Source organism: Clarias gariepinus, chromosome 4, assembly GCF_024256425.1.
Source record: "Clarias gariepinus isolate MV-2021 ecotype Netherlands chromosome 4, CGAR_prim_01v2, whole genome shotgun sequence".
Lineage (NCBI taxonomy): Eukaryota > Metazoa > Chordata > Actinopteri > Siluriformes > Clariidae > Clarias > Clarias gariepinus.
Window position 1 is genome coordinate 785,898 of NC_071103.1, and position 131,603 is coordinate 917,500.

At 39.1% G+C, this 131,603-nt stretch overlaps 3 protein-coding genes across 8 annotated transcripts; all 3 read left to right on the top strand.

The window, feature by feature from the left end:
- Nucleotides 1-14,877: 14,877 nt before the first annotated feature.
- LOC128520190 (NACHT, LRR and PYD domains-containing protein 3-like) lies at nucleotides 14,878-65,023 on the top strand. The gene is made up of 15 exons (XM_053494297.1): nucleotides 14,878-14,903; nucleotides 16,835-16,945; nucleotides 19,268-19,378; nucleotides 19,943-20,020; nucleotides 20,387-20,441; nucleotides 20,562-20,766; nucleotides 24,633-26,403; nucleotides 27,883-28,056; nucleotides 28,340-28,516; nucleotides 45,937-46,110; nucleotides 47,495-47,668; nucleotides 49,819-49,995; nucleotides 51,709-51,882; nucleotides 60,398-60,574; nucleotides 61,475-65,023. The coding sequence occupies exons 2-15, from the start codon at nucleotides 16,839-16,841 to the stop codon at nucleotides 61,551-61,553; spliced, it is 3,633 nt and encodes a 1,210-aa protein (XP_053350272.1). The 5' UTR covers nucleotides 14,878-14,903; nucleotides 16,835-16,838; the 3' UTR covers nucleotides 61,554-65,023.
- LOC128520167 (NACHT, LRR and PYD domains-containing protein 3-like) lies at nucleotides 34,624-94,595 on the top strand. Of its 6 annotated transcripts, XM_053494263.1 has the most exons (13): nucleotides 34,624-34,794; nucleotides 76,672-76,925; nucleotides 79,098-79,240; nucleotides 79,354-81,130; nucleotides 81,899-82,072; nucleotides 82,796-82,969; nucleotides 88,756-88,929; nucleotides 89,527-89,700; nucleotides 91,226-91,399; nucleotides 92,982-93,155; nucleotides 93,243-93,419; nucleotides 93,612-93,653; nucleotides 93,895-94,595. In XM_053494263.1, the coding sequence occupies exons 3-13, from the start codon at nucleotides 79,102-79,104 to the stop codon at nucleotides 93,899-93,901; spliced, it is 3,186 nt and encodes a 1,061-aa protein (XP_053350238.1). In that variant the 5' UTR covers nucleotides 34,624-34,794; nucleotides 76,672-76,925; nucleotides 79,098-79,101; the 3' UTR covers nucleotides 93,902-94,595. The 6 variants fall into 6 exon arrangements, with proteins under 6 accessions (XP_053350238.1, XP_053350237.1, XP_053350240.1 ...); XM_053494262.1 differs by lacking the exon at nucleotides 76,672-76,925; XM_053494261.1 differs by lacking the exons at nucleotides 34,624-34,794; nucleotides 76,672-76,925 and adding an exon at nucleotides 74,592-74,745.
- Nucleotides 94,596-110,230: 15,635 nt separating this feature from the next.
- LOC128520168 (NACHT, LRR and PYD domains-containing protein 3-like) lies at nucleotides 110,231-125,510 on the top strand. Its single transcript, XM_053494267.1, has 10 exons — nucleotides 110,231-110,333; nucleotides 112,120-112,233; nucleotides 112,516-112,570; nucleotides 112,693-112,897; nucleotides 114,066-115,845; nucleotides 116,976-117,149; nucleotides 120,686-120,859; nucleotides 123,464-123,637; nucleotides 123,883-124,059; nucleotides 124,998-125,510. Exons 1-10 carry the CDS (start codon nucleotides 110,269-110,271, stop codon nucleotides 125,095-125,097), a joined length of 3,018 nt encoding a protein of 1,005 aa, XP_053350242.1. The 5' UTR covers nucleotides 110,231-110,268; the 3' UTR covers nucleotides 125,098-125,510.
- Nucleotides 125,511-131,603: the final 6,093 nt, after the last annotated feature.

Genomic DNA, 131,603 nt, shown 5'->3' on the forward strand with positions numbered 1-131,603 from the left:
GTATCTGCATGAACGTCAGTAACTACACATGTCCACACAAGCTTAATGTGAAAAGAAAATTTACAGTACATTGTGTCGAAAATGGTTGACTAATGCTTAGGTGTAGTGTTTCTTCTTTTTATATACATATTTTAAAATTGTTTTTAATTTTCTCTTTTTTTCCCATTGCAGTAAAATCTTTCTACCATTCTATTCTATCCCACCTTTTTTTTTTTTAGGTCACGGACATTTATATTCATTGCATATCATACAGTGTAAGGTGGTGTATGGAACAAATTACATTTGAATTTGAAAATATATTTACTTGTATTTCTGTATAAAAACAGTCAAAAAACAAACACTACAGCATTTATAAACAGACGGCTAAAGAAAATAATGTACCATTTTATAAAACTAGTTGCAAAAAAATAAATACATAAGAGAGTGTCCGTCTGTATGTGTGTGGAGCCGAGAGGAGGAGGGGGTGGAAGGGAGGCTGTAAAGGCGAGAGAGTGTGTGTGTGTGTGTGTGTGTGCACACAATAAACGGAGAGACTGTTTTTTTGGAAAAATTAGCAAGGGACATCGCTAGTCACACTCGCGTGAGCACATACTAATGGAATCACTGCTGTTAAGAAAAAAACAACAAAAGAACCAGTACTTTACCTTTGAAAAGAATCGCAAAAGAGCGGAATTTCTATATAAGGCAGAGAGAGTGTGTGTCTATGTGTGTGCGAAGCCTGTAGTAGGAGGGGGTGGGAGGGGGTTGAAAAGGCGATAGTGTGTGTGTGTGTGTGTGTGTGTGTGTGTGTGTGTGTGTGTGTGTGTGTGTGTTTGTGTGTGTGTGTGTGTGTATCACAGTGATTCCGTTAGTAAGCACACACGCGCGATGTACAAACACGCTTACAAACACAAAATAAAATATGTTTTACACACACACACACACACATGGTCACAGTGTTATAATAGTGTTATAGTATAGTTGATTATACCAGTAAGACCCAGCAGGGGAGACGATTACCCACAATTCCATAGCGCAAGACAGAAAAAACGTTGGTTCAGTTGTGATCATGTGACGCTTGGCATCAAAACAAGAAGCGCATTTATACATGATACTCGGTGCTTGTAAATCAAGACCTGTTCGTTTTCAAAGTCAAAATTTATTAAAATCTTTGCTCGTCTTGCAGAACACTCGCAAACCGCGGTACTTGTAATCCAAGGTTCCACTGTAGTTGTATCACCACCCTTGGCACTTAAGGTCCCAGTAATTTACTGTATAGAGAGACACAGTATGTGAGACCAGTGAGTCTAAAACACTTCATTCATTGTAGATAATTCCACCACAGTAAAGTGGTGTTTGGGTGACATTTTTTTTGACATCATTTGGGTGCAGATAAAGTTTACATAAATTTGTGGATATATAAATTACCCAACTGTTTTTATTTTATGAGAATTGTCTAAAACATGACTTTATACTACTGACATATTTATACTATTAATATTATATATTGCGACCAGAAGTTACCAAAAGAACTCATTCTCCAGCAGCTCAGTAAAACCTCCAGCTGTTTTACTTACAGTTATGTACAAATGTCTTGGGAACATACTGTACAAAAAAAGTGGCATAAGAAAAGTTACTTTTGAAAACATTATTATGTAAAAGAAACTTCTATAAACATCACTAAAGAGTAATAAAATAAACACAGAGAGTATTTGGTGTGAAAACTCTGTGATTGAAAATAATCAGTAGTGTTAGAGATGTGTGAGGTTTCAGTAATAAAATATGAAAAATAAAACCAACATGTAACATCATGTTCCAACATTACCAACATGTGCAGGTCCTCGAATGTCCACTAGAAGCTGGGTCCAAAGGTCAGTCACTCGCCACAGAGTCCCATGTCAAAATGTTCAGTTTTTTCAACCAGTGCTCCCCAAGTGAGCTACAAATCTGCTCTTCGGAAAACCTGTGGGTGATGTCACAGAGGGTCCAGATTTTGTTTTATACAGTCTACAGGAAAAACCCATGTAAATTGTAGAAGCTTAGAAAAGAGACCAGTGGCTGCACAGAAGATATTTCAGATGCATCACATCCCACACGTTTACATTAGCCATACATCTTCTTCAAACCTGCAGAATCAAGGCGTTTTTTGTTGAGTCTCACTATACATTATTACATTCCATTCATTACACATTATCATTACAACATTATCATATCAGCTTTTCTGCATACAAAACATTATTCATTTAATTACTTTAAAGACTGAGCAGCTATATATGTTACTTTTACACAAACACAAACTTATTGGCCGTCCTGACAGCACAAAGCAAAACATATGAATAAACAACAACAAAATAATTACTGTAGTCGGACTGGAGAAAAAAATTGTGATGATTATGTGTAACTGTAATAAAATTAAGATAAAACTATGAGACCACCAGCACAATCAATCAGCTCTGAGGTTTAAATTACATTTTTATTAAATTTAATAATTTTATACCATTTAATGTATTTATTTTACTTTAACAAGAATAAATATAAGATAACGATAATTTTTACAAACTACTTAAACTATTAGGATAAGTAATATATATAAAATTATATTTATAATCATAATATTTATAAATGATTACATTTTAGGCAGTAAAGAGGATGTTGACGTGTTTGTTTGTTTGTAAACAGCCCCAAATCTTGGAGAAGCAGTAAAATGTAAATTAGTAAGTGAGTAAGAGCGAGTTCATCCCCAGTGTATGCCTCAACCACCAATGCCGAAACAAGGTTCTGATTATCAGCGATGAAAAGAAGACAAAAAAAAAAAGATTTTGTTAAGTTCCGAAGTGCACAGTATTATTTTCAAAATATAAATATTTTAAAAACCTTGAAATTTCAAAACTATAAATATGAAGACCAATATAAACCAGAACGAAGCTAAACTAACAAGTCGACTGATGGCAGTGACTCGACTTAGCGCTGTATTAGACTCGGTCACGGGCAGCAGAACTGGATACACACGTCTGCTCTGCTACAGTAGATAACTTCAGTAATGTTAAATGTAAAAAAAAATAATAAAATGAACAATATGATTTCTAGTGGAATTTATTTCCTCAAGTGTCTCTCCCCCAGAGTTATGGATGGACTTTCAGGATTCAGTTATTTATTATTTAATCCTCATTATTTGCTCCACTTTTCTCTTCTCCTTTTTTCTTTTTACTTTTTGTCTTCACTTCCAGAGGGAAAACTCCTTTATATTTTGCTTCACTGCCATGTGATTTTTAAAACTTACTTTACAGAATCTTGCACAGACAATAATTGCCCGGCCCCATGCCCACAAATACAGGACCCTCATCTGCCTGTTTGTTTTTCCCACCAAGAACCATAAATGCATGTGGAAGCATCTTGGTTTTCTACAAACTAGATCTTACAGATAATAATTATCACAGTTATATTCGGGTGGGTTTTTGACTTACTGGTGCTTCTAGTTGCAGAGAGAGCCAGTCTGGGGTTTTTTAGGTTGGTGCACCCTTTGTCAGTCAAAACATGCAGGAGACACGAGACTACAACAGGCAAGTCCAGCCCTGTGAGTTTATGTCTGGTGACATGGTACTCCTTCTTCTTCCAGTGGAAACTGCAAAGTCCTGTCCTGGATGGAAATGACAATACAAGATCATCAAGCAGGTGGGGTCAGTGAACAATCATCTGCAACAGCCAGATAAAAGAAAACAAACAAAGCAACACCACCACATGCACGGCTGCTACAGTGTTCGCCTTTACTCCTTCAAAGACACCTTTGGTCAGAACTTTCCTTCAGGAGGATTTTACTTTGTTAATGTGGTCAGATGGAACCTTTAGTGGAGTTTAAAGGTGTGGATGTTTAAACATCATCGAAAGCACAATATTCCATAAAATTTATTTTCATGCAGAGTGTACAGTATTTATACTTCTGACAGAATACACCCACAGATATCATTTAAAATATATACATTTGATGTGTTCTATGTTTATAAAATATTTTCATTAAGTATTTAAGTAAGTTAGGTCCTGTGGATGAAGCTAACAGAGAAAACATCTTAAATTTAAATAAGAAATAATGATGTGATATGTAGAAACAGTGTTTTAAACACATCCAAGTTTAACATCATTAATTTAGTCTGTGGCTATATCACTGTGTGTCAATTTGTTAAAATAAGTTATTAGACCTAAAAAACAATTTTGTAAAATTGTTTACAAAAAAAATTATGTAAAAAACAATTAAATTAAGACAAATTGTTTATGTGAAGTTATAATTATCCTGACAGGACATAAGTGTGGTGTGTGTACCCCACTCAAGAGCTCCAAAATGCGACACGTCCTCTCCTTCCGCCCGCAGATTTAAATAATTTTAAATCAACAAGGAACAGTAAATTTAAAGAAGAGTAAAGAGGGAGAGACATCTGCTGTGGTGACCGCTTGACGGAAACAGCCGAAAGAAAGTTTATAGGACAGTGACCCCGCCCCTAATGTCTGCCCAGAAGAGGTTCAGCAGCCACAGACCAGCACACCACCACTGACCCCCCCAAGGAAAGCTCAGCAGCTAAACTCAGGATGTTCTCACCAAACGCAAACATATATTAACATATATTTCTGTACTTTTCATTTTTTCTTCTTTTTTCTTTTCTACATACATGGTGCTATAAGAGAAATGTTCTCTTTTCTCTTATTTCCTGTTCCTACTCTAGAGCGCTGTGTAATTGTCTCAACCTGATGTTGTTCTAATGTCCACACGCCCAGTGGACACGCCCAGTCGCACACACTCAGGTGAAGCGTTCTCCTCTGACCCCTCTACCACAGCGCCACCTAGAGGCCGAGGGTGTGGCTGCCTGCAGATCTGCAGCTTTACAAACTTTAAGATGCCAAATAATATGAACTATTTGAAGCTAAAAGCCTACAATGAATTCTCTGTTCTAACAGATTACCAGAAACATAATTGTAGTAGTTTTTAAATATAAAAATTAATTTAAAAGGGAAATTACATAACACTGACTGAAAACAAATAAACATAGGAAAAAACAACAACAACACAAAACCCCAGAGATCTGATATTTATTTAAAATGCATTTGGGATTCTAACCCATGAGACTGTTCATATGTGTAACATACACTTGCTTGTACATTATAAGATTATTATAAGACCAAATTATACAAACAGTAATAATAAAAAATCTATTTATTAGGCTTTCAGGGCATGTGGCAGTGAAGAGCCTGTGCCTAAATCTTTTGTCGCTCCTCACTCACTCCGTATGCTCACTAGGTAGACGGCCTCCGCTTCCTCAGGTGTGTGAGCGTCTCTCAGGTTAAATGTACAGTAACTCATAAAACTACTACTACTATTACTACTACTAATAATAATAATATTTTTTCACAAAAGTGAAGACTTTATGAAGTAAAGACATCAAGTAATTTCAGCTCTCATTTAATTAAATTTTTAATTAAATTTTATTTGTATAGCGCTTTTAAAAATTGTCATTGTCGCAAAGCAGCTTTACACAATCAAAAGAATTATTTAAGTTTGTATGGAATGTGAGTGTGCATAAATGGTCAGATAGTCCCTGATGAACAAGCCGAGGGCGACAGTGGCAAGGAAAAACTCCCTGAGATGGTAATAGGAAGAAACCTTCAGAGGAACCAGACTCAACAGGGAACCCATCCTCATCTGGGTGATAACAAAGAGCAGGAATTGATCTGCATTCATACTGTATGTTACAGTATGTGGCAGGCAGTTCAGCATAACAGTTGATGCTAATTAGAGGCTCAGGTAGACTTGTAAGAAAATTCCAGTCCTGAACAATCAAGCAACTGCAGCCAAGTCAAGTCCTCAGAAAAACAGCTGTCAACTTCAGTCGAGGCCAAAATTGTCTTCTAGGTAGAATGAAACCAGACGCATCCCAAAGAGCCACACAGGGCATCCATGTGAAGAGATCTCCAACCAGAAGCGGGGCACCAGGATGGGTCAGACAGGTCCGGAGGGCAGAGGGAGTCTGGATCACTGGCAGCTCAGGAACGACATGTGTAGCTCGACAGAGAGAGGGAAAGAGAGAGGGGGAGAGAAAAGGAAAGGGGAGAGCAGAAAAGGAGAGATAACAGTTAGGTATGGTCACAGTCACACACTGTATAATGTGAATGTATATTAACTGTAGAGTGCAAGCAGGGACTCCGGCAGGACTAACTATGACATCATTACTAAAAGGGAGGAGCCAGAAGGAAACACAAACATGAGGGGGAACTGAGATGTAAAGCAACCAATCACCTCACCGTCAGCAAACCTGAGTGATCAATGAGAGTGAGGAAGACAGCATCTAAACATACCAGTTCACCATAATACTCTACGTCCATGAGTCCCCCAGATCTGCTCCTTTACCTAAGGCTAATCTATTTATAAAAATGCTTGGCTAAATAAATAGGTTTTTAGCCTGGACTTAAACACTGAGACTGTGTCTGAGTCCCGAACACTATTTGGAAGACTATTCCATAACTTTGGGCCTTTGAAAGAAAAAGCTCCGCCCCCTGCTGTATTTTTCCTAATATGCGGTACTGATAAGCAGCCTGCATCCTTTGATCGAAGTAGGCGTGGCGGATCGTAAGACACTAGCAGTTCACTCAGATACTGCGGTGCGAGACCATTTAATGCTTTATATGTCAAGAGTAGTATTTTAAAATCAATGTGAAATTTCACAGGGAGCCAATGAATGAAGATAAGATAGGCGTGATGTGCTCGTATCTTCTGGTTCTAGTGAGGACTCTCGCTGCTGCATTCTGGTCAATCTGAAGCTTGTTTATGCGCCTAGTTGAACAACCAGACAGTAACGCATTCCAATAGTCCAACCTAGAGGTGATAAAAGCATGAACTAGTTTTTCTGCATCATTTAGCGACAATATATATCTTATCTTGGCAATATTTCTGGGGTAAAAGAATGCTATCCTGGTGATATTATCTAAACAAGCCTCAATTGAAAGGCTGGAATCCAAAATCACACCATGGTTACTGTTGCATTTGATGGAACAAAAAGGCCATCTAAAGTTATAGTGTGATCTAAAATCTTACTTTTAGCTGTATGCAGTCCTATGACTAGAACTTCTGTCTTATTCGGATTAAGCAGAAGGAAGTTAGTTAGCATCCAATCTCTTGTCCTGCACACATTGCTCTACTTTAGTAAGCTGTTTTTTCTCATCTGGTTTTGCTGAGACATATAACTGTTTATCGTCAGAATAACAATAAAAACTAATACCATGCTTACGGATTATGTTGCCCAGAGGAAGCATGTAAAGGGAAAAAAGCAGTGGACCCAAAACTGAACCCTGTGGAACACCAAACTCCACTAGAGAACACAATAATCACCATTTAAGTCTACATACTGATAACGATGGGTCAGATAGGATCTGAGCCAGGAGAGGGCTGTACCCTTAATTCCTACTACATTTTCTAATCTGTGAAGAAGAATAGCGTGATCAATGGTGTCAAAAGCTGCACTGAGGTCAAGTAATACAAGCATAGTTACACAACCCTGATCAGAGGCCAATAGGAGGTCATTTACTACTTTAACGAGTGCTGTCTCTGTGCTGTGATGAGGCCTAAATCCTGACTGATACAGTTCATGTAAGCTATTTCTATGTAGATATGAGCATAGCTGCTCCGCTACTATCTTTTCCAGAATCTTAGAGATAATGGGGAGGTTTGATATTGGCCTGTAACTGGACAGCTGACAGGGGTCGAGGTCAGGTTTCTTAATTATTGGTTTGATAACTGCTAATTTAAAAGATTTTGGAACATAACCAATGCTGAGTGAAGAATTAATTATTCTCAACAGGGGTTCTGTTATTGCTGGTACTGTTTAAGAAAATGTGTCGGTACAGGATCTAATATACAGGTTGATGAATTTGCAGAAGAGATGAGTGAAATTAGACTTTATATTTGTGAAAGTGCAAAAGGGTTATGTGTGTGTGACATTCCCACAAGTGGCGCAAGTTAAAAGAAAACTCAGCACCTCTGTTTTTGTGTTTAGGGTAAAATAAACATAGTGAGTATAAAAAAAAGTCACTATTTCAGAAGGTCAAATTATTGGGGTGAAACAGGCAAAGTATACAAGATTTTAAATGATTGGAACTTGGTTGAGAACCCTGAAGCGCATTATCAGAACCTGGAAGGATAGAGCTGAACCGTCAACTCTGTGAAAAAAATTAAGATTAACATTATGATGAATTACTGTGAGTAACTGGTTTACTGGTGCAAGTTTTGCACATTTTTCTTAACTGATAGATGATCACATTAACAATCAATAATCAATTATTCATCATTATTAATGGCAACAAGTCACACTTTTGTCTGTCTATATTGTGAGACCTGGTGTGACGGGCCGTGTGTGATGGGGGATCTGTACAAATCTCTCCCCACAGTTCACCACACAAGTTATCTTATATTTATGCCCCATTCTTGAGTGAAACATTATATAAGCTCACTGGACTCATTGGACATGTTGCATGCTGCTCTCTTTTGGGAAACAAGTTCATTGCTTTAATTGTTAGGGTTCTAATAATAAAAAAAAATATCAACCCCTCCCACCCCTTTTTTATATCATCCAACTCATAAGACTGTATTTGAACTGAAAGTGCGCCCTCTTGTGGTGTACAAGTTAATAGATACAATGCAAAAGAAACACTATCAGTTAAGTATTGTTAATCACACACAGCCCTGATCATATCACCAGTTACATAAAGGCAATATTTAGCCCTTTATTGATTGATTTATTGATTTTATTAATGAAATTATTTTACATTTAGATTTATTTGTAATGAAGACATTTGACATTCTTATCCGATCCTATACAGTAAAAGATATGTCATTGTTTTGTTGTGTGTGTGTGTGTGTGTGTGTGTGTGTGCTCTGTTGATTGTTTTTTAACTTTGTCATTCTGTCCTGTCTGTCTCTTCCAGTATTGAGACCAGCATCATTCACATTCAAATCTGAATAATCACTCAATCAATACTGTTCTGCAACAGTAACTCTGATCACTGATCACCTCCTTCATCCACTCAACCACAAGATACTTCAGTCTGTAATTATATACTTATTCATGTATCATCACTTGCCCATAGTGTGTTTAGTGTTCAGTTTGTTCATCCCAGGATTTTTTCTGCTCAACATGACTCTGTTCACTTTGTTAGAACGTGACATTAAACATTTATTTATTTCAGTGATTTACTGAAGTGATTTTTCTGAATGAACAGTCAGTCATTTTTGTCTTCAAAAAACATTTTGAAATGTCTGTTTCATACTTGCTAATCTGTTTAACTAAAATGGTTACATCACTAACAACAGCATTAATTTGTTGTCATGGTAATGTCAGAGGTGTGTTATTTAAATGCAAGCGATCCTTTGTTCATATATGTATTTAAATAAGGGACTATGGCCAGGAGCTATGGTTAGCATAATGCTAGCAATACCACATTAAAGATAGAAAACAGCATCCCAAAACATCAATACAAGAGCTTCATCACAAGACAGAACAAAACCAGGAGCTCAAATATGGAGGACTTTAAAATTCTCTTCTGTGTTTATTTTTTGTAAAACTGTCATTACACGCAATTTTGTATATACTTTAATTATTTTATCCAAAACGACAGAACACACAACAATGCAGTGTGTGTGTGTGTGTGTGTGTGTGTGCGTGTAAGTGAGCGAAGAAAGAAATAATTTAGCAATTAATGTAAAATCTTTAAAAAAAACATTTTAACTCCACAAACACATGAAACTTTTAATATAAGAAAAAGATAGTTAGATAATTATCAGGGGAAGAAGTTTCCCCAGGACCATCAGCACCTACACCACAATCAAACAAAGAAAAAAAACAGATATTATTTATTTATTTATTTATTTTTAGAACAGAAGAGATTAATATTTGGTATACCAGATGTTGTTAGTAATGTTATTGGATGATGTCTGTGATAATTATGAACAATTCATATCATATCATATACGTGTCTCTGTACAGTCACCATTCTGACAGAATGTACTTATTTCTTATCACAATCAAAATTCCAGGCAAACTGCTCACATCATTTTAATATACACTGATTTTATCATAAGTGTTAATTTTAGAGGGCTAGAACACCTTAACACCTGACCTTTATAACATTTTTCTACTAAAGTAGACCTATTGTTTCCTTTCAAAAGAAAAAAACAAAGGTATTGTTAGTAGTTTCAGAAGGGGACAAAACTGTTCTGTGTTAATGTGAAGTAGTGGTAGTAAAGTGATTGTATTTTGAAGACTCCGCCCATTTCTTTCTTCACAGGCGACTCAGGTGCTTGTTCAGTCCTTTGTTATTTCAAGACTGGACTACTACACCCCACTCCTGACAGGTCTGTCTCTGTCCACCCTTCGTCCTCTGCAGTGGCACGTCTCGTCTTCAACCTTCCCAACTTCCCCCCACCCCACTCCTCCGCTCCCTGCACTGACGTCCTGTAGCTGCTGCATCAAATTCAAAACCCAGATGCTCACCTACAAAGTTAAAATCAGCCCAGCCACCCTACTGTACCTCTCTGCTCTAATCCCACCTCGCACCGCACCACGTTCTCTCTAATCCTCTAGCACGGCTCGCCTCGTCCCACCGTCTCTCAGAGTTCGAGGAAGACGTTCATCCAGACTCTGTTCTGTTCTGGCACCGAGGTGGTGAAACAGACTTCCTCTAGATGTCCGAATAGCTGAGTCTTTGACAATCTTTAAGTGACGACTCAAGACATGACTGCTAATTCAATACTTGGACTAATCCATCCCACCCACCCATTTTTATTTTTTTTCATTTCAATATGAGAGACATTACACTATAAATTACATTCAACTTTGAAGCTCTAAAGGGATGAACTGCAAGAAATCTAGACCCTACTCATATATAATGGCACCCTTAACTTATCTTACATGGTGGTTTAAAGATTAATTAAAGACTAGATTAATTGATGCTCAATAAATTACACAAGGACCTTAAATGAAACCCAATAATGTTTTGTTACCAAAATGGAACCACAGGTTTGAAACACAGCAGGTTCTTATGATTTATATGGAAGAGTGACCATAACTGTGACACCTTGTTGTTTGCACTCATGCTGTATATTGTGTATTTTTGGATAGTCATACACTACTTCCTGTCATATATGATGTATGTTAGTGTTATTTACACTATCACAAAAACACACACTTACATAACCCACTGATCTGTTTAAACACTGTTTATGTTTCTTTTTATTTTATTTGTACAGTGCTTAAATCTTGTGTATTTACTGTGTAGTTCTTGAAAGTCACTAAATACCTGAACCAAATTTCATGTGTGTGTGTGTGTGTTAAGACCATTAAATCTGATCCTTAAAAAGTTCAGTGCAGTAAAGTGGAGTGAGGGAGGGGGAAAGAAAGTTTTTAAACATTGATACATTTGCATGAAAAATATTTGAGATCATAGTCAAGTGAAAAATTTCAAAAAGTAAAATTTTATTATTGTAAATTTAACATTTAAATCTGCACAGGGACCCAATCACTAATATGGAAATAGGTAGGGCTTAAAATAAAAATAAAATACAGCACCCGGCCACTAGAGGGCCTCAAACTTTTCAGAGTCAATTTTTTTTTTTTTTTTATCATTTCAGAGCAATCTAATACAACCATCCAAACAAGAGCACACATTACAGATTACAACATACTAATTAATTAAGAGAGACAAAATGGAAAACACAACCTGGAAAAAATAGTGAAAAGGTAACCAGAGATATATTCAGGAAGAAAGTGATGCATATTTCTTTGCAATATATCTTTTTAAAATAATGTTTTCATATATCACATCGTATTTCTCTAAATGAATCTAAAAAGGTTTGTGTCCATTTTTATTTTATTTAATTTTATATGGTACTGCTTAAAAACAATTGTAAAGAACTTCCTCTTGATGTCCGGACAGCTAAATGACTGACAGCCTTTAAGCAACAACTAAAGACCTATCTGTCTAATAGATATTTAGGGACAGACTAGTTTTCAGATGAAAACAAAAACCTAATGTACGCTCCTGGGGTTTGCATGAAAATAGAAAACGCAAGTGTGGCAAGGTTCCCAGAAGAACTCATATTCTCCAGCATGCTCAGTTAAACCTAAGAGCTGTTTTACTTACAGTACTGTGCAAATGTCTTGGGCACATACAAAAAAAAAAAGCCATCAGAACAGATGCTTTTGAAAACCTTTTATCCATCCAGGAGCCTCTGTAGTCCAACTAGGGATCGTGGAGTCCAGTGGTGACCATGGTATTTATTCCAATTTCGCACAACCTTGGTAGGACCTACAGTGAACAATCACACACTAATTCACACCCTATGGGCAATTTGGGAACACCAATTAACCTAATCTGCATGTCTTTAGACCATGGTAGGAAACCGGAGTACCCAAAGGCAACCCAACAAGCACAGGAAGAACTTTAAACTCTGCACACAGACCCAAGGCAGGAATTGAACCCTGGACATGGAGGTGCAAAGCAACATTGCTAACCACTTAGCCACTATGCCACCGCTTTTGAAGATCTTTCTACGTATAAAGAACACTAAAGAGTAATAAAATAAAATTATTTGCATGACAACCTCAGTAGTGTTAGATACAGATTTTTGCAGGTTTATAAGTAAACCAGCTGTTAGGTTTTAATGAGTGTGTTGGAGAATATGGGTTCTTCTTCTAACTTTGTCACACTTTCTGTTTTTGTTTCCATCTAAAAAAATCTGGTCTGTGATGTAATATGTTGCTCTCTTTACAGGCAGGAAAATATTCCTCTGTAGTGTTATTTGTTTATTCAAGTTATGCTTGAAGGTTGCAGGTTCTAAACCCAGCACCACCAAGCTGCCACTGTTGGGACCTTGAGCAAGGTTCTTAACTTTCATCTGCTCAGATGTATAATGAAATATACGTCACTCTGGATAAAGGCGTCTGCCAAATGTTATAAATGTAAATGCCACTATGGACCGAAACCTCTAAGGAATGTTTCAAAATAGATGTTGCATCACAAAGAATTACAGCAGTTCTAAAGGCAGAAGTGGTGTGTATACTGTAGGTAGATAAGGAGGAGATTCCTCGTGGTAATACTGTAAGACATCAGCGAGAATCATCATTAAAGGAAATATGCATGTATTCATGAAGTGACATTTCACTGCTTCAGTGTCCTGGATTACGAGCTTCACCCTTTAAACAACCGTCCCTCTGTTTCTATCAGTTGAATGTTAAATCACCTGATTATTCATTACTTTAATTTTTTGCACTTTTTGTTTTTTATTACTTCCTATTTTTCGGAACTTCTTGATTGGATCCCACTGAAGAAATTGTACCCTTTTGTTGCACACTGCCCCACTGCAGCCCGCATGCTCTCATCTTACAGGTTTTACATCACAGGAGATTTCTTCAGCTGCTTTTACTTTTTCTAAGATGCTCAGGACCAAAGGATCTGACGAACACCTGCATGTAAATATTGATGTAAATAGTGATGTAAATATAACGATAATGAACTCCCTAAAGTCCTGAGTCCTGCTTCTGTTTTTCAAACTAGACTGGATTTGTTTGTATTAGTCATGTGACCTGGAGAGAGTTTTTACTAATCAAATCAGTTTGTTTCTTATGAATAAGGTGTGTTTTACAGGATTTCTGCACACTGTTTATAATCTGTGTGTCTTTATTTCAAATAAATCATCTGCATATGAACCGGACCCACTTCCTGTCTGCATGTGACTGTGACTGAGACTGAAAAGAAATGACCCAAAACCCTGCAGAACATTTTGATGACCAGCATCATCAGTCAGACTCACTCTGTCCTCGGAGCTTCAAGGAATACATTCATTACACTGTGTGCATTTCTCTTAACTCAAATAATAAGGAAAAATAAAGAAAGAAAGAGTGTGTGAGTAATATACAACACTGACAATGGCTTCCTTAGGCATCACAATTTTACAATGATCTCTCTCTCTCTCTCTCTCTCTCTCTCTTTCTCTCTCTCTCTTTTTACTGATAAAATGGAAAGTATAAACATCTATATCTTAACAAAACACTGACCGTACAAAAGTCTATAAATATAATATAATATTGGCACATTAAAGATGATGATACATTTATTTTTGGTAAACATATTTTTAATGATTTATTATTAGATTATCTGAACCCAGAGCTACGATGTGCAGAAAGTCTTTAGGAAGTCAGCAGATGATGTCATTATTTAATATATGTGTATATTCACTGATTCGTCAAGACCATTTAAATAATGAAAGTACCTATCAGGGTACATGCAGAAGAAAGACACTTTAAAAAAAAAATTTAATATATGTTTAATTCTTATGGATATCAGTAAAAATACAATAGATTTGTACCAAAACTTTTTTTTTTTAAATGTAAGTAATTTGTCTTTCTTTTCTTTATCACAGCACCAGTCTAACCCTTTACACATCCCTTCTATAAAGAGCACGGACAAATCAAATCTGTGGGGGAAAATAGTCTAAAAAAGAAGTAAGGGAAATACCTGCTGGTTAATGAAACCCTATTGCTATAACATAAGTGTAAGGGGAGAGTTTAGAACCGAGCAGCCGTGAGGTGACCTGGAGAGTCATGCCAAGTGCAAGATCTTTGCTTAAAAAGTCACTTTATCTATTTCTGGGTTTGTGTGTTTTTGCATGCTTGTGTGTGTGTGTGTGTTTAGCTGTTTGTGTGTGTGTGCATTTGTCTGTGTGTGTGTGCGCGAGTGTGTGTGTGTGTGTGTGTGTGTGTGTGTGTGTGTGTGTGTGTATGCAGGTGCACGCCTTTCTCCAGCCTACCAGTCAGATGGTTTAAGTGAATGAAAAACTCAGCAGCTTCATTTGGTGTCAAGCGGAAGGTGAAACTTTTCTTGAGTGAAACACGGTGAGTATCAAAACCTACAACTTTAATATAAACCACTAAAAGTTTTGCAACAGCAAGAATCTGCAATGTCTTTTCCTTTCCTCTTTATACTGACGACATTTAAGTTTTAGAACAAAAGATCAAAGGGAGATAATGGATTAGAATTCCAGCTTTCATCTTCTGATATTTACATTTTATTTTAACATCAACACATCATTCTATCTAATGTCATTTTATTTATATATATATTTACGTTATTTGTATTATTAAGTGGTTTGCACATCTTTTAGCATTTACATTTACAGGACCTACAGAATGGTAAATGTCTACTCATCTGCATTGACCTATAAATGTAAAAATAATCCAATAATGGTGAGACGTGTGTTGAATATTTGTCGTCTATTTGTCTGTGTAATTGTTAACATTCAGCATTCTGGCCTGTAACTGTCCATTATAAACTCGTTATTATTATTAACTGCTAACTTAATTACACAATCTCCAGTAGAACTCAAGCTTGTGATATTGTGTTACCTTATAATGCTCTATTTCCTAAAGTCTGCATTGGTAAATTTAATATGACCCCAATAAGTAGACGGATATAAATCATGCTAGAGAGAACAACATATTATGTACCTGCAGATTGGACATTATCTAGTGTGTGAAGTTACATCACACACCAAAAGCTGTAACCATCACAATGACAATCACTTATTCTAAAGTTATGACTTTTCATTACACAACAGTTAATTTCTGTTGAGGCATTTATTCATTTCCGATTGTGTAAGAAGCGTTGTACTGTATGAGCTCGAGTATCCTTTATCATATCCCATACTCCCTACTGCAAATCACAGCCGCAGTGATGTCCTTTACCAACCATTCAGGATCTGCTTCCCTCCTGAATGAATGAACGAACTAACCGCATGTTGCTATGCTACACATACACTTGCTAAACTAAGTGTTGAACAAATGATAAATCGAAGACTTTTAGGGAGGTGCAGCTATTTCTAACTGGCTATGCCATATTTCTCATCCTCATACATAACATGTTTTCATCATATAACTTTAGATTATGCAATATATTGCCAGCATTTCACTACATACTTATTAAAGTCCAATTAATTTAGATTGCCAGTGGATTCATTAAAGACACAGTGTTTTATAAACTGGCTATCTATCACATAACCCAGGCACTTACCAGCTCTGTACTTCATATCTAGGAGCTAATTTTAGGTAGCAATGAAGCTATTTTAAGCTAATTTAAAAGCCTCATAGCATGACAGTCTACAGTACTGTACGTAGATTCTCAATAAAGAAACGGTGCATGTGTCTCCTCTTCATAAGCGCATTGGTCATGATGTCTCTTGCACTTATGGACACACAGATGTTTCATGTGAAACGACAGGAGGGACGACTCATGTGATTCCTGCAGAGGGAAGCACACGTACTTCACATGATAGACACTTTGGGTCGAGGTGTTTAACTGAAGCTGATTTAATCTAAAGAGAGTTATAGAGAGTATAATCACATGTAGCCTGATGTAGCCAGATATAGAATGTGAACACAACTAACAAATCATTAAATCTTACTTTTTGCATGTTATGGATTGTGGGTAAGGTCCTGAAGCACAAATTATCACGTTATAAAAACTCAGTACCAATATACAGTGCAAGCTAATCGGCCTCATCTGCTGGTTTAACCCGCCCTCTCTCCATTTCCAGGCAACACTTGGCCACACCCCCACTGTCACTGTGGTCTTTTTATAGCACACAGATACGCAAATGCACCCACATACACTTCATTTTTTTACATGTGATTTTTTTATTTAATTTAATTTAATTTATATGCATTTTGTTAAAAAAAAAACACTTTAACCTAAAGTCAATCATCTGTGTAGACGATCTTAGTGTGTACAATTCACTTAATTTCTAAATCTAATAATATCTGTGTCGTAGAAAGATGGAAAGAAAGAGATCAGACTCATCAGACCGTAGCCGTGTGTCCAAAAAGAGAGACTCTTCAACGGAGCCCAAAAACAACTTTGCATCCAGTTCCACTGATCTGAGGTCAGTAAAGTGGTGTTAAAGTTTTTCTTATCCTAAGAGAGATACATACATAATAATAAGTAACAAATACACAGTAGCCTACATTTACAGAGCTTTTTAGCTTTGATTCCATATACAAGTTTTCTTGAAGTACAGCTTGTCTGATTAGTGGACTAAAACACTGATATATTGTCTGCATTATTGAGCTGCTCACGGCTGCAAAGTTTAAGTGTGCTGTTAAAATTAGATAAGCTAAAAATAAAATAAAATAAAATACAATAAAAAAGAAGGTTTTTGTATGATTTAATTCCAGGCCCTCATCTGTTCATAATAACAGAAGTTCTAATGAGATGTAACTGCTACTCATGCTCTGTATAACTGCGCTAATCTGATGTGATTTTTGTTAATTGGTGATTTTTGTTAATTGGGTTTCATTTTGCAGTTGAACTTGACAATACTGTTCTTGCAAGAATTGCAATATATCGTATATCATATATATAAATGAAAGTGTGAAACAACTATGTCAGAGACTAATTTCAGGGAGGTGCAGCTACTTCTACCTGGTCCTTCCACATTCCTCGTTGGAAGCCTTCAGGTCACACTGCTGATTCTGAAATGCACAGTTTTATATAAATGTTATATATACCATTTTTTCAATAATGCTTGCAGGCCTATGTAGTAGTGCATTCTGGGTAACATTACATTAAATCATATAACTAAGTTATCGAATATATTGCCAACATTTCACTACTTGAATATTAATTTATCTTTGATTTATCTCGACAGTTAACTCATCGAACGTACAGTGTTTTATATTCTTGCTATCTATCACATAACCTGAGCAGCTGTTAATAGCACTCTACACCATAGATAGTAGGCAAGCACACTAACTAAGGCTCTCTACCTTTATTAAAAAAACAAACAAACATTTTAATACCTCACAGTAGGGCAGGTTTCACTCTACAGTACTTTACTTACATTCTTGATAAAGAAAGTTCTTGGAATTCTTGGAAGTTTGTTCTCTTTATGGACAGATTTGTTAGGATATCTCTCGCACAGATGGACTGATGTTACTAAAGTGAAACAACAAGAGGGAAGTCTGCTAACAGAGCTAACACACCTTGCCTAAATAATTTGCATGATAGTCAAGATAGACATCGAAACTTACAGTGTTGGAGCTGAGAGTTTGTGACTTGCACTCAAGAGAGTTATAGAGATTATAATCACTGTCAGAGTCAGTTACCTGTCATTACCGGCAAACTGATTACTGTAAAGCCAGATAGGTGACGTGAACACAACTAACACAGCATTTGTCACCTTTTACATGTTGTGTGTAGATGAGGGTTCTGTCATTACCAGCTGACCTGGAGCACAAATTAACACACGTTAATAAACTCTTTAACAATATACAGGTGCAAACTATTAGGTCTAATCTCCCTCACGCAAAGAAAATATATTTCTCTATTTATTAACTGTCAATAAATTTTATAATTTAGTGATCTGATCTAAATACATTCACAATATACTGAATAATACATTGTATAAATATATTACAATATATAAAAAATACATAAGGAAATGGCATTTTCCATATATTAAGAAAAAAAAGATATATATAATAAAAAAAAATAATTAATAAAAATTAAAATATTATAAAAATAAATAAATAAAAATAATTAATACAAAATATAAAGTAAAAATAAAACAAATTAACTTGCATTTACCATTTAAAGTAAAAATAAATCCCGACAGATCGTTTCCGTTTGTGCGCACAGGTGCTGTGTGTGTGTGTGTGTGTGTGTGTGTGTGTGTGCAGGGCCGTGCAGAGACGTTTAAAGGGGCGGGTGCTCAGAGAAAATTGATCTTTAACCTCTCTAATAAGAATTGCTTTTGCTTTACAAATCTTTGCTCATCTTGCGGAAACTGCGTTACTTGCAATCCGAGGTTACACTGTATAAAAAAAAAATTATTATTTAATGTATTGCATTATATTTTACAACATATTGCCATATTTTTTTTTCCATAAGAGCTGCTGGTATAACCCGCCCCCTCTCTGTCTCCAGGCAACGCTTGACCACACCCCCACTGCCAATGTGGCCTTTTCATAGAATATACACACATTTGTCAATTACTTTAAAACTAAATTTGTCAAAAAATATTTTTTTCCACTCTGCATTACATTTTGCGAAGCACTTTGTTTTATTTTTAGAGAAATATCTTAAAGAAAACATGTTCAAGATGCTGTGTGTTAAATCTCAAACTCAATCATCTGTGCAGACGGTCTTATAGTATTAGTTTGTATGATTCCCTAAATGTCTGACTCTAATAATATCTGTGCTGTAGAGTACTGGAGAGGAAGAGATCAGACTCATCAGAGTGCAGCCGTATATCCAGGAAGAGAGACTCTTCAGTCGAACCGAAAAATAACTCCACAGACAAGTCTACTTCTCTGGGGTCAGTATAGTCGGGTGGTTTAGTTCTTTTGATTTTACTAGAAAAAAAAGACATTTGCAAAAAAGTAGTAAATAAAATTTATACTTCTTTTATAAAGTAGTTTACATCATTAAATATTTAAGCAATGTGACAAAAACAGGAGTGCTGGAATAAGGAGTCTCAGCCTGGCTGTAATTTATCAGTAACGGTGCTGTAAATAATCACAGCTTTGTTGTTCAGTTCATGGGAGAATTCTGAGCTTTTACTATATAGGGTACTATAAAGGAGATAGTTGACATTAAAGTACAACATGAAAATCCATTACATGTATTATGGCCAGTGCTGTTAGACCCGATGAGTACAGCTTGTGTTCAGATTAGTGGACTTAAACCAACTTAAAATGCCTTTATTTGCCTGTACAATTTAATTTGATGACTAAGATTGTTTTTGTTAATTGTTAATTTAATGACATTAGACTAAGATTGTTTCAGACGTTTTTCTCATTTAAACTTGACATACATCAATATGCAGTTTTACTAATTCACATTACCTTCATTTCTCTTTCTAACAATACTTGTGTTGTAGAATGATGGATGAAAACACATCAGAATCACCTGACCCCAACTGTGTCTCCATGAACATAGAGAGTCCTACTGAACTCAGGTCAGTATAAAGAGGTGTGTTCCAGCAGTGTTCCACCCCTCAAACTCATTCGTCTCCTTATGATGCCCTTCATGACCTTAAAAGTAAAACTTTAAACAGTGTACAGTACTGCAGCTCTCAGACGTATGAGAGCTGATATAACAGATTTATGAGTCTTGTCTGCAGTCCCTGAGCTGGAGCCTCAGTGCTGCTACTTTTAGAACATTACTGACCATATGACCATTGTATTAATTAATTAATGCATTCATTAAAAAATATGTTTGTGTTAGTGAGGAAGTTTTGAAAACTGTACTATGTTAAGAGGATGTTAAATCTCGGTCTCTGTATCTACCAGGGTGTGCAGTGACGTTTTTTATTTGTTCATAGACCACAAAAGAAGAAATCAGACATCAGCAGAAATCAGCTGGACTCCATATTTATGGTTTGTGGATGCAGTTTATCTACAGTAACTGTCAATACATAAAGTTACTTTTATATTTATTCATATAAAATTTAAGCATGTTAATAACATTTAGACCTGTTCCTGTGTGCTTCTAACTAGGAGCTGGAACAGAAAGTCATCACCCTGATTACGAATGAACTGGAGAGGTTCAAGAAGCTACTGAGTCCAGATTGCCCATCATGCACTGAGAGGGAGGCGGAGGATGAGGAAGATCTGTACAGTGTCAGAGAGGGAGCGCTGAAGATCACACTGCACGTCCTGAAGAACATGGACCACACAGATCTCGCTAACACACTGCAGAACAGTAAGACTCTGAGTCAAGACTTTATTTTAGCAATTTAAATTTGGTCCAAACTAAATTCAATTCAATTCAATTTTATTTATATAGCGTTTTAACAATGGTCATTGTCTCAAAGCAGCTTCACAAGAACAAAAGAAATTTATAAAAAAAAAAAAAAAAAAAATAATAATAATAATAAATTGTGTATGTGTGAAAAAAATGATAATAATAGATGATAATGAGATGAATGAGATGAATGAATGAAATGTCTCTGATGAGCAAGCCAAGGGTGACGGCGACAGTGGCAAGGAAAAACTCCCTGAGATGGTAATAGGAAAAAACCTAGAGAGGAACCAGACTCAACAGGGAACCCATCCTCATCTGGGTAATAACAGATAGAGATGATATAACACAATGTGTGTTATGCAGCTGAAAGTACAATATAACAGAAATTCTTTAAATTAACATGAAGTCCAGTTCAGCACAGGGAGTCAGTAGGTGCAGAGGGCAGATGGGGTCTGGATCACTGGGAGCACAGGAGCAGGATGTGTAGCTCCAACCATCATAAAGCAGAATCCAGCTGGAGCTGGTCCTTCTCTGGATGCCTCAGGATCCTCACAGGGTTGGCCTTTGTCTACTGAAGCTGGCACAATCTCCAGATGCCTCGGGATGGGTAAAAACGTACAGAACAGATGGAGAGAATTAGCGTAGTTGCCATTCAGGATAGATGTACTGAAGTATGAAGTTATGGGATGAGTTACGCGTATGCCAGATTAAAGAGATGCGTCTTGAGTCTACTTTTAAACTGGGAAACTGTGTCTGAGCCCCGAACACTGTCTGGAAGGCTATTCCAAAGCTTTGGAGCTAAATATGAAAAAGCCCTACCCCCTTTTGTAGATTTTAAAATTCTGGGAATTACAAGAAGTCCAGAGTTTTGTGATCTTAAGGAACGTGGTGGATTATAGCGTATCAGAAGACTGGTTAGGTATGTGGGAGCTAAACCATTTAAAGCCTTGTATGTAAGTAATACTATTTTGTAATTAATTCAAACCTGAACAGGCAGCCGATGCAGGGATGATAATATTGGGGTTATATGATCATATTTTCTGGATCTAGTGAGAACCCTGGCGGCTGCATTTTGGACTAACTAAAGCTTGTTTATTGCGGATGCAGGACAACCAGCCTAGTAATGCATTACAATAGTCCAGTCTGGAGGTCATGAATGCATGAACTAGCTTTTCTGCACCAGATACGGATAAGATGCTCCTAAGTTTGGCGATATTTCTAAGATGGAAAAAGGCTGTTTTTGTGATATTGGAAATATGATTTTCAAAGGACAAGTTACTGTCTAATATTACGCCCAGGTCTTTTACTGTTGAGCTGGTAGTAACAGTACATCCTTCTAAACGCAGGCTGAATTGTGAAAGCTGTTGTGTGCTGGTTTTTGGGCCGATGAGTAATATCTCTGTCTTATCTGAATTTAGTAAAAGAAAGTTATTGGTCATCCAATCTTTTATGTCCTGGACACACTCGGTTCTAGTTGTCTAGACAACTTAGGTATTTCATCTGGTTTTGTTGAGATATATAATTGGGTATTATCAGCATAACAATAGAAACTAATCCCAAATTCAAAAGAGAATTAAAGTTTACAAGTAAGAAATAAATATGAATAAAAGAAATACGATAGAAAATTAAATAGAAAATTTAAATTAAACTAGGAAAAATAGAACTAAAAATAAAAATAGAAATAGAAATAATCTTCTAATGATTCTTTATGTCTTCTAATGATGTTACCCAAGGGAAGCAGGTATATTAAGAACAGCATAGGTCCTAAAACTGACTCTTGTGGGACCCCATATTTCACTTGCATTACACCAGACAGTTCTCCATTTAGATCTACAAAATGGTATTGATCAGACAGGTATGATCTAAACCATTATAATACCTGTCCCTGAATACCTATGTGATTTTTTAAGCGATCTATGAGAATATTATGATATATAGTGTTGAATGCAGCACTAAGATCAAGCAAGACTAGTATTGAGATGCAGACTTGGTCTGAAGCTAAAAACAAGTTGTTTGTAATTTTAACTAGTGCAGTTTCTGTACTATGATGGGGCCTGAAACCTGACTGAAATTCTTCAAGGATGTTGTTTTCCTGCAAGAATGTGCATATTTAAGCTAATACTACTTTTTCTAATATTTTTGGTATAGGGGAGGTTTGAAATCGGTCTATAATTTGTTATTTCATTTGCGTCCAAATTCGATTTTTTAAGAAGCGGCTTAATAACTGCCAACTTGAAAGGTTTAGGGATGTGACCTAGATATAATGAGGAATTAATAATGTTTAAAAGTGGCTCTCCAATCGTATGCATCACTTCTTTCAAAAACCTGGTTGGGATTGGGTCGTTGTTGAATGAAACATTGTAACAAGGTTCATTGCATAGGAAAATAGGCACAGGCAATTGATGTGAGCCAGGTGTTTTCTTATCTGGCTTGGGGTAAAGGAAATCACTGCTCTTAATCTCCTAGCAAAGAACTTGATACACATACACATAAATAACAATGGGAAGCTGGAAGTATATTTATTACTGTAACCTCAAAGAATCTTCATAAGTAATTTGCATTTGCATTTGAATGCCCCTGTTATGGCAGGGGTTTCTCATTATGGGCCTGCAGCAAATTTAGCAAAGTTTGCATGACATGAAATTTGTGCAATTGTGGCGAGATGAAGGGCCTCAGACTTCACTTCACTTACTGTAAAAATATCTGATTACGCCACCTTGAATTACACCCAAAGACATCAATTACCCCAAATTAAAATTTAAACCAAGGCACCCAGGTAAGTTCAATGAGTAGTGAGTAATGAGAGTGTTTTTTTTTACATACAAAACAACCATAAAACAATGATTAGTGATTCCGTAGCTACATTTAACTTAAATATTACAGTCCCAAATAGTAGTTGCAACTACAAATTTAACTGTATGCTATACTAAAAAACAATAGAATCAATAAAATCTACACAAAAATTATTACCAACTAGAGCTTACCATGGACCAGTGGACTAAACGGGGGAAAAGCAGCCGGAAGGGGTGACCAGCATGCACACAAAAGAATCTGTTCATGAACAGGACCTGCAGCCGAGGTTCTTGGCAAGACATTAAACAAAACAAACACTCACCCGTGGACTGATGAGGTGTGGTGTTGTAACAGAACATGAATTGGGGCAAACAAGAGGCTGGGCCTCTATCTTCCACTGGTAAGACATGCAACAAATTGTAAGGTCCAATTAAAACATTCACTCTGGCCATTACCAGCCGGACGATGTGGTGTTTTGCCAGATCTCTGCATCCCATGGATCCCACAAAGCTGCTGAATAATGAGACACAAAATTGCAACTTTGGTCAGATGCAATACAAGCAGTGACCCCAAACTTGCTGGACAATTCCAGTGCTCACATTCCTGACTCCATTCAGCTACTTTTGCAGACATACCTGGCCAAGAGCACCACTGTCATTGGAGTGCCAGTGTCTGCTCCACTCCTGATGGTTATGCTTCTGATGCAACTGTGTCAGTTCCTCCTCCTTTTTTTTTCTGGTTACAGTTTCAACGAGTTTATACGAATCCCCAGAGCACTTCATCCTTCCTCCTGACATGGCGCTTATAAAAGGGAGATAGGCAGAGGAGGTTGATATGATCCAGGATTTTTGTCCCCTAACCAATCATGCCTCAATACCCACAAGCAAATTATATAAAATTTAGCAAGATGAAATTATATTTATACTTTTCTATTAGTTTATTATTAAATTGTATTATATAATATACTTTTATTGCAATGTATGTTTTACATTGATTTTGCATTAAAGAATGTTATTGCCTTGTTTTTTTAGTGTCAGTGACTTCTGTGTATCAGCCAAAACTGAAATCCAGCCTGAGAGAGAAGTTTAAAAGAATTAATGAAGAAAACTCACAGCATGGAAGCTCAGCTCATCTGAATGAGATCTACACCGAGCTTTACATCACAGATGGTTGGCGTGGAGATGTCAATAATGAACATGAAGTGAGACAGATTGAGACAACATTTAGGAGAGCAGCAACACAGGAGACACCAATCGAATGTAATGAGCTCTTTAAAGACAAGTCCATTAGAAGTGTGCTGACTAAAGGAGTAGCTGGAATTGGAAAAACTCTCTCTGTGCAGAAGTTCATTCTGGACTGGGCTGAAGGAAAAGCAAATCAAGATATCACCTTCATATTTCCACTTCCCTTTAGAGAGCTGAATATGATGAAGCATAAAAGTTTCAGTCTAATGAATGTCCTGCATTACTTTTTCCCAGAAATTAAAGAATTAATGTTATTAGATTGTGATTCCTATAAAGTCATGTTCATTTTTGATGGTCTGGATGAGTGTCGGCTTCCTCTAAATTTCCAGAACAACGAGAGAGTTTGTGATATGACTGAGTCAGCCCCAGTTGATGTGCTGCTGACAAACCTCATCAAGGGGAACCTGCTTTCTTCTGCTGTCCTCTGGATCACCTCTCGACCAGGAGCAGTCAATCAGATCCCTCCTAAGTGTGTAAACCAGGTAACAGAGGTACGAGGATTCAGTGATCCTCAGAAAGAGGAGTACTTCAGGAAGAAGATCAGTGATGAGAGCCTGGCCAATAAAATCATCAAACATGTGAAGTCTTCAAGAAGCCTTTACATCATGTGCCACATCCCAGTCTTCTGCTGGATCTCAGCCACTGTTCTAGAGAGAATGTTGGATGAAGAAGAAAGTGGAGAGATCCCCAAGACCCTGACTCAAATGTTTACACACTTCCTTATTTTTCAGATCAAACACAAGGACCAAATGTTTAATCAGAAATGTGACCCTGATCCTCAGCAGACCAGAGAGATTATCCTCGCACTGGGAAAACTGGCTTTCCAACAGCTGGAGAAAGGGAACCTGATCTTCTATGAGAAAGACCTGAGAGATTGTGGCATTGACATCAGAGAAGCTTCAGTGTACTCAGGAGTGTGTACACAAATCTTCAGAGAGGAGTTTGGGCTTCACCTGGGGAAGGTGTTCAGCTTTGTACATCTGAGTGTTCAGGAGTTTCTGGCTGCTTTATATGCATTTATCTGCTTTATCAAGAGAAATGTAACAGAAGAACAAACTTCTGATCTGTCTGAACTTTTCAGCAAGTCAATGTCTGATTTCTTCAGAAGTGCAGTGGACAAAGCATTACAGAGTAAGAATGGACATCTGGACCTGTTTCTCCGCTTCCTTCTGGGTCTCTCACTGGAGTCCAGTCAGAGTCTTTTACAAGGCATATTGCCACAGATAGGAAACAGCTCTCACAGTAAACAGGAAACAGTCAGGTACATCAAGGAAAAGATTGGGGAGAATCCATCTCCAGAAAAATCCATCAATCTGTTGCACTGTCTAAATGAACTAAATGATCATTCGCTAGTGCAGGAAGTACAAAAATACCTGAAGAAGGGAGGTGACCAGCGTCTCAGTAAAATTAGACTCTCTCCTGCTCAGTGGTCAGCTCTGGTGTTTGTGATACTAAACTCAGAACAGGAGCTAAAGGAGTTTAATTTGAAGAAATATGACCCATCTGACGAATGCCTTCTGAGGCTGCTGCCAGTGGTCAGAGCTTCCAGAAAAGCAGAGTGAGTATTTTATATTATATTATATATATATATATACACACACACACACACACAGTACAGTGAGGTCAATAAGTATTTGATCACCCTGTGATTTTGCAAGTTCTCTTACATAGAAATCATGGAGGGTCTACAATTTTCAGCATAGGTGCATTTCCACTGTGGGAAACAGAATCTAAAAAGAAAAATCTGGAAATCACATTGTATGATTTTTTTAACAATTTATTTGTAAATTAATGTGTCAAATAAGTATTTAATCACTTGCTTATCAGCCAGATTTCAAAGACCTGTTATTTTGCTTTTAAATAGTCCATATGCTTCTTACGGAGCCACTCCTTGGTTTTCCTGGCTGTGTGCTTTGGGTCATTGTCATGTTGGAAGACCCAGCCACGACCCATCTTTAATGCTCTGACTGAGGGAAGGAGGTTTTTGCCCAATATGTCACAATACATGGCCCCGTTCATCCTCTCTTTAATACAGTGCAGTCGTCCTGTCCCCTGTGCAGATAAACACCCCCAGAGCATGATGCTTCCAGCCCCATGCTTCACTGTAGGTATGGTATTATTGGGATGATACTCATCATTCTTCTTCCTCCAAACACGGCGAATGGAGTTTAGACTAAAAGGTTCTACTTTGGTCTCATCTGACCACAGGACTTTCTCCCATGACTCCTCTGGATCATCCAGATGGTCCCTGGCAAACTTCAGACGGGCCTGGACATGGGCTGACTTAAGCAGGGGAACCTTCTGTGTGATGCATGATTTTAAACCATGACGTCTTAGTGTATTACTGATCTTAGCCTTGGAAACGATGGTCCCAGCTCTCTTCACGGCATTGACCAGCTCCTCCCGTGTAGTTCTGGGCTGATTCTTTACCATTCTTAGCATCATTAATGTATCTACTTCGACTTTAGGCTGTTTTTAGGGTGCACAGGTATCTTTATGACAGCTAACCACCTCAAACAGGTGCTACTAATTTCGAATTATGGGCAGAGTGTAGCTGGACTATTTAAAAGCAAAAGACCTGGTCTTTGAGGGTCAGAAATCTGGCTGATAAGCAAGTGATCAAATACTTATTTGACACAGTAATTCACAAATAAATTGTTTAAAAAAATCATACAATGTGATTTCCGTTTTTTTATTTATTTTTTTTTTAGGTTTTTGCATGTGTCCCCCATGTCTGGTGTATTCTCCAGATACTCTGGATTCCCCCTACATTCCTAAGACATGCTGATTAATGCATGCTTACACTTTGCTATGAGGTGTCCAGGGTGTACTCTAACTAGTGCCTCATGTCCATTCTATTAGGCTCCAGGGGTCCTATGACCCTGTGAGTGAAAATTAATTTTTCACAGCACAAGGTTGGGGGTTCAAGCACCAGTTGGCCCGTGTTGGGCCCTTGATTAAGGCCCTTAATGATCTCTGCTTGAGGTACACATGGCTACCCCTACACAGTTTTAATAGGCCATTACTTCTCTTCCAGACTGTGTGGGTGTAACCTGACAGTGGAGTGCTGTAAGGTTCTGTCCTCAGTTCTCAGCTCAAACTCCTCCAGTCTGAGAGAACTGGACCTGAGTCACAATATCCTGCAGGATTCAGGAGTGAAGCTGCTCTCTGCTGGACTGGAAAATCCACAATGTAAACTAGAGATACTGAGGTACACACACACACACACACACACACACACACACACACACACACACACACACACACACACACACACACACACACACACACAGAGTCTGAGGTAAGATCATCTTTACACAACTGAGAATTGCAGCCAGATTTAATTTTTTTTTTTTTTATATGATCTGTCTGTGTACAAAAACACACTATCATCTTTTATCATTTTATTCATCAGAACCTTGTGTTCATGGAGACATTTGATAAAATATACCACATTTATTAATCAGATATGCATTTCATCCTTTCTCTTCCAGTCTCCGTTGGTGTAGCCTGACAGCAGAAAGCTGTAAAGTTCTGTCTTTAGTTCTCAGCTCAAAATCGTCCAACCTGAGAGAGCTGGACCTGAGTAAGAATTATAACCTGCAGGATTTAGGGGTGAAGCTGCTCTCTGCTGGACTGGAGAGTCCACACTGTACACTGGAGATACTGAGGTACACACACACATGCACACATTGCAGATTGCGTATGTAATGTAGTAATGTTGAATGATTTAGGCCCATTGCACCTTTTAAAAATTTCAAAACTTTTTAAAATTTAGCTACATATATACATATTATATACTGATCAGCCAAAACATTATGCTCACATGCCTACTATTGAGTAGGACAGGGTTAGGAGGCACCAAGCCATTAAGAGCAGATTCTTTAAATCTTGTATGTTGTAACGTGGAGACCTTATAGCTCAGACTTCTTTTTTTAACACATTCCACAAATCGTCAGCTGGACTAAGATCTGGAAAATTTGGAGGCAGAGTCAACACCTTAAACCTATTGTCAGGTTCCTTTAACTGTTCCTGAACAATGTGTGGAGTGAACAAGGGCACATTATTCTGCTGAAAGAGGCCACGGCCATTAGGTAAAACTAAAAAAATGCCCAAATTGTCTAGCCATCACAATTTGCCATTGATCAGAATTGCTCAAACTCTTATGGTTGCCCATCTGTATTGTTGGGTCGGGTGGCCCATCTTCCTCTTGACAGTAGCCCAGAGATTCTCTATGCATTTCAGATCAGGTAAGCTAACCAAGTACTGTCAGTATGTGTCATGGTCAGTTTACCAGTTTTCTAACTGCGGGCCTGTGTTAAGGCCTGCTACAAAAAGTACAGTAACTAGCATGTCCATAAAGCCCTGGGACTTTGGAACCTTAACATCAAGTCAGTTTTTTTTCTTCTTACCCCAGATAAAATGCTACTGACATTGTCTCTGTTCAGGAGTAGTTTGATACTAGGGATGCAACAGCCAATTTCCTAAAGATGTCTGTGCATTAGTGGCTCTTGAGGCACTGACTCCAACCTTAATCCAGTCCTTGTAAAGCTTTTCCAAGTTCCTAAATTAGCTTTGCTTGGGATCTTGGGAAGTCATCTCTGTTGATTGTGTTGCTTTTCCCTTCCAGTCGACTTTCCATGGTTTCCTATGTTTTACTATAGCCATCCCTTTCCCCGCTTCTGTGGCTTATTTACCTTGTGGAGGGTGTCAATGACACCTCCTGACAACTGTATATTGGGCATACCATGGCAGCAAATGGCATGGCACATGTGAACACCCAACCCCATTCTGACACGATCACAAAAGTGTACACTTCAACCAGCCAAGTTACACGTCTCAGTCCTACCAGATTGTAGACCACACTTTCAACCACACTTTAAAAAAAAAAAAAAAAAAATTGCACGTGGGCAACAAAGGGCTGAAAAGCAAGATTAAAAAAAAAAGATTCAGCTGGAAGAACATCTAGCAACTAATTAAGTTTCTTTACATTAGGTCTGTAACGTGATTAGCTATAAAACATAGATCTTTTAAACATACAGAGTCTTTTCCGGATTAAAGATGGAAAAAACAACATTCCTCAATGTCAAATTGGAAAGGCTTTGCAAATCTCATCATCTACAGTGCATAACATGGTTAAAAGAGCAACTGGAAAAATCTCTATGCGTAAAGGACATCCAACAAAGGTCCGAGGACCTTTAATAGATGCCCATGGTCTTAGGGCCCTTAGACGACACTGCATCACTCATCGGCATGATTGTGTCATTCACATTAAATGGGACCAGAAATACTGTTCTAATATAAATAATAATAAATCGTTTTTCCTAATCACTTACACACCAGTCAGCTGATTATTAAGCGAATGTGAAGTAGTAATCATAATTAAAAAAAAAAAAAAAAAAACGAGAAAATGAGAACTGAGCTCAAAGCTCATGTTTCAGCTAAAATGTGTTTCTCTCTGCAGGTTGTCTCACTGCAGTATCTCAGGTGAAGGTTGTGCTGCTCTGGCTTCAGCTCTAAGGTCAAACTCCTCATCACGTCTGAGAGAGCTGGAGCTGAATGGTAATACTCCAGGAAAATCAGGAATGAAGCTGCTTAATGATGCACTGAAGGATCCACGCTGTGCACTGAAGAAACTAGAGTGAGTTACTTACAGGCCATGCACATCTACACACATCTACACACACACACACACACACACACACACACACACACACACACACTAGATGTCTTGCAGAACCCTAGCTCTAATCTTACCTTCAGAAGCTGTAGGGCTGTATGATGCACGTTTATAAATTGTTCATTTAATATGTTAAATTTATAATTTAAAAAGAAGACATAAGCACCCGTCATTTTAAGGATACCTGATCACTTTGGTCTTCAAATATTATTCTATTTTATACTTATTTAAGTTTATTAAATATTTTGTCAGTGATTAACATTGTGTCCTGTTCTCTGTCCTACAGCATTAAGACCTGAATCCTCCACAGTCAGATGTAGAAGTCCCACACACATAACCCTGACTGATCACATCCTTTATCCACTCAGCTATTTAAGCCTGTAATTAGATAGATAGATAGATAGATAGATAGATAGATAGATAGATAGATACTTTATTGATCCCAAAGAGAGCATATGAATATATATATCACATTTAAATTATTTATCATGGGCGTATAGTTAAGTTTAGAGTGTAACAGTGCTTATCAGTTTTATGTCAAACTTGTTAAATACTGCATTATTTGATTTAATGGTTGTTGTGGTAATAGAATGTCCTGGCCTCTGTCTGATGACATCATCATGTGCTGGAGTGCAGACATGTGGAAGACTTGACATGCTCAAGAGTGGATATTGCTATTACATTTACTTTATAATCAAAGAAGATGAGGTGTAAACTAAAACTCCTCCTCACCCCAGCTTATATAAAAGAATAAAGTTAGGAGATTAAAAACATTTTAGGTCACAACATAACATGTGCAGTATATGATAAGTAAGCTCACATTATAACAGTTTAGAAGGTCACAAGAAACATAATTGTTTGTTTGTTTAATTATATTTTATGTTAAAGTAAACGTAGAATTACATACTGTCTGGAAGTTAACTCTAGTTATTCAATGCAATGTTGTTTACATCTTGATAAATTTATCTAGTGTGTGTGCGCGCATGCATGTGTGTGTGTGTGTGACATAAAATAAATGGATATTGGGAAAACAACAATGAAATGTGTGTGTCTAGGAGTGTGAAATCTTTTGAGAACTCATGCTCTGAAGATAAAAAAGATTGTGGTGAAAAAAACAAAAACAAATAAAACACTGAGACAACCTTCAGAAGAACCTCAAGAAAAACTAGAAAAAAAAGGTTTGATTAGAAATCATTAATCATCTATAACTGTACACTATATACTTTCAGGATGCAGAATGTGTGAAAATGATATTAAACACAAACATAAACAAACATTAATCACATGTTAATGTAAAATCATTAAAGACTCAACAGTCAGCTATTTCACTAGTAATAACATGAGCTAACCTAAATCTGTATACATGTTTAATGCTTGTTAATGATTTATTATTGCAGGATAAATATTATCATTTAATGTCTCTGCCCTTACACTGTGCCGTTGCTAATCACAATATCTATTCCAAGCATGCACACATATCTTTAATACACAATAACATAATTATAGGAATTAGTTGTAAAAGGCATGCCTTGAGATGACTTTAACATGCTAAATCCAGACCTGCTTGGGTTTGATAAACCTGAACTAAATCTTAAAAACTTAAACATTATAATAATTGCAATGTAGAAAAAAAAAAAAACCTAATGAATTAGTCATTTCCAGTGTGTTAAGGGATTTTTTTTCCAATTAAGTTGACTTAGAATCTGTAACTGGCCTCACTGAATCTCCCATTCACTCAGCTTAACACCTCCATATAATAACTCTCCGAACCTGGATATGATGTTGAGAGTGCCTTTATCGTACGAACAGTGTGAAACTGAAAACACAAATACATACACTGATAAGTGTCACACACACAAATGTCAGGTAAGTAGATAACACAACAGCTACTTTAACTACGTTATAGGTCAAAAGAAGAATGTATATTTATACAGATATACAAATACAATGACAACAAACGTCTTATTACTAATATATACTCAACTGAACATAGGCGATATAACAAACAGATTCACTTACAGGGAACGCCTTCTCAAGAGATAACACTGAGGATGGCTAAGGATTTTCCAAAGTTACAACACGCTCTACCCATTGTTTCAAGATGTAATGTAGTGAAAGCACACAATTACTTCCTGTCACATGTCACTTATAAAAATAACCAACAGGGGTCACTAAACCTACTATTGGCTGGGACAGAGCAGAATCCTTAAACATTTGTTCCAAAATCATTGACATGCTGGCCCTGCTCTGGATCTTGATTTTACACTTAACTACAATGTGGTATTTTTAGGTCGTTCTGAGATTTCAGACTGAAAACAAAGAAACCACGAAGAACACAGTTTCATGAACATCGTTTTATTTTAAAATCATTGTTTTAAAATATACAACTTATTCAATTATAATAAAAGAATAATAACATTTTATTTGTATAGCACTTTTAACCATTGTCATTGTTGAAAAGCAGCTTTACACAATCAGATGAAATTATGAAAGTGTGTATGAGATGTGAGTGTGTGTGAATCAGAATGATCAGATCGTCCCTGATGAACGAGCCGAGGGCGACGGTGCTGAGGGAAAAACTCCCTGAGATGGTAATAGGAAAAAACCTTGAGAGGAACCAGACTCAACATGGAACCCATCCTCATCTGGGTGATAACAGAAAGCAGGGATTGATCTGCACTCATACTGTGTGTTAGGCTCATGGCAATTCAATATAATCCTCTATAGCAATTCAAATGGAAGCAAAGGAAGATGGTGCGCCATCCTCTCTGGACAATCATAAGACATTATTGCCCTGATTCCATAATGCTTAGGGTCAACGTGTGTAAAACAATCCCTTCTGGACAGTGATGGCTCAAAAGGTTAAGGCTGTGGGTTACTGGGTTACAGATCAAGAGGTTGGACATTCAAGCCCCAGCAACGCCAAGTTGCCACTGTTAAGCCCTTGAGTGAAGCCCTTAACCCTATTTACTCATAGGGCCCAATATCCTGGCTGACCCTGAGATATGAAAAATGAACAACTTTAACTGTGCTGTAAGGTACATGTTACACATAATTGAATTATATAATAATAATAATAATAATAATAATATAATTGTCACCGTTAGTTTTGATTCTTGTGATGCACTTTTAAATTGTTTGGACCAGGGCCACTTCCCTCTATTCCTATAATCTGCATATTATGGACATTTATGGACAATATACATCTACACACATGCATATTTGCACACTTCTTGGACATTTCCACTTATTTCCATTCAAATTCATCTTTATATGTATAGATACTTTTTATTAAAATATTTCTTATATATATATATATATATATATATATATATATATATATATATTGTGTTCTATTTATTTCTTGTTAACTGGCGGTCGTTTCAACAATTTCACTGCATATCGTACTGTGTATGACTGTTTATGTGAGAAATAAAATTTGAATTTGATGTTTTCTGTAGTAAATAGTTTAGTAGATGAACACACAATTTGGCTAGCATTTATTTTCAAATCCATCAAGCCTGAAATGGTTCACATGCGCACCATGTTCTGAACAAGCAGACCTTAGAAAAGTGACTGACCACCTCTAGGACCACAGTGGTGATTTGCGGGTTCAGATGACCAGTAATGAAACTAAGGGAGAGATGTGGGAGGGAAGGCCAGCGGATGGTGCCATAGAATCCAGAGAAGACCTCACCTCGTGTCCATGTGTCTGTGTTGCCACCTGTGCCCCAAGGGTCAAACCGCTTACAATGGGTAAACAAACACTAAGGATAAAAAACATATTTGATGCTAAAATAAACTGAATAATCAAGACACTCGCTCTCTTTTCTTTAATTTTATTTTGCCTTCATTTAATTTCTCGCTAATCAGGTTTACAGTTCAGCACATTATGTACATCCGGGAATTACAGAGACTGTGGTCAGGGAAGGGGAGGTCAAGCTGAACCATTCAAGTGGAATGTGCAGGGGAGTACAGAGGAGGTTCATTTTTTTACTTTTCACACACACACAAACACACACACGGATATTTTCAATACCATGTCCTGCAAATTGTCCTATTTCCTCTTGGACTCGTCCTCCCCCCTTTACAGTACCCCTGTATGGACTGTTCTCTTCTCCTCCTCCCTCTCTCACTTTTTCCCCTCATCCTCTTACGTTATATTCACTTTTATTCTTAATGTTTTATTCTCATGGTTTGTAAAAGGCGAGACTGTGTTTAATTTTCTAACTTGTAACATCTGCCTTGACAGCCTGCGCTCCAGTTCAGGTCAGAGTCACTTTATTCTGTAAAACTGTTTTTCCTAAATGTGTTAAACCCTTTGACAATCTGCTAACGAGGGTATTGTTTTGTGAATTTTTGTAAATCATTTTGTCTTTCATCACTGGACACCTGTTGCAGGAAAGCTGTTTGTCTGACTGACATGTTTCCGATATTTAACTTGTGTCTTTGCATGATGATCTACAAACTCCAGTTGTTTGATGGGTAACTTTTCCGAATGAGGCCAGGCAGGTTTGGACAGTTTAGTTCCCTTAATAAATGCAATTATCATTTAAAAGCTGCATTTAGTGTTTAGACTCGTTATGTTTGTGTACTATTTAATCATTAATCAACACTTCACACAGCATTGTGTCTATTGAGTAACGCTTGTGTAAGTGTGCAGTGAGCATGAATAATACTGTATACAGAACAAAATGCTGAGATGATAAAGATGACAACATTGATTGAAACATTGTCTGTATACATATAATGAATATAATTCAGTGATTCAAGTAAACCGAGCTATATCATGGGATGAATCGAGAACCTTGGGATGCATTTGAGTCAGGACTCTGAGCAAAGCCAGAAGCAGAGCTAAAGGTCATTATTGTTTATGAGCTGTGTATACTAAAGACTCCAGGAGGAGTGTAGTAGCCAAAGAACATCCTGTTTCTGGAACTGTACTGGTCTTAGGTAACCTCTACTCTCAAAATTCATATACAGTACCTGTTTACATGCTGAAAGTCTATTACTTTTTATTTACTTTTTAACTTTGACTAATCATAATTGCATCATGGCTACAAAAAAAAAAAAAAACAAGTCACAGAGTGTGAGAGACCAGAAATCAGATGCTTCCCATCTACAGATATAGTAAATGACATACAGTATGTTTGATTTTGTTTGACAACAATTTGGAAGATTACGAGCATCAGAGACAGAGAGTCTGTACGAACCAAATCTTGTTGCTGTCAAGAACTAACCTGGAGTGACCAGAAGACGTAGCTTTAGCGGTTAGCCCTTTGTTGCGTGAATGGTAAACCCAAACGCGGACGAACACGAGTGAGCAGGATAATCACACTATTTGATCTAAGGACTCTCACGAATGGGGAGCAAGGGAAAGACACAATCTAACCCGCGTCCTATAAATACACACTCGATCAGGATTTTAAACCAAGAAGGTGAGTACTCACGGTTTGAAGAAATCCGACGTAGCATCGGCGACTCAATGACTGAGCGAGGTGCTATGGTTTGTTTACCTCTTTTATACTTCCTGGTTCGCGACCGCTTAACTTCCGGGTCCTAGTGCTGGTCGCGTTCCGAGTGTGCATGACAGTTGCAGCTTAATACTAAATAAGGTGGTGTTTCACACATTCAAGTACAGACCAAAAATAAGCAAGTACATATAAATAATACACCTAACATTAAGACGAGTTTGTATAAACAATAACAATAAAAATAACTCTACATTCCTTGTTTTAGAATACATATAAACACATCAATAGAGCATTCTGATAAACATTTCACACATCATCAAGAGATTCATAATAACATTAGAAGTCGTGTAATAATGTTCAATAATTACATAAATCAATCACTACATTACATGCATCTATCACTACTTTGTTTGGTTTTGCTTCGTGGTTTTATTGAAGTGTTCCACTGTACCAGCCTAGTGAGAATGATGAGCACAATGACACTTAGAATTAAACCCTAGATTTTTGATAGAAATTAAACAAGTTTAAACACGTCTTAAGATTTTCTTTAGAATTTGCCATCTGGGAAAAAAGCTCTCTGATGATGTGTTTAGCCACATTTTTTTTTAAAACATGTTAACAGGCATTAAACATTTATTTGCCTGATTAACTGTCACTTATACAAAATCCATCATCCAGTGTTTACACTGAGCGAGACTGTGGAACCGGCACTTACTGTGACCTGGATACTTTTGTCTGTATTCATTTGTAGTCAGGTTGTGGATGGTTCACAGGAATTATAAGCACAATTTCTAAACCCTGGCATGATACAGCATCTACAGTCAGAATCAGAATCGGGTTTATTTACCAAGTATGTTGAGACACACAGGGAATTTGGTTCCGGCTGTTTGAAGCTCTAAGAGTGCAGACAAACATAAAACACTGTACAAGTAATTACACAGTAATTACACACCATTTTGCTTGTGATTAAATAAGATTAAATAAGGCAGGAGGATCCTGAGTACTGTATGTGCAGTATAGTGTACAGAACATACTGTAAAGGGATTGTAAAGTAATGCATCATATATACTGTACTAGGTAGTGCAAAAAAACAAAGTAGTACTGTATACAGTAGTAGTGAAGTAATGTGCAATTAGGGAGTTTAATAGAGGCATGGTGGTGCTTTAACACAATATACAGTATAATACTGGATGTTCGATTTGTGCAAACAATTATTTAAAGACAGTTGTAAGATGGTTGTGCAAATAATGATCGTAAAACGTTGTAAGATCCAGTTCAACCGTTTATGAGGGTGATTGCTTGTGGAAAGAAACTGTTTCTGTGTCTGGTAGTTTTGGTGGAGTTCTGTAGCGACTGCCAGAAGGGAGGAGGTGAAAGAGGTTGCGTCCTGGGTGTGAGGGGTCTGTGGAGATTTTTCTCACCCATTTTCTGGTTCTTGTAGACTTCAAGTCATGGAGAGGGGGCCAGGGAGCTCCAATGATTTCTTCAGCTGTTTTTACTGTAGTTTCTGCAGACTGTTCCTGTCATGTTTTGTGGCTGCTCCAAACCAGACAGTGATAGATGAGCACAAGACAGACTCAATGACTGCAGTGTAAAACTGATTTAGCAGCTCCTGAGGCAGACTGTACTTCCTTAGTTGGCGCAGGAAATATATTCTCTGCTTGGCTTTTTTGAGAATGGAGTTAGTGTTGAGTTCCCATTTCAGGTCATGGGAAACGGCAGTTCCCAAAAACTTGAGAGACTCCACGGTTGACACAGATTGTCGGATATTGTGAGGGGAAGTAGTGTTGAAGGCTGTCTCCTAAAGACCACTGACACCTCCACAGTTTTGAACGTGTTCAGCTCCAGGTTGTTCTGACCACCAGAGCACCAGACATTCCACCTCCTGTAGATATGCAGACCCATCGCCATCTTGGATGAATTCAATGAGCGTAGTGTCGTCTGTAAATTTCAGAAGTTTGACCGCTGGGTTTCTGGATGTGCAGTCGTTAGTGTACAGGGAGAATAGCAGAGGGGAGAGGACACATCCTTGTGGAACCCCAGTGCAGGCTATTTGTGTGCTAGAAGTAACTCCTCCCATCCTCACCTGCTGTTTCCTGCAGTCATGTTTAAAAGTTAGTCCCCTATTTTAATTCTATATGTTTTTGTTTAAAAATATAAAAATCATCTGATTATAGCAGGTCTTAGTATTAGGCAAATACAACATCAGACGAACAACTACTGATAACTTTTTTTGACTACTGTGCCATTATTTATTTAACAAAATTGAAGGGAAACATTATTTGGGTAATAATAACGACACCCTTACCACTTCTACCCTTACCACGGTGGTATGTAACTGAGTTAAGTAAGCAGGGTCCAAACAACAGCAAGGCTTCGTTCGCTTTGCCTCTGCTGATTTATGGTAAAAGTTCATAAAAAAAATGAAAAATAAACTTAAAAATGAAAAAAACTTAAGTAAGGGTGCTTTTAGCACAGGGCTGAAGGTGTGTGTGAACTGAACACATCAGCTCACTAGGAGTCTACGTTCTAAATCTATGAACTGAAAGATTCTTGCACTCTCTGCCAAAAAGTATGGAATAGGTGAGGAAGAACACCATGTGTGGATGCATATTCACTTCTGTTTTATTACCATAAAGGCAAAAGTAAAACGTAACAACATAATGAGGCATATTTGTGTCATTTTGGTATCATGATATATTCAATTTTAGTACATTTTACCATCCCTAATTGACACTTATCTTAATCATCTTAAGTTGGTGTTATCCAGCCTATTGGAGAACAAGCCCTATGTAAAATTGGAGAAATGTGAATATTGCATCACTTACATTTCTTTTCTGAACTACATCATTACCACCCAAGGGGTTGTGTAACAAGCTAACAAAACTGTCCACTATCACAGAATGGCCCACCCCTACCACCATAAAGAAAAAACTATGACCATTTTTGAGGTTTCTGGCAGTTTTTACAGAAGATTCATACATGGATGCAGGACCAACACCAGTCCCTTGATGGTCTCGATAGAAAAAAAGGCTTTTATAAAACAGGTTCTTCCTTTCTTTTTAATCCTCCATTCTGTATTTTGCCTTTAGCATTTTTCCAAATTTCATTATTTCTAATGCTTTGACTCGTCCACTTGGCCGGCGCTAGGGATTTTGGGCAGACTAATATACAGAAACCCTCACACTGAAAACCCTAATAAGTTAATTGGACTAATTTGATTGAGTAAACTCGTTGCCTCAATTTAATTGAGTAATGGAATCTTCCAAAACTTGCATATTTAAGTTTATTTAACTTGGCAGTTTTGTAGACTGTACTTAAATCATTTAGTTCAACAAACTTAGCACTTATTTAATGTACTTAAAAAATTGCGTTCACTTGGTATAATTTTTTTTAAGTGTACTTATATATTTAAGTTAACTCAACATGAAAATGTAACTTAAACCTGTTAAACAATGTTCTTATATTTGACTGCAAGCTTTGTGCACACCGAACTGAAATAAAACAATGAACAGCATTTTTAAGCTTAGATTTTTTTTATTGACAAAATGCCACAATTTTCCACCGGAAAGAATGTTGGAGAGTATTTTATTAGGCACACAGCATGTACGGCATGAGCAGCACATTCACACAGGAACCACCATCCAATTCAGCCTCAGCATGAACCGGAGCACATTTCACACATCACCCCTTACCCACACACACAAACAGGGCCGAAGCCACTAACCCAAACACCCTTCCCCAACATGGTGAACACACCGACATCCCCGCAAAGCATGCTGGTCGTCAGCCGCCGCCCCGCCCACGCCACATTCACATTTGTGAAAATTGACCTTTTGAAAATGCTTTTTCCCCCAAAGGATTAATCATGATTTTGAGTTCACAACACTTGAAATCTTAAGTTTATGCATTTTGATGGTAAATAAGTTAAATAAACTTATATTTTTAAGTGATGGGTCTAAAATGCTAAATTTTAAGTAATGTTTAGTCAACATTACTTGATTGTATAAGTAAAGACAACATTAGGGTTTACAGTGCACCTTGACCAAACCAACCCTGTTCAACATAAAAAAATGAAGAAAAATAATGATTTTTAAAGCTCTTCAAAATTAATAAGTTATTAACGTTATATTACTATTCTGTAGGCTAATACCCTACATTGGAAAGAGTAAAAAAAAAAGTATTTAAATAGCACGAATTACATTAACATTCTGCCAGTTCAAGGTCAATTTCAAACAAAGCATTAAATTGACTTCTGGTATAAGGGAATAAAGATCCATCCATAAACACATTTATTATACGCTTATCTGCTGGACCAGCAAACTGATCACATGGAAACAGAATAAACAAAGACTAAAGGTAATAAACCAGACCAGATGCTGAGATAAACTGAGCAATGCCCTTCCTGTGTTTTCTATTTAATTATATTTCGCCTTAATTAAATTTCTCACTAACCAGATTTACAGTCCAGTATCTTGTGTAAGTGCTGTGTTTACAGAGACTGTGTTCAGGAGAGGGAAGGTTGGGCTGAACCATTCAAGAGAAATCTGCAGGAGGTTTAATTTGCTGCAGGAGGAAATCTACATAGGAGGATTAATTTGCTCATTTATTATTTGTAAATTCTTCTATTTCCTCTTGGAATCGTCCTTCCTTATTTATAGCGCCGCAGTATGGACCGTCCTCTCCTCCTCCCATTCATATGTGGATGCAGCACAAACGGCAGTCCGTTGACGTCTCGATTGAAAAAAAAACTCCATTCTGTTTTTTGTAGTCCTTCCTTCTCCACAGCGCCCTTGTATGGACCATCCTCTCCTCCTCCTCCCTCCCTGGCTTCTTTCCCCTCGTCCTTTAACATTCTATTCACTTTTAATTTTCATGGTTGTTTCATGAAGTAAAAGAGGAAAGTGTGTTTTATTTTCCTTAGCTGTAACATCTGCCTTCACAGCCTGCACTTCAGGTCAGAGTCACTTTATTCTGTAAAAATGTTTTCCCTTAAAGCATTGGTTGCTGTTTTGTTTGTGGCGCCGCTAGTGCTGCTGCCCTTATATGGCTTTGAAGACGCTGCCGTTAACATTAGGGGACTGCCTGTTTGTGCGGTGTCGTGTCGTTTTAGTGACCCGTCTCTAATGTATGCTTTGTTTATAGATGTAATGGGTTTGACTCCATGTGCACGGGCGGCTCCATGAAGCACGGATACGAGGCAAGGTCTTACGGGAAAAGGGTAATTTATTTATAATAAATGGGGTCACCAGGGGAGCTCCAGCCGTGACCTCGCAGCTGTCCTCGCCTCTTTAAAGTTCCTGGGGTGGGTTCCATTTCCATTTGCCCCACTGGCTTGCCGCTCCTCCGCTTTGTTGCGCGCGCTTCGCACTCACACCGCGTAGTAAAAGATATTGATTTGGGCTTGCGCCTTGACAATAGATTATTTATTTATTAATTTTTTGGCATACTTAAGTTGTTCTGCTTTTTCTTGTTTGTTTAGTTTGTTTTGATTTCTTTATTCTTGTTTTTTTTTGTGTTGTATAACAGTTACCCTTAACTAATGTAACTGAATGTATGTATTTCCTTACAGTTGCCCTTTAGCAGAGACTAATTGATAAATTTAATGTCTCATGAATCTTTCTGGTATATTTTTGTCTGATTTTGATACTTATTGTTGTTAAGAGACGCTTTATTAGGTGGTGTCCATGTGGTATTACTCAAGTTTTTTGCACTAATGGTTTCTTCGGTTTGTTGCAGGAGCTGGGGTAGACTGGCCTTATTCTCTGTGGTGGACATTGTAAACCAGCATAATTAAAGTGTGTGAATAAAGTTTTATCCAAGTGTAGTATTATAGTGTGTAATCAGAATTTTTATTATTGTAACTATGAATGTTCCTGAGTCCAGCATGCACTGAGAGGGAGGTGAAGGGTCAGGAGGATCTGTATCTGTACAGTGTCAGAGAGTAAGCACTGAAGAGAACGCTGCACATCCCGAGGAACATGTACCACACAGATGTAACTAATACAATGGAGAACAGTAAGAACTTTGAGTCATGAATTTTACGTTTAATGAAGTTTAATCAGCTTAGATTTTGTTAATGCTTAATTTAACATACATCACATACATGTATGTATTATCAATTTGCATTAAAGCATGTTATTGCATTATTTATTAGATCTCATCCCTGTGTATCAGCAACAGCTGAAATCCAGCCTGAGAAAGAGGTTTAAAAGAATTAATGAAGGAATCTCACAGCATGGAAGCTCAGTTCTTCTGAGTGAGATCTACACAGAACTCTACATCACAGAGGATTGGAGTGGAGACGTCTGTAATGAATATGAGGTGAGACAGATTGAGACAGCGTCCAGGAGAGCAGCAACACAGAAGACGCCCATCAAATGTAATGATCTCTTTAAAGACAAGTCCATCAGACGTGTGCTGACTAAAGGAGTTGCTGGAATTGGAAAAACAGTTTCTGTGCAGAAGTTCATTCTCGACTGGGTTGAAGGAAAAGCTAATCAGGACGTCACCTTCATGTTTCCACTTCCCTTTAGAGAACTGAATCTGATGAAGGAGAAACATCTCAGTTTGATGAGTCTTCTTTATCACTTTTTTCCAGAACTTAAAGAATTAATGTTATTGGAGTGTGACTCCTACAAAATCCTGTTCATCTTTGATGGTCTGGATGAATGTCGACTTTCTCTAAATTTCCGAGACAGTCAGACAGTGTGTGATGTGACAGAGTCAGTCTCAGTGGATGTGCTGCTGACAAACCTTATCAAGGGGAACCTGCTTCCCTCTGCTTTCCTTTGGATCACCTCTCGACCAGGAGCAGCCAATCAGATCCCTCCTGAGTGTGTAGACCAGGTAACAGAGGTACAAGGGTTCAGTGATCCTCAGAAAGAGGAGTACTTCAGGAAGAGGATCAGTGATCAGAGCCTGGCCATCAGAATCATCAGACACATGAAGTCCTCAAGAAGTCTCTACAGCATGTGTCACATCCCAGTCTTCTGCTGGATCTCAGCCACTGTTCTAGAGAGGGTGTTAAGTCAAGAAGAGAGTGGACAGATCATCATGACTCTGACTCAAATGTTCACACATTTCCTGATCTTTCAGATTGAACCCAAGGACAAAAAGTACCATCAGAAATGCGACCCTGATCCCCAGCAGATCAGAAAGAGTATCCTCGCACTGGGGAAACTGGCTTTCCAACAGCTGGAGAAAGGAAATCTGATCTTCTATGAGGAAGAACTAAGAGAGTGTGGCATTGATGTCAGAGAAGCTTCACTGTACTCAGGAATGTGTACACAAATCTTCAGAGAGGAGTTTGGGCTTCACCCGGGGAAGGTGTTTAGCTTTGTACATCTGAGTGTTCAGGAATTTCTGGCTGCTTTATATGTGTTTCTCTGCTTTATCGTTAAAAAGAGAAATGTGCTAGTGGAGCAACACACTGGATGTTTTAATTTCTTCAGAAATCCAAACATGTCTGATTTCCTCAGGAGTGCAGTGGACAAGGCCTTACAGAGTGAGAATGGACACCTGTACCTGTTCCTCCGCTTTCTTCTGGGTCTCTCAGTGGAGTCCAATCAGCCTCTTTTAAAAAGCTTAATGCCACAGACAGGAAGCAGCTCCCGCAGCAAACAGGAAACAGTCAGGTACATCAGGGAGAAGATCAGCAAGAACCCATCTCCAGAGAAATCCACCAATCTGTTTCACTGTCTCAATGAACTCACTGATCCTACTCTAGTGCAGGAAGTACAAGCCTACCTGGAGAAGAGAGGTCACCTTCGTCCCAGTCTAAGCACACTGTCTCCTGCTCAGATGTCAGTTTATGCATTTATTATGCTGAATTCAGAAGAGGAGAAGGAAATTTTTAGTTTTATGAAAGGTAACCTATCAGATGAATGTGTCCTGAGGCTGCTTCCAGCGGTCGAAGCCTTCAGAAAAGCTGAGTGAGTATTTATTTATACCAATTTATAACAATACATTATTACCAAACAAATGTAATTACATTGTTCTATGCCAATAAATTTTCTTTTTTAACATAATACAGAACTAAATAAAAAAAATAAAATAATTTTTTTTTTAAATAATATAATTAATAACAATAATCATTTGTACAATTCGGGAAATGTTAGTCATAAACTTAATAATCATACGCTGTACTGAATAATGTCAACTGTTTGTTCCTGGTCTACGTTGTAAACTCTGGGGACAAATCCGCTGGCTTCCAACAAGGAAAAGGCATACCATAGAAATAACAATATTTCCTTTTCAGAAAAGCAAGATCACTTGTTTTATACTTCCACAAAGTCTGGCTGTAATGGTTTTATATATCTGACCCGCCTGGACCAGACCTGGTGTAATAAAGAATCTGATAAGGCATTTCTACCCAAATACCCGCCATATGTGAGAGTTAGTACACTTCCATGGGAATTTAAATACATCAAGCCATTCCTCATTTGATATACAAAAATTACCCTCTTTTTCCCATTTTTCTTTAATATATTCTGTAGAGTGAATTTTTTTTATTTTAAGACCTTTATAAAATTTGGATATGACACCTTTATTTGAAATCACCTTGATAAGCACCTATAAATATCTTTACAATTGGGTCGTCAAAGTCTGTTTTTCTTTTGATGTTGTTTTCAAAGTGATTGCATAGTTGAGGATATCTATAAAAATCATGTTTCTCAAGACAATATTCTTTCTTCAAACTTTCAAAGTCTTTCACATCTTCATTTTTCATAAGAGAATAGAATGTTGTTATTCCTTTTGAGATCCATGATTTAAATCTGTAATCCATTCTATTTGGTTTAAAATCAGGTCATAAGCACACCATTGAATTATTTGTAATTTACAATAACTCTTCTTTTATTGTATTCCAGATTTTTAGTTGGGCTTTAATTCATGAGTTTTGCACCTCATCCATAAATCTTCCTAAGTTTTTATGTGTTAGATTAATTAAATATTTAGTCTGGGCCGCATAAAAATAATGCGGCCCAGAAAATGGGGTAATGCCTTCCTCTTGTTGGATTCTTCCTCATGTTTTGAATTTAATCCTGGTTTTTTTCCCTTGCCAAATAAACCTAGAAATTATCTTATCTAATTCAGACCAGTGTTTTGAGGGAGTTTCTAATGGGAGAGATTGAAACATATACAGATACTGTGGGAGGACGTTCATCTTTATTCAGTCAATTCTATGACTGAGGCCAGGGAAAGAGACGGCATTCCATTTATAAATATCATCTTTGATTTTTGTTAACAGTGGGTCTAGATTTGCCTCTTCTAGCATTGAGATTTCTTTCGTTAAATGTTTTTCAAAATATTTCAATGAATTCCGATGCCAATTAAGTAGGAATTTATCTCTAATATATTTTGGAGATGTATAATTCAAGGTCAAAATTTACGTTTTTGGATATTTAATTTATATCCTGCATATCTGGCAAATTTTTCTAGGAGTATTTATTTTTCATACGTTTATAAACGTATTACTGCATGGTTCGTTATATTAATGAAACACTGAACTGCACCGTTGTGATTAATGCTTGTTAAATGCTACTCTGATCGTCTTTATTTAGGCTTCTACCCAAAACATCCGGTGATCAATGGTCTTCCTGAGTGGATAATGATTCAACACAATTAGTTTGTGCTAAATATGAATAATGCAATAATATGCTTATTAAAACACTGAACTATAACCAGAGCCAGACAGGCCTACAGTATATGCACTGTGCAGGCTGTGTGTGGCCCCGTGGAGTATGAATAGCTCCGCCTTTTTCAAAGCAGAAAGACATTGTTGCTCCAGTAGATGTTCTGATGTGGCGTCCGTTCTTCTGGTTTCTGTTTATAAGAGAAAGACACTTACATTTCTGTTACATAATGAAGTTTAGCTGTGTTATGACTCTGTTTATGTGCTTATCAGTCTTCTAATATTTTGTCTTTTTTCTTCCAGTCTACATTTTTGTGAACTGAGCACTGAAAGCGGTAGAGTTCTGTCCTTCGTACTCAGCTCACAGTCCTCCAGTCTGAGAGACCTGAACCTGAGTACAAATAAACTGAAGGATTCAGGAGTGAAGCTGCTCTCTGTTGGACTGGAGAATCCACACTGTAGACTGGAGAAACTGAGGTACACACACACACACACACACACCAAAGTTATAAATAGAACTGATTGAGGCTTTTTGTGTGACGTTTATCACAGATAAAAATTTGACACTCACTCACTCATCGTCTATACTGTACCGCTTTATCCTGTATTCAGGGTCGCAGGGGGGCGGAGGCGAGGTACACCCTGGACAGGGTGCCAATCCATCACAGGGCACACACACACATACAGTCTTTCACACACTATGTGCAATTTGGGAACGCCAATTAGCCTAATCTGCATGTCTTTGGACTTTCACATGAAAGACGGGAAAACATACAAACCGGTGGCATAGCGGGAAAAAATCTTCAGCCAGAATCCCCGGCCTCATAACAAAGCATGTTTCGCTTACACAAAGTGCAAAAGTACAGTTTCATACTGCGGTGTCTTCTCTGTCTGCCAAAACAGACAAACACTTCAGCATATAAACACTCGACTCCTGAGGAAACATGTGGTGGTACGGTTAGCTGTTTCATTAAATGTTGCAATGTTAGGATATGTAATTATTATAGCAACTATTATTGATTTTATATAATATTTATATATAATTAATTGTTTTTGCAATTATTGTTGCAACATTAGGATATATAATTATTATTGCAATATACATATAACACAGTATAATATATTGTGTGTGTATATATAATTATTATAATTTCTAAGAAAATAAATCGCACATTACGATTGAAACAGATACTCAGTACTTGAGTATTTTTACAGAATACTTTTTTTTGTCTTATTAATATTTTGTAATATTTTGAACTACAGCTACTCTTACTTAAGTAAATTTTTGGGCTACTCTGCCCCCCTGTGGTGATTTCTCCTCCTGTGTAATCTGTACAGTACACACTCTAAGCAAACACTGTGATACCGGGCTAGAGGATGAGCGACACGTCGATACTGAAGGGGCAGACGGCATTTTAAAATAAACTCTTTGTCTGGGATGCAGGTGGAATAAAACATTATATTCAGATTTCACAAAATGCTAGAATTTATATTCTCTATCTTTATATTTATTTACAATACACAGTTCAATAGTTTCTCCAGTTAAGACTTTTTTAGTGGTTGGAATTCGTATTGACCAAATATATTTCATATTTTTATTCTAACATCAGAAAGGTTTCCTGGTCGACTAGTGTGGCTGGTAGCATGTGGCTCGCACCATGTGGCTCTCAGACGTTTCCTGTATTTGATTCCAAGTCAGGGGCCCACGGGGGGGATACACAAGCCAGTCCCAGGCCTAGATTATTTGGGGAAGATTGTGCCAGGAGGGGCATCCAGTATAAAACATGTGCCACATCACAGTTTGTTGCCCTATTGATGGACGGCAATCAGATATACATATATTCCATTATTTCTCTTTCAGTATGCGTGATTGTGGTCTGACAGACGGCAGCTGTAGATCTCTGTCCTCAGTCCTGAGCTCAAACCCCTGCAGTCTGAGAGAACTGGACCTGAGTGACAATCAACTGAAGGACTCAGGAGTGAAGCTGCTCTCTGCTGGACTGAAGAATCCACACTGTACACTGGAAAAACTGAGGTACACACACACACACACACTTGGACTGTAATGTATGATTCTATTGACACTAATAGAATAATAATGACTGTGTGAAGGCGCTACCTCGGCTCAGGCTAATCAGCTAATGAGAATATCATTTTTCCAGAATTGAAGGAGTGAGGGCTCTCTTTAGCCAAAAACATTTATAACTTTTCTGATAACAATTCCCTAAATGATAATGTACTTGAGAGACTTGAGATAATAAATAAATAACAAAGAAATGTAATTATGAAGGCACATCTATCAATTTGTAGTGGAAAACAATACAGACCCCTTTGGTGTAAAAGCTTGGTGACTGAAATACTCACCTCCTCCTTCACCACAGGATTTGCCTTCATGAACAGGTCTTCCTAATAATCCTTTAGGTGAGTGTACATACTGTATACACTTACAGTGCACCTGGAAAGTATTCTTCACAGCACATCACTTTTCATTTTCCACATTTTGTTATGTCATCCCTAAAATGGATTAAATTCTTTTTTTTTTACTTAGAATTGTACACACAACACCCCATAATGACAACATGTAAAAAGTTTAAGATTTTTGCAAAATTCATTAAAAAAAAAGAAAAGAAAATGCACATGTACATAAAATGAGACATAAGTATGCACAGCGTTTGCAAAATTGAGCTCAGGCGCATCCTGTTTCCCCTGATCATCCTGTTCCCCCTGATCATCCTTGAGATGTTTCTGCAGCTTAACTGGAGTCCACCTGTGGTAAAGTCAGTTGATTGGACATGATTTGGAGAGACACACACCTGTCTATACAAGGTCCCACAGTTGACAGCTCATGTCAGAGCACAAACCAAGCATGAAGTCAAAGGAATTGCCTGTAGACCTCCGGGACAGGATTGTCGCGTTGCACAGATCTGGGGAAGGTTACAGAAAAAAAATTGCTGCTTTGAAGGTCGCAATGAGCACAGTGGCCTCCATTATCTGTAAGTGGAAGAAGTTTGAAACCACCAGGACTCTTCCTAGAGCTGGCCGGCCATCTAAACTGAGGGATCGGGGGAGGAAAAACCAGGGAGGTGACCAAGAACCCAATGGTCACTCTGTCAGAGCTCCAGAGGTCCTCTGTGGAGAGAGGAGAACTATTTCTGCAGCAATCCAATAATCAGGCCTATATGGTCGAGTGGCCAGATGGAAGCCACTCCTTAGTAAAAGGCACATGGCATCTGGAGTTTGGCAAAAGGCACCTAAAGGACTCTCAGACCATGAGAAACAAAATTCTCAGGTCTAAGAAGACTCTCTGGCCACTCTACCATATAGGCCTGATTACTTTTGCTTGACAATAGAGCCACTGGCAAATCTCAATGACTCATTTTTCTACGTTGGTCATCTTCCATTTGGGTTATTTAATGCCACTGCCATGTTCTTATGACTCATGGGTATAGTCTTCCACTTTCATAATACCCTTGCCTACTATATGGCCATGGCCAATATGAAGTAGTGTGCGATTGTGATTCTACTTGAGCTAGAGACTGGTAACGCCCCAAATTAATTAAGATTGCAGTAATTGCTGATCACCCAAGACCAAAACAAAAGTAGTTCCTGGGGCTGGCTGCCTATTACTGCTTGTTTGTGGTAAGCTGCATCAACCCCCCCAAGTGCTCCAGATCTTGTCCAGTGGTTAGAGGTGCGCCAAGTGGCTTCTGATCAGGTTAAGGCGGCACTGTGCTAGGACCCACTTTCACAATCATCTGATTGTTTTCTGCTGTTTGGTTTCTAGACAGACTGGATTGGGGTAGGGTTGTATCAGTTGTTAGTTCTCCCTGCAGGGGAATAAATACAGCATTTTATTAAAAAAAAGTACCTGGACATCAAGTAGGTGGTCCTCACTCCCCATTACTACCTGTTCAGAAGAGTTTTTACCACTCCAAAGATTCCACTGCTTGAAAGATGCCAACAAGCAGATTACTCATTTGTACCTGGAGCTTCAGCCCCTCACTTGTAAATTTTAATTATAGCAGTTTAGATCTTGTGTATCTACTTCTGTCCATCCCTTTACCTGTCTTCTGGTTAAATACATCATGTCATAAACACAGAACCTTGGGTTTAGGATGACATTTTATTTCCCAACTGACTCATTTATCAGTCAAACATCCCCATGTCCCATCATTTCTCTTCCAGGCTTCAAGACTGTTGTCTGACAGAGAAAGGTTGTAGAGTTCTGTCTTCAGTCCTCAGCTTAAAGTCCTCCAGTCTAAGAGAACTGGACTTGAGTTACAATTATAACTTGAAGGATTCAGGAGTGAAGCTGCTCTCTGCTGGACTGGAGAATCCACACTGTACACTGGAGAAACTGAGGTATATACTGTACAAACAAAATACTAGGAACTGAATAATGTGTTTTTTTCTCTCTATCATTCAGTAAACAATATAGTGTTTGTGATACCTAACAAAGAATCGTAATACAATACAATCAAAAGTTCAGTGACAGTAATCAGTATGACTGCAAAATAAAAATTGTGCATTTTCCTATTTTTTTTCCACGATTTTCATTGAAACTATGAGGAACTACCACATATGCAGAAAAGTTCCAAATAATATCTTTAAAAATCCACACAGTTTTTATTAATCAGAATTACACGTTTTTTTTAATTACAAATAAAAGTAAAGTTGCTGGTGTAAATATAAAAGTGTACTGTATGTAGCATGAAAATTTGTACTGTATACAGTGGGGTAGTGTTGGCACTGTGGCCTCACATCTCCAGAGTCAGGGGTTCGATCCCCCCTCCCCCTCCCTCAGAGCTGTTTTTGTTTAGTTTGCATGTTCTACCCCAGGCTTGGTGGGTTTTCTCCAGGTACTCTGGTTTACTCCCTCAGTCCAAAGACATGCACGTTACACTAATTGGTGTTTCCACATTCTCCATTTTGAGTTCTCTCTGTGCACTGTAACTGTACGATGTATTCTACATGATGTTTAAGGGCCATATTTCATTCTTGTGATTTGTTGTTGTGTTTATTTTATTTCAGTCTATTAGTTAAGCATTAAGTATCATACTCATAATTTGCATTGTGACATCATCTCACAGTTATGTAGCTGCATGTCTATCACGCACGTTAGTTGTTGTTAAGACACGGAAGGATACAGAAAGGTGTGAACAAGCCTTTGACCGTGAGACAGTAAGCTAAAAGCAATACAGTAAAATGAGTTGTTGTAACTGTAATCTATCGAAGCTACAGAACACAGCAAGCGACTTGTCGTGACTACAGTGGATTTATGCAAGAAACTGTAACAATCGTTGTACTTTGATGTTGAAAATAAACAAGAGACAAAGAAATCAACGAACGTCTGGAGTCATCAGTGACACTGTGTAACAAAAGGACACGCGTCAGAACTTGTGAATAACATGCACGTACATGATGACTTAACTGATTTATATTCTTTAAACTGTAAGGTGTTATTTTACATGAAACTGAAATGTGTCCGTATGAATCAGATTTTCTTTCTAGAAAAAAAGAACAAATACACAGTCGGTTTATTTCTTATGTTTTCTAGAAATTACCCGCAGCTCCGCCTGCATACATTAGGTTTACATGCCCCTTAAGGCTATTACTGCCTCTCATACACACTGTCACTGGAGACGTGTTGTGGTCTGATCTGGGATTAATTTCCTCATCGTATGCACTGTCGGTGTAGATGCTCTGCAGCCCGATCCGGGTATCAGTAACTACTGTATAAGCTCAGCCTGACGTGTCCGGTTTTACCAGAGGTGATGCTCCCCGGCGGTTACCTGCGACTCCGTCCGCATACATGAGGTGTAAGTGCTGCTTCGCCCTCAGAGCTCTGCAAGAGGTATTTGTTTTGCTGTTGATGATGATGCTGGCTACTGTCTGTAACATGCCTGTGGCCGAACTACCAGTGCAAACAAAAAAAATCAAATTTCTGTTTTATGTATAGACATAAGAACCTTCAGGGAATGTTCAGGGAGACAGTTTATTATCCAACTAACTGAACATAGCTCATATAGGAATCAGAGAATCAGATATTTACACATTTCGTCATGTCTCTTCCAGGCTGCGTCGGTGTAAACTGACTGGAGAATGCTGTAGATCTCTGTCCTCAGTCCTGAGCTCAAACTCCTCCAATCTTAGAGAACTGGACCTGAGTCACAATGACCTGCAGGATTCAGGAGTGAAGTTGCTCTCTGCTGGACTGGAGAATCCACACTGTACACTGGAGATACTGAAGTATGCGCACACACACACACACACACACACACACACACACACACACACACTCGCACACATTTTTTTTAATAAATAATTTATCAAAAAAAAATTATATCCAATCAAAATCTTACTTTCTCTTTACACACTCATGTATCTCTCTTGTGGTAGTATGTGGAATAACCTCCTGTACCTACTCCTGTAGGTAGCACTCTGTAGCTCTCTCGGACACGCGTCAGAACTTGTGAATAACATGCACGTTCATGTAAAGTCAAAAGCTTTCTCCACTGCAAATGAAGATAAATGATTTAAGAGTGTGAACGTGGAGTAAAGAGCGCGTGTGCGATTTTAAAAACGTGCATCGACTGCCAACGAGCAACCAAAACCGAAAGCGACAAGAGGGCTTGCTTGCTTTAAACTTCACCATGTCACACGACGAGGACAACGTCGCTATCGCCGAATCTGAGCAGGTGAAGGTGCTCGACGAAAACGATTCTCCAGACAAGCTTCACGAACTGAAGAACGCCAGAGAAGGCAAGTGGAGTCAGTTGACTGTATTATACAACGAACTAGAGGCACTTATGGACAATGCTTGTAATTTGCATGATGTTAAAGCCAAGCGCCGCGAATACGAAGGGCTGCTAAATGACTTTATTGAAAGCAATGTAAAAGTGCGATCGTGCGCAAAGGATGAAGAGCGTAAAACCGATCAGCACCACTGATATTACCCTAGATTGACGCGCTGCACAAAATTCATTGTAAGAGTGAAGTCATGGATTGCGGAAACTAGTAATTGCTTTAAGTTGCCCCAAACAGTTACATTTACATTTAGGCATTTGGCAGACGCTCTTATCCAGAGCGACTTACATTTTTATCTCATTATACATCTGAGCAGTTGAGGGTTAAGGGCCTTGCTAAAGGGCCCAACAGTGGCAACTTGGTGGTTGTGGGGTTTGAACCTGGGATCTTCTAAACCGTAGTCCAATGCCTTAACCACTGAGCTACCCCTGGCCCCCCGGGTTGACGATGGAGTTGACGATGGAGTTTCGCCAAACGCTACAACGCTGATGCAAAACGCACTCAACTGGCCGGAAATCAGTCAAGTCAGAGGACGGAAAGTCGCTGAGAACTTTCTCCCTGTTCTTGGTAAACTGTTACAATACCATGTCAAGCATCGATTATATGGATGAGCTAGACAATGCTACCAACCTGAGGATTGTAGTCTTAAAACCGCCCTACAAATTGCGTGAAAGATGGAGAAACCATGCATACATGCACGAAAGGCGCACCCAGATAAGAGCCAAGTTCGTGCAGCTGATGGAATTTGTAGAGCAAGAAACAATGGTAATGTCCAGCCCACTTTTGGCAACCTGAACGCTTCAACTAGTGATAAAAAACACTGCAACAAACTTCCTTCAGAGTTTAAGCAAAAAATCGAAGGAAAAGGAGGTAGCAGCTTTGCAACTGGCGTAAAACAGGTTGGTAAAAATCATAAAGACTCGATTACAGTAAAGAGTAGTGGTGCATCAGTAAAGAGCAGCGGTGCATCAGTTATTAGTGCCTTTACTAAACCTTGTGCATTCTGTGTGAAAGATCATACCCTAGATGAATGCTACCAGTTTAACGATGAGACATACAACGACAAATTGGACTTTTTGAAAAGGAATGGATTCTGCTTTAGATGTTTAGTAAAAGGACACTTAAGCTAAGACTGCACAAAGAAAATTACATGTCAGTTGTGCTCAAAAAAAACATCCTCGCATGCTACACATTGCAGCACAAGACACAGCTCAAGCGATCATAAAGGCTGTCGAAACTGAACCAGTTAAAACACTGCCTGTTACAGTAAGTCATGAAACTAGTGCGTGCACTGGGGCTGGAGATGACTGTATTCTCTCCATAGTACCTGTTTAAATAAAGTCCAAGAAAGGTAATAAGACAGTAGAAGTGTACGCCTTTATAGACCCAGGCAGCTCTGCTACCTTTTGTACAGAGTCATTAGCAAGGCGAATAAACATACAGTACAAGGTAAAAAAATTGACATCATGTTAAGCACCATAAACGCGAGGAAACAAGTAGAAAGGTATGTGCTTACCGACTTAGAGGTTAGTAGTCTGGAAGAAAACATTTTTAGTGAACTCCCCAAAGTGTTCACACAAAAGAGCATCCCAGTCTCAGTGGAAAACATTCCACAACAGCACGACATTGATAAGTGGTCATGCCTCAGCAAAGTAAAATTGCCTCAGATTAATGCTAGAGTTGAAATTCTCATAGGTAACAAAGAGCATAGGCTCCTAGAACCATGGCGAGTAATTAACAGCAGGCACAATGGGCCATATGCAGTAAAGACCGCTCTTGGATGGACCATAAATGGACCTCTTCGAGAGTCGGTCGAGGAAGGCACGTGTGATAATGAGCAAGCGAGCGTTGCAGTCAACAGAGTTTCCATCGAAAGTGTAGAACAAATGCTGATACAACAGTACAACCATGACTTTCCTGAACGGAATTGCGATGACAAAGCTGAGTTGTCACAAGAGGACTATCAGTTTTTATACTCTGTAACTAACTCTCTGCAGTTTACAGATAATCACTTCTACATCGGCCTTCCATTTAAAAAAGCAGCTATTCAAATGCCCAATAACCGAAGAGCAGCCATGCAGCGCGCACTGAACCTCAAAAGGAAGTTTAAGAATAACCGCTCCTTTCATGAAGAGTATTCAAACTTCATGAACTAAATGTTTGAAAAGGGTCATGCAGTCAAGATCCCTACACCTCACCTAAGTCGACAAGACGGGCAAGTGTGGTACATACCTCACCATGGTGTATACCATCCTCAAAAAAAAAAATGCTAAGGGTAGTCTTCGACTGTGCTGCTAGCTATCAGGGTGTATCATTAAATAGCGAGCTCCTGCAGGGACCCGACCTGACAAACTCACTCTTTGGAGTGCTTACACGTTTTAGACAAGAGGAAGTTGCCATGATGGCAGATGTGGAAGCCATGTACTATCAGGTTAGAGTTCTGGAAAAGGACACAGATTTGAGCGTTTTCTATGGTGGCCGAATGGAGACGTGAGTCAGGACTTGGTCGAGTATAAAATGGTCGTTCATTTGTTTGGTGCAAAATCATCTTCAAGTGTAGCTAACTTCGCCCGTAGGAAAACAGCAGAAGAAAACCGCAGCAATGCATCTGCCGAGGCAGTCAATACAGTACTTAAAAACTTTTATGTAGACGACTGCTTGAAGTCTGTTTCTAGTCATAATCAAGCAGTTGCGCTATATAGTAATCTCACCAAACTGTGCGCAAGTGGAGGGTTTCACCTCACCAAGTGGGTAAGTAATAGTCGTACATTACTAACTTTCATTCCTGAGAGTGAAAGAATCAAAGACATGAGGGACTTAGATTTGAGTAAAGACGCACTCCCTGTTGAGAAAGCTCTAGGGGTGCTGTGGTGTATCAATTTAGACACGCTTAAGTTCAAGAATAGTTTAAAAGAGCGGCCTGTGACTAGAAAAGGAATCTTGTCAGTCACTAGTTCAATTTATGACCCCTTAGACTTTCTCGCACCAGTCATACTGCCAGCTAAAATTTTAATGCAGCAGCTATGTAAAGAAAAACTCGCTTGGGATGATGACATTCCTGAACAATTTACAAAAAAATGGAAAGCCTAGCTACAAGAGCTGCATCAATTGTCTGAGTTTAGTGTGGCAAGATGCTTAAAACCAGTTGACTTTGGAGTCACAAATACAGCACAACTTCACCACTTTTTAGATACAAGTGAGATGGGATATGGAGTTGTCTCGTATATTAGGTTAGTAAATGCTGATGGACTCACACACTGTGCATTCATGATGGAGAATTCTCGCGTAGCGCCATTGAAACAAACTACTATCCCCCAAATGGAATTGACAGTGGCAGTGGTTGCTGTGAACAATAACAAGATGTTAAAAGATCAACTGGAATTAGAACTGCTGGACTTTGTGTTTTGGACCGACAGCACAACTGTCTTGAGATACATTGTCAATGAAAAATTTCGCTTTAAAACCTTCGTCGCTAACAGAATTTCCATCATACGAGAGTCAACGAAGCCACAGCAGTGAAGGTATGTCAACACTTCAAAAAACCCAGCTGACGCTGCTTCCAGAGGAGTTTCCTGTGAAAAATTCATGAAAAACAACAATTGGATCCATGGTCCCTCCTTTCTCAAAAAAACAGAGAGTAAATGGCCTGAGAACATTCATGATCTGTCAACGAAAGAGGATGACATTGAGATTAAACATTCAGCTTCAGTGAATCTCGTAAAGACTACAGAGAGCACAGATGCCGTGAGTAAATTGATTAACTATCACTCTGACTGGTACAAGCTGAAAAGATCCATTGCCTGGATTCTTTGCGTTAAGGACATGCTTAAACAGAACAAAAAAGATTAAGGAACAGGCAAACAACCCAATAGCAGAAAACCCTAAGTCTCTAACAATTAAGGACTTAACAAGGGCAGAAAACGAAGTTATTAAGTTTGTTCAAAACAAAAAATTCAAAAATGAAATTTCCTTGTTACAAAAGGGTAATGCATCCGTAAAAAGAAACAGTTGTCTCTCCAAACTAGATCCAGTACTGCAGGATGGAGTGCTAAGAGTAAAAGGACGTCTTTACATTTACATTTAGGCATTTGGCAGACGCTCTTATCCAGAGCGACTTACAAGACTTAGGTCTGCAATGCCTGAGCATGTAAAACACCCAGTCATTATACCCAAAGACTCACACATTACAACTTTAATCTTAAGAGAAATTCACGAACAGGTCAGACATTGTGGAAGGAATTATATGCTTTCAAAATTGCGGCAGAAACACTGAATTCCGACAGCAAATTCCCTTGTGAGAAAGTTTCTGTCCAGTTGTGTGACATGTAGAAAGATCAGAGCAAAAACTAGTGAACAAAAAAATGTCAGAACTGCCACATGACAGAATAACACCAGATCACCCACCGTTCACTAACGTAGGGGTAGACTATTTTGGACCCTTTGAGGTCAAACGGGGCAGAAGTAACGTTAAAAGATATGGCGTATCGTTTACTTGTCTGACAACAAGAGCCGTGCACATTGAAGATGTGCAGTCATTAGATACAGACTCCTGCTTAAATGCTATTCGACGCTTCATGTGCAGAAGAGGCCAGGTGTCAGTTATGAGAAGTGATAATGGAACAAACTTTATAGGTGCTAAGACTGAATTGGGTTAAGCTATCCTACAGCGAAATCAGTCAAAAATTGAAGGCGTCCTCATGCAAAAGGGGATCCTCCTGCTGGGTCTCACTTCGGTGGAATATGGGAAAGGCAGATAAGATCATTTTAAAAAATCTTGAGGTCCGTACTAAAAGAACAAACACTAAACGATGAGAGCTTGCACACATTCCTGTGTGAGGTGGAAGCTATAATTAATGACCGTCCCCTTACCACTGCTACGGACGATCCCACAGACCTGGAGCCCCTGACACCTAACCACCTGCTGCTGATGAAAAAACAGCCAAACTTGCCTCCTGGACTTTTAAAAAAAGAGGACATTTACGTACTTCACAGGTGGAAGCAAATTCAATACCTTGCTGACTTATTCTGGAAGCGATGTGTGCGTGAATACTTGCCTTTGCTTCAGGAGCGCCAAAAATGGTCTCAAGTGAGAAAAAACCTCACGATCGAAGACGTAGTTCTAATAATTGACGAGTCTTCTCCAAGAAATTCATGGGTCGTTGGATGGATCACAAAAGTGTTCCCTGATAAAAAAGGACTTGAGACGTGTGCTGGTCAAAACTAAAACCAGTACCCTGGAAAGACCCATCGATAAGCTGTGCCTCATATGTGAAATGGACTGTTAGTTACCTTATAAAGTAGTCATGTTCCTTTCATTTGGTACGCAACGATATGAATACCTTAAGTTGAACCATTAACAAATGTTTAAAGTGTTAAGAAAGTTAACTCAAATTTTAATCTAATAGTAAATTTTGTGGTCCTATTGCAAAAAAAAACAACAAACAAAAATGTGTGCAATTGTCAGTCTTCCTGCCTGTCAATTAGGGGCTGGAAATGTAAGGGCCATATGTCATTTTTGTGATTTGATGTTGTGTTTATTTTATTTCAGTCTATTAGTTAAGCATTAAGCATTAAGTATCATACTCATAATTTGCATTGTGACATCATTTCATGAGTTGTTCTGTGACATCATTTCACAGTTATGTAGCTGCATGTCTATCACGCACAGTTCAGTTCAGTTGTTGTTAAGACATGGAAGGATACAGAAAGGTGTGGAGAACACAAGCCTTTGACCGTGAGACCGTAAGCTAAAAGATACAGTAAAATTCTCATTTTACTCTCATATTCTCATAGACTGCCTACAAAATCATATAGGTATTCAGGGGCAGGCATTAAAATGGTTTAGATCATACCTGTCTGATCGATACCATTTTGTAGATCTAAATGGAGTACCGTCTGATGTAATGCCAGTGAAATATGGTGTCCCACAAGGGTCAGTTTTAGGACCTCTCCTGTTCTCAATTTACATGCTTCCCCTGGGAAACATCATTAGAAGGCATGGGATTAGTTTCCATTGTTATGCTGATGATACCCAATTATACATCTCAACAAAACCAAATGAAATACCCAAGTTGTCTAGATTAACAGAGTGTGTCCAGGACATAAAAGATTGGATGACCAATAACTTTCTTTTACTAAATTAAGATAAGACAGAGATATTGCTCATCGGCCCAAAAACCAGCACACAACAGCTTTCACAATTCAGCCTGCGTTTAGAAGGATGTACTGTTACTACTAGCTCAACAGTAAAAGACCTGGGCGTGATATTAGACAGCAACTTGTCTTTTGAAAATCATATTTCCAATATCACAAAAACAGCCTTTTTCCATCTTAGAAATATTGCCAAACTTAGGAGTATCCTATCCGTATCTGATGCAGAAAAGCTAGTTCATGCATTCATGACCTCCAGACTGGACTATTGTAATGCACTACTAGGTGGTTGTCCTGCATCCTCAATAAACAAGCTTCAGTTAGTCCAAAATGCAGCCGCCAGGGTTCTCACTAGATCCAGAAAATATGATCATATAACACCTATATTATCATCCCTGCACTGGCTACCTGTTCAGTTTAGAATTAATTACAAAATAGTACTACTTACATACAAGGCTTTAAATGGTTTAGCTCCCTCATACCTAACCAGTCTTTTGATACGCTATAATCCACCACGTCCCTTAAGATCACAAAACTCCGGACTTCTGGTAATTCCCAGAATTTTAAAATCTACAAAAGGGGGCAGGGCATTTTCATATTTGGCTCCAAAGCTTTGGAATAGCCTTCCAGACACTGTTCGGGGAGCAGACACGGTTTCCCAATTCAAAAGTAGGCTCAAGACGTATCTCTTTAATCTGGCATACACGTAACTCAACCCATAACCTCATACTCCATTACACTTATCCTGAATGGCAACTACGCTAATTCTCTCCATCTTTTCTGTATTTTTCTACCCATCCTGAGACATCTGGAGATTGTGCCAGCTTCAGTAGACAAAGGCCAACCCTGCGAGGTTTCTAAAGCATCTTGAGAAGGACCTGCTCCAGCTAGATTCTGCTTTATGATGGCTGGAGCTACACATCCTGCTCCTGTGCTTCCAGTGATCTGACCCCATCTGCCCTCTGCACCTACTGCTGAACTGAATCTACACAACTTCTGATATATTGAACTTTCACCTGCACAACACACTTGATGTTATTTCTATCTGTTATCACCCAGATGAGGATGGGTTCCCTGTTGAGTCTGGTTCCTCTCAAGGTTTCTTCCTATTGCCATCTCAGGGAGTTTTTCCTTGCCACTGTCGCCGTCACCCTTGGCTTGCTCATCAGAGACATTTCATTCATCATTCATTCATTTAATTATTATCTAGACACATTTTTCTCACACATACACACTTCCAAATATTTTCTTTTCTTTTCTTTCTTAAAAAAAAAAAAAAAAAAATCTTTCATTTTTTTTTCTTGTGAAGCTGCTTTGGGACAATGACAATTGTTAAAAGCGCTATATAAATAAAATTGAATTGAATTGAATTGAATAAAATGAGTTGTTGTAACTGTAATCTATCGAAGCAAAGAGAGGAGTGGAGAACACAGCCAACGACATGTCGTGACTACAGTGGATTATGAGAAACTGTAACAACCATTGTACTTTGATGTTGAAAATAAAACAAGAGACAAAGAAATCAACGAACCGTCTGGAGTCGTGAGTGACACTGTGTAACAAAAGGACACGCGACAGAACTTGTGAATAATGTGCACATACACTGAGTATATTTAATCTAACATCAGAAGCCTGTGTTCAGTGAGACAGTTTATTTCCCAACTGCTGGAGCACACTGTCCTGAGATGACAAGTTGATCGCAAAGAAAGACCCAAAGTTTCCAAAGACACATTGTACCTCTGGAAGAATCCTGAGACACCCTGAAATATCCAGCATTTATTCAGATATTTCATCTTTTCTCTTCCAGTCTAAGTGAGTGTAACCTGTGTACAGAAGGCCTCAGCGCTCTGTCCTCAGCCCTCAGCTTAAACTCCTCATCACACCTGAGGGAGCTGTACCTGGCACGTAACGGTCAAGGAAAATCAGGAGTGAAAAAGCTCTCTGATCTAATCAAGGATCCTCGGTGTACACTGAAGAAAGTAAAGTGAGTTACTTCACACACACACACACACACACACACACAGAGATTAATTTATTGGTACCCTACGATTAAAGGAAGAAAAATACACATGAAAACTAATATCAAACTGCTAAAAGTGATAATAAATAATAATTTAATTAACATTGCCTAATGAAAATCAGACATTGCTTTGTAGTTAATTTATTAACAAACTGGCCTGAACAATAATCATAACTCTCAAACATCACTCTTAACCTAATATTTTGCTCTACAACCTTTTGAGACAATCAAGTGATTTCTGTAGCTCCCTGTGAGGCTTCTGCACCAGTCGACAGGTAGTCCAGCTCCCTCATCTACACCACACTGCTCCAGTTGTCTCAGGTTTAAGGGGTTCTTTCTCCAGGCTGCATGTTTCAGCTCTCTCCACAGATCTCCAATAGGATTTAGATCAGGTGTCGTAAAAGGCAGAACCGTCAAATAGTCATAATAGTCCAGTGTGTTGTTTTTTAGCCATGTGTTTTGGGTCATTATCCTGTTGGAGGACCCATGAGCTGAGACTGAGACTGAGCTTTGCAGTATGTTTCCATGCACAGTGCCTTGATAGTCTTTAGATTTAATGGCACTCTGCAGGACACCTTATGCCAGATGTAGACCGAGCCTCCATATGTCACTCTTTCTTTTGAAAAGCTCCCAAAAGCTTTTCTTCTGTTCTTTAAAAGCATCATTTTGTGCTTGTAAACATACTAACATAATACAAGTGATGTGATTTAAAAAAAATCTTTTTAAATTATTTGCTTAAAATTTTCATTGTGTGTGTGTGAAAGAGAGAGAGAGAGAGAGAGAGAGAGAGAGAGAGAGAGACTGATGACTGAACATTTAAATGAAAATTAACATTTTGATATTTTGTTGTGTTTTATCTTGCAGCATTACTGTACCCAGTACTTCAGGATGTGGACTCACCACAGAAACACTAACGCCTGAAACTGCACCACTTTCTGACTGATAACATTCATTTATTTACAATCTTTACTAGGGCTGCACGATTTGGGAAAAATGTCACATTGCGATTATTAAGGTCAAAATTGCGATTTACGATTGCGATACGATAAACAAGTGGTATGACTCAACTTGCTTGTTATCAAGGAAAATGCACTTACATTACTAATAATGCTAAAATTTTAATTTCTCAACTGAGATATAGTGTACAGTGCAATCTAGCAACTAGAAATGAACAATGTTTTCTAATTAAAACAAAATTGTACAAATTTAAATAACAGTAACATCTTTACATTATTGAATTAAATTACATTAAATTAACTTTTAAATTATATTAGAAAGTCAAAAGTACAGATAAATAAAACAAATACCTATTTAAAAAAAATATTTTTACATTTTGTCCCAAAACAGGGACATTTAAGGAAGATGTAACATATACTTTATTGGTATTCTTATCAAATCACTCACCATTTTTAATCTAATGATGAAGAAGAGATTAAAGGAAAGAAAAGTGTCCTTTAAACATATTAATTTTAGAGTCATGCTAATAATCATGAAAATAATTTAAATGAGACATTTCTAGTGTTCTTTGTGACACAGATTTCTATACTGTATTTCCATTTATTCTTAAATAAATCTGTTAATAGCTGTCCTGTCTAACGTACGGTTAAGTAGCTTTAAATATGAAAAGATTAAATTAATTTAACTTACCGATGGCCAAAAGAAGTCTATGCCCGAAGCACTGTAACCTAGTCCAGTGATTAACCCCCCCCCGCCTTTGGCGATGTTCGTGCCGTTGTCTGTTGCGACTGCGACCAAACCATCCTTACAGAGGTCCCATGCAGCCAGTGCCTCTCTTAAACCCGCGGCTACAGTGTGTTCTCTCCGGTGTGATCGCCAGGGAAATACCATGTTTGCAGGCAACGGCTTTTCAGTTCAAACTCATTGTGCGCGGTTAGGCTAATATATGTCTCGGTCGTCCTGCTTGACTAAAGGTCCGTAGGAGTTAAAAAGAACTTCACTGCAGTTATTTCAAGTTGAACGTCGCTACGTCACTTACTGAGACTTACAAACACATCTGTAATAATGTGTTGTTTTGTTCTGCTCACACTGCGTTGTGCTTTGTTTGGTCTCTTTACTACTCTTGGCTTTTACCGCCATGCATTTATCATACTTTTCTGTGTTGCTTTAGGTGCTGATATAAATTTGTCGTGTTGCCACCTGATGTAGCGACTTTAGTTTTGCCAATTTTGCGCAGTATTTCTTTCTGCTTAGTGTCCGATATCCTGAAACCAAAATATCGCCAAATAACAGAGCTTGCATTTTTTCTGGGCACAAGTTCAGCGTCGGTCACTTCTGTATCCATTTTCTTCTGTCTCCACACTGCGCTGCGGAAAGTCACGTGACCACCAGCATGCGCGCTACACAAGTCTGACTGGTTATTTTTTATTTTTGACATAAGAAATGGCAATACAGCTCTTAGAATGAATGTCTTGTTACGACCGCGAACGCATTTGTTTATTTAATATAATCGCAACATTTGCTGTAATGTAATCGCATAGGCTGACATTGCGATTGCGATTATGCTATGATTAATCGTGCAGCACTAATCTTTACTATAATAATTATCTACAGTGGGGCAAAAAAGTATTTAGTCAGCCAGCAATTGTTCAAGTTCTCCCACTTAAAAAGATGAGAGAGGCCTGTAATTTCCATGATAGGTATACCTCAACTATGAGAGACAAAATAAGGAAAGAAAATCCAGAAAATCACATTGTAGGATTTATAAAGAATTTATTTGCAAAGTATGGTAGAAAATAAGTATTTGTTCACCTACAAACAAGCAAGATTTCTGTCTCTCACAGACCTGTAACTTCTTCTTTAAGAGGCTCCTCTGTCCTCCACTCGTTACCTGTATTAATAGCCTCTGTTATCAGTATAAAAGACACCTGTCCACAACCTCAAACAGTCACACTCCAAACTCCACTATGGCCAAGACCAAAGAACTGTCGAAGGACACCAGAAACTAAATTGTAGACCTGCACCAGGCTGGGAAGACTGAATCTGCAGTAGGTAAGGAGCTTGGGCCTGTCTGAAGTTTGCTAGAGAGCATTTGGATGATCCAGAAGAGGATTGGGAGAATGTCATATGGTCAGATGAAACCAAAATAGAACTTTGTGTTTGGAGGAGAAAGAATGGCTTAGTTGCATCCAAAGAACACCATACCTACTGTGCAGCATGGGGGTGGAAACATCATGCTTTGGGGCTGTTTTTCTGCAAAGGGACCAGGACGACTGATCCGTGTAAAGGAAATAATGAATGGAGCCATGTATCGTGAGATTTTGAGTGAAAACCTACTTCCATCAGCAAGGGCATTGAAGATGAAACGTGGCTGGGTCTTTCAGCATGACAATGACCCCAAACCCACTGCCCGGGCAATGAAGAAGTGGCTTCGTAAGAAGCATTTCAAGGTCCTGGAGTGGCCTAGCCAGTCTCCAGATCTCAACCCCATAGATAATCTTTGGAGAGGGTTTGAAAACCTTGTGAAGACTAACAGAAAACCTTTGCCCTCTATCATTGTCAACAAAGGGTATATAACAAAGTATTGAAATGAAATTTTGTTTTTGACCAAATACTTTTATTAGAGAGAATAATTTGCACTTTTGTACCTGCTTTATAGCATGTTTACAACAAAGTTGTATATATGTTTAAAGCTTGATGTGTGTTAAATTTCATGGGATTGATCAGAAGCAAGATTTAAATGACAAAAAAAAAAGATTCATGATAAGAAACACTTTAAAGCGTCACCAACACCTGAAACATCACACCAGTGATTATTCAAGATTCTGAGCTGAGTTTTATCTCGTACAGTTCATCTTTATGAATCTCTCTGTGTTGAACAGGAAGTGATGTCATGAAAGAACCATATAGCCTGTGGTTTGGCACACACAGCTGAAAACACACTGATTTTATAAGCCCTATTATACTGTATGCTAACTCTACACTAACTGTGAGTTGGACTCCTCTGATCTAAATATCAAAAACTAAAGCATTGCATTATAATTAAACAGTAGACTAGTACTAACTATTAAAAAAATAGAATTTAAACACACAAAATTACTTTCTCAGTGTGACCTACTGTACACTGTAATGCCTGTATACAAGAAAAATAATCCACAAATATCAAGAATATCTTTGACTTCCTGTTTATCTGAGCTGGCGAATAAGAGCTGCTCACACACTGTGTAACGAGGAAATGTTTATTATAAAATATTTAAATCCAAGTAATGTTAAAGCCATTAAAAGTGTCTTCATGCTTACTTTACACGTGTGTAGTGATGTGCCGAGCCCTGCTCTGGATCTCTTTAATAAATGATTACTCTGTACACGTCTATTCAGTTTTTACACTGAACTAAAACCTGCTATTTTTCTGTCCTTTAAAAATTTGAGACGAATGAAATAAAGAAACAAATAAGAGTGCAGTGTATAACAGTGGTGTCTATTTCGTAATTATCCAGTGTGTTTGGGTTAAGGTGTGTGTGTGTGTGTGTGTGTGTGTGGTAGAACATAACAGAGAGGTAACTTCCTACTCAGTCACACACAGACAATTTTGAAATATTAATTATCTTAATTTGCTTGTCTTTGGACTGTGGGAGGAAACCTACCAAGCACAAGAAGAACATGCAAACTCCACACACACACACACACACACACACACACACACACACACACACACACACACACAGATTTGGAAGTTTGACACCACTCAGTGCTACGCACTACCCCACCGTACCGCCAAAACTTTATCTCTTATCACTGAAAATGTTGAGGAGCATATTCACTGTTTTATCTACTAAAGATGTACAAACACATGAATGTATGAGAAATCTTATAGCAATACTGGATATATTTTATGCTAGTAAATATGATAATATAGTATTCTTTACTGTTGGCATGACACAGGATCTACAGTACAGGCTATTATCCAATCAGTTATCTATTACCCAAAATACACAAAGATCCAGAGGCATGCCAACAATAATAGTAGCGCTCACATTTTTATCTCTAGATGAGCTTTTTTTTCAGATGCCCCAAAGAATCACAGGGGATTATACTCCCTCTAGAAACCTGAGATCATCATCGTCACTAAATCTGGTTCTTCCTCGCTTTACTTTGCAGTAAAATATTATCTACCAGTGTATTAAACGGAAATAGATAAAAACACCATAATGTAAAATACTGTACATAGCCCGCATTTGTATTCCGTACCTACAACGACCGGTATAGATAAATTACAGATGTTACCGTGTCTTTAAGTATTATTAAGGATGTTGTGAAAAATATTGCAATAAGTAGTTTTATTAATTAATTTAATCATTAATTAAAATAGCATAAGCATCATGGATTGTGTATTGCGTGATTTAAATCTGTTTTATGAATTGTTTTTTATCCCTCTTTTTTACCACATCATCTTTTTATGAAACTATGTTGACGTAAGTTATGTTATATATATCAAATATAGTAACCGGCTGCTTGGACACTGCAGTTAACTGAAGCAGTCAATGCTCCATCTGGCGGAATTATACAGCATTGCAACTATCTTTTTAGAAAGCGCATGGGGGCGTTTATGGGGCGGGGCATCGTTAACTACGTCATCGCGGGGGATCACATTCCGTGCACGGATCGATCATGGTCCTGTCACGGTCCTGTCATGGACCTATCATGCTCCAAGCGGCTGTTTGACGTGGCTCCCACTGTATGTGTTTGGCAGCAATGGGATCTCGAGCTTTTAGCTACGCTGCCCCTTATCTGTGGAATCTTCTACCTCTTGACATCCGTAATAGTAACTAAATCCTGTTTAAAAACACATCTCTTTAGGCAGACATACTTTAAACACTGCTTTGTTATGTAGATTGTCCTTTATTATTATAATTATTATTTATTTATTTATTCTTTTTATTATTATTTTTTTATATTTATTTATTTACTATTATTAAAAAAGTTTTTAATGGTGTGTACAGTAAGGTGTCCTTGAGTGTCATGAAAGGTGCCTACAAATAAAATCTATTATTATTATTGATAAAAGAGAATGACTTTACCCCAGTCCTCAGCAGTCCAACCCCTGTACGTAGTGTGGAATTTCAATCTGTCCATGATGTTTTTCCTGGAGAGAAGTGGCTTTCCTTTACAGTGTGTGATAAACAACAGCTTTTCCAGCATGATGGAGCTCCTCACCATGAAGCAAAAGTCATACAGTAACTAAGTGGCTCGGGGAACAAAACATGTAAATTGTGTGTCCATGTTCAGGAAACTCTCCAGACCTTAATCCCAATGAGAACTTGTGGTCGATCCTCAAGACGGGTGGACAAACAAAACCCACAAATTCACATTTTAGATTAATTTGATGTGGGATACTAACCAAAGAAGGAGGGAAGCTCATTGGATAAAGGAGCTAGAAACAGAATATCCTTTTTGGTTTTAACATTAAAAGCAAAAACAAAACAAAACAACATTTTACAGAGTCTCAAACAGAAAGTCTACATAAACACTAAACAACTCCATTAACTGATCGGTCCAAACCCACCCAGATAACGTAAATTATCTACTGTATTACTCAAAATACGCAAAGATCCAGAGGCATGGACGGTCTCCTCGGGGGTCTCACAGGGAGGGTAGTGAGACTGACAACACAGCGCAATACGTAGATCACTTTCTTAACACGATTTCTAGACTCCATAGAAACTCTCTCAAAAATACCCATGACTTCATTTACAAATCCAAAATAAAACTCTTTACTTTTTACCATAAACACAGTTAGTTTATACACAAACAGGATTAGGAGCAGTTTCAAGGTGTTTTGCTAGATTTCTAGACCCGAATCGTCCAGATGCAGAACTTTAACTGTAAGACATTAACCTGAGCAGGAATGACTTGTACTTGTAGGAATGACACAGGTACAGGGTACAGCAATGGGAAAGAGATTTGCCCAAGTTTACGCTAACATATACATGGTGGAGTGGGAAGAAAGACTATTTCCAAAGTGCCCTTATTATAAGTGCCCTGCAGCTTATTATCATTATCTGGAAGACATCTTTGGGATCTGGCATCACGACAAACAACATTTTGACACTTTCATCAATTTTGCCAACACACACCATGAGCATATCAAATATTCTTCAAGCCTACAGATTCACACAAACTTTAATACAAAGGCAGCTTTCACCCCAAACACACATTCACAGGAGTTATCAAGTCCCAAATTATTAGTTTTCACAGAATTTGCTCATTTACCCTACAATTTCACAAAACATTTCACATTTAATTTAAAGCCATTAGAACCCGACGGTATTCTTAAAGATTTCTCAAATCCATCTAAACGGACACCATTCAGGACCTAAGAAATCACTCCAAACCAGTTACCATCCGAACCAAACATAATGGTCTGGATGGTCCACTGTGGCAATCCCTTGATGGGAGCAGCCTAAAGGAAGGTTTTGTATTTCTTTTTAAGTTTGAGTTTATCTTGTATAAGGCATTTGATAAATCGTTAAGTACCTAGCTGACTTCCTGTGTGTGTGTGTGTGTGTGTGTGTGCGCGCGTGTGTGTGTGTGTATTATATATAAATAAAAGTGCATGTTGTTTTAGTTAGGACCTTTTTAATTATTCTACCATCATCACTCAGCAAAGTTTGGCCCATAATCTGTTAACTACAAATACCCCTATCTCACCTACTAATACCCCCATCTCACCTACTAATACCCCCATCTCACCTACTGATACCCCCATCTCACCTACTAATACCCCCATCTCACCTACTGATACCCCCATCTCACCTACTAATACCCCCATCTCACCTACTAATACCCCCATCTCACCTACTAATACCCCTATCTCACCTACTGATACCCCCATCTCACCTACTGATACCCCCATCTCACCTACTAATACTCCCGTCTCACCTAGGGATACCCCCCGACTCACCTACAGATACCCCCTTCTCCCCTACGGATACCCCCGTCTCACCTACGGATACCCCCGTCTCACCTACGGATACCCCCGTCTCACCTACTGATACCCCAGTCTCACCTACTGATACCCCAGTCTCACCTACTGATACCCCCGTCTCACCTACGAATACCCCCGTCTCACCTACGGATACCCCCATCTCACCTACTGATACCCCCATCTCACCTACTGGTACCCCCATCTCACCTACTGGTACCCCCATCTCACCTACTGATACCCCCATTTTACCTACTAATACTCATATCTCACCTACTGATACACACATTTTACCTACTAATACTCATATCTCACCTACTGATACCCCCATCTCACCTACGGATACCCCATCTCACCTATGAATACCCCTATCTCACCTACGAATACCCCTATCTCACCTACGGATACCCTCATTTTACCTACTAATACTCATATCTCACCTACTGATACACCCATCTCACCTACTGATACACACATTTTACCTACTAATACTCATATCTCACCTACTGATACACCCATCTCACCTACGGATACCCCCATCTCACCTATGAATACCCCCGTCTCACCTACGAATACCCCTATCTCACCCACGGATACCCTCATTTTACCTACTAATACTCATATCTCACCTACGGATACCCCCATCTCACCTATGAATACCCCCGTCTCACCTATGAATACATTTACATTTTCATTTAGGCATTTGGCATATTGAATACCCCTATCTCACCTACGGATACCCACATCTCACCTACGGATACCCCCGTCTCACCTACTAATACCCGCGTCTCACCTACGGATACCCCCGTCTCACCTACTATTACCCCTATCTCATCTACAAATACCCCCATCTCACCTACAGATACCCCCGTCTCAACTACTGATACCCCCGTCTCAACTACTGATACCCCCGTCTCACCTACGGATACCCCCGTCTCACCTACGGATACCCCCGTCTCACCTACGGATACCCCCGTCTCACCTACTGATACCCCGTCTCACCTACGGATACCCCCGTCTCACCTACGGATACCCCCGTCTCACCTACGGATACCCCCGTCTCACCTACGGATACCCCCGTCTCACCTACTATTACCCCCGTCTCACCTACAGATACCCCCGTCTCACCTACAGATACCCCAGTCTCAACTACTGATACCCCCCGTCTCACCTACTGATACCACCGTCTCACCTACGGATACCCCCGTCTCACCTACGGATACCACCGTCTCACCTACGGATACCCCCGTCTCACCTACGGATACCCCCGTCCCACCTACTGATACCACCGTCTCACCTACAGATACCCCCGTCTCACCTACGGATACCCCCGTCTCACCTACGGATACCCCGTCTCAGCTACTATTACCCATATCTTATCTACTAATACCCCTATCTCACCTACAGATACCCCCGTCTCACCTACTGATACCCCCGTCTCACCTACTGATACCCCCGTCTCACCTACGGATACCCCCGTCTCACCTACTGATACCCCCGTCTCACCTACTGATACCCCCGTCTCACCTACTAATACCCCCATCTCACCTACTAATACCCCTATGTCACCTACTAATACCCCTATGTCACCTACGCGGTGGCTGTAAGTACGGTTCACCATGATTCACCACGAGTTTTGCCGCTGTGATTAGATCTTACCGTGCGTCGGTCCTCGCATAGTCAAAACGCATTGATGAGATAGGGGTATAACAGCTGGAATAACAGATGGGGGCGGGTTATCAGGGGCGGGGCTTGTAGGACGACTTTCACACACACTAACAGATTAGGAATCACTGCTGTCTGGCTCACAGTGTCTGAATAATGGATTACATTTTTGAAAAAATAACTAAATAACGGAGTACTTAAATGGCGACCTAACGCGTTAGATTACTCATTACATCAAAAAAGTAATCCAAGTACTCTAAGGCATTAAAACCAACACTGATTATTTAAAAAAGTGTTTCAGTTTCATTATCCAACCCCTGAGTTTCATTATCCAACCCCCCAGTTTTATTATCCAACCCTGTCCAGGGTGTCCCCCTCTTTCGTGTCCTAGTCTACTGGCTCCAGCTTTCATATAACAGTTATGAAGAATATGAAATACCCAAAATTAACATATGGCCATTTATTTACTCAGTGCTGTTATACTTAATATCAGCTCTCTTGGAGTCCTGTTTATCTGATTAGTGGACTGGAACTACAGTAACTAGTAAATAAACACCAATAGATTTTGTGCTTCATTGAGCTACAGTACTCAGTGGGGCCCATAATTTGAAAAATACTTTATATGCGCACAAGAAGCACACAGTTTTCCCATTTGATGAAGAGGTTTATATATACTGTATCATGCAGTGGCAGCACACTCTATGTGGTGGATTAAAAGGCTAAAGTTATTTTCAGGTCATGAAGAAGCAGCGGTCATTAGTTGTTCATATGACAAGTTAGGATAAAAGTTACAGTATGTGAAACTTGCCAGTCAGTTTCTCTGTTTTTATTTGTGTGTTTTTAAAATGTAATTAAATAGAGGGAAATGTAGCTAACCGTGGCTATTTACTATTCACAGCATACACAAATCTGGCCCATGGTGCAGGTAAACTCATTATAAACTCATTGAAACTCGACACTTCTGCTTAAAATTTGTACACCGTCCAACATCTGCTCACACACTGAAACGAGTCACACTTAGTATAGAACATTGTTTCGAAGCTCGATACAAAATGAGGTCGTAGTTAATAATATTAGATTCCCGTCTCTGTGTGCATTTAGTTTGCATGTTCTCCCCGTGCTTGGTGGGTTTCCTCCGTGTACTCCCGTTTTCTCCCACAATTCAAGACATGTAGGTTAGGTTAATTGGCGGATCTAAAATTGCCAGGAGTGTGTGTATGTGTGTGTGCCCTGCGATAGATTGGCACTCTGTCCAGTGTGTACCCCCACCTTGTGCCCCAAGGCTCCAGTTTCCTGCGAACTTGAATACAGGATAAAGCAGTATAGATGATGAGTGAGTAAGCGATAATTATTTGGACAACTTGTATCTTTAACAGCATTTTTATTGTTAACAGGTTACTACTGTAAATGACAATTCCTCTAAATAATTTACTGTAAATGCACAAAAAATTTTATATAGAAAAATGGTTCAATGAGTTGTTTTCATGTTCTTTCTCCCACAACAAAAGAACAACAAAAAAAAAAAAAACATGAAATCATGAGCTCTGTTTGTTAATTACTAATCACCTGTGTTATCTGGCATAAAGGTGAAAATCATTTTTCTTGCTTACCTTTTTTTTTTCTTTAGCAAAACTTGCAATCATAGCGCATTGCATAAAACAGGGCTAAGTGTTTAAGAAAAGTGACTCATGAACTCTCCCTGGTAAACCTTCTGCCAGATCTCCCGACATTTGTATGAGCCAGGTGGGCCTCTGTCAGCTCTTCCTCTTGCATGGGAACATAATTAGCTATTTTATTTAATTCTGTCCCTGCCACTGCCATCACATGTGTTAAAGGAAAGACACTGCACATCCTTTGTGTGTTCTTGACAAATGAGAAGTAAACGATGAAATAACTGTAAAACCTTTACAACACTCCTGAAAAGGACAAGAAACCTCCGAAGAATATCCCTGCTTTCTACTTCTGTCTCGAGGGTGATCCCTGTATATGTGCCATTTTAAGGTTGTTATTTTTCTGAAAGCACGACTGCAGTCAAAAAAGCACATTAAAACAAAACATTTGGGAGGCTCGAATGTATTTTCACATGTCTGACAAACGCAAGTTTGGTTAATAAAACATGCTCAGAATATGTGTACGGGAACATGCTGACTTACAGCTTTTAGTGCTTAATGCTCAAGTCAAATCAAAGTCATGATTAGTCCAGTAACGGCAGCTGATTTAATTATTATAGCACATATAATCATGTAAATCACAGTAATGCTGTTTCTTTCACATGTTCAGCTTTTTGGTGCAACACCTGTAGCAGGTTGGGCTTCTCACTGAGCACTGAGTGAGTGCAGAGCTCTCCTTAAACAGGTCCAGGTGCAGCTCATTATCACTCATTAACTTATTAACAAGGTGCTCTCTGGCTCCCTCTGGTGGCAGCTTCACATCAGCAACTTAAAGTTAATCTCTACACTAATTTCTAAATTAATAAGCAATATAAAAGATATAAGTATAAGAGAGAGACCTGAGGAGACATGAGTGTATAATCACACTGAAATAATTAATTTTTTTCTGCTTTTTTTTTCTTTTATGCTAACAGCTCTACTCCTTTTTCTTTGTTTTTACATCATAAATTATTTAATTTATTTTCTTTAAAAACAATAGGCATGATATATACAGTACATTTTTTTTACACTGACTATGACTGATTCTTTTTGAAAATGCTAGATGAATAAGGTCTGTAAATATCATGATTTTAATTCTGTGTGATAAACAATCACAAGGGTCTGTGAGAATTTAATCTGCTTGGTCTGTGCACTACTCGTGCTTGTGATTAATTACAGTAGACTAATTAGAATCCATTTACACTGTGCATGCTTTATATAATCAGATGACGCAACCAGGTTGAAGTGTTAGCTATCTAGCATGGCAGAAAAGGAATAAGCCAACTCTAAATGGTGTCATAAACTCATAACAGCTCTGCTATGGTGATATTTCAGAAAGATCAGAAAGAGTGACATTGCAAAATATGTTAACTCAAAATGACCAAGTCATTCAGCAATTCAACCAATAAAACATATAAACAGAACTGCAGGGTTGTGCAAGAAGACGTTAAACCAAATCTCCTACATTTGTAAGAAAAGGGTGGAAGTACAAAGAGTTGTCCAACAGTAGACCAGAAAATGATCATAAACTCTCTTTACTTAGGGGGATGAGCCACAGAATATCATTGCTGAAAGGGCTGGGTGAGTCTATCCAGAGGCTTGTACAGTGGACACTATGCATGATGGAAGCATCAGGTCACATGACCTTTTTCCATCGCTCCAAAGTCTAATCTTTATGATCCCTAACAAACTAAAGATTGTTTTCAGATTAGTCTCAATAACAAGTGATTTTTTTATGGACACACAGCTGTTTAGTCCCAATCCTGAGAGTTCTCATCACACTGTGTGTGTTTGTGTCTGTGGAAATCTCTTACTTTCACTGTTTAACATATTTTTTAGGTGTTAAAGGGTTCTTAACTCAGTCCCAGTAATTTTAAATCTCTTAGTTGTTTTTATTGATGCAGCCCAATAATTTGACCTTGAAATAGTTTCACTGTTCACACTTATTTGGCCAGACAGTGTACAGTATTTAATGTAAATAAAAATGTAAAAAAGGCTAGAAGGAGGAAAACATCCTGTTTCTTGAACTGTAATGGACCAGACTCCATTGCATTCTCTATCTATCTGGCCATGTATTTCCTTTTTTTCAGAAATGGAGCCAACGGGAGACGGTAAAACACTCCCTTCTGGACAGTGGTGGCTCAAATGGTTAAGGATGTGGGTTACTGGGTTACAGATCAGAAAGTTGTACATTCAAGCCCCAGCAACGCCAAGTTGTTACTGTTGAGCCCTTGACCGAAGCCGTTAACCCTATTTGCTCAAGAAGCACAATATCCTGGCGGACCCTGAGATATGCAAAAAATAATTTTAACTGTCCTGTAAGGTACATGTTACACATAATTATTATTATTATTGTTATTACCTCACGAGTAATAACTAACGTAGTAAACAGACCTGATGCTGAGATAAACTGAGTAATCAAAACACTCGCTTTCTTTTGTTTAATTTAATTTTGCCTAATGATATTTCTCTCTAACAAGGTTTACAGTTCAGCACATTATTTACATGTACATGAATTACAGAGAAGGTCAGGGAAGGGGAGGTCGGGCTGAACCATTCGAGTGGAATGTGCAGGGGAGTACAGAGGAGGTTAAACTTGTTTACTTTTCACTCGTGCACACACACACACACACACACGGATATTTTCAATACCATGTCCTGCAAATTGTCCTATTTCCTCTTGGACTCGTCCTCCCCCCTTTACAGTACCCCTGTATGGACTGTTCTCTTCTCCTCCTCCCTCTCTCACTTTTTCCCCTCATCCTCTTACGTTATATTCTCTTTCATTCTTAATGTTTTATTCTCATGGTTTGTAAAAGGCGAGACTGTGTTTAATTTTCTTACTTGTAACATCTGCCTTGACAGCCTGCGCTCCAGTTCAGGTCAGAGTCACTTTATTCTGTAAAACTGTTTTTCCTAAATGTGTTAAACCCTTTGACAATCTGCTAACGAGGGTATTGTTTTGTGAATTTTTGTAAATCATTTTGTCTTTCATCACTGGACACCTGTTGCAGGAAAGCTGTTTGTCTGACTGACATGTTTCCGATATTTAACTTGTGTCTTTGCATGATGATCTACAAACTCCAGTTGTTTGATGGGTAACTTTTCCGAATGAGGCCAGGCAGGTTTGGACAGTTTAGTTCCCTTAATAAATGCAATTATCATTTAAAAGCTGCATTTAGTGTTTACACTCGTTATGTTTGTGTACTATTTAATCATTTAAGTGTGAGAAGTACCTAAAAATCAGGAAAAAGACAAACACTTCACACAGCATTGTGTCTATTGAGTAACGCTTGTGTAAGTGTGGAGTGAGCATGAATAATACTGTATACAGAACAAAATGCTGAGATGATAAAGATGACAACATTGATTGAAACATTGTCGGAGATATAATTCAGTGATTCAAGTAAACCGAGCTATATCATGGGATGAATCGAGAACCTTGGGATGCATTTGAGTCAGGACTCTGAGCAAAGCCAGAAGCAGAGCTAAAGGTCATTATTGTTTATGAGCTGTGTATACTAAAGACTCCAGGAGGAGTGTAGTAGCCAAAGAACATCCTGTTTCTGGAACTGTACTGGTCTTAGGTAACCTCTACTCTCAAAATTCATATACAGTACCTGTTTACATGCTGGAAGTCTATTACTTTTTATTTACTTTTTAACTTTGACTAATCATAATTGCATCATGGGTGCAGTGGGTGCAGAGGAGAGAAGCAGTGTGTGTGTGTGTGTGTGTGTGTGTGTGTGTGTGGGAGTCTTAGTGATTGGTCTTTCATGAACAATTCATTCTTTTTAAATGAGTCTTTAACTTGAATCAGAAGAACGAATAGTCTCAGAATGATTCGTTCTGGTCACACTATGCAGTGCATCTATGGGGGTCACGTGACAAAAAAATGACTGATTCGGACCAGAAGATATTAAGCTGAGCTGCTCATTCTGCTTATTATAATATGTCCTTAGCTGTATTGTATTATTTTCATTACTGGAACAATAGCCAAAATGTGTGCATGTAGATGTGTTGGGGGTCTGTTTGTTGAAAATGTAACATTTTATTTTATTTCTGCTTAAAAGAACGAAATTAACTAAAAGGTTTATTCATTTTAATGAACGAGATTCAAAGAAACCGACTCACTAAAATGATCCAAATTTCCCATCACTACAGTGAATCACCGGAGTGAATCGGGAAACACCCTGTGATGAGAGAGGAGGTGGGGCTATGACAGTGGGGAATCTCCACAATCTGGGAAGCGTGAAAGTAATCCTGTTGGGTTTTATGAGCGTTTATCCATTGTTAATCCGTTGTTAATCCAGAGGATGATAAATGGAATGATAAACCTAGCGTAGCAGAAAATGATAAATGGGAAAGTTATTATTTAACTTTCTCGAATAAAAAAAATTAGGCCAGTTCTCCCCGAAGTCCACAGAAATTATTCTCAACATTTTGCATTTCTCAAGAAGTAGAATCAGCTTTGTCCCTTTTGTCCCATGCTACATTTTCAGTCCAGTCTGTTATCCAGGTCTTTGAGCTAATCCTGTCACAATCTACATTCACAACCATGTCAAGTCAAGTCAAGTCAAGTAGCCTTTTATTGTCATTTCAGCCATAATTAGTTTAGTACACAGTGAAACGAAACTGCATTCTTGCAGGACCAAGGTGCTACATACATGCAACATAAATTAACAATAACGAACTTGTAGCGCGGCCACATAAAGGGGCATTTTAAGTAGCAGGGAAAGGGTTACGGAGCTAATGCGGCTCACCTGCGCAATGGTATTTGCCCGATCTGGTTTTATTTGTCCCCATAGACAGTGTTGGTCACAGGGTGAGCTCTCGCGAGCATGCACGATCGCAGCGCGAGAGAACCCGGAAGCGGCGTCGGGTCACGTGTGCCGGTATAAATCCGGAACCGCCAAGCTACACAGAGAGATGAAGACAGCGCGCTGCAGGTGGAATAGAGACAGAGAGATTGTTGTTTGCCGTGAATTACTTTCCCTTGGACTCACTACAATACCCATCTCATTCCGTTTTCTCGTGCTCCCGGATTTACCATCATATACCGGTGAGGCCGAGCCATCTCTCCCGTACACCATTTCACACACAACAATATCATTGACTCTGGACTATCATACACACACACACACACACACACGCTTACACTCCACACCTTTGTTTATATTTGTATATATTTTGTATATATTGGTTTTTGGTGCACCTTGTTTGTTTGTTTGTTGGTTTGTTTTGTATAATACACTTTGGTTGGGTTTACATCTAGTTTTGTGTCGCGTCTTATATTGTCCCGCCACGGTTGCGCAATACCGGAAGTGCAGTTTACAAGCCCATATTTTGATTCTCGACCCCGGAGCATAGTAACTAGTGATTTTAATTAAATCCAAGCGTTACAAACTAGCTAACTAAGACAAACCAAAATTTACACCATAAATTATTTTTAAAAAACTATTTTAAAGTACTATACAAAAGACGCTACAGTAAAACCTTGAATTATGAGTAACAGTTTGCGACTGTTCCACAAGACAAGCAAAGAATTTTTTTTTTTCATTTTGACTTGAAAAACGATCAAGTCTTGGTTTACGAGTACCGAGTATCATGTATCACGCATGCACTTCTTGCTTTGATGCTAATCATCACATGATCACAACTGAGCCAATGGTTTCTGGAATAGACCAAACAAACTAATGTTGAGGGGGAGCAATACATTTGCATGAGCGGTAACATAAACACGGGCTCTTTGTCGGCGGCGCCTGTGCGGTCGACGCATTTATCCATATGCATAAAAAAGAGATGCAATATATGGTTTTCGTCAATTTTTATTTATTTGCGTACTGACTGGGCCAGCCCACATTGGCCAGCAGCCCACCGGGAAAAATCCCGGTGCTCAAGATGGCCAGTCCACCTAAGCACAAACAGAAAGGACGAATAAAGGAATGTACGAAACATTAACACCTTTACCGTCTTCAAATAAATAAAAAGTTACTGCATTATGTTTCAACACATCCTTAATTTACTTTTTTTTTTACTAATTATATTGTTAGGGGGTGCGGTGTGGAGATCTCACAAGATGTTTTACTGATTATAATAGGCCTGACGCAGGGCTTTAGATGGGGTCAGTGAAATAGGAGTTGTTGTGAGAGCTTATGACAGACATGGGAAGACATTTCCGTTTGGAGATAGCGTGGGATTATTAATTAATAAACTTAAAAGGCAACCAAACTGAAAACACAAAATAAACAGAGTTCCGCCGTCTAAGCGAGAACGGACGGGATTCTGAAAACTAAAACAAAAAATAAAAAAACTAAAGATGCTCTCGGGCTTATGCCCTTACTGAGGATTTATAGTAGGAAGAGAGAGAGTAGAGTTTGTGCTTTGTGCCCTTTAACCCGAGAGCGTGCGCTAAACTGATGCGTGTCGCTCTCCCTCTCTTTCTCGAAAAGGGATGACAGTAACTGAGTATATACTGTAGTATATACTGTACAACACGCGTTTATCAGCCTTTTGATAAAAACGCTGCCTTTTGTAAAGTGAAAGTACGAGCCATGGGTTTCCGCACAGCGATGTCAGTCATAAATTCACATATGACCGAAGAATTTCAGTCATAAATCCACAATCACAAATGTTGCTTACGGCAAGTCGTGGCACGCCGCGCGCTAAATTGCGGCATCTCGTGGGAAAACACGCGCAGTCTTAATGGCTACATCTGTAGGCAGGATAAATAAAATCATCCACAAGGCTGAACACCTAATCAGACAAATACTTGACATTGTGGAGAAAGTGAGGGAAAGGAGATCACTAAACAAACTCCTGTCAATTATGGAAAATCCATCCTGCCTACTACATGATCCCATACAGAGGTTCGCTGTCAGAAAGAACGGTTAACGATATCATTCCTACCATTCACCATCACACTGTAAAACCACTCATCTCTATGTAACAGATGATAATAGCAATTTATATACATATCCCATTATTTGCTGTCATGCTATGTGAGAGAAACAGCCTCTGTTGAGGCTATGCTCGTGTGTGATTATTTTGTCATCCATCCATCTATTCATCCATCCATCCATCCATCCCACCAGCCCTGTTTGGATAAAACTGGACATGCTGAGATAATCCATTTTACATTTTTTTTCTATAGACAACAAAATAGTGAAGCAGGCATAAGCAGAAAGAAAACATGTAGTAGCATTATGTGTAATCACAATTTCTTTTATTGTAGTTAAATGTTCCTGAGTCCAGGAGGAACTGAGAGGGAAGTGGAAAACCAGGAGGATCTGTACAGTGTCAGAGAGGCACTGAAGAAAACACTGCGCATCCTGAAGAACATAAAAAACACAGATCTCACTAACACAATGGAGCACTGTAAGAGCACTGAGCCATGACTTCTTTTTCTTGGCTCCAGTTTGATTTAGGCTTAATTTCACACATGATGTAAATTGATGATAATTAACTTCTTTTATTAATTTGATTATTAGATCTCACCCCTGTGTATCAGCAACAGCTGAAATCCAGCATGAGAGAGAAGTTTAAAAGAGTTAAAGAAGGAATCTCACAACATGGAAGCTCAGTTCTTGTGAGTGAGATCTACACAGAACTCTACATCACAGACAGTTGGAGTGGAGACGTCTGTAATGAACATGAAGTGAGACAGATTGAGACAGCGTCCAGGAGAGCAGCAACACAGGAGAAGCCCATCAAATGTAATGATCTCTTTAAAGACAAGTCCATCAGACGTGTGCTGACTAAAGGAGTTGCTGGAATTGGAAAAACAGTCTCTGTGCAGAAGTTCATTCTCGACTGGGTTGAAGGAAAAGATAATCAGGACGTCACCTTCATGTTTCCACTTCCCTTTAGAGAGCTGAATCTGATGAAGAGGAAACATCTCAGTCTGATTAAACTTCTTCATCACTTTTTTCCAGAAATTAAAGAATTAATGTTATTGGACTGTGACTCCTACAAAATCCTGTTCATCTTTGATGGTCTAGATGAGTGTCCACTTCCTCTAAATTTCCAGAACAATGAGAGATTGTCTGATGTGACAGAGTCAGCCTCAGTGGATGTACTGCTGACAAACCTCATCAAGGGGAACCTGCTTCCCTCTGCTCTCCTCTGGATTACCTCTCGACCGGGAGCAACCAATCAGATCCCTCCTGAGTGTGTAGACCAGGTAACAGAGGTACGAGGATTCAGTGATCCTCAGAAAGAGGAGTACTTCAGGAAAAGGATCAGTGATCAGAGCCTGGCCAAAAAAATCATCTCACACATCAAGTCCTCAAGAAGTCTCTACATCATGTGCCACATCCCAGTCTTCTGCTGGATCTCAGCCACTGTTCTAGAGAGAATGTTCAGTGAAGAAGAGAGTGGAGAGATCCCCAAGACTCTGACTCAAATGTTCACACATTTCCTGATCTTACAGATTGAACAGAAGGACCAAAAGTACCATCAGAAATGTGACCCTGATCCTCAGAAGACCAGAAAGTGTATCCTGGCACTGGGAAAACTGGCTTTCCAACAGCTGAAGAAAGGAAACCTGATCTTTTATGAGGAAGAACTGAGAGATTGTGGCATTGATGTCAGAGAAGCTTCAGTGTACTCAGGAGTGTGTACTCAAATCTTCAGAGAGGAGTTTGGGCTTCACCTCGGGAAGGAATACAGCTTTGTACATCTGACTATTCAGGAGTTTCTGGCTGCTTTATACACATTAATCTGCTTTATTATTGATAAGAGAAATGTGTTAGTGAAGCAAAACACAGGATGTTTTAATTCCTTCAGAAATCCGAACCTGTCTGATTTCTTCAGGAGTGCAGTGGACAAGGCCTTACAGAGTGAGAATGGACAACTGGACCTGTTCCTCCGCTTTCTTCTGGGTCTCTCAGTGGAGTCTAATCAGACTCTCTTACGAGGCTTAATGCCACCGACAGAAAGCAGCTCTCACAGCAAACAGGAAACAGTCAAGTACATCAAGGAAAAGATCAGGGAGAATCTATCTCCAGAGAAATCCATCAATCTGTTCCACTGTCTGAATGAACTGAATGATCAGTCTCTAGTGCAGGAAGTACAAAAGTACCTGAAGAACAAAAGTCACCATCCTCCTGATGGAACAAGACTGTCCACTGCTCAGTGGTCAGCTCTGGCGTTTGTGATACTGAACTCAGAACAGGAGCTGGATGAATTTAAATTGATAAAATATGAACAATCTGAGAAATGTTTTCTTAGGCTGCTGCCAGTGATCAAAGCCTCCAGAAAAGCTAAGTGAGTATTTTTATTTACAACCATAATACTGGATCATTTGTAGAATTAATAGAATAATGAACTGCACTCATCGGATTAATGCTTGTAAAAAGTTACTTTATTAATCGTTCTTTAAGCTTCTTTTACAGAAGACTGTAATGTCTTTCATGTTGTACTGTAATGTTTTTTTTATAAAAATTGTGAACCCATGAATTGTCCCCAGGTCTACCCAAACTACTGAAAATTAATGATGGCTGTGTAAGCAGAAAATCATGAAATGTAAAGAGTTTAAATTTGAATAATGCAGTAATATGTTACTCGAAAACACTGACCTTCAACTGGAGCTTAATGGGGCTAAGAATGCACTTTGCAATCCACATATGGCACCTTGATTTGTGGTGTCAGAGCATGTATCCTTAATAACACCTTTGTGAGAGAATAAAGTGGACCTATTCCCCCAAATAAATAAACATACAAACAAACAAACAAAAAAACAAACATGAAACTATGGAATAAGCAATCGGGGCAGATTTGGAGGTCAGCAAATAACAGTAAGCTGTTGTTTGTTGATGCAATGGTTTGCAGTGAAGCCCTCTGTCTTCCTAATCTTGGTTAGCAGTATTTATAAACTACAGTGTTTATAATCTTTCGCTTGGACAAGAGAGATTGTGGAAAGCAGACAGATGTCACTTCTTCTGTGGCCTCAAGTTCTCTATGTGAGAGAAACAGCCTCTGTTAAGGCTATGCTCGTGAGTCATCATTTCCAATTTCTTATCATTTCTCTTCCAGTCTGAATTACTGTAACCTGAGGAAGGAGAGCTGTAGAGTTCTGTCCCCAGTTCTCAGCTCAACCTCCTCCAGTCTGAGAGAACTGAACCTGAGTGGCAATAACCTGCAGGATTCAGGAGTAAAGCTGCTCTGTGCTGGACTGGAGAATCCACACTGTACACTGGAGATACTGGGGTACACACACACACACACACACACACACACACACACACACACACACACACACACACACACACACACACGTTTAATAAAGAACTGTTTGATTCAATGTGTAAAAGTTTTACTTAATTGCTAGAATTCATATTATTTGAGTCCTTTATTTAGGATTTACTAGGATTCATATTGACCAAAAAATTTACTAGGATTCATATTGACCTGAACAAAAAAGTGCAGTTCAATAGTTACTGGTTCAGTGGTTTCTTCTCCACCTAATTTTAAGTTTTTTTCTTAAAACTAACGTAATTGTCTCATCGGCATGTATTAAGTTAGTGTCTCCAACTCCATTTCTGCATTTGCTTCCATTTTCGTAAAAACAAGTGGATTTGTCTCAGATTCATTTTATATTTTTATTCTGACATCAGGAAGGTTTAGTGGTGAACTAGTATGGTGCTAGTGTGTGGTGTCCACAACTCCATGGCACAGGTTTAATTCCAGGTCAGAGGATTGCACAAGCATTGCTCTTTTAGTGCTGCCCCCAAGATTGGATAATTTGGGAAAGGTTTGTGCCAAGGACAGCATGCAGTCTAAAACCTGGTGATCTGCTGTGGTGACCCCAGAATAGTAGCAGATGAGAGAGAGAAATAAATACTGTACATCAGGGATACTGTTCATTGAACTGCTAGATGAACACACCTAATTTATTAATCACATTCATATATTACATAATTTCTCTTTCAGTCTCTCTGGTTGTGAAATGACAGGAAAAGGCTGTAGAGCTCTGTCCTCAGTCCTGAGCTCAAACTCCTCCAGGCTGAGAGAACTGAACCTGAGTACAAATAACCTGCAGGATTCAGGAGTGAAGCTGCTCTCTGCTGGACTGGAGAATCCACACTGTACACTGGAGAAACTGGGGTATACACACACACACACACACACACACACACACACACACACACACACACACACACACACACTTTAAACTGCAAATTTCTCTTTGTCTTGACTAAAAGAAAAGAGAAATTCTTACAAATATTACAAAAAGAGTAGCACACAATTTAATTAGCTAAAATATATTGGTTGGTTTCACAAACAATTACCAACAGCTGATTATTTACATTAAATTGGTTGTATTACTTTTAGCAGGCCTAAAAATCTGTGATTGTTTTATTAAAAACTGCTATGCATTATGTGGAACCCCCGAGAATGCCAGACATGGCCATGACATCAGCACTGTTCTGAAGTTCTAAACATTAAGTGATTAAATAAATCAATCACTCTTGTTATGCTAAATCACTTTTCGTTTTATCAGACATGAAAACAAACTCAGGCAAATCAGACTTGGACCTTAACTTTCCTGTAAAAAACATATTCTGGTGTTAAAGAATAATTAAATGGATTTTAATCGGACAGTGCCATTAGAATATCCAGCAGAGCAGCCGGCTTCCTGTCCCATTGAAACTAGGTGTAGACGAGGCTGCATTAACTTGTCCCATCATGAGCTAAAGATTATGCAGCCAACCGTATAAATTTTTATAGACTGTATAAGACACAAGAAAAATGCAGTTTAGGAAGAAGTCATCACAGTATTTAAATTTTACACATATCTAATGCCATGAATTGATGACCTGCTTGTTTGGCTATGCATGGCTTATTTATTCAACAATGGATTTAAGAGAATTTATGGGATTTAATTTATGATACTGTATATTGGCGAATATATTAAACTACAATGTTGTCACAGCGAGCAATCCAATCTTCACAAAAACCTTTTGAGGTTTTACTCCAGATGCCCTTTCTGACACAGTCCTCCCATATAAAAATGACTTTTCTACATCATTTAACTTACAAAAATCTGATCTTTGGAAATGGCTGTCTAAACTGTTATTTAAAAGTGATTAGATAAGATTTGGCTCTGTTTAGACTGACAGTCCAAATCTTACATTTAACTTAATAAAATACACATTTAACGTAACCCTACCCTCTGTATCCTCTTCTCTCACACAAACTAACTTCATGTCTTCTCTCACTGCACACACTGTATAAGGACGTAGTTTCTAGGGTTGGGTTGCTACTGTATTATTGGTGGATTGGTCCTAAATTATTTGGGGGCACCAAAGCTATTCTAGTGGATGGAGGGTGTGAACAGACTTTTAATCAGGTAAAAGCAGTTTTGTGGTGATACTGCGAGAGAAAAACAGCAAAAGAGACCACTGAGTACAGTCCCATAAAGGAAGAATGCCTTGCCTTCAAGTAAGTCATACTGTTAAGTCTGTTACTACTATCTGTTTAATGTCCTGCTCAAATGGCTTCATCATATAAAGGAAATATAGTGAGGTTCACTCATTGGTACTGTATTTGACACTTTGTTGTCACATGTTTAAGTTTAAGGTTGTCTACAGGTCAGGTGCACAGATGGCTTGGCAGATTTTCTTTCCTGTAAGGGGGAGGAGTCACCTGCAGGCCATAGAGTACCCATGAGAGTTGGGTCATGGTGATTCAAATAAAATTTAATTTGTCTCATACATAACTATACACCATATGACATGTGTTGGAATTCTTATAAGACGGTCTGTGACTTAATGGAAAAAGAGAATATGTCACAGCGTGCGCCTGTGATGGGCATGCGCCTCAATCTTTTGTCGCTCCTGGCAAACTCTGTAGGCTCCCTACATAGGTGGCCCCTGCTTCTGCAGGTCCATGAAGCGAAGGGACCCGCCCGGTCAGGCTGGCTAAGGTCAGGGAAGACAGCTAAGAGTTGTGCGGTAAAGCTATAAAAAATGGCATGCCAGCAGGGAATGTTACATGCCACAGAGAATTTTAAAGACGAAAAAAAATTGCTGCCCACTTTGATCACCGCAATGAGGATAGATAGCATGAAAAATAACTGCTCGATCTCCTGCAGAACCTTCACTTTGCCGAAGAGAAAAAGGCTGCCGAGCGGATCACCTCAGAGCCCCTGATCCCAGCCGGGCATCCATCTGTGGCTGCACCAAGAAAGCTGGGAGAGGCTGGTCTTGGCTCATATTGGCTGAAGGCTGTGTGTCGCCAGCCATGTCCCCACATTCCAGCTGGACACTGCCTCCGGACCTGCACATGCACACCTTCACTTCTTTCCTCACTTTTTCCCTTCCTCCCTTCTTTAACCCCTGTCCTTCCCTCATTTTTCTTAATTTTTTTTTCTTTTTTCCCATAAGACCTTGCCTTGTGTCCTGTGGTGCTCCCCATGCAAAAAGATTGAACCCATTACAAATGGAAGATTTTACAAAAATTTAAAATTGCACTAGAGAATATAATTAAACTACAATGCCCCTCTCCCCCGCCAGACAGAATAAAAATAGTAATATATAAAACACATACTGTAAGTTACCAGGATTTGTAAAGCATGTCTGTCCTGTATAGTGCTGTTCCCAAATTAGGTTGTGAAATCAAAATATTCTTCATGGTGCAGGAAAAAAAACATTATTATCATTTTTGAAGGATGGCTAAAATCAGTATGGATATCTGGAATTTCCTTTGGGATCAATAAAGCATCCGTCCGTCCGTCCGTCCGTCCGTCCGTAGTCCCACTCTGTTGGAGCTGTAACACTAATTTCTTTTTATAGTGCTGCTTCACCTCCTTTAGTGCTCTGTAAAAGTTGTATGAAAAGTCCATGTTCAAAGAGGCAAGTCCTGCATCGTAGGCAGTGTTGCAATATCTTAGAGCATTGCAAATGGTTTTATCCACCCATGATAGGGTAACAGTCTGATAGTAGTATTTTGAATAGTATTGCCGATATCAAGGATTGGTGTGAATCAGAATGGTGGGAACACTGAAGGATCAGTGGGAATGGGGTGAGATTAGAGCTGAAAGATAAGTGAGTGCATGGCTGTTTTAAGATGTGTAAGCAAACACCAGTGTTTTGAATTTAATGCAGGCAGCTACAGAAAGCCATTGCAGGGAACAGGGTGGTGTGGGAGAACTTACAAAGGTTAAAAACAAGCCGTGCATCTGTCAAGGGACTGAACTAGTAGCCTGTGTGGAGAGAAATGGGTGAATTCTTTAGATGTTGTGAAGAAGAAATCAACAACGGCAGGTAAGGTAGTTTATCTTCACTCTAAAGCGGTACTAAACCGCAGTGGAAACGCAAACCGAGTCGAACTGAGCCGTGCGGTGCCGTAACGAGGCATGCCGAGCCGAGTCGTACCACGCAGTGGAAAAGCGCCATTATATGTATAAAAGGTCTGACCATTAAAGCATAGTTAGTTACTGGTACTGAGACACTGACGCTGGATATATTAGTTTTCCTCCATTGGTTTGGCTCATTTCCTGAAACAGAAATTATATTCTCAAAATTCTAAGATCATTTGGCAAAACAGTGTTACAGTTTAGCACAACACTATAGCTCACTTGCAAAAGCTCATATCTCTCCAAAAACAGTTTACTCATGCATCAAAACTAATTCCTGTCAAGGAATTACTGCCAAGGAGATGGTAACTCCTTTTTTTATTGTAATGATCAACCCCAAACAAAGTAACTTCCATATATCAGAGCAAAAAGAAACTGTTTACAGCATAATAAACTGTAATATAAACACACAAACAAAAAACTAGAGTGCTATAAATAAAGCTGGAGTTTCATAACAGTTCTTCACTGCCCGCTGTCCTCACCCTCCTAACCATCCACACGCTGCAGTCTGTGTGGCCACAGATTCTTGTCCACATCACAGCGAATATTCTCCCTTGCGATGCAACGAGGAAAGGAACGGCGTGAATATCTTCACATGCAGCGACCATTGCATGGATCAGGGACCTCTGATCCTGAGACTGATGCTCATACACTCTCCACCTCCAAGCGGAGAAAAACTCCTCAATAGGAATGAGAAAAGGAGAGTAAGGTGGTAGGAACACCATGACCATCCTTGGATGGGTAGTAAACCAGGCCCTGATGAGTGGGCCACGGTGGAAATTGACATTGTCCCATACAATGACATATTGTGGTAGGTAAGGCCGTACGAGACCTCTCTCATTTTCAGGGATCAAATCAAAATGAAGGCGGTCCAAGAAGATGAGAAGCTTCTGTGTATTGTATGGGCCAAGACTGGGGATGTGAGTGGCCACACCATTCTCGATGATGTATTTGACAAAACTGTTTTTTTTAAAAAAAAACTCTTCCCAGTTGTGTTGGACTAATGGCACTTAGTTATTAACCTAGTTAACCCAGTGTAAGTATGTATCCAATGATGTAAACTTTAAAGCACTTTTTGTAAGTCGCTCTGGATAAGAGCATCTGCCAAACGCCTAAATGTAAATGTAATGTAAATGAAAGGGGAGGGGGGAAATCATCAATGATAGACTTACTGAAATGTTACAGTAAAACCCACAGTATTAGATTTACATTGGAGGCCCTAATTGCAGCTCTTTAACCCTTTTTCTTATTTTATGTTATATTCCTCAAAATAAGGATTATACTGATAATTGCATCATATAGTAATCTGCAGTTTTAAGGCAAAATGTTGAAGTCAGATAAATCAAATACTTTCATCCTGGATGACCTGGATGGACAAATCAGGTAAAGTGGGTACTGAAGCCAAAAAAGTTTGGGAAACCACTGTTTAACTGTAAAAAGGTTATAATGATGTACAACCAGTAACTGACTTACAGTACATGTACATACTGGTACCGCAGCGCTTTCACTCTATCAGAATTCCTCTCAAATGGTACCATGTAAATTTGCTTCATTGTCATCTAATGCTTCTTTAATGTCCGGTCAATTGTGGAGATGCTTATAGAGTTGACATTTTGGAATATGGCATTATCTTGTAGGATTGCAGCGCGGATATGTCTCAATGTGATGGCATTATTTGCCATCACCATGTTACAGATCTCTTGTTCTTGTTGTTCATCGAGAAGTTATCCTCTGCCACCCATGCAAGGTTGTCGTCCAATCCTAGATATAGAATTCAATGGACACTTCATTCGTACTGTATACCTTATGTATTCCTCACAGAATGAGTTACCTATGTATTTGTATTGTTGTTTTACACTCAAGAACACACACAGTGTGCAGTGTCCTGTCCTATACAACATATAATTCCATCACTCACTGACTACATACCTGTTTTCCCTGCGAAAGGTTTGAATGATGGAGGAGACTGTAGAGCGAGGCTCATTAGGCTGCACTCGGCGACCTGGCTCAGTTTAAGCATTTAGTATTATACTCGTAAGCTGTATTGTGACATCATTTCAGTTGTTCTGTGACATCATTCCACAGTGATGTAGCTGTATGTCTATCACGCACGTTAGTTGTTCAGTTGCTGTTAAGACACAGAAGGATACAGAAAGGTTTGGAGTACACAAGCTTTTGACCGTGATAACGTGATATTGTGAGCCACGTGAGACTGTAAGCTAAAGGATACAGTAAGATTAATTGTTGTAACTGTAATCTATCGAAGCTACAGAACACAGCAAGCGACTTGTCGTGACTACAGTGGGTTTATGCAAGAAACTGTAACAACCGTTGTACTTTGATGTTGGAAATAAAACAAGAGACAAAGAAATCAACGGACGTCTGGAGTCGTCAGTGACACTGTGTAACAAAAGACACGCGTCAGAACTTGTGAATAACATGCACGAACAGAGACCGTTTATCTCTTACCTCATTTATTATTAACTGACTCATTTATCAATCAGATGTTTATGTCCTATCGTTTCTCTTCCAGGCTGAGAATGTGTTATTTGAGAAAAGATAGCTGTAGAGTTCTCTCCTCAGTACTTGGCTCGAAGTCCTCCAGACTGAGAGAACTGGACCTGAGTTACAATAAACTCCTGGATTCAGGAGTAAAACTGCTCTCTGCTGGACTGGAGAATCCACACTGTACACTGGAGACACTGAGGTACACACACATACACACACACACACACACACACACACACACTGTAACGTTTGGATTTCAATTAAACCACTAGTTACTATGCTATGGGGTTGAGAATCAAAATACGGGTTTTTAAAAGACGCTTCCGGTATTGCGCAATCGAGGCAGAACAAATAAAGACGTGACACAATAAATTGAGTTGATAATACAAAACAATAAAAATCTTGCTACTTTTACAATTGTGTAGCATTTATGGAAGTGTATGATGTTCTGTCTTCTATAGAGTGACTCACTTGATTTATGTTGCTTTAACAGCAGTGGTCTATTCTCCATAAAACTAATATGTGACCATGTGATTCAGATTTACTTTCTAGGAATTTTTATAAATAAATCAAATACTATATCCCTTTAGGTGTCCTGTCTCTACACATATCCATCACCTTCTTGTTTTTAAATCCCTTATGAGCTATGATCCTCTGTCCCGGAAGAAATACACAGTCTCTTCATTTTATATGTTTATAACGAGACCAGAATCTTGTGTTTAGGGAGACAGTTTATTTCTCAACTAATTGAACACACCTTATTTATTATCCATATATTACATTATTTCTCTTGCAGTCTGTCCAGGTGTAAACTGACAGAGGAAAGCTGTAGAGGTCTCTCTTCAGTCCTGAGCTCAAACTCCTCCAGACTGAGAGAACTGAACCTGAGTTACAATAAACTGCAAGATTCAGGAGTGAAGCTGCTCTCTGCTGGACTGGAGAATCCACACTGTACACTGGAGACACTGAGGTACACACACACACACACACACACACACAATTTTAGCTAATTTCATCTTAAGTCTTAGTCCCAGAATAAATGTACCTGTTCTTTTATCATATATAGTTTATCTTATTCTATTTTTGTTTAGTCTAGTTCAAGTTAGAGGAACCCTTAAGTATTTTTGTCTAGTTTTAGTCAATGAAACCGTAACATTTTAGCAATAAGATTATTTTTTATTAACCCTACAGTCAATCTAGTCTAGCCTAAATCATTTCAGTTTTTTGACAAAATAATTATCTTAACATTTTAAATGTATCTTATCATCTGATGTTTTCAGCTACTTATAGTTAGTTATGTAACTATTACAGCAACTGCTGCATGTCCATATTTTTAACTACAAAACAAGAGGAGCAGTACGGACAATACAGTGTTTTAATTAAAAAAAAAATTATATGAATTTACACACTTGGACTGTTGTAGTGATCCCGTAGCTCATATGGGTCACAATTATTTGTCAACCTATTAGTTTAATGTGTTTGACAATGGTTTAACTAAAGAATAAAATAAAAGACATCACAACATAATTATGCTGATTATGTGGTAACATAATGATCCAGAGAGGCTGTAAAACTGGGTGATTATTATGGTATGCCTTGATGTGTCTCTTCAGGTTTGGGGTATTTTTCCCAGCAATTGTGTGCCCCCACTGTTTCCCCTCTGATATTATGACACATCAGCTTTTTTACTCTGGTTCAATATGAAGAAAATGCGCTCCAATATCAGTTCTTCTCTTTCGCCTGAGTAATACTGTTAAAGATGAGTGAGCTTGTATCATCCCGTTACTGCACATGCAAACTACTCCTGATACGCCGCGCACCGTGACCTGAGAAATACTGTTGCTCGTGCCATAATGAATGAATGAACACTGTATCGCAGCAGATTGTGGTAAATATTATGTGTTGACGAATATAAGGATAGATGTTATATTAGTTTTTTAACCACATTTTAGTCTAATCTTTTTTCGTCAGCAATATGTCATGCTGATTTTGTCACTGTCACTATTTATTGATTTCCGTGACGTCTCATCATTGTCTCATCTTAGACAGAGGAAAAAAGATTGTCAACCAATATTTTTCGTCATTAATTTTTGCTGGCGAAATTAACACTATGTAGCTCTCATGGAAACGTATGATGTGCTGTCTTCTATATAATGACTCACCTCATCTATGTTGTTTTAACTGTATTGGTCTATTCTTCATGAAACTGAAATGTGTCCATGTGATTCAGGTTTACTTTCTAAGAATTTTTATGAATAAATAAAAGACTATTTCCTTTTAGATCTTGTATCTCTACATGTGTCCATCACTATCTCTTTCTTGTTTTTAAATCGCTTATGAGCCGAGACACATGGATCTGTCCCAGAAGAAATACACATATATACTTCATTTTATATGTTAATTCTTTATTATTCTTGTATTCAGGGAGAGTTTATTTCCCAAATAACTGAACACACCTCATTTATCATCCATATATTACATTATTTCTCTTCCAGTCTGTCGGAGTGTAATCTGACAGAGGAAAGCTGTAGAGGTCTCTCCTCAGTCCTGAGCTCAAACTCCTCCAGTCTGAGAGAACTGGACCTGAGTTTCAATAACCTGCAGGATTCAGGAGTGAAGCTGCTCTCTGCTGGACTGGAGAATCCACACTGTACACTGGAGAAACTGAGGTACACACACACACACACACACACACACACACACACACAATCAAATTATTACAAAAAGCCTTAATTGTATTTATTGTGTTTGAGTATGAGCTGAGACATGTGGATCTGTCCAAGTACAAATACACTCTTTCTCCCTTTTTAAATACACTCTTTATATGTTTATTCTAACATCAGACACCTGTGTTCAGTGAGATAGTTTATATCCCAACTGCCTCGAGGTCTGTGTGCATGGAGTTTGCATTTTCCCACCATGTCTTTCCCACAGTCCAAAGACATGCAGATAAGGCTAATTAGCACTACAACATTGTCTGACTGAGTGAATGAGTGTGTGTGCCGTGAGATGGATTGGCACCCTGTCCAGGGTGTACCCGGCCTCATGCCCCGAGTCCCCAGGGATCCAGGCATAGATGATGAGGGAGTGGCTGATGGAACGCACTGTATTAAAGTAATGACATTTCCTTTATTAAATATACTTTAGAAGTAGAAACAAAGATAAACATAATCAAGGCAAAGCTAGGAAGCTGTGAATGTGTGCTGCTGTTAGCTTAACAAGGTACAAAAACACATCCTGATATCAAATTCAAATTTTAATTCGTCACACACACAACCATATACATTATAATATGCAGTGAAATGCTTACATCACTGTTTGTAACACTGAAAAGGAAAAAGGAAACAAAGAGGCAAATTACTAATAGAAAAGAATAAAATCTAAAATCTACAGTTTTGTTACAATAACATAAAATAAAAAAAGTAAAACTTAGAAATATATAAAGTATATAAAATGTGAGAATGTAAAAAAGTAAGGACTGTATAAATAAATTGTATAAAGTATGTGGAATGTGCAGACAGCAACAGTACAATGTGGTCATGGAGTGTGAAATGAAATCATGAGCATCAGTGATATTGTCCATCTTTAAAGCACAGTATTTTATATGAAACATAACCTGTAATATGCGTATGCTCGTTGTGGTTGGTTTTGATGTGTACCAACACAAGTGTGAAGGAAACATAGCATTTCCATAGCAAGGACATCTGCAGTCCTTCACAATCCTCCTGGGACTTTTTCACCATGGTGTTGATGTGGCAGGACCATGACAGCTCCTGTGGGATGTGAACACTGAGGTATTTGAAGCTGTCCACTCTCTCCACTGGGTTCTCGTTGATCTTAGAGGTCTGGTAGTTCCTCTCCTGCTTTGTACTCAAGTCCACTATCAGCTCATTTGTCTTACTGATATTGAGGAGAAGGTTGTTCCTCTGGCACCAGTTTTCAAAATTCCTAATCTTCTCCAGGTAGGGTGTCTCACTGTTGTCAGAGATCAGTCTGTCCATGACGGTGTCTTCAGCAAACTTGATGATGGTGGTGGAGTTGGTAGTGGCCCAGCAGTCATAGGTGTACAATGAATACAGCAGGGGGCGCAGAACTTAACCCTGGGGGCTCCAGTGCTCTTACTGTCTGTGGTTTGCCAGTTAGGAAATTGAGGCTGAGTGTCACATGCTCCAGCTTGGTGATGAGTGTGGGGGGAATTAAAGGAATTTAACATCAATCAGATATCCAAATATCTCATCATGTCTCTTCCAGGCTGCGTTGGTGTAACCTGACAGATGAGAGCTGTAGATCTCTGTCCTCAGTCCTCAGCTCAAACTCCTCCAGACTGAGAGAACTGGACCTGAGTGTCAATAACCTGCAGGATTCAGGAGTGAAGCTGCTCTCTGCTGGACTGGAGAATCCACACTGTACACTGGAGACACTGAGGTACACACACACACACACACACACACACACACACACAGTGTAGTAAGTGATGTTCACTGTAACTGTGAGATGTTTGTCTCTCTGCAGGTTGTCTTGCTGCAGTATCACAGATAAAGGTTGTGCTGCTTTGGCTTCAGCTCTGAGTTTAAACTCCTCATCACACCTGAGAGAGCTGGATCTGTTTAGTAATATTCCAGGAGAGTCAGGAGTGAAGCTGCTCTCTGATCTACAGAAGGATCCACACTGTACACTGGAGACACTACTGTGAGTAACTGTGCTTTTACATGAAGACATTCTGTCCAATCATTTAAAGGAAATACAGTATATTTCTTGTGTTCATAAAAAAAAAATTATAATTTATTTATTCTATTCGATATCTTTTGAGATGTTTGCACAAGGACACTGATGACTGGCAGTGTTTAACATGGTTATGTTGTCCTGTTCTGTGTCTTACAGCATCAATATGCCGTGTTCACCATGTAGATGTCCTTGGATATTGTAATTTGCTTAATTTTTTATTTTATTTTACAATATTAATATTTTATACAGAATTTGTAATATAGGATAAACAATGACTTTGATGACAAATGATGTGTTTTACCATAATTACTATATTACTATAGTACTGTGTTTATATATATATATATATATATATATATATATATATATATATATATATATATATATATATATATATATGAGTACCCCTGAGTAAAACCTTTAACCCTGTCTACTCCAGGTGGTGATGTACGATGGCTGATCTAGCACTCTGCCCCAGGCTCCTAACATAGCTGGGATATGCAAAGAAAAGAATTTCACTGTGCAGAAATGTGGATGTGACAAATAAATGATTTAATTTAATGTCCTATGTATGTTCCCATAAAGCCGTTTTTGAAGCGCGCGCACGTGTGTGTGTGTGTGTGTGTGTGAAAATTGTGCATGCATTTTTTTTTACCTGCTTTATAGAACAAACTAATGTAAAGCTGTAAGTTAACACTTGAGGTGACGGCATGATATTGATTGGAAAGAAATGTTATGACAAGAAACACCGTAAAACCTCACAAACACCAAAGGCTTCCAGTAATTATTAGAGACATAAATGGGTTTAATTGTGTGCAGCTCGTCTTCATGAAGCTCTCTGTGCAGTCACAGTAACACACGGCTCCTATAATCGAGAGTCTGTGCTGCTTCCAGTGTTGTGTTTCAACTCATTTCTGCACCATGTGTATAGAAAGTGATGTCATGGGGAGACACTATGGTCAATTAATTACCATAATAATATTAAATAATATTAAACCCATTTAAAACTCATGTCAGTGACAGGCCGAACTCTTCTCTGGATCTGTTTAATAAATGATTATTCTGTACATGTGTATCTTGCTATTTTTATGTCCTTCAGACATTTCAGACAAATTAAATAAAGAAACAAATAAAAATGTAGTGTTTAACAACACTGGTGTCTGTTTTGTAATTATCTAGTGTGTTTGGTTAGGTGTGTGTGTGTGTGTGTGTGTGTGCGCGTGTGTGCACGTGTGTGTTGAATGTAACAGAGCTACTTCGGTTCAGGTGTTTCCATGTTCGCCCAGTGTTCCCATCACCTGACCAAGGTGCGTCCTGGGAAAATGGAGTTCAACTTAAAGAAAACATAAAGGAACACAAAATGGACTCTGTGTGAATGGCTCCCTCTAGGGGTTATCTGTGACAAATATATTATAAAACGTCTCGGGTTACTTTGCTGTAACCCTGTTCCCTGAAAAGGCTGGAACGAGATGCTGCGTGAAAACGCTATGGGAACATCTTGTCATGTTGCCGGTTGTGAAGCATGTGTGTACCAAACACGCCAAATTTTTGGCTTTTATAACCTCGGTCGGGTGACGTCATCTGATAAGACGCACCTGCAGGTTATAAATAGGAGTGAACCGGAAACATTCCTCAGATTGATTTGTCTGAACGGACGTCCGGTCACATAGGCAGTGCGGCATTGGGACGCAGCATCTCGTTCCCGCCTTTTCAGGGAACAGGGTTACAGCAAAGTAACCCGAGACGTTCCCTTTCAAAGGCTACACTCGATGCTGCGTGAAAACGCTATGGGAACGAGAGTGCCAACGCCGCCGCACTGAGTGTCTGGACTCCAAGGTTGTGTAGCGTGTGCGCACAAGGCCGAGAAGGTCTCAGAACTATGTCTGGGTAGCTGACTCGAGGACCCGTGAGCCCGGAGTAGCATGAACATCCAGACTATAAATGTAATAAATGTGTGCGGAGAGGACAACCCTCCGTGTCACACACTTGCTGCAGGGGAATACCTCTTGCTAGTGCAATAGATGAGGCGATCCCCCTGGTTGAATGAGCCCTGATTCCTAGAGGCGAAGTGAGCCCACGCGCCTCATAGGAGAGGGCAATAAGCCCAGTGTAGTGGGGGCCACCCCCCGTTGCGGCCCCAGACCATGTAAAAGCTGCTTTGACTTACGCCACTAGCTGATGCGGTGGACGTAAATCTAAAGAGCACGTACTGGACAAAGTAAGTGAACTCTTGCTGCAAGGGAATACCTCTTGCTAGTGCAATTGATGAGGCGATTCCCCTGGTTGAATGAACCCTGATTCCTAGAGGCGAAGTGAGCCCACGCGCCTCATAGGAGAGGCCAATAGCATCTCTCACGCCGCTTGCGGCTTCAAAACATGTAAAAGCTGCTCTGACTTACGCCACTGGCTAGTGCGGTGGACATAAATCTGAAGAGCACGTACTGGACACAGTAAGTGAAGTCTCTCCTGCTCCGAAGCTGTAAAGGCGGAGGACAGAAGGCTTCAAAACAATAGGATGCATGTTGGCAAATGTGTGTGGAGAGGACCAACCCTCCGTGTCACATACTTGCTGCAAGGATATACCTCTTGCTAATGCAATTGATGAGGCGATTCCCCTGGTTGAATGAGCCCTGATTCCTAGAGGCGAAGTGAGCCCACGCGCCTCATAGGAGAGGGCAACAGCTGTCCGATCCTCTTAGAGAGGTAACACCATTTAGAAAAACCATCCCAACTTTTCAAATACATTCTATTTGAGGGGAGGCAGTCCTAGTACTTAGAATAGTCTTAATTACGCTGGCTGGAAGACCAGCTTGACTTAGAGTCAGAGAGTAGTAAAAGTACCATTTGCTGATCTTGCGAGGCAAAGAGGTCCACCTACGCTACATGAAATTTTCCAAGAATGTAAATCGCCCTGAGGGACAGGAATCTGGTGCGCTAGCTATTTAGCGGCGCGAGCACAGTCCGCCCTGGCGATTAATATACGAGACTGCCATAGTGTTGTCCACCCGCACTAGGACATGGTAGTCTCAACTGCTGGAGGAAGTGCTTTAGGGCCTGAAATAGAGCCATGATTTTGAGGCAATTGATGTGCCGCGCAAAAAGATGGCCTCTCCAGCTCCCTTGGGCTGGACGGTCATTTAAGACCGCACCTCAGCCCATGAGGGAAGCGTCTGTCGTTAGCATCTGCGACGACAAGACGAACTTAGAGTGGGACCCAGAGTCAGAAACCGGGGTCTGAACCACATAGGAAGGGTACTAAGCACCTGGCGCGTAGCCCTTATTGGGGATTGGCCCTAGAGTAAAATCCCCTGGTTCTTAGCCACAACTGAAATGCTCTCATGTGCAGAAGGTCCAAAGGTGTCACCGTGGATACAGCTGCCATGAGAGCTAAGATCTCTGAAAGTGATGGTCACTTTCTGGTTTAGCTTGATTTCCTTGACGGTATTGAGAATGGATTCGACACGAGCGGGAGACAGCTGTGCCCACTTACGCTCAAATTCCATGTGACACCCAAAAATGTTGTCCTCTAAACAGGAAAGAGCATGCTTTCATGGCATTGGATCTCAATCCTAGGAAACAAAGATTAGCTAGAACGACATGCTGATGTCGAAGCACTAGCTACTGAGACTGGGCCAGCCAGTCATGTAATTCAATACGGATGCTCTGGAGTCGTAAGAGCCAGAACTACATCCATGTATTTTGTGTATGTGCGGGTGAAAAAGCTAGACCAAATGGAAGGACCCGATACTGGTAAGCTTCGCCCCCGAAAGCGAACCTCAGGAACCTCCTGTGTTGTGGCAATATTTCCATTGATTTATTTTTAGATAGCGGTAAAGCCCGCAAAATCTAAAAAAAATTGGACTCAGCCCCCCGTTCCTCTTGCACTTTCCGGTTTCATGGAAGTGGAGACCACGCCATTGAAACGCGGAGGGTGATGTGAGAACTGAATCCTGTAGTTTCTCTGTACAGTGCTTAGTGCCCAAGGAGATATACTTGGCAGTAGCTTCCACGCTGCCAGTTTCTCAGAAAGGGGCAAAGCTCAGCGGCTTGGTTAAACGGGGGGGATGTTAGATGTTCGGCATCCTGAAACACGGCAGGAAAAACCCGAAGAACTAACATTTTATTGGAGACTGGAGTTGCCCGAAACACCAGTGGTGGCGGAGCAAGAACACCAACCTCCTGGGGGTGCCAGGGAGAACACTTTATTCTTTAAAAGGAATTCTGCGTGCCTCTCCCCATTGGGGGGGCCACCCCCCACGGCCTGGGCACATGAACCTCAGGGCTTCTTTGTGAAGACAATATAGTCTGACCTCTTTTGAGGCGGATTGCGTGACGCACCCCAATCTTGCGAGGGGTGCCCAGCTCAAAAACACTCTCCTTGTGTGTTTCATGCCTCGCAACAGTCAGACCCGGTCGAGACTGGGTGGCCGACAGTCCCGACTCTTGAGCAAGGCGGGGAAGGAATTTCCCGAAGGCTTGTTATACAAACTTCGCCTCATGAACCTAGTGGCGACCGAGTTAACGACATCGCCAAGTAGGCCGGGAGGTGAGATGGGGCATCGAGGAGGAATACACGATCCTACTCCTTAATGCCCCTGAGATTCAACCACAAGTGCCTCTCCGCGGAGACCATAGCAGCCATAAAACGGCCGATAGCACGAGCTGTCTGCTTTGTTGCACGAAGAGACAAGTCTGTGGCCCGGCGTAAATCCAATACGCCTTACCTTGCAGAGCCCCGCCAGTACTCAAGTCTCTCAGCAGGTCAGCCTGGTAGGCGTGCAAAACCGCCATGGTGTGCAATGGAGCACCAACCTGACCTGCTGCCTGAAAAGCTTTTCCCTCCAGGGAAGATAAAAAGTCTACACAGCTTGAAAGGAATTAATAGCTTTTCAGGAAGGATGATGTCCCAGAAGAGAGATAGCCTGGAAGCGTCTCTTCTATCTGGGTGTCATCATATAACTCCGCGTTTCTACCTCAATTATATTTAAATAAATAAATAAGTTGATGGCAGGAAAACACGGGATGAATACAGCTTACTCCATGAAAGGGTTAACTCATATGGAGATTGCTAAGAAAAGGGGAGAGAGCGTCGTTGAGGCTCCGCCCCCCGGCCACCCGACAGAACCTGCCGTCTATGTTTTTTTTTTGTTTAAGTGCTTAGAGGCTATTACCATCTCCGCGGAAGCAAGAGAGGATGTTTATCCTTGCCCATTCACAAGAAGCGCAGCGCGCGCTTGCGAGCGGACAGAGGGATTTCCCGATCCGATGAGAACGCGAAAGAAAGGAGTTTTAAATCCGTCTCTCACAGCTCTGCCAGATGCACAAGTTTAAGCCCCTGGAATGCGCGGCGGCTCGAAGATTCTCAAGAAATGCGAGGCGCGCGCGTAGCACTTAATCGAAGCAGTAAAGTGTAGAGATTACCTTCCGATATGGATTATACACACGGAGGGACATCTCGTTTAAACTCTGCCATTATCGGTAATTTAAACACTTATTTTTGCTGGTTAGACACACACGCTCACAACTAGGTGAAGACAAGAATCTGAGGAATGTTTCCGGTTCACTCCTATTTATAACCTGCAGGTGCGTCCTATCAGATGACGTCACCTGACCGAGGTTATAAAAGCCAAAAATTTGGCGTGTTTGGTACACACATGCTTCACAACCGGCAACATGACAAGATGTTCCCATAGCGTTTTCACGCAGCATCGAGTGTAGCCTTTGAAAGGGAACTTCATAATCTGTTTTCTCTAAGGAATTTGTTGTGAATTGATGTATTCCAACAGCTTATAATACCAGTAAATCTGAGTATCATAAAATTGTGATTAATCTATGACAGACTATGACTGTGATTAACTAGATAATTTTTTTTTTATTGATTGACAGCAGAGCTAAAGCTCAGAGTCAGAGCAAAGAGTCATATTCTTTGGACGCCTCATGTGTGTGACTCTCTTTAAGTCATTTCACAGCATCTCTATTGGGTTGAGGTCAGAGCTCTGACTCAGCCACTCCAAAAGGATTTTGTTTTTCTGATGCCATTCTGTTGTGTTCTTGCTCCGGTGTTTTGGGTCATTGTCCTGTTGTATCACTCAACTTCTGATGTACAAACATTCTAACATTTGGGAATTCTTCTTCCTCTCCATGACTGCCAGCTGGCCACGCCCTGATGCAGCAGGGCAGGCCCAAATCATGATGTTACCTCCACCATACTTTACAGTTAGGATAATGTTTTCATGATGCAGTGCCCATTTTACACCAGATGTAGCACTGCGTGTTCTTTTCAAATAGTTCAATCTTAGTTCCATCAGTGCACAATTTTTTTTCCAACACCACTGTGGAGTGTCAATTAACTCTTTCACAAACTTCTGGCATGCAGCAATGTTCCTTTTAGGAAGCAGCGGCTTCCTTTGTGGTGTTCTGCCATGGACACACTGCTTGTTTGATGTTTTACATCCTGTAGACTCATGAACACAGATGTTAGCCAGTTCCAATGTGCCTTCAAATCTTTGGCTGTCACTCTGGGTTGTTTCTTTCCCTCATTGATGAGTCTTCATTGTGCTCTTCGCGTCATTTTGACTAGGCGCCCACGTTTTGGTAGAGCATCCAGAGTAGCTCTAGATCACAACTCCAAACTCATTCTCTTAATAAGACTCCAGGTATGCTAATACCAGACTTCAATTAGCTTTTTTGAGGTCATTAACTCGAGTATTCATATACTTTTTCCACTAGCACTATGCACATTATATTTGTCATTACTCTTGACTTAAAGATGAAGATCAGATCACATTTTCTGATGAATTAATGCAGAAAATCATGGAATTCCTAAAGGTTAATATGCTTTTTTTTGCCACTGTATATACAGTACAGCTCTGGAAAAAAAAATAGGAGAACACTGCAGGAATCTTCTGGAATGTCATCAAGAGGAAGATGGATGTTCACAAATCATTAATCAAAGCTAAGCTGTTTGGGGTTTTTTTGCAAAAAGAGTGGTGTAAAGTTACCCAACAGCGTGTGAAAAACTGGTGGAGAGCCGAAGCACGTGAAAGCTGTAATTGTAACTTGAGGTTATTCCACCAAATTTCTTAATGTTATTTAGCCAAAGCATTAACACAATGTGTTTACAAATTATTTGCATTTTGTTTTATTTAATTTTTATTATGAAAGGTCTGCAAATTCAAATTCAAATTTTATTTGTCACATACACAAACATACAAAGTACGAAATGTAGTGAAATGCATTATACGACTGCCATTGACCCTAAAAGGGAATTAAAGTTTACAAATAAGAAATAAATATGAATAAAAGAAATACGATAGAAATTAAATAGAAAATTAAATTAAACTAGGAAAAATAGAACTAAAAATAAAAATAGAAATATGATCTACAAAAATAGAAATATACTGTACAAATTGAAATATACTGTACTGTGTGTGCAAATATGCGTAGAACAAAGTGTCTTTGTGCAGAGGTTATTAAAGTGTCTTTGTGCACTGGTCCAGGATGTAAACGTAAACATGTAGTGTAGTTGTGAAGGTAGGTGTGCAAAGTTATTAAAGTGTCTTTGTGCAATGGTCCAGGATGTAAACGTACGACATGTAGTGTAGATATGAAGGAAGGTGAGCGTGTAATTGTCCATAGTGTTCATGGATGTAAAAAGATTGATAGATTTGATCAATTATGAAGAGATTGTGTTAGTTCGTGGTTGTGGTTGAGAGACCTTATCGCCTGCGGGAAGAAGCTCCTCCTCAGTCTCTCTGTGTTGGCCTTCAAGGAGCGGAATCGCTTCCCAGACCGCAACAGAGTAAACAGTCCGTTATTGGGGTGGCTGAGGTCCTTCACGATCTTCCTGGCCTTGGTCCAGCACCGCTTGCTGTAGATCGAGTGCAGGTCAGGGAGCTCGGTGCGGATTATGCGCTCAGCTGATCGCACCACCCTCTGTAGAGCTCATCTGTCCTGCATGGTGCTGTTCCCGAACCAGGTCGTGATGTTTCCCGTCAGGATGCTCTCTATGGTGCAGGAGTAGAAATTCCTGAGCACCTTGGAGGGCAGTCTGAAGTCTCTCAAGCGTCTGAGGTGGTAGAGACGCTGCCGGGCCTTTTTTACCACGGTGTTGATGTGACAGGACCATGCCAGGTCCTGCGTGATGTGAACACCGAGGTATCTGAAGCTGTCCACTCTCTCCACTGGGCTCCTGTTAATGATGGGACACATGATCTTGGGTTATTTTGATGTGCTGTGATGTCATTTCCTTCAAATATATACTCTTAATAATAAAAGTTATATTTTGAATTTAGGAGAAATATTGTCAGCAGTTCACAAAAAATTGTTCATCTCACCAATACATGCACCTGTAATGCATATAAAGCATAAAAAAAACAAATACAGAGTGTTTTGGGTCTGCATTCATTGAGACTGATGAGGCCGAAACTTCTCCTGTACCCTCACAATATACCGAACTTTAGATATTATATACAATTACTTACACACTAGAAATATTGTTTATAAATTGTAAATATTGGTATCTGGTGCACTGCAGTGCACCATTTATTTGTACAGTAGTGGGAGAGTTTTGTTGCACACTCAACTGTATAAGATACTTTAGGTGTATACACATTACATAAAAATGACTTAATTGTCATTGTAGTGATGCAACAAAATTTGTTTGGTAGCTCTCAGAGGATTTTACAATTTATATCATCAGGAAGAACAGAATAATGCTGGGCACAAACTATGACCCTATGACCGTTTAAGCCAGACAAATAAAATCAAGATTGCTGGTAGATTTCAATTTCTATAATAGCATTGTGGACATGGAAATGTTCATGACGGTGTGGTGCTATAATGAGGCTTTATGCTCAATTATAAATGACACACAACTTTTAATAGAAAAATAACCACAACCATGCTCTTTCTATTTTGATCTATTTACACATTTATTTATTTATTTACTGTGTATATTTTATTAAATAGTGTTTACGAATCTATTTATTATGGCACACCGTGTTTATTGTTTAAATGTGCCTAGCACAAATAAAGGGTTTGTAAAAGTCTCTCTCTCTTTCTTTTCTTGTTTGTGCATTACACATTACAAGTCTTATGAACGCCCTTTGAGATGTAAACTGCCTGCTATTAAACAAAATCCTGCCAGTTTCCCTGACATAAAATGTTTGTATTACTTATTTTTAATAACCTAGTTTTTTATCTTTTAATTTTATTTACTTTTAAATATTTTTTTATTTCTTTATTTGCACTTCCTAGTACAATAATTATGATGTTAGCTCAGCTGTTTTCGGGATGGTTGGATGGTTTGTCCATCAGTATAATTAATTATTTAAGGTAAGCAGTGGGAATGAGTAAGACTTTTTACAGTGCATGTGCAGCTCTCAAACAGCCTTCTCTGTCACAAACACTGGATTTATGGCATTATGGGGACGTACAGTAGGTTAGACATTAGCTTTGGGAGGAATTTTTGGACTTTCCTTTTTTATTTTATTTTATTTAATTTTAGTACACACAAACAGACTCACTCACTCACTCACTCACTCACTCACATATCAACAAAGAAAATGGGATGAAATGACCTTTACAATAAATCTATACAATAAAAATAATAGTTTTAATTGCTGCTATAAACAAATAATTATATTTATATTTTCAATACTCAAAGCATAATACAATTCTACATGTTTATCCTTTGAAATGCAGTAAAATTGACTTATTGTGTGCAAATGCTGGAGGACTTTTCATAATAAAATACATAATTACATACTGAAGCATCATGTGGATAAAGGATGTAAACAGTCAGGATTTATTGTTGTTGTAACTTCTACATCTCATTGTGAAAGTTTCAGATCTTAATGCTGTAAGACAAAAGGGGACAATATTAAGAATCATCAGAGTCCTTAAGCACACACACACTTCACACACATTAAACTACCCTGCCAACAACAAAAAAATCATACACTCTGATGTTTCATTCAATCATCTTTAGCTTAGATCACACACCGTGGTGTCCAGTTTATGTGTGTAAATGATTCCTCGTGCTCCCAGTGCCTCTGTTTTACATTCTAAGTCCTGGAATACACTCCGTGCCATCAGTGAAGAAACCCTCCATAGATGTGATCCTCTGGTGATTCAGTACATTCAGGGGGTCAGCTGACTTCATTTTATTGCCCCATAACATTACTGAGTCTAGACCTGAGTAACTGATCAACCCCAGATCATAACACTGTCTCCAGAGGCTTGTACAGTGGACACTATGCATGATGGGAGCATCGCTTCATGTCCTTCCCTTCTCACCCTGACACGCCCATCACTCTGGAATAGGCTCAGTCTGGACTCATCAGGTCACATGACCTTTCTCCATCACTCCAAAGTCCAGTCTTTATGATCCCTAACAAACTGAGGACTTTTTTTTATGATGAGTCTCAATAACAAGTGGTTTTCTCATGGACACACGTGTTTAGTCCCAATCCTGTGAGTTCTCATCACACTGTGTGACATAAACTGGACACCACGGTGTGTGATCTAAGCTAAAGATGATTGAATGAAACATCAGAGTGTATGATTTTTTTGTTGTTGGCAGGGTAGTTTAATGTGTGTGAAGTGTGTGTGTGCTTAAGGACTCTGATGATTCTTAATATTGTCCCCTTTTGTCTTACAGCATTAAGATCTGAAACTTTCACAATGAGATGTAGAAGTTACAACAACAATAAATCCTGACTGTTTACATCCTTTATCCACATGATGCTTCAGTATGTAATTATGTATTTTATTATGAAAAGTCCTCCAGCATTTGCACACAATAAGTCAATTTTACTGCATTTCAAAGGATAAACATGTAGAATTGTATTATGCTTTGAGTATTGAAAATATAAATATAATTATTTGTTTATAGCAGCAATTAAAACTATTATTTTTATTGTATAGATTTATTGTAAAGGTCATTTCATCCCATTTTCTTTGTTGATATGTGAGTGAGTGAGTGAGTGAGTGAGTGAGTCTGTTTGTGTGTACTAAAATTAAATAAAATAAAATAAAAAAGGAAAGTCCAAAAATTCCTCCCAAAGCTAATGTCTAACCTACTGTACGTCCCCATAATGCCATAAATCCAGTGTTTGTGACAGAGAAGGCTGTTTGAGAGCTGCACATGCACTGTAAAAAGTCTTACTCATTCCCACTGCTTACCTTAAATAATTAATTATACTGATGGACAAACCATCCAACCATCCCGAAAACAGCTGAGCTAACATCATAATTATTGTACTAGGAAGTGCAAATAAAGAAATAAAAAAATATTTAAAAGTAAATAAAATTAAAAGATAAAAAACTAGGTTATTAAAAATAAGTAATACAAACATTTTATGTCAGGGAAACTGGCAGGATTTTGTTTAATAGCAGGCAGTTTACATCTCAAAGGGCGTTCATAAGACTTGTAATGTGTAATGCACAAACAAGAAAAGAAAGAGAGAGAGACTTTTACAAACCCTTTATTTGTGCTAGGCACATTTAAACAATAAACACGGTGTGCCATAATAAATAGATTCGTAAACACTATTTAATAAAATATACACAGTAAATAAATAAATAAATGTGTAAATAGATCAAAATAGAAAGAGCATGGTTGTGGTTATTTTTCTATTAAAAGTTGTGTGTCATTTATAATTGAGCATAAAGCCTCATTATAGCACCACACCGTCATGAACATTTCCATGTCCACAATGCTATTATAGAAATTGAAATCTACCAGCAATCTTGATTTTATTTGTCTGGCTTAAACGGTCATAGGGTCATAGTTTGTGCCCAGCGTTATTCTGTTCTTCCTGATGATATAAATTGTAAAATCCTCTGAGAGCTACCAAACAAATTTTGTTGCATCACTACAATGACAATTAAGTCATTTTTATGTAATGTGTATACACCTAAAGTATCTTATACAGTTGAGTGTGCAACAAAACTCTCCCACTACTGTACAAAAAAGTTAATCATTTATCAACTGTATATATATATAGTTCAAGTTCAAGTTCAAGTCGGCTTTATTGTCATTACAACCATATACAGTTAGTACACAGTGAAACGAAACAACGTTCCTCCAGGACCAAGGTGCTACATATAACATAAATTTACAACATAAATTAACAGAGACACTAAACTAGCTAACTAAGAGGCCTAGTTAACTGGCTAGCAGAGACAGGACAGAGAGACCTAACATAAATTACAACCTAAATTAACATAGACACTAAACTAGCTAACCAAGAGGCCTAGTTAACTGGCTAGCAGAGACAGGACAGAGAGACCTAACATAAATTACAACATAAATTAACAAAAACTAACTAGCTAAGTATAACTATTTTAACAGACAACATAAAGTGCACGTGCAAATGTGCAAACAAGAGCAACAACAATATATATATATATATATATATATATATATATATATATATATATATATATATATATACATACACACACACACAGAGTATACACCAGTTATACATAACATTAACACTACTTAGTGATCACATTAACACTGAATATCAGTTATACCGAAGTAAACTGGTGACAGAATCAGGGGCACCTGAAGCTCATCCATGCCCACGGAAGCCAAAGGCCAGCCTGTGCGGTCCGAACCGACAGAAAAGCCAAGGCCCTGACCTGGCCTCCAAACTCCCCAGATTCCAGATCTGATCAACTTCCATGGGATTCACCGGACAAACAAGTCTAATCTACAGAGGGCCCCACCCTATTATTCTTCTAAACTTCCTTATCTTTCTTGTTTCTACTTAAAAACATCCCATTAAGTGTGTGTTTTTATGCTTTTTGTTACACACTGCCCTGCTCCAGCCCTCATGCTCTCACATCTCTCATTTTATAAAATCACTACCTATTTATTGAGCTGCTTTCATGTTTTCTAATTGCTGAGAACTAAAGAACTCCCTAAAGCCAACTGAGTCCTGCTTCTGTCCTTTAGACCAGACTGGATTTGTTTGTATAAGTCACATGACCTGGAGTGAGTTTTACTAATCAAATCACTTTGTCCCTCATGAAGAAGGTGTGCTTTACAGTGTGAGTTCTGCACACAGTCATGAATGATTTTGTAACCTGCATATGAACGGGATTCAACACACTTCCTGTTTGTATATTAATGTAATTGAGTATTTAACATTTTATGGTAACTTAATAAAAAAAAATTTAAAAAAAAAATGGCACGGTGGCAGTTAGCGCTGTGGCCTCGCACCTCCAGGGTTGAGGGTTGAGTCCCATCTCGAGGATAAGGAGGTGTGTAAGAAACTTGCATGTTCTCCGGTTTCCACACTTCAAAGACATGCAGGTGAGGCTTATTGGTGTTCCAAACTCCGGGAAGTGAGTGAGTGTGTGGTTCTATGTCCTGCGATGGATTAGCACCCTGTCCAGAGAGTACCCTGCTTTATGCCCCAAGGGTTCTGAGATAGGCTCCAGGCCTCCTGCAACCCTGTACAGGATAAGCACTATACAAATAAAATTGAAACTGGTTGAATACTGCTGCAGTTATTGCATGTAGCATTATGCATGATGGGTGCATCGCTTCATGCGCATCCCTTCTTACCCATCGCTATGGAATAGGCTCAATCTGGACTCATCAGGTCACATGACCTTTCCATCACCTTTTTCCAAGAGGTCTTTTTTCTGACAAGTCTCACTAACAAGTGGTTTTCTTATGGACACACAGCTGTTTAGCTGTCTGTTTAGAGTTCTCACCATGTGTGTGTGTGTGTGTGTGTGTGTGTGTGTAAATGCTCTTACTTTCACTATTAAACATAGCTCTGGTTTCTCCTGAAAACATTTTTTTTTAGACCATGGATCTTTACTTAGCATTTAAATGAACTCCATTTATGATTTTTTTCTGTGACCACATTTTTTTTTTTGAGATTCAGCACGGTACATAATGTGGTTATAGTGTGTTGCACATTATTAAATAATAACTTTAGCATCACTTCTCCTTAATTGTTCTCGGTGGTTGACGCAGCCTGATAATATCGACCCATCTGAAATGGTTAGGCAGTGTGTTAACTATTATGAAAAGTGGTTACACAAGTTTGAAAAAAAAAAAGAAACCTAAATAAAGGATGATATTGACTGACATAAAACATAATTTCTAAATTGTATTTGTGTGAAATTTTTACACAATTAAAATCAAGGTTATGACATTATCAGTAGACTTTGTGTCTGAATAGCGTGTGTGTGTGTGTGTGTGTCTAAATGTTTACATTATGTGTGTGTCACGTATATATGCAAGTGTGTGTGTGTGTGTGTGTGTGCGTGCACACGCCCTTCCCACCCAACCAGTCCCAGTCAGATGGTGTAAGTGAAAGGAACACTGGCTATTTTTATTTTTGTTGAAAGGAAACTAAATCTTTTTAGGAGTAAAAACACAGTGAGTATTAAAACTTTATGTGTCAATATAAACTTTTAGAAGTATTTTAAGAGCAAGGAGACTTCTTTTGTTTTTGCTTCATGCTGAAAATTAAGTTTTTAGATCAAAAGATGAAACTAAGCTACAGATCAGAATTTCAGTGTTTATTTCCTGATTGTTACATTTCCATACTCTGTCATTTACTCTCAGGCTCGTAGTGATGAATCCGTGTCTCATCACCCGGTATCTTTAAGAAACTCTCACCTTCATTAGAGTATTGCTCAAAATTTTGGCTGATATTAAAACCCTTTCTTCATACTGCACAAAAATCTTTTGATAAATAACGGCACCAGGTTCACCCTCAGACTACAAAAAAAAAATAAAATAAATGCACATTGCTCTTCTTTTGTACAAATCATAAGTGGGGCGTCCATGGTGCTGTTCACTGAGAACTTGTGAGTGATGTACAACATAGGGTGCTCCTGTTAATCCATGGTCCCCAGTCCTCTGTCCAATGTGTTTGTCTGTAAGAGGAAAGGGAAAGACAAGAGAATGAAACTCGGGCGCTTTCTCAAACCAGCTTTTCCCTGGTTTAAAGCCCATTTGCATGGCTCCAGTCACTCGGCAATATTTTTGATTTGCAAACTCCTCTGCCATGAGCCCTGCCTGTCTTAGCGACTTCTGAACAGTCCTCAGGTGTCTTACGTGTTACTGTCATTAATGTACTGTAGATCAGTGTGGGCTGGGGTCCTGCAGGTGGGCTGCGAGATGTCATAAAACTTCAATTTTGTATCAAGGTTTAAATAAACCATATAATATTTTTTATTAAGTATTTACATTCAAAAAGTAAACAGAACTAAAAATACGAAGCCATGGGTTTTAAACATGATAATTTTCATTTATCTTCATCGCATGTGTTGATCACACCTGTAATCAAAGGTTCGCAGAAAATATTCACATTTTCAATTGGACCACAATTAGCCTCAGTGAGTTTGGACAAGGTTACTATTAATTATATCGTTTAGATACTGTAGGCAGCAGTGTACTGTATGCAGCATGCCAACAGAATCTGCCCAAAATTCCCATGTTGAATTAAAATGAGCTGCACCTAAACAATAAATCTAAATTTAAAGCACATCACTTGTATAGGTTATTAGTTAATAATTGTACAGTATTAACTCAAGCTGATCAATATTCAAGATTTTAGTATAGTAAGGATGTTACAACAAAAGACAACTGACCATGGGTCATACCTTGATAAAAAAGTAAAGGCAGCTCTGGTGAAATCCTGAAAATCACAACAATCTTCAGATGGATGCCTAATCTAATGCAGAACTTGGCTCTGACATGAACCTGGAGCTCACCACTGCTGGATTATCTGAATGCAGCAGAGAGGGGTTTTTTTTCCCACCAGTCTCATGTCATGTCTCATGTGCAGTGCTGTCCTTACTGCCAAAAGAGGTGGACCTGTCTCTCTTAAAACCTGAAGACAGTTGCATTGTTGACAACAGATTATATGAGAATATCATATCAAAATGCCTAGCTAAGTGGACATACTGCTTTCCAGACAAATCATTTTCAGGTAACCCATTTCCTGTTTGCGATGTGCTAGGCATTTTTAAACCCTTTAACAGGACTGTTAGCGTCATTTCTCTTGATCAGAAAAAAAGCATTTAACAGAGCAGACCACATGTGTTCTATATGATGAAAGTCTTTTGTATTTAAAAGGCATTTCTAAACTGGTTATAACTTTTAATGCTGGTGCTTTGCGCATGGTTAAAAGGTAGGTGGTGGGCCAATCCCAGTTTCAATCCCAGTTTCAATGGGAATTAGGCAGGGCTGGTTATTGTCTTGTTAGCAGTACAGCCTAGCAATAGACCTCTACTGTCTATTAAATAATCTCAGAGAAAGGTTTTCATGTTCTTGGGGTGTAGTGGAGAGAATGTGCAGCTAATTGTGATTACATAATTTACATGGTAAGTAAAGTAATGAATATTGTGGTGTAGGTTCTTGAATTAGTTGTTGCTTTAAATAAAAAAAAATTGTTTGTACATGAAATGAGTGGCTAGAAACAATAAACAGACTTATTTAGAATTAGTTGGTGATTTGCAAAAGAACCTGTGAAATGTACACAATACAAATATATATTGTTTGCATGTTCTTAAAATGTTATTAATTGGTTAGACATTTTAAACATTCCATTAATTTGCTAGGCCTTGCCTTTATTTGCATTCATTGCCTCCTTATTAAAACTGAAACTGTTTAAGAGGTTCTGTACTGATTCAAAGTTTGAGATGGAATCCTTATACAACCCATATTATAATAATGTACACTGCCTTGATTTATGGTTCTGATTTCTGGTGTTGTAGAATGATGGAAGGAAGGCGGTTGGGCTTACCGGAACCCAGCTACGTGCTCCGGATGAGTGAGTGGTCAATGAAACCCACGACTACAATTATTGACAAAAACATTTCTACTGATCCAAGGTCAGTCTAATGACATGTTTTAGTTCGCTGCTTACCAACAAAAACATTTGCACTATATTTATATGGATATTTAGCTTAATTCCGTAGAACAAAGATTCCAGCAATATCACACAAACAAGAGTGCTGTCATAAAGTAGGTATGAGGCTGTAGGTAATCACATGTAATTGCAGTATATTCAGTACAGCATGTTGTTTTTATATAACAGTTCTATAAAAACAAAGTGATATGCAGTAATCAACATTACACAATATGGACCTCAGGGTGAAACACAACTTTTAAAATGGATATGCAAAAAAAAAAAAAAAAAAACGTATCATGTATCCGCAGGAGCCCCCTTGTGGCGTGAAAAAATGGGATTACTAAGGGTTCACTAAAGTAACAACAAAAGATAATGAAGAAGCAGCAGTCCCCTGTTGTTCATTTTACAAAATTCATAAAAACAAATTCGAGAAGATAAATTAATGAAGAACAAGTACATCGATTTGCATTTAAAACACAAGAGAAGTATACAGTGGAACCTCGGATTACAAGTAACGCAGTTTACGAGTGTCCTGCAAGACGAGCAAAGATTTTTAATAAATTTTGACTTAAAAACGAGCATTGTCTTGGTTTACGAGCACCGAGTATCATGTATCAAGCATGCGCTTCTTGTTTTGACGCCGAACGTCACATGATCACAACTGAGCCAATGGTTTTTCTCTCTCTTGCACTGCGGAATTGTGGGTATTCATCTCCCCTGCTGAGTCTTAGTGCGCGTCTCTCACTGGTATAATCAACATCCGTGCACACGTGTACTGTTACTATAATACTGTGTGTGTAACATTTTATTTTGTGTTTGTAAGCGTGTTTGTACAGCGTGCGTGTGTGCTCGCGCGTATAAAGCAAGAGTAAGTCTCATTAGAGGGTAAAGATACTTCAGGTTGTCGTGTTTCACTTTACCTTTAAAAAGAATTGCGACAGAGCAGAGTTTATGTGTAAGGCAGAGTGTGTGTGTGTGTGTGTGTGTGTGTGTGTGTGTGTGTGTTTGGGAAGCCGAGAGGAGGAGGGGGTGGTAGGGTGGCTGTAAAGGCGAGAGTGTTTGTGTGTTTGCGCGCATAATTTGACACTTGACTCCACACCAACACACACACACACACACACACACACACACACACACACTCTGCCTTACACAGAAACTCCGCTTCTTTTCAAAAGTAAAGTGCAGGTTAATTTGTTTTTTGTTTTTTTACTTTACAGCAGTGATTCTGTTAGTATGCGCTCATGCAAGTGTGACTAGCGATGTTCCTTGCTAATTTTTTCGATGAAACAGGTTTTCCGTTAATGTGCACAGCGCCTGTGTGCACAAACTGAAACAGTTATCTGTTGGGATTTATTTTGCAAGTGCAGGTTAATTTTTTTTTTTTTACTTTATGTTTTGCATTAATTATTTTTATGTATTTATTTATTTGGGCTGTGAAACGAATAATTTGAGTTTTCATTATTTCTTATGGAAAAATTTTATTTGGTTTACGAGTGTTTTGAAATACGAGCCACTTTTGGAACGAATTATGCTTGTAATCTGAGGTTCCACTGTATTTTGTTTTAATTAAGGTATGATTTTTAAACTTATGATTGATTGAAATGTAAGGCATTGCCCATTATTTATCTGTATTATTTACTTAATTGCTTTTTAGACTAAGACTGCTTTTGTGCTACTTTAAATTTGATATGCTATCATTCACATGCAATATTTTATATTAGCATATAAAATGCCTTAATTGTTGGCTAATAATATCTGTGTTGTAGAATAATTAAGAGAAAGAGATCAGAGTCACCAGAACCCAGCACTACGTCAATGATGAGTAATTGCTCATGGGAACCTGCTCACTTCAGAGGCAGACCCAGTTTTACTGATCTGAGGTACAGTAAGGTGTTTTACAGCAGTATTCCTCCTGATCAAACTCACTCATGACATTATGAAGCTCATCAGGAGCTTTATCAGGTGTTGAAGTAGTAACAAAAAATCACTCATTAAATCATTTGTCTATAACCATGTTAATGTAAGTTTTTAGTACCGAATTTAGTGTATTGTGTAAAAAGAATGATGTTACAAATCTGCCTCGGTGTGTTTAACAGTGTGTGTTGTGCAGCTATGATTGCATACAGTATATGCATTACTTGATGTGTGTTGATTGTTTACAGACCACAAATTAAGAAGACCAATCCCAGCACAAATCAACTGGACTCCATATTTATGGTGTGTACCCAGCTGTTGATGTTCAGCAGTATCATGGATAATTTGACAGATTCTAAACTGCAATTGTTGTAATAGAAAGAAAATACATTTCTTTATACATGTTCCTGTGTGTTTCTAACCAGGAGCTGGAACACAATGTTATCACTCTGATAAAGAATGAGCTGAAGAGGTTTAAGAAGCTCCTGAGTCCAGATTACCCAGCATGCACTGTAAGTGAGGTGGGGGATAAAGAGGACTTAGAAAGCATCAGAGAGGAAGCACTGAAGATAACAGTGCATGTCCTGAAGAACATGAACCTCACAGATCTCGCTAACAAACTTAAGAACAGTAAGAGCTCTGAGTGATGTCTATATTTTACCAACTTAAATTCAGTTCATATTTAAACATCAAATTACATTTATTCAGCTAAATAACTAAATTCCATTAGACCTCTGAAATGTATTCAATTCTGGTGCTTTATTTTGCAGTGTAGTGTATTTACTTCTGAATTTTATACATTAATCAGAAATGCACACTACCACTAGTCAATATTCTGGACAAACCTTGTTCTTTGGTGTTTTTTCTTTATTGTTATTATTTTCAACGTTTTACACTAATACTGAAGATGTCCAAACTATGAAAGACACCTATGGAATTATGGAGTAAACATAAATAATGTTAAACAACCCAGAATATGTTCTATATTTTACAGTAGATTGTCCAAAGTAGCTACATTTAGTTTTGATTAAGCTTGGCGTCAGATTTACAAGGTATTCACTACAAGGTATTCACTTTGAGTTCATAGCTGTGCCTTGTCAAGAGTTAATCTGAGACATTTCTTCCCTTCTTAATGTGCTTTAAACCATCAGGTGAACTGAATGTGTGGGTTGCACTGGTGACACTGTCGGTGCCTTGGTCTGCTTTGCACTTAGTGGGACCATTATTTGTTTTCCAATAAGACAACAACCCCAAACACACCTCTAGGTTATGTAAGAGCTGTCTGTTCAAGAAGGAGCGTGATGGAGTGTTGCATCAGGTGATCCGGCCTCCATAATCCCACTCTTAATCCAGTTGAGATGGTTTGGGATGAGTTGGACTGGAGAGTAAAGGAAAAGCAGCCAATAAGTACTTAACACCTCTTAGAACTCCTTCAGGAAAACCATTCCAAAAACTGATGAGTCTGACTGAGAGAATGCTGAGTGTGCAAAGCTGTCATCAAAGCAAAAAGGTTCTCTAAAGAATATTTAAAGAATCGAAAATAAAACAATAAAACAATACAACCGAAAATAAAACAATCAATCAATAAAGAACATATAAAACATTCTTGGTCACATAATTCCATATTTGTTCTGTCTATTTTAATATCTTCAGGATTAATATAAAATGTTAAAAACAATAAAAATAAAGAAAAACATTGATGTTTTTCTTTTTTTGTTCACAGTGACTGGCACTTTACATAAAATATTAAATGTATGCTGTGCTCACTGATTATGCATTCAACCTTTTTTTATTTAAGAGTCGGTGACGTCTGTGTATCAGCAACAGCTGAAATCCAGCCTGAAAGAGAAGTTTTTAAGAATTAATAAAGGAATCTTACAGCATGGAAGCTCAGCTCTTCTGAATGAGATCTACACAGAGCTCTACATCACACAGAAGTGGAGTGAAGAGGTCTGTAATGAACATGAGGTGAGACAGATTGAGACAGCGTCCAGAAGAGCAGCAATACAGGAGACACCAATCAATTGTAATGATCTCTTTAAAGACAAGTCCATCAGAAGTGTGCTGACTAAAGGGGTCGCTGGTATTGGAAAAACAGTCTCTGTGCAGAAGTTTGTTCTGGACTGGGCTGAAGGAAAAGCAAATCAGGACATCACCTTCATGTTTCCCCTTCCCTTTAGAGAGCTGAATCTGATGACAGAGAAACCTTTCAGTCTGATGGAATTTCTTCATCACTTTTTCCAAGATATTAGAAAACTAGAATTAATAGACTGTGACTCCTACAAAGTCCTGTTCATCTTTGATGGTCTAGATGAGTGTAGGTTTCCTCTAGATTTCCAGAACAATGATAGATTGTGTGATATGACAGAGTCAGTCTCACTGGATGTGCTGCTGACAAACCTCATCAAGGGAAACCTGCTTCCCTCTGCTCTCCTCTGGATCACCTCTCGACCAGGAGCAGCCAAACAGATCCCTCCTGAGTTTATAGACCAGGTAACAGAGATACAAGGGTTCAGTGATCCTCAGAAAGAGGAGTACTTCAGGAAAAGGATCAGTGATCCGAGCCTGGCCAATAAAATCTTCTCACACATGAAGTCTTCAAGAAGCCTCTACATTATGTGCTGCATTCCAGTTTTCTGCTGGATCTCAGCCACTGTTCTAGAGAGAATTTTGGGTGAAGCAGAGAGTCGAATTATCCCCAAGACTCTGACTCAAATGTTCATGCACTTCCTGATCTTTCAGATCAATAACAAGGACCAAAAGCACCATCAGAAATGTGACCCTGATCCTCAGAAGACCAGAGAGAGTATCCTGGCACTGGGAAAACTGGCTTTCCAACAGATGAAGAAAGGAAGCCTGATCTTCTATGAAGAAGACCTGAGAGAGTGTGGCATTGATGTCAGAGAAGTGTCAGTTAACTCAGGAGTGTGTACCCAAATTATCAGAGAGGAGTTTGGGCTTCACCTGGGGAAGGTATACAGCTTTGTACATCTGAGTGTTCAGGAGTTTCTGGCTGCTTTATATGCATTTATCTGCTTTGTTTCTGAAAAGAAAAATGTGCTTGTGGAGCAACACACTGGATTTCTTGATTTATTCAGAAATCGAAACCTGTCTAATTTCCTCAGGAGTGCAGTGAACAAGGCGTTACAGAGTGAGAATGGACACCTGGACCTGTTCCTCCGGTTCCTTCTGGGTCTCTCACTGGAGCCAAATAAGATTCTCTTACGAGGCTTAATGCCAAAGACAGAAAGCGGCTCTTTCAGCAAAGAGGAAACAGTTGAGTACATCAATGAGATGATTAAAGATAACCCATCTCCAGAGAAATATATCAATTTGTTTCATTGTCTCAATGAACTCAATGATCATTCCCTGATGAAACAAGTGCAGACGTACCTGAACAGTGAAGGTTACAGATGTCTGCAAGCAACCAGACTCTCTCCTGCTCAGTGGTCAGCTCTGGTGTTTGCGATACTGACCTCAGAACAGGAACTGAAAGAGTTTTATTTAAAAAAATATGACCCATCTGATGAATGTCTTCTAAAGCTCCTTCCAGTGGTCAAAGCCTCCAGAAAAGCTGAGTAAGTATTTTTATTTATACATTTACTGTATATCCCTACTGAAGGGTTTGCTATTTTCAATTCTGTTCAATTTTATTTGTAAAGCCCTTTCAACAATGGTCATTCTAAAGAAATCTAAAGAAATTATGGAAATGTGTATGAAATGTGCAAAAATATTGTAGCGTTTTTATCGCCGGAAAGGATGGTGGAGAGATGAGTGAGCTTATTTGCTGCCCAATGCAATGGCTGGGAGTACTTTATTTAGCACACACGCAATCTAACAAACAGCATGAACAGCACATTCACTCGAGAACCTATCTCCCAATGAACAGGAGCACATTTCACACGTCACACCCCCACACACACAAACAGGGCCGAAGCCACTAACCCAAACAGCTTTCCCCATCATGGTGAACACACCGACATCCCCGCAAGGCATGCTGGTCGTCAGCCGCCGCCCCGCCCACGCCACACTGCCCCCACCCGAGCTGTGACCGTCCCTGGTCACCATGACGAACTTTGTTTCAGAGGCGTGGAGGCGGTTGGCGCTGGCGGTGGGAACGCCGGCGTCCTTTGGCAGGTGAGGGATGAACTAGAGTAGATGTTCTCACACCCGACCTGGCTTCCCACCGCTAACAGCTCCTTGTCAGGGTAAACACTCTAACTTCCATGACACTTCTTCTCTACCTGTACTCAGTCCTCCGGCACACACCTGACACCATGCTGGAGAGACAGAATCTCCACATTGGCCTTAGAGGCCATGGTGCCCCGCCCACTCTCGGTCACTCTAGACTTTTAACTTTTTTTTTTATTAAATAAATATAAATTAAATAAAATGGGAAAAAAGACACACAGAACAAAGAAGGGCAGGGATAGAGGAAACAGGAAACAGACAGAAATAGTTGCTGAGTGTTGTGATATGTTTTCTGTACATGAGCTCATGCCGTTATAATAAACTGTATCTGAGAAATTGTTGAAAGTGACATTGATATTCCTGTTTGCTAATGTGGCATCCTCTTTTTTGAGTTGGTGTGTGAGAGAAACACATTTACATTTCTGTTACAGTACATGGTAAAGTAGAAGTCAGTGTTTTGCCTGTGCTTGTGTGTGGGTAAGATTTGTTCTGATATTGTTTATTACTTCTTTTCCAGTCTGCATTGTTGTAATCTGACAGAGGAAAGCTGTAGAGCTCTGTCTTCAGTCCTCACCTCAAGCTCCTCAAGTCTGAGAGAACTGGACCTAAGTTACAATAAACTGCATGATTTAGGAGTGAAGCTGCTCTCTGCTGGGCTGGAGAATCCACACTGTACACTGGAGACACTGAGGTACACACAGGGGTCAGAATATCACTTTATAATTAAAATTACCTGCGGAATTGATTGTGTGTTCATTGGACATTCTATCCAATAATCACAACCACATGAAGTTCAAAGTCAGGCAGAGCGGTGCACAGGTTGAAAACTTTAATGGATACATCTATTGCCTGATGCCTGACCAGAATGTAGATAAGCAGACAACACATGACTACCTAAAGTACCCAACCATGGGTGAAACAAGCGAGAGAAGTGAGTCCACTTTTGACTTGGTTCAACATAAGGTAGAATGACCACATAGGAGCTTAAACTAGCCACTGCTAATAAGCAATTCTTTTCAAAGATTTCGTTCTCTAAGTTACCTCCTGTTATGCTGGTGTATGCTGTCCCGTGCCTCGGCCTTGCCGCGAAACGTCGGAGAGTTGCTCGTTGCCTAGCCGTGACGGGTAGCCCTGTCCCCGGCTAGGTTCACGAACCGAGCGCCACTGAGCTGCGGGCGGTCGCTCGGCTCTTCCGCCGTGATGTACCGCCGATATGGGCTCAGCGCGCTCGGCCTCGCGCAGCGGCAGGTCGCTTTGCCGGCTAACGGCGCACGGAGCTGTATCTTGCTCCGGCGCTTGCGCAGCGCCAGCCTCCGCCCCGAGATCCAGCGCCGGGATTTTCTTCTTGCCGCTCCGCGTTGGTTGACGTGGTGTGCTCGCGCTAGCTCCGTCAGGAAAGCGCTTCTTCTGCGCGAGTAGTCGCTCCGCTATTCGGCGGCCCGCTTGGATTTTCAGAAGGTCCTCCGTTGTGCGCTCGAACCCGTTACTCTCCATCCCACTTCTGACACCAATGTAGCGATTTTATCGCCGGAATGGATGGTGGAGAGATGAGTGAGCTTATTTGCTGCCCAATGCAATGGCTGGGAGTACTTTATTTAGCACACACGCAGTCTAACAAACAGCATGAACAGCACATTCACTTGAGAACCTATCTCCCAATGAACCGGCGCACATTTCACACGTCACACCCCCACACACACAAAAAGGGCCGAAGCCACTAACCCAAACACCTCTCCCCATCATGGTGAACACATCGACATCCCCGCAAGGCATGCTGGTCGTCAGCCGCCGCCCCGCCCATGCCACAATATGATTGTCCCTGATGAGCGAGCAGAGGGCCACAGTGGCAAGAAAAATCTCCCTAAGAGGGCAATAGGAAGAATCTTTGAGAGGAACCAGACACAACATGGAACCCATCCTCATTTGGCTAGAAGGTCAATATAGCAGATGATGTCTTTAAGTTAACACAAAGAATGTAAAAATTAAAAAATGATGGCACTGTTTTGTCTGTTTAAAATTAAAAAGATTTAAAAATATATGCTAAATGAAGAACTAAAAACTAATTCTTCTCACTTTGGATAAAATTTTTTAAGTACACAGACCCATGCATATTAGTTTAGTGAGATCGAGTGTAATATGTTATTCTGCTCCCAAACTATCAGGGATAAGTTACGCCTGCCTCCTAGTAAACATTGCACATACATTGTTTTCTCTAAACTTAACTTGCCACAACAAGTTTACCTGTAAAACACTCAAAATCAGATCTTACTACATCACAGAATCTGTGGGCGAGGCCATTGGGGTTGCACAAGTCAGTGCGCTCTTGCTACTCTGCTCATCAGCATTTGCCATCAGAAAAGGCATGTGCTATATAACCTGTGCCAACCAAATATGCAGTTTAAGGAATTTTTTTGTGGGGGATTTAATATAAAAAAAATATTTCAAGCCTTTCTTTGTTTTAATTTTAATAATTACGGCTTAGAGCTCAAGAAAATCAATTTTTTAGCATCTCAAAATTGAAAAGGATTGTATATTTCTGTAATGTCCAACTTCTAAAATGTTCATTTATGCATGTTATACTTGATCAAGGCTACTTTAGTAGTATGAACTACTGCGTCAGTGTATCATAGCATAGTGGCGATTAGCCTGTGATCAGCCTCTCCCCCCAGACATTTAGGACTCAATGACCTTGATTGTTAAATTAAATGCAAAATGTACTTTTATTTGAAAAGAGGATTTTTCAATTTGGACCCATTATTGTGGTTGTGTGTACTGAAATAGACAGATTTTTTCCCAGCATTTAAGGAAGCACAGCCCACTGTCTTGCTGACGGATTATTGAACCAAATGCTTCTACTTTCTCGACTACGGCTCTGTCTCACGACTTGGCTATTATAATGCTGACTGGATTCACAGCACAGATCAAACGCTCCCACTCTCTCAACCACAGCTGTCACCTGATTTGGCTTTGTTACAATGCCAACTAGATACACCGCCAGGACCATCTTCAATAACTCTTCCAGCCACACCTTCTCCAAAGGACTCTCACTTCCGTCACATCTCACCCATCATTCCATGGACCAAGCCCCCTGCCCCTGACAAAATAATCTGGCCAGATATGGATCCAGCTCAACATTTACGGTGTTTGCATCCTCTTCCTGTATGCAGCCATTAACATTAGCTTTAGCATCATTAGCTGAAGCCTCAAAGCGAGCATAGAAGGATTTCAGCTAATTTGCCAGAGAGATGTCCACATTCATCATACTGGATGTTGGTGCTTTATAGCCTGTTAGTGTCCTTAGTCACCGCCCCATTCTCCTAGAGTCACTCTGTTGGAGCTGTGACTCTAGCGCTGCTTTACCACTTTCTGAACATTGTATGACACAGCCTTGCATGAGTCCATGTGACCAGACACAAGACCCGCATTATAGGCAGTGGTGCGAAATCTCAGAGCGTCCTGAATCGTCTGATCTACCCATGGCTTCTGATTGGGAAGCGTTCTGATGGTTGTTTTTTACACTGCTTCCATTTCCAACAACCTATCTTTGTGAGACAGGCTTTTCTGGAGTGACAGCAACAAACACCATAATCCATATCCAGCGCCGGGTGTAATGTGTGTCCCACTTGTGTTGTTGTGTTCTGAACTGACCTTTATGAGTCAACCAGGAGCTAGAGTAGATGTTCTCACACCCGACCTGGCTTCCCACCGCTAACAGCTCCTTGTCAGGGTAAACACTCTAACTTCCATGACACTTCTTCTCTACCTGTACTCAGTCCTCCGGCACACACCTGACACCATGCTGGAGAGACAGAATCTCCACATTGGCCTTAGAGGCCATGGTGCCCCGCCCACTCTCGGTCACTCTAGACTTTTAACTTTTTTTTTTATTAAATAAATATAAATTAAATAAAATGGGAAAAAAGACACACAGAACAAAGAAGGGCAGGGATAGAGGAAACAGGAAACAGACAGAAATAGTTGCTGAGTGTTGTGATATGTTTTCTGTACATGAGCTCATGCCGTTATAATAAACTGTATCTGAGAAATTGTTGAAAGTGACATTGATATTCCTGTTTGCTAATGTGGCATCCTCTTTTTTGAGTTGGTGTGTGAGAGAAACACATTTACATTTCTGTTACAGTACATGGTAAAGTAGAAGTCAGTGTTTTGCCTGTGCTTGTGTGTGGGTAAGATTTGTTCTGATATTGTTTATTACTTCTTTTCCAGTCTGCATTGTTGTAATCTGACAGAGGAAAGCTGTAGAGCTCTGTCTTCAGTCCTCACCTCAAGCTCCTCAAGTCTGAGAGAACTGGACCTGAGTTACAATAAACTGCATGATTTAGGAGTGAAGCTGCTCTCTGCTGGGCTGGAGAATCCACACTGTACACTGGAGACACTGAGGTACACACAGGGGTCAGAATATCACTTTATAATTAAAATTACCTGCGGAATTGATTGTGTGTTCATTGGACATTCTATCCAATAATCACAACCACATGAAGTTCAAAGTCAGGCAGAGCGGTGCACAGGTTGAAAACTTTAATGGATACATCTATTGCCTGATGCCTGACCAGAATGTAGATAAGCAGACAACACATGACTACCCAAAGTACCCAACCATGGGTGGAACAAGCGAGAGAAGTGAGTCCACTTTTGACTTGGTTCAACATAAGGTAGAATGACCACATAGGAGCTTAAACTAGCCACTGCTAATAAGCAATTCTTTTCAAAGATTTCGTTCTCTAAGGTACCTCCTGTTATGCCCTAAACCGGCTGCTCTGATGGTGTCAAGGACTAATTCTGGGAGCAATTGGAAGATCTGATCAGTCAGTCCTAATGGACATGTGATGATTGGAGGCAATGTGAACTTCACTGTGGATCTGGTAGAAATGGTTTTGGCAGCATCATGGTGGCCACAGTTAATGATATCCTTTATTGTCCCACATGGGCAATTTGCCTTGGGCAATAGTGCATTGGACTGCACTGGCAATGTACAATGATAAATCAAACTAGAATTCAGTTCAGAAAAAAATCAACACCAAAACACAGTAACACTGCAGTACAGATGGACATTGTTTCTCCCTGATCACTTAAATTGCTATATCCTTAAAGCCATCAATCCTAGATTTCTGCTGGACTGGTAGGCTGTACCATGCAGCCATATAGGATATAATGATGCTTCTTGCAATAGCATTACTTTAGCATTCTGAGCTATGCAAAAAGCGAAGTTTTTGACCCAGTTCACACAGATTATCCACATGATAAGGAAGGTCGGGTGCTGCATCAAACCATCAAATCACTTGATCAGCTGACCAAGAGAAGCAGCCATGGATCTGGCTTAAGTGTGTAATGACCCATGTTGTGCATCAGTGTAAACCATGGGTGAGCAGAAGGGTTTAGGAGTGGTTGGCCATGGCAAACAAACTAAGGGCTGACCACCCTGTAGCTGGCTACCTCATGGAGAGTGCATAGTCTTGAAAGGCCAAAAGACCCAATGATAGAAGGGCCCACTAGTGATGTGTCCCGTGCCCAATCATTCTGAAGTTTTCCAACCTAAGCCAGGCAAAGACACACCACTAAGGATCTTAAATGGCCACAGCCTAAGCCACAAAACAGTCACCACTTCATCACCCTTACTTAGGAACCAAAAATAGTACTGATTAAATTTTAACAGCCTGCCTCCTCATGCCATTTATGTAGCTCCACATTTAGACAACATTATAATATAGTAATTATGGGCAGGAGTACATGCAACACCTTAGGGCTGTTATGTGATCGCTGAGGTGGGCATCATGTGGCTATCATGTGGCTATCAAGTGGGTGGTCCTCACTTTTTACTTCTACCTGCTAGGGCACATTTTCACCCTGTGTTCTGATAATGCCCCACTCCAGTGGCTCCACTACATGAAGGATGCCAAAGTGCAGCTCACTTATTGGCATCTTGGCTTCAGCCTTTTAATATTGGGGTGGTCCACAGACTGGGTGCACCAATGGCTATGGTGGATTTCGTTTCCAACCAAGGGGTGTCAGCTGAAAGCTAGATGGCTCCCTGACGAATTGGGAAGCAGGGATGTGTGGCACTGGACAGTGCTGCCTGCAGGCAGAGAAAGGCAGCTGCAGCATTTAGGTAACACATACTGTAATACTCTCCATCTGTGGTTTATTATGCAAATGCATGTGTCTTCTCTGTGCAGAAGAGAGCACCATGTTCAAATGATCCACTGACCCGAGATGAGAGCAAGCATGCATGTTGTGCTGAAAATCTCTTTTATTCACAGCATGAGCTAAAATAAATAGAACCAGACTTACGAAGGGCATTTTTATTCCTTCACTCCTTCACTCTTTAAACATTCCAAGACCTGTCTCACAGTGATGTTGTAAGCATCAACCACACTTCTTTTTGCATGATCCAAAGGGATGTCCTCTAGTGAATCAGGAGACATCCTGTAGGACAGATCTTAAGTTGCATTAGTTACAACTTCAGCTGTCTGCAGGTGGTCATTAGCAGCTCTAAGTTCTTTTATGGATATGTAAGGTTTAGAATCTGGGGCACACACACTGCTACTTCACAATAGTAAATGCATTTGATACAAATAAAACTATTGGTATGCAATATTCAGATATTCAAGATCAGCAGAACAGTGGGAAGCAACAGGCATGGAGACCCTGTACCACATTTTATTTTCACAAATGCACAAACCCAAAGCTCTGTTTTTCCCTGTGGTTTCTGCTTTTCTTTCAAGTCTAAAAAAAGGGTCCAGATCTGTGTCTTCGGGATGTTTTTTGGGATGTTTGCTAGATGCAGCTGTGAGTTTCTACTGTAGCATGTGTGTTTTACCTTATGTTTCCTTTATAAATAAAAGAAAAACACCTTTCCAAGTTAAAAAGCATTTTGTAAGAAGTATTTTTATGCAATCTCCTTGATAATCATAATAAATAAATATTCTAAACTAACCTCATCTATCATCATTCAGACATTAACACATTGTATTAATTATCTTCCAGGCTGTGTGAGTGTGAACTGACAGAGGAGAGCTGTAGAGTTCTGTCCTCGGTCCTTAGCTCAAACTCCTCCAGACTCAGAGAACTGGACCTGAGTAATAATTATCTTCAGTACTTAGGATTGAAGCTGCTCTCTGCTGCACTGGAGAATATACACTGTAAACTGGAGATACTAAGGTAGGCACACACAAACACGCACACACACACAGGTCAAGTCTCCTCTGTTCATTTTTGTATATTGTATTGTTTCTTGTGTTTATTTGTCTTTGCAAAGTGACCTTCAGTTTCCATGTGTCCTGCCTTTATGAAGCCATTTTGCTCCTGCATTGGCAACAGTTCCTGATCTTATTCTCTCACTTCAGTTATGATTTTAAACAACTTTGACCATCAGGTATTCACATATTTCATCACGTCTCTTCCAGGCTGCGCGAGTGTAATTTGACAGAGAAGAGCTGTGACGTTTTGTGCTCAGTTCTCAGCTCAAATTCCTCCAGTCTGAAAGAACTGGACCTGAGTAAGAATTATAACCTTCAGGATTCAGGATTAGGGCTGCTCTGTACTGGACTGGCGAATCAACAATGTAAACTGGAGATACTGAGGTACACACACACACACACACACACAGTCTCAAGTTAGGGGCTGCATACTTCAAAGGACATGGTCTACACACTATGAAGTATAAAGAATCTTGGACTAGGTTGGGCTGTGATTCCCCATTGCGTCCTTCGTTGTCACCGAAAGATGCCTTAAAATACATCGCTTGAAGGATGCTACCACACCTAAGGAAAACAAAAACTACTGGAATTTTACTGGATCAAGAACAGTCCAAAAATTTTTTTTTAATTTAAAGGGATATGTCTAAACCTTCAGCTAAATAATTAAAACATTTCCATTTGCAAAAATAGAGCCCTGTTCAATAGTGAAAGTAACAGCATTTCCTTATGCAAAATTTGATAAGAACTCACAGGATTGGGACTAAACACGTGTGTCCATAATAAAACTCGTTATTGAGACTCATCAGAATAAAGTCTTCAGTTTGTTAGGGATCATAAAGACTGGACTTTGGAGTGATGGAGAAAGGTCATGTGACCTGATGAGTCCAGACTGAGCCTATTCCAGAGTGATGGGCGTGTCAGGGTGAGAAGGGAAGGACATGAAGCGATGCTCCCATCATGCATAGTGTCCACTGTACAAGCCTCTGGAGACAGTGTTATGATCTGGGGTTGATCAGTTACTCAGGTCTAGACTCAGTAATGTTATGGGGCAATAAAATGAAGTCAGCTGACCACCTGAATGTACTGAATCACCAGAGGATCACATCTATGGAGGGTTTCTCCTTCCCTGATGACATACATATTTCAGGACTCAGAGTGTGAAAGCATGAGGAATCATTCACACATTAATCATTAAATAAACAAATTAATAAATAATAAAATTATTGTTGGGTATGGGGGGGGGGGGGGTTCAGGGTGCCTAGATTGTGTATTTTTTTCAGTAAAGCTGAAGTTGTAACTGTAAAGTGCTTTTCTCTGTGTAGGTTGTCTTCGTGCGGTATCACATATGAAGGTTCTGTTGTTCTGGCTTCAATTCAGAGATCCAATCCCTCATCACGCCTGAGAAAGCTGGAGCTGGAGTGAAGTAATGAAGCTGCATTCAGCTGTATTAAAGGATTTATGCTATACACCAGAGAAACCACAGTGAAATTACAGACTCCACACACACACACTTCACAAATCCCTAAATCTTTTATGTGGCCCTCTTACGTGTTTTGTTGGATTAAATAAATTAATTGTATATTCATTAATAATTGTATGTGTGAGAGAAGAGGATGCAGAGGATAGGGTTAGATGCAGGCAGATGGTTCGCTGTGGCGACCCCTAAAGGAACAAATAGCCGAATGAAAAAGAAGAATAACTGAATACATACAGTGACTTGCAAAAGTATTCATACCCCTGAACTTCCACATCTTGTCATCATGTTACAACCACAAACATAACTGTATTTTATTGGGATTTTATGTGATAGAAGAACAGAAAGGGACACATAATTGTGAAGTGGGAGGAAAATAAATGTTTTTCAGAATACTTTACAAATAAATATCTGTGTGATGAGCATTTGTAGTCATGCCCTGAGTCAATACTTCCTCGCTTTTGCTACAATTACAGCTGCAATTCTTTTTTTTTTTCCCTGCAAGTTGAAATCTGTGTAATTTTCATAAAACCTGCTTCTCAAAATTAGGCTAGAGTACCACTGAAGCATCCTTTTGTATAGGTAATCTTTTGGCTAAGCACAAAAAGACTTACACATGGTGTTTGTTTTCAAGGTTGCATTGCCGATTACCACAGAGACTGTTTTCAGTGACTTTAAAAGCAAAGATGATGTCAAAACCGCGCTTGCTATACTGCTACAGTAACAAATAATGTTATATAAACAGTATATATATATATATAAAATATGAAATGTGTAATATATATACATACACACACATACATACATATACACACACACACAAAACGGGAACTTTTTTACAATCCAATAAAAATATAAGTGATAAAAGAAATACATTTTATTCATAGTAATTGAAACCTAAAACTTGTAAAAATACTAAAGTATATTTAACTAAATGTCACTAACCCGCAGTGCTACCACCTGCTAATGGCTACCAATACACATTTCAAAAATTCCTGTTATTCTGTGTCACCTAGTATATGCACACACACACACACACACACACACACACACACTACTCACAATAAGATTTAGTGAATGTTATACATACAGTGTTTGTTTCACTTCATTTTTGGGATAGTGAGGTAATTGTATTGGCGTGATAGACACACCTCATTTTGTGTTTTCCATGTAATGGTGTCGGTGTACAGATGTGCCTTATATTTGGGCCAATCCCAAAAGACAACCTTTTTCAATATTCAGCTATAAAAGCTGGTATTGTCAGTAAGTCATTCCAAGTTCATCATTCAAACAGCCATGAACGACTCCAGCGCTTTGGCTTGAATGCCAGACAACCGTTGCAGGCGACTCCGCTGACACCAGACCATGTGACCTGGACAATGCAGCAGTGGTCTACCGTCCTGTTCACTTATGAGTGTCGGCTCAGAGTTGCTGGAGGTCAACATGGTCCCCAGGGTTTGCTTTGGTGGAGGAGGTGCAACAGTCTGGGCAGGCATCACCAGTCAGCGCAAAACAGATTTGGTTATTGTACACGGCTCAGTCACTGCACGTTCTTATCTTAGAGCCATCATAGAACCCATCATCATCCCCCAATTCCGCCAGCACACCCCCAATCTTTTGTTCATGGATGATGATGCTCCACCACATCATGTCAGAATAGTCACAGCTTGACTTCAGGAAGTTGGAGTGTCTCATATGGTACAGCCATCAATGTCCCCTGACCTGAACCCCAAAGAGCACGTCTGGGACCAGTTGAAGCAGAGACTGGATGATCGTACCCCACCCCCACGTGACCTGGCAGAACTGTGTGTAGCACTTGTGGAAGAGTGGAATGTATTGACAACATCACTGACAACGTCATTGTCAAACTGTCACTGCGGTAAATGGTGGAAACACCCGCTACTAACATTGTCAGTTTTTGTTATTCGGGACTATCCCTGTTATTGTCTAAACTTTGGGGTAATTAATATTAAACTAGTGAAAATGGTGTTTCTTCTCATACATTATTAGTAATATCAAAGGGAACTTTTACTTATTTCATTTAAATTCAGATCAAATAGGAAAAGCACTCATGTAAATAACAATATTCCTAACATATTGAAAGAAGTGTCTATTGCGATTGTTTGAGGATTTTATAAATATTTTGATTTAATATTATATTTTAAAAGGATTTAGTTTTTAGATTAAGTTAATTCCAAACAAACTTAGCAAATAATTTGTATCTACCACATAGGATGCTGTGCTGCCTCCCATTTTAAAATCCTAACAGGTGACACACACACACACACACACACGGAAAAAAGGAGGACAGAAGTGGGCTGTTTGTTGGGCTTATAAAAGTTCATTCTGAGGATCATTAGCATTTTACTTAGGCTTCATTCTTCCACATGCAAGGTATATACAGTACAGTGAGGTCAATAAGTATTTGATCACACTGTGATTTTGCAAGTTCTCTTACTTAGAAATCATGGAGAGGTCTAAAAAAATTGTTTTTTTTTTTACAAAAAAAATCTGGAAATTACATTGTATGTTTAATTATTAATTAATTAAATATATGTAATAAAATGTTATTTATTAATATATATTAATTAATTTTTTTTTTAACAAAAGGAAGCCCTGGGCCACGGGTTTGGCTGAGCACAGCACGAAAGAGCAACGAGGACACCTGTCCTCCATCGTCCATGTTTTGGATCCAGCCCACACTTTCCTAGCAAGACAGGTACAGTATGAGTTGCATGACTAAAATGATTATGCTGTTTTCTAGGTTCTAACAGAAATGGTGGAGAAGAGATATCAAAAGCAATAAAATTACGGTAAAAGATGAGATACAGCTGGCTGTGGCAGAAAGTGTGACAAATATGTGGACATCCACCAATATGTTCCATACCTTGCTGTAACTTCCCATTTGATCAAGGATGACAGACTGACTACCATTTTTCTAAGTGTGAAACATTTTCCACAAAAGATGAAAACTTTTTGCGTAAGCAAAATAAAAGTATGATGGTAGAACGGAGTTTAAATGGATGAGCTGAAATGCATTGTGAGAGATATTGCATGCAACATGATTGTCTTCGTCAAAATCTTAGACATTCTATCCTTATCCGAACATTATTTGATCAGGTTTCGGCACTGTTCAATATCAGATCAACTGCAAAAAAAGACTATACAAGGTACACGAAATCCAGCATGCCCACACAAACTGATAACTGAAGCAGAAACAATAGAATAGTACATTAAATGTGTTACAGCTCCTTGATGAACAGCGGTTATATGCACGGAACCCTGGGAGCAGCTCCATCATCCCTCTGCACAGACCTTGATTGTTCCACTCAGTTCAATAGACTATGAAGTCACTGAAGAAGCAACAAAAGTACTAGCGTCTTTTCCTCAAGCCACAGTGGAACTCTCGGAGGATAAACTGGTGTATAACTCAAAGGTTATCCCATTTATAAAGATGCTACGCTATACAACATACAGTGTGAGCATGCAGAGATTATAACTGATAGTGCTTAGCAACTGGCACATAACTTCAGTCAGGGACAAAGAATTTAAAGACACTGGAATTGTCTTTAACCCTGGACTTTTAAAGATATATACTGTAAGAGCAAAAGGGGCAGTCAAGAGGCTGCAGAGTGAATTTGTGAATAGAAGTAACAAGGTCACTTTGTTATGTTCAGGCAAATGAAGACACCGCTCTATCAGGAACTTCTGCTGCTTCAGGAACGAAAGCCTGTATAATCTGTGCTGATCTTCTATTTGCATGTAATTTTTCTTTTCTCTTTTAAACAGGTGGTAATGTCTGGCTCCTGCCTGACAGCAGTGTGGAACAGAACCTGGTAAAGACAAACGCAACCGCAGATTCCATTGTGGAGGTGCAGCATAATGTCCAGAGTAAGGTACACTCCAAATGATCCATTCGAATTCTGGAAACATAAAAGCTGTAACCCTATTTGTACTTACTCTCGCCTCTTCAGTTCATTGTGAAAGAGTGTTTTCAAAGGCAGCGGAGGTTGTCTCAAAAAAGAGAAAATGTCTGAGTCCCAAAACTGTAAAAACACTAATATTTCTCAATAAAAATCAGTAACAAATCACCTCATCAGTAAAAAAAAAAAAAACTCTACAAGCACTGTCACTTAAGCACTTCTACCTGCCTACAATACTTTGTCTACTTTCTTTCCACACATGTACCTATAAATAGATGACAATCATCATTGATGGACGTAACATTACTGTACATGTGCTTGTGCTGCTTGCAGTGTTCAGGAATGTCATGTTTTCTTCACTAGATCTCAGTACAGTGAGCTTTTAAACGAAGTGAACCTTTAATGAACCTATTGGCTGGGAAGCCTCGACACCTCCAGCATGAAACTACAGGGTGACAGTGAGGAGAGACCGCTTCTATTATCACATCTATGGAATGGTACTGTGTGTGATCGTTATTTAGAAATTAGGGGGAAAAAAGTTATACACACAAACATATATAGACAAGTGTTATAAGAAATTATAAACTAGTCTTAAAATGAACTTGTCTCACTTAAAATGTCTTCATTTTCTGGACAGTCTTAAACAATAGTTTTAAAATACCTTGATGATTAAAGAATCCTAAAACACACTCTTACAGACATGTGGACAAAATTGTTGGTACTCCTGCCTTTAGAGTAAGAAAAACCCACGGAGGTAACTGAAATAACTTGAAACTGACTAAAGTAATATTAAATAAAAATTTACTGAAAATTAGCTAATGAAAATGAGACATTACTTTTAAATTGTGGCTCAACAGGAGCATTTTATAAAAAATGAGATGTTACTGTATGTTGCTGAAGGTTTGTATTCTCCCAGGACAGTAAAAACAGTCCCATCAGCCTCGATAAATGAAACAGTTTGTTTTATAATTACAGTATTAATCACCGTCATGTTCAGTCTCAAACCTTACAGAGAACTTTATTCCTTGTCCTTCCCATATGTCTCCCAGCTGAACGTACTGAACTGGACTCGACTGGGTTTTTACACTGATTGTCTAAACTGAAACGTGTAAATACGCTACTCATGTGAAGGTTGGTCTAGAGGGTTTTGCATCAGTTCCTGTTTGGGTAGCACCTTTTGTGTTTATATATTTACTCATGTAAAGAGATTCTAGAGCTCGAGAGTTGGTTGCAGAAGCCACATGAATTAGAGGAAGACTGTCAACAGACTGAAACTTAACCACTGAACCACACACTGTAGCAGGGTTCTGGTTCTGGTTGTTTTGGGCTTCTCACTGAGCACTGCATGAGTCCAGATCTCTCCTTAAACAGAGCCGGGTCCAGGTGCAGCTCATTATCACTGATTATCATTAACAAGGTGCTCTCTGGCTCCCTCTGGTGGCAGCTTCACATCAGCATTAATTTGCAACTTGAAGTAAAACTCCACACTAATTCCTAAATTATTAATCAATATGACATTTGATGATAAAAGCATAAAAGAGTGACATGAGAAGACATAAGTGTAAAATCACACTAAAATAATTTGTTTCTTCTGTGCTAACAGCTCTGCTCCTTTCTCTTTATAAAACATAATTTTTTTTAAAACAATAGGCATGATATATACTCATTTCTTTCCACTGCCTGTGACTGCCTTTTTTTGCAAATGCCAGATGAGTCGGTAAATAACATGATTTTAATTCTGTGTGAATCTTCTACATTTGGAAGAAAAGGGTGGAAGTACAAAGAGTTGCCCAACAATAGATAAAAAAATGATGAACAACAATCTCTACCTAGGAGGATAATAATGTTATTGCTAAAAGAGTCCTGTATTGATGCATATTCAAGGAAAGTTGTCTGGAAGGGAAGGTGTGGTAGGACAACAGGGATGACCCCAGCTTTAAAAAGGGTGTAAAGCAGAGCTGATTCATGACCTTGAGAGACCTTCACAATCTACACAAGGAGTGGAGTGAGGCTGGAGTAAGTGCATCAAGAGCCACCACCCCACCCACTGCATTCCAATTAAAGGCACTCCTAAATCTGAGACATCTCTCCTGGGATAAGGAGAAGAAGAACTTGACCATACATTGTGTTGCTCAGCGGTCTAATGTCCTCTTTTAAAATTAAACTCAAATTATTATTTAATTTGAAAATCAAGGTCCCAGAGTCTGGAGGAAGAGAGGAGAGGCTCAGAATCCAAGTTGCTTGAAGCCCAGTCTGAAGTTCTCACAGTCTGTGATGATTTGTTGGTCCACTGTAATTTATCAAGTTAAAATGTCTACCTTCATGCTTCCATCTGCTGAAACACCCGACTTAACAATACAGACGTGTGTGTGTGTGTGTGCGTGTTTGTGTGTGTGTGTGTGTGTGTGTGTGTGTGTGTGGAAATGTTCTCACGTTTACAATTAAACAGATTATTTAGGTGCTTAAGGGTTTTTAACCCAGTCCCAGTAATTTAAAATCTCCTTAGTTGTTTTCTTTATTTGATGCAGACC

Coding starts and splice junctions, on each gene's coding strand:
- LOC128520190 (XM_053494297.1), top strand. CDS start 16,839: ATGGAAAGAAAGAGATCAGACTCATCAGACCGTAGCCGTGTGTCCAAA. Junction 20,442..20,561: donor AGCTGGACTCCATATTTATG/GTTTGTGGATGC, acceptor GCTTCTAACTAG/GAGCTGGAACAGAAAGTCAT. Junction 26,404..27,882: donor AGAGCTTCCAGAAAAGCAGA/GTGAGTATTTTA, acceptor CTTCTCTTCCAG/ACTGTGTGGGTGTAACCTGA.
- LOC128520167 (XM_053494263.1), top strand. CDS start 79,102: ATGTTCCTGAGTCCAGGAGGAACTGAGAGGGAAGTGGAAAACCAGGAG. Junction 81,131..81,898: donor AAAGCCTCCAGAAAAGCTAA/GTGAGTATTTTT, acceptor TTTCTCTTCCAG/TCTGAATTACTGTAACCTGA. Junction 82,073..82,795: donor TGTACACTGGAGATACTGGG/GTACACACACAC, acceptor TTTCTCTTTCAG/TCTCTCTGGTTGTGAAATGA.
- LOC128520168 (XM_053494267.1), top strand. CDS start 110,269: ATGAGTGAGTGGTCAATGAAACCCACGACTACAATTATTGACAAAAAC. Junction 112,571..112,692: donor AACTGGACTCCATATTTATG/GTGTGTACCCAG, acceptor GTTTCTAACCAG/GAGCTGGAACACAATGTTAT. Junction 124,060..124,997: donor TGTAAACTGGAGATACTGAG/GTACACACACAC, acceptor TTCTCTGTGTAG/GTTGTCTTCGTGCGGTATCA.